Genomic DNA, 135,110 nt, shown 5'->3' on the forward strand with positions numbered 1-135,110 from the left:
GTGGGTCGGCCCCCAACCAGCGGTCCCTTCGGGCTGGCCCTGCTCTGGCGTGGGTCGGCCCCCAACCAGCGGTCCCTTCGGGCTGGCCCTGCTCTGGCGTGGGTCGGCCCCCAACCAGCGGTCCCTTCGGGCTGGCCCTGCTCTGGCACCGAGTGCTCCTTCCACAGGTACACCCCCAGCCGTCTCCCCAACAACGTCCCCTTCCATGTGTCTCCCTTGTTTCTCCAAAGGCTTCTCTTCACATTTCTCCTCGCGTTCGTGTGTCCTCCTGTGTCTCACGTCTCCTTTTTTGCCTCCTCACACGTGTCCTCAGGGCTATCAGCCCTCCCTGCAGGCGGTGGAGCGGGGCGCCAGGCCACCTTTGCCTGGTCGCTGTTGGAGCCGGGTGGAGGGGGGGGCTGTTCCCTTCCCCCTCAGAACTGCCTGGAACCGGCTGTGACCGGCACGGGGCAGTTCCTGGCCTCCTCCCACCCCGGGCAGCCCTCAAGGCCCCAGATACCAAAACCCTGCTGTTTATGCCCAATATACTGGTGTGATGCGATTAAATAGCCTTATTACAGGTGCCACCTGTTATATTAATTTATGTATTATCATATGTGGCACATTCCAATACAGGCCAGGTCAGCTTTCACTGTTGGCTTATATCTCAGCTAGGACACCTCGGTGCTGGCTGTATATTGGCCTCAAAGTATAACCCCTGTTCAGATCATAAAGATTCTGCATTACTATTATTGACTATATTTTTCAACAGGTTCTGCTCATTTAGGGTGGAAAGCAGCTCTCCTGGCACCAAGGGTATCAGGGACTCCTGATGGCACTGGTATGCACTGCCCTAGGTATTCAGTGGTGCCTTTGAAGTCAGGGGGACAACTAACATGCGTAAGTGCTCTGCTGCTCTGCTCTTTGTTTTTAAAAGCTATTCTGATTAATCTGAAACAAGTAAGAAAAAAAAAAAAGAAAACAGGAATTGTACTTTCATTAAGCAAACAATCCACTACTTCAGTCCATTCAAAATCTGTGTTTGAAACATTTATATGTACAAAAATATTTATTAGAAAGATATGAATTAAATGAGAACTAGATAGTTCATTCTAGTAAAATGTCTGATGAAGCCACATAAATGCTTTGGATATTAAGATTAAATATATACAATGATCTGGCTTTGGTTTAGGAACTTTTGAGGCCGACGCTCGAGAACTGGTGACCATCTCCATCTCCCTATGACTGCAGCAGCAAAGACTCAGGACTCCTGGAAAGGCAGATCTCAAGCATCATCTGTGCCAATTACAGCCTAAATGTATTATAACCATTGGCTAGAAATGGACACACACTATTTTCCTTAATCCTAGGTTGTAACCCCTCTCTAAAATGAAGGATTTCTTTTTCAGAGTTTACCATCACTGGAAAAAAGTATTTGTCCACATCTGAAATAGGTTTGTTATTTCTTCAGTCTAATTAGGTGACTTGCACAAAAAAAAAAAATTGAGAGATCTCTGCTTGCTTTAAATCTTTCATAAGTGAATTTGAACAAGGTCAAATTACACGCTATGAAAAGAGACTGTAGTATTCCTTCTGAAATAAATATCCTTGGACTGTGTTCTGCACCCAAGAGCTACTTTTAAGAGCCACTTACTCATAATGTGTGCATTCGAATGAACAAAGAACTTGCAGAAAGCATGAACATGGGCTTAGTTATGTTAATAACTAGCATTACATTTGTGATACTAATAATGAATGGAAAGCATAGTCAGGGAGAAGAATAAAGAAAACTTAGCTACTATATCTTAGGCTATGGTTCCCAGAAGCTAAAATCTCTGACAGTTATTTTTAATGAAGCTTTTATTTTAGCAGTTAATACCGTAGTAAAAAGAATAGATTAATTTCTACATGGGATATAATTGCATCTGAAGGACATTTGAAGGACAAACAGTAGAAATCATTTGAAGGACAAACAATAGACAACAGTCAAATTAGCAGAAGTAGGCCAAAGAAAACATGATGAGAATTAAGGGAACCCAGTTAGAGAAAATAAATCAAATATCAAGAATCAAATATCAAGTCCCATCAGACTACAGAACGGTTCAGCAAAAGTTCTGTCCTGAGATTCAGCTGAAACAGGACTGACCAAAACAGCTGATACCATATTTTGTAAACAATCTTGAACTGGCAATAGAAGGAACAGGATGCTTCAAAAAGTCCTTGCCATCTATTGGAGATACCATTTCTCAAAACTGGAAGACTGGTTTGGCATTCATAGCTCGTCCAATTGAATATAGTTCTACAACTCTTCTGACAGGCTGAAAAAGTGTGAATTGAACATCTGTTGTATTCAAGTACACATATGCTATATTTTACAACAGTTCGCTAAGTCGAACCAGAGCACAGACCCGATTGCAGCAATGCTGTCATCCACACATTAAAATGTTAGCATGGTCCCACTTTTGGAAACAGCCATCAGCTATCAGTCTCCCAGACAATGCCTGGGCAAGGACTAGGGAGCAGCACAGGCCAAAGACTGCTTCGAATGGCAAGTATTGAAACAGCCATCCTGTTATGGAAGAGAGGAATATTTAGACATATGGATACAAGCTGTGGCACCCAGCCACCCTCCAGGCCAAAATATTGTTCCTGATCCTTTGTATTTACTGGCATGCATGTAGCCATAGAGTCATTTTCAGAGAAATAAGCCAGCAGAGGTAAATCAGTACACCTCTGTTGAAGTCCACACAATCAGCCTTGAATTCCGTGGAATTTTTTTGATTTACAAGGCAGGCATCAGGAAGAAACATCCTGAGGACTAATAATATGAAAGAAACCCTAAAAGAAAAAGAGCATGTGTTTTGTTAACAGAAAGCTTAAGCTTTACTCATCAGTGGCTCAGAAATTTGCTAAGAGCTTGGATGGTACATCTCTTATAGGAATCACTTAGCTGATTTTTTATTCAATAATGCTGAAGCTTAATTCTGTGTAGTGCTTTCTGAAAGGACAGAATTGTAGCCTGTGCTTTACTGGGGAAGTTTTGTTAGTGGAAGAAGGGGATTGCAACAGTTAGATTCAGTTAACTTTGTATAGAAGGCAAGGCTAAAATACCAGCTGCTCCAGGAAAGACTGTAGGAAATGGAGTGCTGTTGGTTCATTTGGATTGTAAAAACAGATTCTAATGGGCCATTTCCAGACCAGTCTGTCATAAAATTGATGCTGGATTTATACATAAAATTCCCCAAGCAGCTCCACTAACACAATAGCACCTTTGAGCCAGTAGTAGTTTAACATAGCTCACAAAGCAGCCCAGAGGACAATCTGAGAAGCCCAGCTAAAGAGTAGGAATGGCAATTTCCTAGGTAGTTAATAAGGCTTTGTGTCATGAGACCTAAACTTTATTCCTATTTCTGACACTGACTGACTGTATAACCCTGGACAAAGCATTTAATTTTCCCACATTGATCCATTGCTCAAATGGGATTACAGTTCTTACCTACCATGAAAGCTATGGATAAAAACTTATGTATAGTATTGAAATATTACCAACACCAGAACAAAAGAGAAACCTTTTACATACTAACTTTAGGCTAGGTCAGGACATTGTCATCTAAAATCACATGATGAGCCTCACATGATGATTAAGGATTACATTTAGTTTAGGATAATCCATGACCACAGCTCTCAATATTCCAAAACTCATGAGAAAAGGTTTGGACCAGGATTCGGATCTAACCTTTGCTGGTCCCTATTTACATTAAAAATTGGAGTCAACTGACTCTAATGTTTATTAACCAAAAGCTAAATGGCTGCCAAGAGAAGCTCTCTAAAGTTCCCTTGCATTCCCTGCTAAGTCTTCATTTTGTCACTTTATAGTATTCGTAGATCAAAAAGGCTCTTCAGCTCTGCCTTAAGTATTGGCTAAAGCAATTTTCTTTAAGAATTTTAGAGTATTAGACCCAAGTGCATTTCTGAAAAGTCTCAAATGGAACAGATGGAAAGGCAAGTAATGGATATAAAAGGAAATAATCTCAACTTGATACCTGGCAAAAAGGAGGGATTTTTGTGGCTGTTGATTTCACAAATCATTAAACATAACAACAAACATAAAATGAATGTTTCCTGCCCAGTTTTGAAATGTAGAAGCACAGGGGAAAGTTGCAAAGTTCCCCTTTGTAAGTGGTCATTTGGTTGAGCATCACATGGAGGGCTGCTGCATAATTGCTCTTGCAGTGTCATCCTCAAATAGTAGATGCAGCTGGTTATAGCTCCAGGGGCAGAAACCACAAACACTTACTGCAGTTGCAGTCAAAGGTCTCATCTGTGTCCAGATTATTCATTTCTTTTTCAGGAGAAAACACCAGTGATTCAGCTTCAATAAAGCTGCACAATGCTGATATCGAAGGAGGCAGCATTTGCTTTCTCTACACTTCTGATAGAAAATCTCTCTTTACCCCACTCCCCTATCTGCATTGCTGGACCATTCCTAAGCTGGTACAGCTGTAGCACCTCAAACTGCTTATTTCAGCTGTTGAAATACCTAGGGTGTAGCCGGTTACGCTGCCTGCCAAGGAGCTATTTTTACACTGTTGTTTTCCCAAGAGCTTTCTTTGTGTGCTATCTACACCAGTACTGTAGCACAGCCATGCCAACAGAGATCTTCTTTAGACTATGCTTTAAAAGGCAGATAATATATTGGAGAACTGGCCCTGAAATCAGCAGCACACATTCAAGAATACCTTATCCTACTATGGTAGAGCACCATATTACTGCAATAAAGCTTTAAGCTTTATGCCTGACCCTAGCCTTAGTTCCTTGCCCACCAACCTAGGAATGAACCATGATGTTGGTTCTGAGAGAATCTTCTATTTGTTGAAGAACAAGCAGGAGTATCTGAGTAACTCATTTCTCCATCATCTTACACTCACACCAGGTCAGTCAGTAACACAAAAAAAAAAAAAAAAAAAAAAAAATCTCCTTACCCTTAATAGGTTCACTTTTCTTGGCAGTCTTCCAAAGTTACATTTCCTGGTCTTGTATCAGTGATCTACAGACAAGAATAGTTTTGGTAGACTGAATTAAAGAAAAGAATGTATGTTGACAATCAAACTTGAAATAATGGAAAAATATCAATATTCGAAGCTTGCTTTTAATATCAGATCAGATGTGTGTTACAGCACTGAAATCTAAAATCATCACAGACGTGTAAATTCACTGCTATAACATCGTTTCAACTCTAACACTTCTGTTACATTTGAGCTTTAAGAGATACCAAGACACTGTATGTGATATTTCAGTAGTGAAGGATATATTTTACAGAAAGATGCTCAGCTTTTATGGTGATCACATCAGAGGAAGTAGTTTTGTATTTCTTTTGCATGCAAAAAGAAAATAAGCACACTAAGGGACATTTGCTGGAAAGTACTAATTGTCTTGAGCTAATCATTGTACAAGCATATCCTGAAAGCACTGAATACTTTCAAGCTTGAATCACAATAGTGAAAGGGGACAGATATTCTGGAGCTTTTGATTCAGAATTTTACTCAAGACTTGACTGGAAGAAACTTTCTGGAACTGATCCAGAGAAATGCTAAGTTTTACAGAGAACCCATAACTCTCATGGATATTTATATTAATGTCAATGACAATTTCTTGTGTGAGCCACTCTAAGGATCTCTTTTAATATGAACAATTAATTCCTAGTGGGAGCGCAAAAGCCAAGGTCCCTTTACAATGCGGTCTACTGATTTCCCAGGATTTGGCCTAGACCGAAAAATGATTAAGGTCTATGTTGAAGTGCACATTTTCCTTTATTACTTCCACTAAGTATATATGAGAGATATACCATGACTGGTCCAGTCCATTCAAATAAAATCGATACTGCCTCAAGTAACAGTACTGCAGGCAGGGGGTAGCAGACACTGCAGGCTATTCTTTTCACGACTGGGCAAAAGGCAGGAAGGAATACGCAGTCGCCTGAATCTGGCATGCTAAGCCAGTATTTTGAGAGGTCTCACTAGCTTTTTTCTTCCTGCGGTAGCAGTCAGGTCAGTGCCCCTTGCCCTTGGCAGATTACCAACTGCCAAGTTGTACACTCCTGACTAGCCTCCATAACTAATTCAATCAGCAATGGGTTTGGTTGGTTTGCAATGCATAATCATGCAGGCTGTTATACAACACTACTAATACAAGAGCTAATGAAGCAGCAGTTACTTTGCTTGCATTATTCCTCATACTTTTCTTTTGGTGACTTCCTGACTTAAAAAGGGAGACCCTGATGGCACAGAACATGCTGGATTCCCAAAGCGCGTGTATCAGGGCACTCCCTGGCTTATACAGCTTTCACACTTCTCTAACTGTTGCTATACCATGAAGTAAAAAGCACAGTTACTTCTAACATTTTAGCACAACATCACCTTTACAGCACAGCTCAGGTTTCAGGGACAGCGTGTAAGTACAGGTTGATTTGTAGGCATATAGGCATATGGTTTTTTCCACCAAGTAGCAAACAACTTGATTCCTTTATTTATCAGTTAGTCTTTCCCAAGAAGTTGTTCAGATGCAACTAAGTAATTCACTACTGTATCAGGACATAGCAGGGTAATGAAGGACTGAAGGCCTCTTTTCTAAAATAAAATTGCAGCTAGGACCTGAGGAATTGGACATAAATTTAATACATATTTTGATAACTTGAAGGCAAATTAGGTTTCCTTCACAAATGTTGGCTTACCAAACAGGCATGTCAATACTCTAGAGTAAGCATGCAGTGCGACACATGGAAAGTATGAGCTACAAGTACAGATTCCACTATGAAATACGCGTGTATATCTCTGGCATGGTTGTTGGAACAGTGAGCCTTGTGCCTGCAGACTTGCAGCCACTTGGACAGTTTCCTTGTGTTCTTAGGGCAATGAAAATGAGCCGAGGAAAAGAAAGAACAGCAAGTGAGTGCACAAGGATGAGACGAATGATGTTATGAGCAATACCCATGTGTGCCAGGAAAAATACTTGCAGCTCGAAAGAGGTTCAGGGTGGTGTAATTTGCAGATCAAAGCAGAGGGCATACCACACAAAGCAAAGAGGGAAAAGCAGAACAACAAAACAAGGCATCTCTCTGTTATGTGCTGTCTCACAAAGAATTACCTGTATGCATCTTTACACAAGCATCGGTTTCACCTCTGAATTTGGCCTTCTGCTTATATGACCGTGGAACAGAGCATGATTCTTAGACTTGAAGACCAGGAGGTGCATTTCTCCCTATAATCAGCACAATAACCTCTTATGCAGTAATTCCTACATCAGTCCCAATCATTTGAGAATGGACTTGACTTGACAGTGTTTTTGGCCAATACCAACTTCACCAAACAAAATCTCACTCAAGCCCCCTAAAAGGCTAATTATCTTAGAGGTAGTAGCCGCATGAGACCTTTAATTATCTAGCTAGCAAAGAAGACCCCCCACATACATGTCAGCCCCCTTCCACCAGTTTCCTTTTTCCCTTTTATGACTGCATGCAGATAACCTACCTGTTAGGCAAGACTCTACTAATTCCTTACATGTAGATGTGCTTTCATATCTCATCACAAAATCTTTTAGGCCAGCTACCTCTTGGGGATTAAGGAACTTTTTAATAATAGCTTTCTGTTACTGTTACAAAACGCTGGTTGAAGAAACAGCAACAAGTCTAAAATAACAGAGCTGGGACTTGAGTAAGCATTCAGCACAGTGCCACACAGGATATCCAGGAAGATTTACCAGGAAATAGTTCAAGCTGTGCCTAGTAACAGTCCATAAACACAAAATGGTTATAATGGCACCATACTAAGCTGAGGTGAAGAGCATAGCAGGAGTTACTCCTTCCTTTACTGTTTTCAAAAATAGATTTGAAGTAGAAAGTAAGAGGAATAGGAGCTAGACACTATTAGGAAAGGATAGAAGTTGCAATCAAAAATTATAGAAAGAAAACAGAAGTGAATCTAAAAGAAGGATAAAATAATCCAAATAACATTGCAAGCGTTTTCTGGAAGTAAAAAAAAAAGACCATACTTTAAATGTAAATAACTTTAAACAGAGGAGTTGGGTCGTAGGCTAGAAAGCAGTAAAGTAGTAAGAAAGTCAGTATGATTTAGGAATACACCTACAGCCATATGCTGTCAAAGGTCTGTCATCAACAAGTCCTCTATATACAGAGTAAGATTATTTCAACCTCATGTGATGTATAGTTACTTCATAAATATTTCTAATGTATAGAAATATTCTAATGAATATTTCTAATGTGGCTACATACAGGAAAATATTTTTTTCAGTATTCAGATCAGCTCCAAAACATTCAGTCAATCAAATTTTGAATAATCCATAATAGGAAAGAAACAAATAGGAAAAGAGGCCAAAAAAAGGAAAGAGAGGGTGATATAATCATAGTAGGATCAAAATAATTTCCAAATCAAAAATATTACCTAACAAAGTTTGACTAAAAGCTAGATAATATGTACAGACTATGTAGAGTATGAAAAGAGTAAAAATATCATTACATGTTTGGGGAGTAAAATGTGGTATGAATGATATCGCATGAATTAGTGTTAGGAAGTAAAGAAAAATGAAGACTCTGTTATTCAAAACTGAAAACTCCATTCCTGAAAAGTTTACAAGTGTTTCCCACCATTACGGACTAACCTCCAATGTCACAGAATTTTACTTTTTTTTTTTTAACTTTTCTAAAGAAAGTTAAAAAAGACACTTAAAATACCGTGAAAGGAGGAAAATAAGAGAGGAGAAGGCCTACCTAACAAACAGTTCTATCCTAAAGGTAAAAACAGAAGTTTCATATAATTAGCATCTTGTTGAAAATCCTGGGAAATGAGAAGTATCATTTGTGATTCATTTGTATGTTAAATAGTCATTATAAAAAAAGGCAGGGTCTTATAAACATAATGGGGGAAGTACTGGAGAAAAAACTGTTTTATGAGAAAATGCAGAGATAGATAAGCTTGCAAAATTCAGGATATGAAATTCCTTAACATTTATAAGTAAAAACAATTGTGGAGAGAGGTTTGTGTGATACACAGTCTGAAAATGAGCAGAGAACAAATATCATATACACACATTGGCCATTCAGAGTTTTAAAGGAACACATTATTGATTAAAGACCACTATTACCTGGGAAAAAGAAGACGAGAGAAAACTAAGTATAATATCAATTTTAGAAAAAGGAAAAAATACATGTATCTTGACAACTTCTGTCCCTTAAATCTAAATAGCAGCAAATCTAATAAAAGTAACATGAATCACTAACATTTCTGAAATGGCTGGAAGAGAAATCTACCAGATGAAAATAACACTAGAGTGGAGGGCAGTGATTTAGAATCCTTTGTTTTCAAGTATTTGCTTCTTGCTATGATTTAGATTTGCTGCAATGTTTCTGTGAGGTTTGGACACTTGTTTATAATTTTATGTCTGATTTTAAGGCTTTGGGGGCTTTTGCCTCCAAATATTTAGTTTAAAAACAAAGCATTTATGAACTGATCAGTAAGGCACTCTGTTGAACATTCTGGGAACATGTAATTAATGTCAAAGGTACAAGCTCAGTACTTCAGAGAGACACTTCCACTGCATTTTGTTGTACTCAGCCAGGTAGCTGAGAAGCATTCCTGCTGCTTCCATGTTTGAAATGTGTTCATAGATTTAGCAGTCTCGTGAATGTTTTGTTATGCCATTCCTGATGGCTTACTGGTATTTCTAGGTTCCCTTACGCTGATTAGGGAACAGTATTTTCCAGTGAACATTTGTTTAACTGGATTGACCAGTGCAAACAATGTCAGATGGTTATTGACAATGTATCTGCTGCACATGGTGGCTACTAATGCCTTAGTAGGGAACCTGCACAAATCATCTGCAAAATCATTTAATCTTGCCTCCCCTACTCCTTCCTTCTGTTTGCAGAGGTACATGCCCCAAACCCTCCCCCCTCCTGTCTCCTCCAGTCAAGACACAGAGATCACCGGCTGGTGCAGCTGGGCCTCTGCCCTCTCTTGGCAAAGCGAAACTCCCATCTGCCTTTGCCCTCTACCCTCGCTGTCCTGCTGTGCAGCACAGTGACCAGCGTGACATTGCAGGCAGCCACACACACGCCACAATCCTATGTCGCCCATATAAAATACATACTGTGAAATATGGCATGCCTCCTGTTAGGGCTGGTGTGTTTGTTTTGCCAGGTGATGAACATTTGCAGCATTAATCAAACATTGAGAGGGAGTAACCCTAACCTTCTGGGAAATCATGTAAGAAGTAGCATTTTTTTATCATCTTGAACTTTGTGTTGTAATAATGGTTTTCACATTTACCACAGAAACTTTAGAACCAGCTGGGAGAAGATTTTAAGATGTTTGTCTTAGCAGAGTGAATTTCTTCTGTGAGTTTATAACCAGGGCTGCACTAAGCTATTACAAGCAATATAAGCTTAGCCTTGAGTGGCACCTGAAATTTGATGCAATATTTTTTACTCAGCATTTGCTATAAACAGCACCGTATTTCTCTTTTCTGCTAGATTAAGAAGATTTAAATTAAACATTTGTAGAAAGGCTATCAAATTTGGCTGCATATTAAGAAAAATCAAACATAAACAATGTCTATCATTCGGAGATATTTTACAGTTCAAAGCAGAGAAAAATATTCTTGTTGTTTCAGATCTGAATTGTGGTGGTGTGGTCTGCATGGAGATCTAAACCTTCTCTTCAATTTTAAATAAAAAACGAAGTAACTGTTTCTGAAGGTAGTGAGTTAGCATATTTAGTCTTTTTCCCATTAACTGATCAATGAAAGGTTTTGCTTGGTTGGAGATGGACTTTTTTGCTAGAGCTGTATTTCTGCCCAACACTGTCTCTATGGAGAAACAGTGGCATCTAGCTGTCAGAGCTGCTAACCGCTCGAAGCTTTCCTGGTGAGGGCACGCTACACATCCTCCAGGGATCACGCAAAATTACACACTAACATAACTCAACAGCTTCCAATTAGTCACAAAACAAAATTAAAAAAAAAAAAAACATTAAATCTTTATCTACCAAACCACAATTTTCAGATCCACCTCATTTCAATTTTCTGTTCCTGACTTTTGAGAAAGTTTCAAGTTAGAGACAAAAGTCTGAATGTGGATTTGATCTCTAGTGTGGGAAGGAGTAGTAGGAACCCTGGAAATTTAAGTCTGTAACTATCAGTGGGCGCAGGAAAACAAAGACAGGAATGGGTATGCTTTGTGTCAATACAATAGAGCTGGCAATAGCGCTCTTTACCCAGCCACTATTAGTGTCTATACCCCGCTATTGCATAAACCACTGCAAAGGTTTAAAGCGATACAGGTTTGTGCTCTGTAGCCTTTCCTAGCTTTCCTTATGATCAACTACTTCTCTCCTCTCTGCTCAGTTCTTCTGTTATTGTGCCTCCTGTCCAGCAAGGCCTCAGATTTTGCTCATGGAAGCTGAAATTGCGTTTCCTGACAGACCCACGCTTGCCAGGCTGTCACATGGAGGTAGCTAGGATGAGGGATATTTCAAAATGTTTAGGAATGATCCATAAATTGTCTCATGAAGTAATAACATCATATTGATACACAGCATTCTGATATATAAATTCTCATGGAGTAAGACTAGTGCAAGCACTTTTACTTGAGAACAGACTTAAAAATTTGCTTTTAAATCTACGCTAGATAGGAGACTCAGCAGATACGATCCCACAATAGCCTTTGAGGAATTCTGAATGGTAAAATGGGAAAATGCACAGAAAATGATTGAGTTCCTATAAAACACAGCTTTATATAAAAAGTCTTTTATAATATTTCTTTGATTTTTCTTCCTCTCTTACACTAAGCAATCACACAACAGAATTTACTGAAGGAGCTATCTACAATCCCTCATAAACAGAGAAGGAAATTAAGCATTATCATGTTGTTATACGAATTAGGTCCTCTATCACCTGGAAAAAATGTGCTCAGTTCTGGTCGTCTAGTTTCATTAGATAAAACAGAATTTTATCGGCGCTACAGAGACAATAGAAGTTTTTATAGAAGTTAGGATATTCAGAGGAATCACCCTTATAAAACAGTCAATTTTCTCTCACATCCATGCTCAAACTGAAGGTTAAATACTACCAAATCAGGCAACAGCATTCTTGAACCTGCTGTCCCAGCTGGAACTCATAAAACGTAGAAACCACAAACAAATTTTTAGAAGGGATCTGAAATAGGTCAGGTAATGGAGAGGAATACACAATAACGACCACTTCATACAGGCAAATCCAGGGCTCATTTCCCAACATCCAATACTAAATAGAAATCAATGAAATCGAAATGCAAGAAACAGGTAAAAGGATTATTTCATTTGAAGTAATATTACTCTGCGGGATACAGCCTTGAATACAATGCATATGCACTTTACACAGAGTAGCGGGGAAGACATTATGCTTCAAAGCATAAACCAAGCACTAAGTAACAGGATTTAAGAAGAAACTTTCATATGAGCAACTACTTAGAGAATTCTAGTGCTTTCAGCTGAACTATCTGGTACCAGACACTGTTGAAACAAGACACCACAGCTCAGGTTGGATGCAGTATAGCAATTCCTACATTCCTAAAATTCCTGTTTAGTCAGTGCAAATTAGATCTAACTGAATGCTTCTGCTGGTCTTACAGAAAGAAGGCTAAAGCTTGAAGTCTAAATTAGATGGAACATTACTACTAGCAGTTTAGCTGCAGCATATTTTGCAATAGCTGTATTTAAACACGGGTTATGTCACTAAATAGGTCTGAGCTCAAAGTGAAATTCTGCTAGTTAGTGGAAGTTCTGCTATCTCAGAAGAACACATACAGGTCAAATGATCAGTAAAGGCACCATTAGAGAAATCAGTGGAATTGCTTATCTGTGCAGCCCCTACTAAAAAAGATATACCAATGTTTCTATAATATTCCATGCAGTGTTCAGAATGAAACTTGATAAACATTTCTATTATCTATCTTGAATGATGTAAACAGAATTTAAAAGCATCCTCTACAAACAAGCCCATCACTTCAAGCCACTAGAAATGAAACTCATGAATGAGTAAACACTATAATATTATACCAAGAAGGACTGAGATATGGGTCATATCAATACCCGTGTCTACTATCTGTGTCACTCAGAAATTGAGGAATATGAGAAAGTGAGGAAATGCTAGAAAGACGAATAAAAAATATTTAATTGCATTGAGTACAAAATTCTTCCCATTTCTTGCCAAGCTTAAGTAATGTTAGACATGGATTAAATCTTAGGTTATATAGACTACATCTACAATATGTATAGAATTTGGCTGCATTACAGTTCACATCAGGATTTAGGGGAGTAGTCTTCCAGACTAGTACTACATCCATACACTTGCTTGCTTTTTTTAATTATTCAGCTGGAAAACGAATAAATAAATCTAGGGATGAATCATGCATTCTCTCCTTGCAAGGGGGCTGACTTATGTAATAACACCCGTTAACATGAATATTAACCTAGTAGGGGCAAGAAGCTCTCCCTGTCTTATTTAATATCCGTTATCTTACTTGTATTCTGAAAGTCTTACTGTAGGTCTTTATAGTAGGTGTTGTACAAATGTCCTCCTTTTCTGGTTCTCATGATGGAATGAACACATTTCTTTTAAATGAATACATTTAGTCCTAATATTAGAGACAGAATAGTTTCATCACAGTTCATTGTTTAACTTCATCGTCTATCTCCAAAGCATATATAAGCTGAGACCAAATACAAAAAGAAGAAACAAGACCAAAGGAAAATGGTATGTAACTTTGAAAACAACAAACACCTGTATGCCTTTAACACATGTAAAAGGGGAGCCCGCAATATATTTTTGAAACTGCTGTTGACCTGATATGGAACATCTTGTTTCTTCTCTGTTTATGTTGGTTCAGTTTCCCTACCTCTAAAATATGGAAGCTGCGACTCTTACACTTTCTGCACTGAAGCAGGCGAAACCCATCTTTAATCCCCATTGTCCTTCTTGAAGCACTTTGACAAGTGTGTACAAATGTTAGGAAAAAACTTGTTGTGTTCTTCATTTTCTCAACATAGCATTTATGTGAATACGTTCACTTCACAATCAACATAAACATGATAAAGGTTTGTTACAGATATATATGCACAATGGCTTCATTAAAAGTATCCTATGCTTTTCTAATACAGACTTTGCTGTATGTCTTCATAACAAGGAGAACAGAACGGTGCCATATTTCCATTTTCCCCTAGTGTTACCAGCTGTTGCAGGTAATTTTATTCATGTTCCCTGAACTACATTCTTTTTTTCCTGGTCAGAGAACTAACTTTAACCCCCAAAACATTAAAGCATTGGAAGGAAAAGAAAATGCTATGAAAATGTCTTCTAAAATCTTTTTAAATTTCAATTCCAAGCTTAGAGGTAGCTTTTCCATATTTAATCAAAAGCATTCAGGTGTCTGCTTTCAACGAATTTAACAGAGAACTGCATGTCTACTATCAGCAAGTTGCAGTTGTTCAAAGCCCTTTGTGCACTGACCTTAACAAATCAGTGTTGTGGAACTGGAGATTCTGCTCAAAGCAGGTTCCAACTTCTTGACGTCTGAATTCTCAAAGTATTTAAAATCAGCTTATATTCTGCAAGTTAGTCAGCACAGTTACTCCCCATTATTTCTGAAAAGTGTTTGTTCTGTTCAAGTGTAATTGAATATAACCAGTTGGAAGGATATTAAGAAAGTAGGCACCACGAAGTAAAATTAGTAAAGAAACAGCATTATCTTGCCGTAATTTGCAGAGTGTTAGTACAAAATCAATAGAACAGTATAGCTTAGAAAGTGTAAAGAATATATCAAGAAGATAAGGAGAGGAGACATGTTGGACTAATTTATTTTGAAACAATAAAGAGAAACAGTAATAAGAAGATCATGATCAGAAAATGATGTCAGTTGCAGTATCATTCAGCTTTTTATTTTGTATGGTTCTTCTATTACAAAGTGGATATTATGCAAGCCTTGAGAGAAAAACACTCTCAAATTAAAATATTTGCAGATGCAATTCATTAATCTGAAAGCATGACTGTATATTGTAAAGACTCAGTTCAGGTGCCCAAAAAATAGACATCTAGTGCCATTTGAGATGGCTTATGATTTGTAAGACATCTCCATAGGACTAGAAGTTATGACACACATACTTCTGGGACAACAGTTGGAAGCCAGACAGGATAACACAAAAGAGGCCTGCAGCCAGGCATCTTAAATGGCACTAGTCACCCATCCTTGGGCCACTGAGTCAAGGATTAAGTCACATATCAAATACTTGAGAGTAATTATCAACTTAAGTTTCTCAATCAGGCAGTAAGGAAACAATTCCGTGTACATAAATGAATAACAAGGCATTATAAAGAGGGCTATAGTTAAAGATGCTACTGCATCAAGTTTGAAAGCCTAATTATGAGTCTAAAATTATTTCCTGATGAATGTGTGACATCCATTCCATCACCAATTAGTCTAAAATTTTCAGCTAAACCACCTCTGTTGATTTGTAAACCTGTAACTGAAGACTCTCATCAGCAGATTTCCAGCTTTAAGCATTAAGCAGCATATCTTAGCTATTGCAGTCTAGGGCCCTGAGGATATTCCACTATCAGAAAGCAAGTGCACCTGAATGAGACTAAAGTGCTTGTATGGTAACAGACAATTTTACATACAGTAAATAGTATTCACAGGTAGCAAAAGTAATTCAATGTCCCTTAAGACCTCCATTAAGAAAGAACTATTTTTTGTTGTTTTCTCTGGAATCTAGTACAAGTTTAAAATCTAATGGAATCTCATGGAGTGGAATAAAAAGAATGGCATATGTAAAATGTAACTGTACATTAAACCGTATGTTCTAGAAGACAGAGAAAGTCATTATTGACCTCCATCACCAGGTAAACATCATTGTATGGCATGAAGTCAGAACTGAATTCCAGCAAAGACAATGCAGGTAATTTTAAGCCCTTTAAATTTTATTTCCTCAGAGTCAGTTGAGGGTTTTCATCCATGAAGTCAAATCAGCTGTTTCTAAACAGCTGCAGTTAAATATTTGGTCCTTGCAAGTTACTATCTTCTTTTTTTTATATTAGTTCCACAAAGGAGAGCCATTCTACATGGTTCAATGAGCTGCATAGCGAATCTTTATCTGATTGAAGGCCACAGGGCTCAAGGTACCACACACCTTAGCCACTGAGGGTAAAGGGAAGCCCAAGCAGTAGGTTTTAGATGGAATCTGAGAGTGGCTTCCCAGGGGTCCCACTAGCCTGCTGTGGGATAAGACTGGACATGACACTGGAAAACAAGGTGACACTTTGACATTCGTCTCTGCCTGTTTTTCAGCTCCCAGAGCTGGAGATTTCAATTACCAAAAGTTCTAGCAGCAGCACATCCCTCCTAGAGGGAGCATGGCTGCAACATTGGCTGCCCAGCTGAACAGCTCAAGAATTGGATGCAGCTCAGCAAAGACTGGCCACTCTCCCTTTGTATTACCTAGCATGGCATGCATATAAATGACAAGTCGAGATCTATATTTTGAAGTGTTAAAATAGACATACAACTCAGCTGGAGAGGAAACAGGACATAGTCAGAACATTTTATTTTTTGCTGCTGAAGATCCTTGGAAAGCTCCTTTGCAACACTTCCTTGCAAACTAAAGGAGATGTGACAGTCTTTAAAAATATTCACCCATGATTCTATGCCCACTTCTTTTCTCTTATCTACAGTTGACTCACAGCCTGTGCAGAAATGTTTTTATTTTGTCTTTCTGAATGATTGTTTGAGATTTCTTCATTATATTGCTGCTCTCAGATTTGAAGGTAGCCTTCCATGTTAGCCTAGGACATAAACCTTGAATATTTCCAGAGTAGCTGGGACCAAGTGATGTTGAACATAATGAAGTTTATACTAACATGCAGTTGTCAAACAGACCCAGAGAGGGAAGGGATTATAAAAGATCAGTATTAGTCATCAGTGAGCAGTAATAATACAGAGCAGAAACAAACTCAGTTCAGGATAAACTGACTTCACCAAATTAGTCATCAAGTTGGACACCTCTACACACATTGCACTGGAAACATGGGAAAAAGTCTGTAAAACACTGTGCAGCAATGTCAACAATTACTGATAACAACAATTATAGAAAATTACCGTGCTGGGGGAAAACGGCTGTAGACCTTAGTATCTATTATAGCTATGGAGCTTAAATTTGATTCAGATGAATGGAACTGTATAAGTGTTGTTGTAATACGCTACAGAAGATAAACTGCACATTAAAAAAAATAGTTGCTCTCCATTTACTCAAAAAGAATGACAGTTTTTTATTAACAGAAAGCTCAACCCATGAAAATGGTTTATAGGCCAAAAGAAGCATAGAACTTCACTGCAACTGTGACAACTTCTAAGTTCTTCTTTAAGCATTATGTTACATAGTTCTTTGTCAAAGCACTAAATAAGCATGTTATTGAAAAGAATATAACTGATGTCTAAAAGTACACTCAAATCAACAATGCTTTTTAAACTTGGACATAGACTTAGGACTCAGTCCCCCACAACATAGGTGAAATGATGGTATAACACAAGAAGGGACAGAATAGATAAGGATACAGAACTGGACCTTTTTTGAATGATAGTACAGAAATGAGGCCCGAGGACCTGCTCCATTGTCCCCAAAGGCAGCAGGTGCAACTCTGTTGGTGTCAGCACACTCTAGATGAAGCACAAGCCAAGGATATCACAGGCATATGCCTCACGTGTAACAGTGAAGTCAGGCTCCAGATCATAACAGTGCAGATGTCCATAATGGAAAAATATGAGAGGTGCTTGAATCTAATAAAAGGTGTAACAGTCTAAACAATCTGAAAGTTTAACAAAAGAAATCTGAAAGAAAAAAAAACAAAACTTTTCTGGGAAAGTGGTAAGTTAGAGCAATTTATCCAGACATATGGTTGAGTCCCCATCACTTTAAGTCCTTACATCAAACCTAAATGCTTTCCTTAAAAATTAAATTATGCTTGTTCTAGACTAATTTGGTCATGTAGTCTTTATTTACATAGAAGGAACAGTAATTCCACTGTCAGGAATGATCTGGTGTCTTGTATTATTGTGGAGTTCAAAAATAATCATAATGCTCTTTTTTGGACTTAAACTTTTTTATTTGCGTCAGATGCAGCAATTCTTTTTACTTATTCTACCAGTTTTTGTTCTGTTCTGTTAGGTATAACACAGGGAATACACAGAAGGAATATGGCTTACTCCAGCCTAATTTTAGAAAGTTCTCTAATGTTAAAAATCTTACCCACATCAAAATGTAACCCACTATTCCTTCATAAGATAGGGAGAAACTGCAGCAGACCACACAATGCATGAAGTCACATCACTGAAAAGCATGCTATAGAAAGATATTTCAATTAAAGTGTTTGATAAATGTCAGGACTGACCATACCTAATTATAACTGCAGAGGGAAAACAGAAATGGGGAAGTATTCACACACACACAAGACAGCAGGGTGTATTTGTCTAAACCAAAAACTTCAGCTGGGTGTAAGAAAAGTTACAGCAAACATTCAAACATCAAATACTTTTCAGATCTTGACACAAATTGGAAATTCTGGCAGTTTACGTTTATATTAGCAAATTATTTTTACTGTGTCAAATGTAGGCGAGGCGTTTCTTACTGAGGCTTCACGGGTTCACTGCATTGCTCGAACAGTATGATCTTATTATGTACCTGCTTACTGGAATCCATCTAGGCTCAAAGTCTTTCTACCCAAGAAAAGACATAGATAAGCAAAACATAGCCCAGAAAAAAGTTAAACCGCAGAATGTGTAAATCCGAGGTAAATCCAATCCAATTAGGATTAAAACATCCATTTAACAAACACTGATTCATATTCAATAAAGAACTGATTAAGTGCCTACTGAAAAATAGGATTCTTCCACAAACTATGAAGCAAGTTTGTGCCTATAATGTCTTTTTAGCTGGAGTTTGCACACTAGCCTGAACTGCTCAGTCACCTGTGCTACCATGCATTTTTTCTCCACAGCATAGCTTGAGTCAGCACCCAAAGATTTTACCAGGAGGCGAAGCCTGAGCATGCTGAGCAAAAGGAGACACTGGCTTGAGCACAAGCTCTGTCCTCAAAGAGATCTGACGTGGTAGCCTCACCCATTCATGCATGGCTTCATGCACACCCTGTATGTCCCAACCCACATCATCCACCTTTGGAGTTGCACCACAAAAGTGGGGTAGGTGTGCTATGGATGCACTGGACAAGAAGAATCCATTTTAGACATAAGCACGGTGTTCGGAGTATCTAAAAACTCCAGTGTTATCCCTGACATAAACAAGTGTGGATGGGTACTGGCTTATAATTGTACATCCTGTCTAATCACTAAGAAGCTTCCTGGCATGACTTTGGCCCATGACAACTAGCACAGTCTCAGGTAACAGAGCATAGTTCAGGAAATAGCACAGCACCCCTATTCACACAGAAGCTTGACAGGATGATTCTCACCTCTGTATCAGCTAATATTGCATACGGAAAACACCACTCTTAGGAGACAGGCTTTGTTCTTCAGCCAGGCAATTAACCATTCTGCCTGTGCAAAGTCCCACTGATACAGGCTTAACTTACTTAATTTATATTTTGCAGGCATTGCAAGAATGCACAAGACATTAAGTTATCCGGGCCAGGATTCACTGTAACTAAGTTTTGTTACCTACAATGTTGAATCTACATTGCAGCTACTTGTTTGAACCCCAGATACTATCAGTGGATAGAAAAAGGTATTTCTAGGACAAAATACATCTGATCTGTCATAGACATATGCTTTAGGATGAAATGAATCACATCCTAAAGTACCTATTTCTTTCGATAGGCTATAAAGGGAATTTAGACAACTAGCTCCAGTGTAGACAACTGAGTTATGGATGACAGCATTTACTCAGATGAATCCTACTCCTGCTACCAAAGATGTGTTTTAATCTGTTATAGTGAAAACATTGCTGTTGACACATTCCTGGTTACAGCACTAAAGCAGCCAAATGTTGATTTACAAGGATGAATAAAATAAATTGCAACAGCTCAGAAGCAGCTGCTACTTTCCCCTGGCTAAAGGATATATTATTTTCTGTTGTATTTTAAAGATCTGAACTATGTCTATGTATGATACACTGAAGTAAAACCCTTTGGAGTTATTAACATTCTATCAGGTAACTAATATGTCTTTAAAAATATTCTGAACGTATTTACAGGCTAGAGAGTAACAATCTGTCAAGTAATTCATGTTTCTAAAGTCTTTAATACAGTACATACATTTGGTACGATTTCTTCTTCCCCAGGGAAAAAGCAGTGGCACTCGTGATTACATCACCTTAGAAAAATTGGCTCTCCAGCTACTTGGCTGCATTAAACAAATGAAACTGCTGTACATTATATAAACACTTTTTAACATGTCACTGGAAATTAAACATGTTTTGTCAACCTCTTGAGAAAGATTCCTGCAGGTATTTCTTAACATAAAGCATTAGAGCTGGCTGAAGAATTGCAACTTTCTCACAACTTGAAAAGTTTGATTTCTTCCTGTGCTGGAATGAGCTGAACGAAATGAAATAGTGTAGAAAAATCACTTACAGAGCGAGTATCTGCTCAGCTTTCTCTCCCTCCAAGAATCTTCCACTCCCTGTAAGAGCCAGCTGCAGTCCACCAAAATCCTGCTTTGCCAGAATGTAATAGATACCAAGTAAACGGCTTTGACAAAACAGCAAATTTCAGCAACAAGAAATATTTGAGATAGCCCAATACAGGGTATCACTTGAAAATAACAGAGCATTCAATATAGACCCAGAAGACAGAAATTCTTGTATCCTCTGTCTTACATTCTTACATCTTACATTCGGGTTATGCCTCCATGTACTTTTCTCGAGCAGCTACTTGTGATATCCCCACCGTCCTCATGACTGTTAAATCTCCACTTTATGCGAGAGCTTCTCACTCTCCACTTCTGCCAACGTAACTGGACCCCAGATCAGCAAAATGATGTTAAAATTGAAGCAGCTTTTTAATTACGTTCAGAGTTTTGGATATTGGTGGGGGAGAGAGAGAAAGAAAGATATTTTGTGGTGTTGTATTTTTAAATCTAGATTATTATAAAGAACTAGCATGCAGTGCAGCCTTACAGGTAGTACCACTAGCACTGCTGGGGAGGTAGCGTCGAAGGGTAGGAAATTCTTGTACCAGCTTTGCCAGAGGAGAAATTGCAACGTAGAACTAAGACCCTTTCTGCAGTACTGGTTTGGAACAAATAGTGGTACTTGTACCTATGTTTTCCTATATATGAAGTGCAACTAATAATCCTTATCTATTTTCAAATAGTGGTAAATCTGGGTATTAATAATCCCTAATTAATCAGAAAATTCTGTTGAGCAGATTTTTAAAAAGATTCTTTAAAGTAGCTTTAACTGTTCTTGGTATAATTGTTTTTAAAATTGAATTTGCTCTCTCTTTGGAATTTAATAATTTCACCCTTAAACCAAACATTCAGACATTCAGAGCACTCCAAAGACCTACAAATTCTCTCTGTGCAAGCTGCTTTCAAGGCTAATCTAAATTATGCCTTTTTCCTCTTAGGAAAACTTCTAAAATGGGAATCTTGTCAGTTGATTGGCAATTGGCATTAAGCCAGGATATAATTCTCTGGTATGCACCGTTAAACCTCACAGCGCGGATTAATTAGTACTGCAAAAGCACTTTGAAAATGAAATGTGCTGTATACTAAATAATTATTATTTTTATTATTCTAACATTGTAAGAAAATTAGCAAGTGACGAAGAGACCGTTTACAAGACCTCCCACTGAAAATTACATTAAGTGGCCTGTTTTTGACAGATCCTCCAAATAAGAATTGCCCACCGCTATGTACATCTCGATCTATATCTATAAAGTTTCATAATGGATCAGTACTGTAGTGCAGGTGAGTTGGGATGTGTGATCAGTGAGAAAAAGAAATTTGCCAAGCAGTTCACAAGGCATCGCTATGAAAGTTTGTTTGCATATTATCTCCTATCATCATATGTACAAATATATGGGGAAACATGTTTTGTGGAAATCCATGGAAAATAAGCTGCAGAATTCCCTTTGATTCGTCACCTGTCTTTAATAACCTAAATCAGGAACTGTTTCCCAATACATCTCCTTCTGGGGGCTGCATACCAACTATGCAGGCAAACCACCTCAGTTAGGCACCTACAGTTAGGTGGGGTGACGTATACATTCCTAGTATCCATGGAGATAAATGCAACAATTTGCACCTTGGAGCTATGGTATCATGCTCTCTACAAAGGCAGAAATGTGTGGCTTCATCATTTGCGCCCGGCTCTCACTTTAAAGGCTTTCCTCATAATTGTGGGAGCTAGGGACCAACTTTTTTGTAAGTGAAAACTGAGGATTTGGAGAGTAATCAGAAGAGTTTTGACTACATTCCTTCAATGAATCCATAGATCATTTCCTTGCGCATCAAAAAGAGAGGTAGAAGGCTATGCATCTGCAAACTCTGGTGTAATAAATGGCAGTGATCCATGGATAAATGTATGCAGTGGCACACAGGAGAATCTTGCACGCAGTCTGCATGAAAAATGCAGTTTTGAGGCTCTAATTCAAAGTGGTATGATCCCATAAATTTGTTCTTAGTATCCTTCCAACTGTGTCACTATGCTCAAAAAAGCTACAGAATGGTCTGATCTGCCTTCCCAGTGTACAATCCAAGCCTTAGCTCCAGCAAGGACTACTGTTTTCTTATTAAATAGGCTTGCACAAAGATATGCTCTGTTTACGGTTTTTTGAGCTAACCTCTGTTTTTTGACAGGCCAGATGCTTTCTAAGGTATGCACTACGGATTAATGGGGGCAGCAATGTCATCCAGTTATTTTTAGAAACCATTAGTCAGTTCTCTCATTAAACAGGAGCTGCTTGTGCAACAGAGGCGTCTATGGTGAAAGATAGATGGGAAGCACATTCAGCACACTCTGTGGAAGGAAAGGCAGGGTGCTATCCATCAAATGTCACACAAAATGCAACTCTGGACCCATGGCACTACATGAAATTTGTTAGTGGTAATGTAAGGCATAGAGCGTAGAAAAGATCAAATGGAATGTCATTTGTACATTGTTTACTTTGGTTTCGAGAAGTAGCATGAAGACTGCTGTTCTTTAGAGAACTACACTGTTAGTCCAGGTTAAATCTTCGTGAAGAATGCTCACAACCTCTAGCTCATACCTTTCCTGCCCTTGAAAGCTTCTTGAGAAATGAAAAAAATTACTCATCACTGACTTTATTTTGAGCTCAACATAGAGAAGTTTGTGCACACTTATTTTTGTCAATAGAGAAGTAATTTCTAAAATAATTTGGATCAGAAGAAACCTTTGGTTGGTCATTAATATATTCACTGCTTCCACACTGTCAGTGTTAATTAAATTAACCATTCCAGAAAGAAGATTCCTAACCTTGTCCATCTCCTCCCTCCTTATTAAATTGCTTGTTACAATTAATTTTTATCAATGTTTTCTGTAATATTTAGCCTACATATTCTTTATACAGTTTAAGAACATTTCTTCTTCAACCCTCATTTGCTAATGGGAATAATTGATCCTTGTCCTCTTCTGAGCATTTTCTCATGCACTTGTGACAGCTATGTTTCTTCCCTGGTTATTTATATAATTTGAGGTTCAAGGAGCACAACTAGTAGAATACCCTGACAGGGAAAATTAAGTCAAACTTCGTGGAAATCCTAATTAAAAGCTCAATTCTGCAAGGTGGCTGCATGACTTCTACAATAGTAGAAGTGCTCTCAGCTCTCTTTCCACAAGCCTCTCAGATTTGAAAATGTTCTGCGTTCAGGATAGGTTTTTCACAGGTTAGACCCAAACTTATGTCTAAAAAATTATTGGCATCTCACCAAACAAGACTGAGAACTCAGATAAGTGAATAACCCCTGTCATGATCTATATCATTAATATTGAAATAAAATATAAATCCCTTAGTGTTTTTTAAAGCTAGATGATTGTTTTTGATAAAAATTCTTTCACATAAAATGATCTTTTTTCCTCTCCTTTAGATAACATTCGTTCTGGAAAAAAACTTATTCCTATAGAAAGTTGTGTAATGAGAATTTTCGTTTCTGAACAATATCTCCTTCAATTTTAAGAAAATGGAAAAATAGCATTTTAATAAAAAATGCAAAATAAAATTTTAATTTGGAATTTTTAAAGATTAATTCAAAATTAATGTTTTATTCAAATTTTTAAAAAAATTGAAGCAGTTTGAAAATTCTCTGGAGAAACACTTTTCAATTTTAAAGTGTATCAAAAACAAAGCCATTTTGCTGTGAAGCACTCATTTTCTGAAAGAAAAGATTATCGGCTAGACACATTTGGTGTCACTATATTCAGAACAAACTGTACCTCTAAGTTAAGGCACTCCAAAATAGCATTCAGGTTTTTAAAAATGAGGCAGAAAACATAATGGGAAGCACACATTGCCTATGTCATATATACAGATAAATTCACAAGCCAATCTTCAAGCTGCTGTTCTAAAATAGGTTAACTTATTATACTATTTACATCTTTATCTCATGTTTTGGACCACTCCATCATTCTGCATCTTTATTATTTTTTACAACTGTTACGAAATAGTTGGACTACAGCAACCCAGCCCATGTCACCAAGTCTTATCTGTGTGCTGTGACTGTGACAATTCACAATTGCTTATTAACAGTAGTTATTTGATTATTCAGCGCTGATTTAAACAGTCCCAGTTTACACTGTATCACAACATAGGACAGGGACTGCACCTCAGCCAAGTGTGTTAATTAACAACAGAGGGGAATTAAGCTTGCTAACATGACCACAAGCAATGACTACACTCATAGTTTAAAATTACAATATTTCTTGACATCTATCTCAAAAATCATAAAGTTATGTAATAATTTAGGCTGGATATTCTTCTGGTTCAACCCTTTGCTCAAAAAAGGCCTTTGACATAAAAATAACATCTGTCCCAAAAAACAGTGGGGGCAGTGGAGAGAGATACTTTATAAAATGCATCCATCCATTGCATATTATCCCAAGAGTAGGGAAGGAACCTGAAAAATGCTCGTTATACTTTTTGAGGATGTATTGACAGAAAGGGAGTGGTGGAATCAAGCCAGGCTGCCAAAAGGAGTGCCTTCCCTTCAGTGGGGCTTTCGTCACCATTAAACTCCTCCATGACAACCTGCTCTTCAGCCGACAAAATGTACAGGCAGGCTCAAGGGCAGCTTTCTGTGTAAATAATGTCTACGTGCTAGTGTCAAAATACTGCGTTGCATATATTCCCTTCCATACAGGAAACTGAAAAATAATTTGTATGAAATACTTCAAAGTTATAAAATTATTTTGAAAAGTTGTGTTAAATGCTACCAATACTTTAAACAACACCAACACTGGCCTTTCTTTTGTATTATAATAGCAGCATACCTTCAAGCCCATTACCACTTTGGTTTATATATATATCTAAATATATATGCATGCATATATACTTCAGACCCAGGAGCCAATGCAGTGATTCCAGTTGAGCATATAAGGTGCCAGTTTATCATATAAAAGAGCCTCAAGCAAGTTCAAAAGAATGAACAAAAATGTAGGCTCTTTGGCCTGCACCTTCTTTCCTAGCAGTAGGTATATAAATACAGCGCATAAAATAGGAGCCCAGTTATTGAAGGTCTCTCTATAATCATTACAATTAGAATGGAGACTTACAGAGGATGATTTAATTTGCCCAAAGTGTAAATTACTCTCTAAAGCTCTTTTGTCTCTTTCCACAGACTCTGCATTTCTGCTCCGTATTTAACTGAGGCACCTAAGAACCTAGTGTTAGGTGCTATTGCATGGTAGAGACTTGTACATCTTTCCCTGAATTTGTATTGAGTTTAACTTCTAGTTTTTATCACCAGACAAGCTAGATAGTAATGCCAGTAATGTAAGAGGCACAAAAACTAAACAGATTCCACACACATACACACACCAAATGAATTGAAAATATTCTCCAAAAAAGGACACGTTTTCTTTAAAATTTCACAGACATTCTCCCATTTTCCAAACCTTTCAGCTTCACTAGGATTTAATTTAGTTTTTCTTTTAGTGCCTATTACAAAGCCCACTGCAGTATTTCTCCAGCAGCCCCCAGGATGTTCACCGTGACATGGGAGCTGTCCCATAAAACTGATTGCCATTTCCTTGACAGCAGAGCGTCACGAACTGTGACTGCAGAACCGAATTTAAACTGTCCCCTTCACCCCATACCGCAAACCCAGTTTCACTAACTGAATACACCTGTTCCAGCTGCTGTTGACAGTGCAGATTTTCTGGTGGATTTATGTAGCTAAAATACCAGAGACAGAAAGGGAGAAAATTCAAGTCTTCCCTGGGACCCTCACATTCCTCCCTGAATTTTCCTACCTGAGCAAAACAGGAGACATGTCTGCAGAAGCTAGCAGTAGGAAATAACGCAGACTGAACTGATTCCTGACAGGCATAAGGGACTGAGAGAGCCCCTCGTGTCCCCCAAGCTCCCATCACACCTCTGGCTTTCAGCACTGGATACTGTACTCCAGATGCACTCTGGACACCGACTGAAAGCCCAGGCTTCATCCTTAGCTGGCGGAAATCAAGACAGCTGAATTGATTTACATCAGGTAAAAACCTGTTATTTTTCCTTTATAAGTAATCTCTAATGTACTCTGTGTTGTGCAATGGTTACTATAGTATGTATGCTTTTGTATTGAGTACTGCCATGAATAACTAACAAAGTAATTTCATAAGACATAAATTATTACTAACCCCAGGCTACAATAATTCATGAATTATAAAGCTTTTTAATTTAATATGCATATTTTATGTATTTGAGGATGAAAAGCCTCCTTTTAGGCTGGCTCTGTTTTGATTTACACCCTTAAATCCATGACTGAGAAATGTTATTTCATGCACAGAGGGAGAGAGATGATCACTGAAAAACATAAATATTCTATATATAGACATGCAGAAAATAGATTATTTCTTTTTACATATTATAAATGCTTCCCTGTGCACAATTTTAAATATTTAAGATCAAAAAGGAAAATTATTAATTGAAAAAAATACGAGGCAGTGGTTATGGCAGTTTGAGATACAATGTTTTTTCAAAATTATTATGACCTTGTGCAAGAGGTACATAATTGCCTTCACAATTTTACTGTTTGCTACTGCTAAGGACCTAAAAATAATAGCTTCAAACCAGTCCATATTGAACATGATACAGACGAAAAAGATCCCATTTACACTACAGGTAAACTCATCAGTGGCTATTAAGACCGCAACAAAACTATATGGCTATAATTACTATTAGGGATGAAATAAAGTCTTCTGCCATAAGAAAGTTTCTACTTTTAGCCAGTATTTAACAAGTATTTTTAAAAGTATTTAAAAGTATTGAAGTTGCAGGGTTTTATTTAAATCAATTCAAAAACATTTTCAAACATTTCTACAATAAATATCACCGAAGTTTTTTGAACCAAAGGCCTGATATAGAATGAAAGTTTTGTCAAGACAGAATGTAAATGGTCATCTCATTTTTAAATGTCAATTTAAAATGAAAATTTTTACTGCAGGTTTCCTCCCATATAAATTGCCATTTTCTAAGGGGGAGGAGGAGTGCTTCCTGTTTATTTCTATGAGAGTAAGATCCATAGTTTTGGGATCTCCTCTGAATAACAGGTACTTAGTGACACCAGGCACAGCCACAGAGCCAGCTGAAGGTAAGGGTGCCAACCCATGACGCTTGGCAGATTTAGCCCCAGCCAGAGGTTATTAGCCCCAACTCATCTTTTCATCTACTGCAGCTAAATCTAATAGGGGCTGTGAGCCAAAGCCACGGTTCAGAGCACAAAGGGAAAGGTCATGGCTGTGGACTGCAGTGCTGGGGACCAGGCATGGCTCACTCCCCAACCACTGTGACAGGAATGGCAATCCTAGCTAAAAGGTGGGGAAGGCCCCTGGGAACAGTGACTTCTTCATGAGCAGCATAGAAGGAAGCATCCACATATTGATCAGAATCACTTGCAGGGAGAAATAAATTAGTATATTCCTTCTCATCAAATAATTTATTGCTGTAGCCAGCTGCCTCGGTCAGATAGCAAGAGTCAGAACCAGAGAATCTTCCTCTCATGCTCCGTTTGCTAGCAGGAAGAAGCACGTTTTCTCTTCCCTCTCCAGTTGTCAGATAGGCAATTGGAGTAAGTCTAGACAAGCTCTTGCTTGACCACACAGGAAAGCAACAACCCAGCAGCTTGAATTGTCATCAGTCCTTGGGTGATGTCCCGGTCCATAGCAGAGGAACACCCACACCAGTTAAAGGGCATTTGGGAAAAATTTTCCTCAGGACTTACCAAAAAAGGAAATGGGTTCGTTTAGGTGGTATAGGAATACGGTACTCAGACGAATGGATTTACAAATAGTAGAATTTTACTAACTCCAGTTAAATAATTAATACAAATGTATGATAACTATATACTGTGGTATTTACAGGAAGCTTCCAGGAAAACGACAAGACAAATGAGGTCACAAAGTAAATAAGATTATAAGTAGTATCGATGCATCCATACAAAAAGGGAAGGGTTTAAAGGTGGGAGGTTGCCTTGATCAGGCCACGCTGGGCTGGCGTGCCGATCCCCAGGAACAAAGCCCGTAGAAGTGATCTAGCCACACTGGATGGTGTGCTGATCCTTGGTATAAAACTGTGTCTGGAAACAACCTGTATCCGTGACCACCGATGGGGTGTGCCGATCCCCAGAAGCAATGCCTGTATTGGTTGACTTACGGACCCTCGTGCAGCTGTGTGTCCTGGTCCAGCATCCCATCCCAGGAGGAATTGGGGGGGGGGGGAGGGGGGAGGAAGCGCGATTTCCCTGATCCAATGCTTTCAACCCCAACAACAGCTGTCCAGAAGCCTACAGTGGGAGGCTGTCAACACTGCCCTGCTAAGGCGAGGCTATGGCCCTAAGTGATTTCACTCTTATGAGCCCAGGGGCTCTAAGTGATTTCTCTCTCATAGTTTAGCGAACTCTTCTTGCTTCTCGTTGCTCTTCTGTCTTCCTCCCCTTCTTTCGTTGCCACCACTAACTCCATCTGCCCACTGCCAACAACCCACACGTGGCGTCAGCAGCCACCTTTTATAGCCCAGACCCAGTCATGGGTGTAGTCATACGAGGCCTTTTCCCTGCCCACTGATAGGATGGTTTGTGGATCTTCTCACAGGTTGCTCCAAATCTGATACCTTCATTTGAATACTCTAGAGTGTTCTTTTGATCAACAGCAGCAGCTGTCTGCGGCATGTGCCATTTCTCCAGGGCGTGAAGCCTGTCAGGATTTGGGTGACTGGGGAGGGGTCACACAGAGGTCAATTTCTATTAACTCAATGAGCATTTATCTAACAGGGCCCGTAAAACCCGAACAGGTGAAAGGCACACACAAAAGTGACCACTTTGGTCATTATTATGCTTTACAAGGAGGCACAGAACCTATCTAAGGGCAGAACGCTCCTAAAAGTCTTTATCTTTGGCATTAATGTTAGATGGACATTGTATTAGCTCATGTGTAGCTACACGTTCTACTCAATAACTCTTATGGCTGTGAAAATGAAGGTCCCAATGGAAAGGCAGCAGAAATTAGAGCTGAAATTAAACACAGAATTCACAGAATCACAGACAAATAAGCATAGTTGGGGTTGGAAGGCACCTCTGGAGATCATCTCATCCAACCCCCCTGCTCAAGCAGGTTTGCCTACAGCATGTTGCCCAGGACCCTGTCCAGATGGCTTTTGAATATCTCCCAAGGATGGAGACTCCACAACCTCTCTGGATAACCTGTCTCCCTCACAATAAAAAAGTATTTTATGTTAAAACAAAATTTCCTGCATTTCAATTTGTGCCCATTACCTCTTGTCCTGTTAGCAGGCACCTTGAAATAGCTCACGCAGCATAGATTAACCAAATAATATTACTTATTTTGTTCACTCTCTATTCCCTCACAGTTCTTACTTGGTACTATTTACTTAGTATTTCCCCATCTGTCAAGAATACTTTCAGTTTTGGAAAAGTTTCAATTGAGGAAACACTTTCAGCTTAGGAAAATATATCAACTGCAACAATATTTGTCTGTAAACCAGAGAAAAATTAAAGATAAAATGTACAGATCTAAGCCCTGAAAGGTGTGCTTGTACACGCACAGGGAAACTGTGGCCATCTCTGTGTGGTCTGTGAAGAACAGAAAAAACAGACGTAATTTTGTTTCTGAGCATCAGTACTATGCAGAGCTCATCCATAGAATGGATTGAGAATTCTTAGTGGAGGTGCTAACAGAAATAGCTTCCTGGTAAAAGCTTCAGTAGAAGTAGAAACTTGTGCTTATGGGATGGATAGTCTTTGCCAACCCAAAGGTCTGAATCATGAGCCTCCAAAGCTTGAAGTGCAAACTGCAGCATTTGAAGGTGAAGCGATAAGAACTAGAGCTATAAAGTCAGACACACAAGACATACCTACAACAGAAAATTAAGCTTGTCTGGGATCATTCCCCGGCTCAGGCCAATGATTATGGTTTGACAGGGTCAGCCTCACTGAATTTGCACTTTCTGAAACAGGATGGCTACATGCAAACTACCAAATGGGAATGGTTGTGCATTTGTGATAATTTCCAGACTATGCGCAGGAATGGGTACTAGTTGGCACAGGTTGAAACCATGCTGGGGATTCCTTGAGCAGCTTCAGGCCAAGTGATCAAGTGCCACCACCCAAGTGCACTCCTGACACTGTTGAAGTTGCCAATGTCATCGTGGTCAGTGGGGGAGACAAATCACAGAGTCACAGAACCACAGAATCACAGAACGGTTGAGGTTGGAAGGGACCTCTGGAGATCATCTGGTCCAACCCCCCTGCTCAAGCAGGGTCCTCTAGAGCATATTTCCCAGGATCACATCCAGACGGGTTTTGAATATCTCCAGGGAAGGAGACTCCACTACCTCTCTGGGCAACCTGTTCCAATGCTCTGTCACCCTCACAGGAAAAAAGTTTTTCCTCATGTTCAGAGGGAACTGCCTGTGGTTCAGTTTCTGCCCATTGCCTCTTGTCCTGTTGCTGGGCACCACAGAGAAGAGACTGGCCTCATCCTCTTGACACTCCCCCTTCAGATACTTATACACGTTGATGAGATCCCTTCTCAGTCTTCTCTTCTCCAGGCTCAACAGGCCCAGCTCTCTCAATCTTTCCTCATATAAGAGATGCTCCAGTCCCTTAATCATCTCTGGAGCCCTCCACTGGACTCGCTCCAGGAGCTCCATGTCTCTCTTGCACTGGGGAGTCCAGAACTGGAAACAGTACTTATGATCACTTGATGATCAATGGTTACTCTGTCCCCTGGCCAGCCTGAAGCATTTCTTCTCCTCAACTGTCTGCACTGACAGTATTGACTTCTCCCCTGCCCACCTCTACATTGCTCAAGAGAAGTCATCGGTTCACCACAGAACTCACATACAAGAAAACACCTGCAGCAGCCTCACAGTTCCCTGTGCTTTACCTCCTGCCCTTTTACACCCCTGTTTTACTCTCTGCCTCCCATCAGTAGAAAATGAACCCAGAAAAAGGGAGATAATCAAGACATTTTGATGACCAGAAAGATGCTGCTTCCTCGATGAGCTGCACAAGCACATCACTCTATAGGGCACTGCAGGATGACCTACAGATTGCTATACGGGAGGGCTACAGTTTGACTGAAGCAACCCCAAGTGCCACACAGATATAGGTTCACTGTGGGCTGAGCTCCCACTTCTTCTCATAGTCTCTCCCAGCACCCAAGAAGAGCTTTGTACAATGCCTCCAGACTTTTTCCTAAGCCTTCAGATGTAACAAGGATTTTCTTTTTTCCCCAGTGCAGGGCTCTGCATTCATATCAGACTTTCACCATGATTTATGACTTCTGTGAGAGCAATAAAAATATCTTTCCTCACAGAATGAGACACACATGCGTTTCTTGTAAAGTGGATTAACAGTTTGGTTTATAGCCACTGTTTTTAAGCTCTCTAGTCACAAATAATACACTATTTTGATAATTTCCTCTCCTGCCTCTTCCTATGGATTATAATAACTTTAGACATCACATCCAGTTGTCAAAAAGAAAAAAGGAACATTATGTGTCAAATTTCGAGGAAATAAAATTGTTGATTGCAAAAGAGGTTTCAATAATTTCATTTTTTATCTCAGTTATGGCAAATGTATCATGCCAATATTCTACATCCTGCTAAAATGACAATGTCTGATACAACCCATAAATTGGAAAAAGAAACATTCAAGGGTTTTAGTGTTTAAATCTGGATACTATTAATTCAGACATAAACATGCATAAAAATGTCCTGGTATTCTGCAGTTTCTCAAATTGTTGGCTCTCTGGAACAGGGACAGTGTCTTTGCTGTGCTTTGTACACAGCATAATGGGACTCTGACACTGACTGCACAGCTCCCACAATGTAAATACAACTCAGAGTTAAAATTATGATGGTGATACGTTTTGCTTTTTGAATAAACAATTAGAATGAGCTCTATTCTTTACTTGACAAAGGATAACAATGTTTCATTTGATGCATTATTGTATATAATTAGTGTCCAGGATCCTGGTGTTTCTGGTGATAGGAGGAACGTCTTTGGTATTTAAACAATACCAAATACTGCAAATGCAACATAAACATAAAACATAAGAGGAAAGGGAATCAGGCTGGCCCCTTGAATTAATAAAAAAATTAAGGCATATGGTTTCAAATGTAGCTAGATATCTAATTTTCATTGAAAACAATGGAAGCAAAGTGTCCAAGGATCTTTAGAAACCTGGACCTAAACTAAAAGTCCAGTGACTTTGCTATCAGCTGAAATAGTAGCTTTGCGACTTCAGCTGAAGTGGCCGGGGCTTGTTCATTACAGTCCAAAAGCCCCAGCTCAGGTAATGCTGCTGCCAAGCTACTGTAGTGCCTAGCAAGCCCAGGATTAGAGCTGGGAAGCCCATGGATCTTGATACCAAATACCCTAAAAAAGGGATGTGAACAAAACACATTGCTCTGCTCCATGTTGTGCCATTGCATAGCAGGGCTCAAGCTGTGCAGAGCTGGAGAAATCAGTTACTAGCAACCCTGGCTTGCAAACTGGCTCTTTAGCCCAAGCAGCAGACACAGCTAATGAAAACAGGGAACAATCAATAAGAGTCTCAACAAGAACTAGCCGAGCTCACTGCAGGGTGAAGATCAGCCCATAAAGCACTTAGTGCAGAGAGGCCACACTGCTTTCCACCATAGGGCTGTAACAGCAGAAACTGCCACACCTCCTAAGTCCTGGTTTGCGATGCAGCTGTGTCTTGCGATCAATCATTTTTTAAAACGAATTACACAAAAATCTGATGCACAAATTATTATATGACAAAGAATACATGCTGGAGACAAAGCTGGACAGAGGAATGGATTTGCTGGCATCAATAAGGGATAAAGTCCAACTGAAGCTTTTCCCAAAGGGTGGGTATTCATAACATCATTTTCTAATGTCCAATAAATACAAGATCCTGCTGCATTCTTTGTCTCAGTACTACAGTCTCTCTCCAACTACCAATTTTTTACAAAATATAGAGGAATTTAATGTCTTTGAACCATTCTAATTTGCTTGAACTTAGCCATTGAGTTAGGAAGCAGAAATACAGAGGGACAAATGTGGAGATAGCATGATCGCATAAGCTTTGTTTCCATAGAAAATGAGGTTAAGAAGCATAATAATCCCTATGAAGTTGCCTTTTTGTATAAATAATTGCATTTTTCCTGATGTATATATTTGCATTATTACTGTTTAATGTAAACCACTATCTATCCTCACAGCATGAGTCATTGCCAGGATGTTTAAAAGGCAAAAGTAAAAAGCTGAACTTCGATGCAATTGATAAAATATACTTCAAATATTTGTAAGTGTATTGATTTTTCTTTTCAAATTGCAAAGTAGAATTTAGGCGATTATGTCTATTAATTTGAATATGGAAATAAGAAAAATGTCTCATGATTCCCTCCCCATATAAACTCCACTATAACAATAAATTCTTGAGATGTGTTGTTATATATGATGAGTTCTTTCCACCATCTATTTAAGAAATGTAATGCAAGCCTCCAAACAAAGGCTAACCTACTGATTTAATAGGCTAGTAAACTTTGCAAGGCAAAATCATTTAAAAAATAACAAGTGACAGATTTAATTTGATATTATTTCTCAGTAACCTAGTTAACTACATTGTAACTTTCTTAGCAGCCTAGTTAACATTCTCCATTCATTTCACCATATATATTACAATTAAACAAGTGAAAAATAGCCTAATTCAAAAGCTCATACTTCTTTTAAGCTTGCTTAGTTCTTAGCTTTTGATGCTGATTGAATTCCCACAAACCAAAGTTGAAAACAAAAGTCAATGGTCATATGAATAGCCTGAAAGGTCATTACTTTTGAAGGTAGATGAATGTAAGTTAAAAATACTAACAATATTTAGAAAGAAGATTAAGAATTCCCTTTTCTCAGATCATATATATGTTTGAAAAGCAAATAGTATGTCCATAAACTTGAACATATCATAACTATTCACAACAACATCCCCCTGAAATCTTATCCAACAAGTTTAATGAAAATGTATCTGCATCTAGCCAAATTAGCATTATTTGCAAATTAGCAAATTAGCAAACATACAAAAACTGTCTTCTACATTCTTGCTTTGAAAAGGATGAAAAAGCACTTTAGGCAAAGGGGTTTTTTGCTCATGCAAAATAGATGAACAGTGATGGATGAGGTACTACACTATTTTAACACCCTTATTGTCAACAGCATTTTCTTATAACTGCAATGAAACAATATCAGACTCTACTCAGTGCTGCTATCCAAAACAGCCTGATTTTCTTGGTCTTGTTTCTATGATGCCTCTATTTCCTACTGCTACTGTCACCATAGCATCTAAATACCGTCTAGGGAGACTATCAAGTGGCAGTAATACTCCCTCTCACACGCAGTTCAGTCTTGTTCTTGCCCTTTCCCTGGCAGAGAGTTGTGTTCACATTGTAGTGTTTTGGTAGAGATGTGGCTTTGCAGGGCTGATTGCCCCGCTATACTGCTTAAGTGTTTATTTTGAAGAGGGCCAGTCAGCTTCTATATGGAATAGAAAGGGATAAGGGTTGGAATGGTCATTAGGACATACCTGGTGTCAAAACCTCCATTAATTTCACCAAGAATTACTATTATTGTACCTAAAATGATATTTTACAAAGGACTAGTGGCAGGTATGGCAAATGCAAAACAATTATTTACTTTCTCACTTTCAAATGGTATAGATTTTCTGTTTTTCTTCATAGTCCTTCTGTATGATGGGAGAGAAGGAGTTTTTCCCTTTAAAACACTTATCCCTTCAGATTCTGAGTTTATGACAGTCTCATTTCTAAGCACTATATGACAAAGTTTTTTCTGTTCCCAGACAAAGTCTTACAGGAAAATTCATCAAAACGACGCAGTGTTTCTTTTTCCCTTGTGGTTTAAGCAAGCCTGGTACTTCTCTTCTTATCTTGTCCCGTGGGAGGGGAGGCTTTTGATCCCATTAATGTTTCCCTTCCTTTGGGCATTTTTAGCAGCTGAAGAACTGACAGTCGGTGTAAGCTATCAAGCACCTTGAAGGTGGTATTTGACAGGAGAAGAATGAAAGGCTCATCCAGAAATTCTTATGCAGGCAAAACTCCTATGTAACGTACTGGCACTTTAGCTTGACCGTGGAGAACTATCCAGGGGATTGAAGGTCTTATCAAAAGCCCAGCGCAGTCAGTGCGAACATCACTAGTGAGCTGAATGAGGTTTGAGCCAGGTCCTCACTTCTATAAATGGAGGCGAGATACAGAAAGGCTAAGCACTCATGAGGACTTACATGCTGCAGTGCTGCATACTGCATTGTCTCATCTTCAGGTGTCTAGTAAGACCACCAACGTAAGAGGATTTCTCCAGCTCTCCAGCTGAAACTGCTATACTTCAGGCATACCAAATATGTTCAGAGAGTACAAGAATCAGCATGACTGTACAGATCACTGGATCAGGACAGTCTGGCCTACATTTCACTCAATTTTGCGTAGTGGTTGAAATCAAGAGGGAACCATTTTTGATAGATTGTGCAAACACCTATCAGATCACAGATGTAAGAAAAGGAGAAATATCTTGGTTCTAGGACTGGATGAGATTTCACGGGCATGGATCTGTTGGGTGCCGATACCCAAATGCCTATGCAATTTTACTGCTTAGGCATTTGAAGCAGCTGAGGGGCTCCACGGAGGTGAATTTGTAATTTTGGACCTATGTGACTACAGTCCCAAAAAGATTTGCTTAGAGTCAGATGTAAAGTGGGCAACTGACCTAAAGTATCCCAAGACTTAGGTTAATGTCCATACTATCAGACTATTTCCTCTCTTTAAAATTTTACCACATATATAGAGTTGTTAAATACCCTTCAGTATGATGGCATCACTGCTCCCTTGTTCAGAAGGCAACATTAGCTATTATCAAATAAATTTACAATGCATACTGGACACATGGAATATGAGAGAACTGGGATTCTTCTAAACACACATTTTTCTACTTTTCCTTTGCAGACCATCTGTTAGGCCAGATGCATGCTTCCAGTGCTATTTCTCATACACAAATCACATGGTCCTATCTATTACAAACCAGCAGGTATTTTTCATTCACTGCACAGGTAAAACTCATAATTATACACACAGAATTGAAGGTATGACTTTGCAGATTGTGCAGATGCTGAACATTTTTACATATACTAAGCACAGAATATTTTGTTTATAGATAAGCTTCTGGACGGCCAAGCCAATCATTCAGATAACTAACATTTGTTTGAGAAGAGGAACCGCACATCTGGTGCCTGAAACCAAAATCACCACCATATGAAGCCTTTGAATCGGGAAGCAATCAATCCGATCTATATGTATACCTACATCAGAACCCAAGTAGTATTTGCCTCCCTCATGACAAAAAGCTGAAGTTATAAACACACATTTCAACATTGACCTTCTCTACGAGTTTTCAGTGCTAATATCTCTTGCCCCTTGAAAGATATTTCAGGTTGATGATCCAGAAGTCTGAATTTACCTTTAGAGGTATGAATGAGGCAGCAAGATTTCAAACTTATCCAAACTGCCATGCATATTCGTCTGAGTGCAAGTCAAGGGATAAGCTATTTCTCAGAGGTTCAACTGAATATTGGCAGCAAATTGCTTACCCTCACACTTCCAAGATTTGCCAGAAAAACAAAAAAATAGTTCAAATTGCGGACAGGTTTCGGGTTTGTTGGGCTTTTGTTGTTTTCCTTCAGCAGCATGTTGGTCAGCTCTAATCTATACTGTTTGTTTTGTCTGTGACTGAGCTAGATATCTTGTTATAAGTATGCAATGATATATCTGTCCCTAATCGCAAGCTGACAGGGTTATCAGTCACAAAGTAGCCTATATTTGAACTGAGTTAAAATGAAATACACATGACTGAGCAAGACCTCTTGAATGTTCCACTTTAGTGGTTTTATCTTTCTGGAGATTAACTGACCATTTATTGAAGTGAGTATAGTAAATGAAAATATCTCTGTTTTTTCTTTTTTTCCTCCTACCAATAACTAATCTAACCAGGTAATAAGTGACCCATATGCTTATTTTTTCCCTTCACTAATTTAATATTATTAGAATATGACCTCCTTAATGGCTCTGAGGAGTGGACTCATTTATCACATGTACTGTGCAAGGAAGTTCCAGAAGTTGTCAGATAGCTTTCCATCTCTAGCTTTTCCTAATACGTCTCCAAGTTAAAAGGAAATTTCTGTCCAATGTGTTTTGTGACAATGGCAAACTATTAAAAGAGAAACTTTCTCATTGAACTTCATGAGAATGAGGAAAACTGCAATATCTCTCATCTAGCCTGTCGAGCTTCTGCTTAGAAATAGCTCCAGACCCTGAGGACTGATGGGTTCCTATTAGTGATTTAAATCAACTGTGCACGTCTCTTTAATTCGTAGTCTCTACAATACATTAGGCCTTCAAAAAGAAACTGCAGATTCAATTCTAACTCATTCTTAACTGCAACAATAACCACATGTCCAGCATTTCAAGTAAAATGAATATCTCAGAAGAAGATGAAACTATATTAAATAACTTTAACTACAGCACAAGGATTCAGATTAAAAATTGTAAACACTGAGAAAACATAGCAGTAAGGACCGTGAAAAACACTCACATCCCTCCAACACACCAAGTGGAATCTTTGTATATGTCACTCTAAAGGAAGACCTTATGAGCACAACACCAAAATACAGGGCACAGTTAGTTTTGGGAATGAGGAATGCTCACTATAGCTATGGTAGCTATTTTGCTCCACTTGAACACACACACACGAAATAATTTCCTCTGGTACTGAATGCAAAATAAAATATAGCATAAATAAGTAAATATAGATAAATAATATATATATTTAATACATCATATTATAACAAAGCTATTATCTACTTTGAAACAATATTACCGATTTGTTCTTTGAATTAAGTAGATGATGGGGAAGGGGGAGATTTTAGGTCTTAAACTAAACTTACCTTCCTTAAGAGTTAAAAGTCCAGAGAAAGCAATGAACTTGACATCTATTCACTCCAAAGTTAATGCTAGAGTCATATTTTGACACACTGTGGATGAAAATATGAACTTGTGAAGTCTAGTGTGATATAAATTTAAAACATCGGGTAATTAACAAGATTCAGGACATCACACAGACAAGCCTAATTCTATTCTTAGAGATTCTCTTTCACCTTTTTCCCCACTGACCAGTCACAGCATTAAGGGCCAGACTAAGGCCATTCTTAATTGAAAAAAAAAAAAAAAGAGAGAGAGAGAGAGAGAGAGCGCGCGAGAGAGAGAGAGAGCGAGAGAAACCCTTAAAACCTGAGAAAACTAAACTCCATCCCCAGGATGCTGAGTACTCCTGTCCATAAAGACTAAGGACTCCTGGAATTCATGAAAATGAGAAAATTATTAGCAACTAAAACAGTATTAAAACAGTCACAAAATCAGGGAAATGCTGCAATAAAGAAAATAATTTCCTGCCTTCCAATAACTATCAACAGTCTAACCATTAGACTTTAACTCTTTTCCTAGATCACACTAGTTATCTTGCAGGTATTAGTATCTTAATCAAAACACCCTGCTGCATGGATACCTCAGCTACCAGTGAGAAGATAAAGCAGCAAATAATAAACTCTTTGGTCTGACTCAAAGCAATCTGCTTACTCAGTCTCATTGGCAAGTAGCTACTCACAGACTTAGAGGTCAAGCTGTATTAATAGGGTTGACTAGCTACCTTCTACACAATCCTTCACCCCCCCACAAAAGAAAGTCTCAAGCCACAGCATCAATAGCTGCAAAATTCTACTGAGAGAAAATCTCTGTGGACTTCAAAACTTTGAGCAGTTTATTTGCCTCACCACAAGAACTTTTCTTCCTTAAACTTCTATAGTGTAGATAACTCCAGATGGTGCCTTACTTCATTCTAAAGCAAGACTCAGAAATGGTGGGGAGAACTTCAAGCTAACACATACCTGCAAAGGAAGCCTGACTTTGCCCTACCACTACTAGCATAGGCGGAGATGTTTAGGACCAGATGAGATGAATAGCCTACACCAGTCAAAAATCTCTGTCACGGCTATTCCTGCCTTCTCACTAACAAAGGAAGCTCATTTATCACTAGAACTTCTGGGTGAAGGGTTTAACCTCTCATTCCCCTAACACTATGAGAAAGCTCTCAAATAATGGTAGCCCCAACCTCACACTAAAATTAAGTTTCATCTCACTGCATATTCATAGCTATGAATAGGAATAGATCCACCTTTTAGGAAATTCAGGTGTCACTCTATTAAGAAAACTCTTCAAAGAGGTATGGCTTCAGCTGGTATTCAAGTTATGCACGCACAAGGAGAGCTCCTTATGTCTCTTCTAGTGTTTTTCCTCCTAAGACCTAACCTTCTGATTTGAAAAGCTCATGTGGTTATCATTGTCTGGATTCTCTTAAATCCTTCCTGCATATTCAGAATAGCATGAAGTATATTTTTCAAACCGAACACGCCATTTCCCCCAGCACCACCATCGTGTTCTTTCCTCCTCCCTGAATTTTCTTTTATTCACTGAGTAAGAAAAAGTCAGTAGGACAGTGCTTGTTACAAGCATTAACAAGAGCACGCACAGGGAGTTAAAAAAGTAACAGATTAGAGAGAGATGATTTAACTGCTTTCAGAAACACTCTGATGTCTTGAAAGCAAAGAATCAGTTTGCAGTTCCCTCTTGGTGTTAGCACTTCTGGATATTTCAATCTAGAAAAGTAATCCAAGTAGTAAGAATATCAGTGACAGAACATCTATATTCCATATAATACGTGGAATCTCTGTCATGAGCTCACTGAAGCTGCCATCTCTTCCCCCTCCAGAGTTCAATATTTTTTGACATTCTGTGCTATAAATCATGCTTCTACAAAGGCCACTTGTCTACACTGACTGATTCACTCAAAGAAAGTGTGGGAGATCTAATCACTGCAAGAAAAGATGAGTCTGAAGATTTCAGCTGAATCTGTGCAAAAATTATTCTCATTACCCTAGTTTGGCGAAGATTTTTCTGAGTGTTAGAATTAACAGAATCAAAGCACCCTAGCATCTTTGCGGATATTAGATCTAACTGATTAAAGAGATCGATGAATTCAGAAATTTAGCAGAATTTCCCTATTTTTATGTAAGTTTTCTGGCATTTCTAGCTGTAGAATGGTGCTAATCCAACGTGGAAATAGGAAAAACTGCTCCTGCATGCCTGAAGAGATATGTTAGGATGCTTTTGCATACAGAACACAATTGCAAAAGTTTTAAATTTATTTATTTTCATAAAAGGGGATGAGAATAAAAGACAGATTATGCCAGTAACATCATGTGCTACTATTGGGAACTGTTACCTGCCCTGGAACACCCCTATTCTACCCATGTTCTATAAAGCAGGGACTGCCTTTCCTTACTAGTATGCAGTGCCCAACACAAGCTAGCCCTGATGCTTTCCTAGAAGGCATCAACAGCCTCCCTGTGCCCCTTCATGGCCCTACTTTCTGCAGCTGCCTTACAGGAATTACAGACAAGATCAGGCTATCACAGTTTGTGACATAAAGTTGAACCAGCACAGACCGAGCCCAAGACTTGGGGGGAAAGAGGTCATTTACATATGCCATTTTATCTTCCTAGCTTTACATTCCACTACTCCAAAATTAATCTGCTTGGGTGGCAACCTTGCTGGCAATTCTCGCAATTTTATGATGAAGCTCATAACATTCAGAGTGGATTTTTTTAAGAGCCAGCTCCCCAAAAAAGGTGATGATATGTTCACTTTTATTTTTTTAAGCACCTCCCTGGCTGAAGATTGGAGAGAAAAAAACTTGAAAATCAATCTCTAACGAATAAAAAACAAAACAAAGGCTAACTAAGAGACTCAATATTACCAATAAAATTACACAATTAAAAGTGTTATTCTGATCAGTAAGTGCGCAGGGAAAAAGAAGAGAAAAGATTTTTACTTCTGAGAGGATTTATTGAGAGAGACTGCACAGGTTCTACATTATTACAACTGATTTGTTCATTGTTAAGCATGAGACTTCCGATATGCCAAAGGTTACTAACATTTCCATTGGCTCTCAAAGCTACATTATGCGAGTAAAAAAATAGGAATTGCATATTGCATTAGGTATAGATTAATTTCAGCATAAAACCTGCTTTCTTGATCATATTGCACTTATTAGAAGAAGATGAGGACGAATTTGCTGACTCTAGGCATGCACATGAATTCACATCTCTTTAGGAAATTCAAACTCTGCTGGATTATCTGCAGAATTTGTTGGGGAGCAAAAACATACAGGCAGATCTTTTCGATATACATGCAGCTGCTATTGTTTTCATTGCCAAACCATATAGAATAACTTTTTTCAGCTCCCACACCTACTTCAACCCTATATATGAGAAATTACTGAAACTTGCTGACTTATTACTTATCCTGTCCAAAATATAATTGTGGTTGTGAAGATGTATGATCCCCAATGGAAAACCAGAACTGTGGGTGTCAAACTAAAAATAAAGCATTAATTTTATATCTTTCTGAAATTTTTTCAAATAAATGTATACCTCATCAGATCAGAAATAACCATTTTTGAGTGCCAACATAATGAAACATCATTATTAATGCAAATATCAGATGGAGAAAGTTCACTGTAATCATTATCCCAACTTCTACCAACCCTGCTGACTGTCACGAGGATGCTAGACAGAAAAAACTATAAGTGTGAACAATCATTTCTTTGAATAAGGCATGTCAAAAATAGGCTGAAAGGTAATATAACTGAGAAGACATTTTCCCCCTCTTTTTTCCTTTTTCCTGCAATACATCACCTCTAAGCTTTTACACACTTGAAGTCAGACAACAGGCAGTCATTGAAAAGATCAAAGATAAAGTGTGCAGGCTTTCCCTGCAATTAACTTTTCTCATTTACTGAAAGAGTTGTGTTAAATGAGGATTCAATATCATAGGAACTAGAAATTTAAAGCTGACTATAATATTTTCTAGGGAAAGAAAAAAGAAACTCAAACAAGCCCTAAATAACTTTTGCTGTATAACTTCAAACTTGAAGAGGAAATGGTAATACTGCTTTGTTTTAACAGGATACTTAAAATTCTCCCGCAGCTGTGTATTTATATATATATACATGTATGTATGTATGCATGTATTCAAAATATGTGTATGTATGTATGTATTCTGAGCTATTGTTTCTCATCTGTCGCAGTGTTGATTTTGGGGGGGGGGGGGGTGGAGGGAGGCATGAAAAGCAATTATGGAGCAAGGGAATTATGGAAGTTGATAGTCCTATCAACTAAAGGAAAGAAAATTTTGCCATAGATACTGTTAGCTTTCAGGATCAAACCTGTCATATGTGTGTATATGTATATATGTATATGTACTTATAAAAAAAATATATATACACACACACACATACATACATACATGCATGCATACATACATACATACATACATATATAAATACTATCAGTACTATCAGTGCTAATTTTATTAGCTTTATTTGTGTAGTAAATGCAAGGTAAAAGTAGCATTTTTGAACTTCAAATATAGGGTCAGCTGGGCTGGGAAGCTGACCACTGTCGTATCACTTTGAAGTCTTCTAGATTTACGGAGCGTAAACTCAGAGAGGACCCACTAGGATTCTAAGTGACTCACCCGTGTATCACAGCCTTTACAATTTTACCCAACTTCCCTTGTCTTGAATTCAGAAAAGCAAACAAAAGAAATTAGATTGTGAGGAAACTGATAGCACTGAATGAAGTATCAAACAAAAACTTGATTTCTGCATTGTACATTCCCTTGTACTAACAAAGAAAGAAGGTCTGGTTGGAGACGTGAAGGTTGGGGGCAGCCTTGGCTGCAGTGACCAGGAGATGGCGGAGTTCAGGATCCTGCGAGGAGGGAGCAGGGCAATGAGTAGGATTGCAATGCTGGACTTCGGGAGGGCTAACTTGGGCCTCTTCAGGGACCTACTTAGGGGAATCTCATGGGGTAGGGCCCTAGAAGGAAGAGGGGTCCAAGAAAGCTGGTTAATATTCAAGCATCACCTCCTCCAGGCTCAAGAAGGGTGCATCCCTCTGAGGAAGAAGTCCAGCGAAGCGGGCAGGAGACCTGCATGGATGAGCAAGGAACTCCTGACAAAACTCCAACAGAAGAAGGAAGTCTACAGAATGTGGAAAAGGGGACAGGCCACTTGGGAGGAATACAGGGACGTTGTCAGAGTGTGCAGGGATGCGACAAGGAAAGCTTGCGACAAGGAAGGCTAAGGCCCATTTGGAGTTAAATCTGGCAAGGGAAGTCAAGGACAACCAGAAGGGCTTCTTCAAATACATCAAGAGCAAAAGGAAGACGAGGGAAAACGAAGGTCCGCTGCTGAAGGGGGCGGGTGCCCTGGTAACAAAGGATATAGAGAAGGCAGAGTTATGAGAAATGCCTTCTTTGCTTCCGTCTTCACTGCTAAGGCCAGCCCTCAGGAAGTCCAGACCCTGGGGCCAAGAGAGGAAGTCTGGAGAAAGGAAGACTCTCCCTTGGTGGAGGAGGATCGGGTTAGAGATCATTTGGGTAAACGTGACACCCACAAGTCCATGGGCCCTGATGGGATGCACCCACGAGTGCTGAGGGAGTTGGCGGATGTTATTGCTAGGCCACTCTCCATCACCTTTGAAAGGTCCTGGAGATCAGGAGAGGTGCCTGAGGACTGGAAGAAAGCCAGTGTCACTCGTTTTCAAAAAGGCAAGAAGGAGGAGCCAGGAAACTACAGGCCTGTCATCCCCACCTCCATCCCTGGCAAGGTGATGGAACAGCTCCTCCTGGAGGCCATCACTAAGCATCTGGAGGACAAGAAGGTGATCAGGAGAAGTCAGCATGGATTCACCAAAGGGGAAATCGTGCTGGACCAATCTGATAGCCTTCTCTGATGGAATGACTGGCTGGGTAGATGAGGGCAGAGCAGTGGATGTTGTCTCCCTGGACTCGAGCAAGGCTTTGGACACTGTCTCCCATCCCATCCTCCTAGGTAAGCTCAGGAAGTGTGGGCTACATGAGTGGACAGTGAGGTGGATTGAGAACTGGCTGGATGGCCGAGCTCAGAGGGTTGTGGTGAATGGCGCAGAGTCTAGTGGGAGGCCCGTAGCTAGCAGTGTCCCCCAGGGGTCAGTCCTGGGTCCAGTCTTGTTCAATGCATCCATCAATGACCTGGAGGAAGGGACAGAGTGCACCCTCAGCAAGTTTGCTGATGAGACTAAACTGGGGGGAGTGGCTGACACACCAGAAGGCTGTGCTGCCCTTCAGAGGGACCTGGACAGGCTAGGGAGCTGGGTGGAGAGGAACCTCCTGAAGTTCAACAAAGGCAAGTGCAGGGTCCTGCACCTGGGGAGGAATAACCCCAGGCAGCAGTGCAGGCTGGGGGTTGACCTGCTGGAGAGCAGCTCTGCCGAGAAGGACCTGGGAGTGCTGGTGGACAACAAGATGACCATGAGGCAGCCGTGTGCCCTGGTGGCCAAGAAGGCCACTGGTCTCCTGGGGTGCATGAGGCAGAGTGTGGCCAGCAGGTGGAGGGGGGTGATCCTGCCCCTCTCCTCAGCCCTGGGGAGGCCTCCCCTGGAGTACTGGGTCCAATTCCGGGCTCCCCAGTCCAAGAGAGACATGGCGCTACTGGAGAGAGTCCAGCGGAGGGCTGCAAAGAGGATGAGGGGACTGGAGCATCTCTCCTCTGAAGAAAGGCTGAGAGAGCTGCGCCTGTTGAGCCTGGAGAAGAGAAGACTGAGGGGCGATCTCATCAACATGTACAAGTATCTGAAGGGCGGGTGTCAAGAGGATGAGGCCAATCTCTTCTCCGTGGTGCCCAACAACAGGACAAGAGGCAACGGGCACAAACTGAACCACAGGCAGTTCCCTCTGAACATGAGGAAAAACTTTTTTCCTGTGAGGGTGACAGAGCATTGGAACAGGTTGCCCAGAGAGGTAGTGGAGTCTCCTTCCCTGGAGATATTCAAAACCCGTCTGGATGTGATCCTGGGCAATATGCTCTAGAGGACCCTGCTTGAGCAGGGGGGTTGGACCAGATGGTCTCCAGACGTCCCTTCCAACCTCAACCATTCTGTGGTTCTGTGATCCTGTCATTATGTCTCTTATACAGCCTGACTGAAGCTTGGAGATGTGTCAAATTTAATTCTTCTGTGGGGTCCTCTGGGGTCCTGGTCTCACTCTCAGTGGCAGCAGTAGTGAGTAAGCAGCAGTTGTAAAGGCGTGCCTAATGTTGTGCATTGCACTTGGCACCTTCTGCAGCGTGCACCGGTGTGATCCTGAGGCAGGCACTGGGTGGGTGGCCTGGGAGCCTGGTTTGCACCAGAGGTTGGCGCTGTAGGGCACACTGCTGCCCAGGACAGGTATGCTATTATTATGCATGCCGATTCTGAGGAGGCAGCATTTAACCCACTTCTTCAGAGTTTAGCTGGGCAGAAGCAGGGTCAAGTCCATTTGGCCGCAAGTGGGTAGGAAAGACGAAGGAGCCTTCCTGGTGTGCCCCAGCTTCCAGTAACCATTATCTTCCCATATCATTAGATCAAGAAAGCCTTTTCTGAATTTTTAGTTTTCCTTCTAGTCTTTGGGCCAGAACGACAGCTGTGTGTTGCTTTCATAGGAGCACCATGAGTCAAATTATGCTAGTATGTGCAGTTTAAAGAGAGGCAGGTGTTTTATTGGGAATTTCTGATATAATTAAAAATAACATAATCATTTCAAAACATTTGTAATTGCGAGTAAGTACCCGAAATATCACTCGTCTGTTTCCTGGGAGAGAGGGAAAGTTAGAAGTTAATTATTTGAAAAAATAAAGCATACATCCTGGGGAAATTATGTTAAATAAATACATTCAGCGTAAGTTTCCTGATTGCAGTGGGAAATTTTAGAGCTTTGCTTCAGTTCAAAGTGCACATTGTAAACATCATTAAAACTGAGTTTCAATATCCCTAAGAGCATTGGAAGAGGGGGACGTATGATAGCTTATGGCAAAATGCTTAATATAAGTCTTTGGAGACCTCATGATGAGACATTACCTTTAAAACACTGTATAATTTCCAGATGTAGTACATGCATGTTTGTGTAGTACTTGTGATTGGTAATCTAAATACAGTTCTCATCTCATTTCTAAGGACTAGTGCTATAGCAAGAGCCCAACTGATTGTTGCTTGTGGAAAACCTGTTTTTTTCTATATCATGTTAACACTTTCTTAAGATGAAATTTAAAAAATCTTACACTATGGCCATCATTCAATAACAATCCAATTGGATAATGCTGGTAAATACATTTTGCTTCCATCTTTTCTAAGACAGTGACCATGAGCCTTTCTGAAAGTTTGTGTGATTGATAGTATGGGTGAAGCTACTCAATGTACTTACAATGTTCATATTCTAAAATAACATCCAAAATGTGCTGGACATTTGTTACCTACAGAAGTTGGTGTTTCTAGCACCGCAGTTTTTTTTCTTACTTAAAAAGTAAGAAGATAGACATAGTATCATAGCGAATGGCACCGTATATAGAGAAGGCTTTTGGTAGGAAAGCATGTTATTTATAGATTACTGGATTTTGTTCAGTATTAAAAACACAAATTTCCTCCTCATGAAACCAGTAACTAAGTCACCTCGGTTTCTTCTACAGCCCTCTCTTCTAATACCTTTGAGTTCTTCCCAAATAGGTGGGAAGCATTTCAATCTTAAAATAAACTGGCGAAGGAAGATGACCCTGTGATATCTCTTCTTTTATCTACCACAAACATGGGCTACTTGAAGGATTAAAGTAAGCAACGATTGACCTGAGCAAGAAAAATGTTTCAAAAAGAGGGACAGTCATAAAATTTTAGGTATTCTAGCTTTTCAAGTTTTCAGCTTGAAAGATTAAATTTGCAATTTATAGGAATCAAACACTAACTCTAGCATTGGTCCTTTTCCTAGAAATTGTTTGTTACTTTCCCTCACTTTTGTAAAGTATTCCTGTTTGGAATACAAGGGGATATCAACATTTTACATTTAGACAGTAAGAATGTGGCACACTCTTTAACCTTAACCTCATTTCATTAACCTGAACACTAAAGGAAATGTTTTTTTCTATTCCAAGAACATAAAACTTTTCTTCTCCTTTGTCCCTTGTAATTTCAAATGACTTACAAGAATTTGCTTTCATGATTGGTGTATGCCTCAAGAATTACTATTAATTGGTGATGCAGTGTTGATATTAAATTAATAAGTTATCTTTAGGAAAAAGGCTCAAAATTAGGTATTTTAGCTAGAAAAAATAGTTTGAGCAAAACGTATGTAATACATGCATATTAGCAAAGTTTAACTCAGTAGACTTTTGACACTGAATTCTATTTTAAAAGAACATATCTCTAGTTAATTTATTTTTATTCTGTTTATTCTTGACTTCACAGTGTAAATTCAGGTACTGTTATGCATGGAGAAAGGAAGAGAAGATAACAACAGTACAACAGTAAAGCTTTATTTTTCAAATATCAGCATTTTCAGATACAAAGGAAAAAGAAAAATAAACTCCCTTTGCATGCTGACACAGAAGAAGTACACCCAGAACCGAATGAACAATATATGGACAACCTTAGGTTAACCTGGGAAAGGAAGTGGGAAAGACGAGAACAAAAATTTGCACTGAGAATGAGTTACTTAGATACTATTCAGAAAATTCACAGTTTTATTGAAGAGCCACACCATGGGCAACTCCAAAGCATGACATGGCTGACACAAAATTATGCTCTGTACAATATTCTGACTTGTCCTGTTAGATCAGTCTTAGCAGCACCAGGAATATAATAGCTACAGCAGATGAAGTTTCTCAGGACCTGTAACTGCAGCAGCGTTCAACTAAACGTACAGCAGGTGACACGAAGCTCTGCCGTACAGAAATACAACCAGTCTCCTCTGCAACTACGTATGAGGGCACAGGCAGGTCTGCTACCACGGGCAGGGGCCTCCATGATGGGCTGATCCTAGCGAGGGGGCAGAGCATGCAGCATTGTCCCCTTGCTCATGTGTGCTTGTGTGGGAGACAAAGACATTCCTCTTTTGCCAGGGCCAGCTGATTGAAACCGTGGGACACATTTATCAGCATATAGGGAGCTGAGCTAGAATAAAGCTTTGCGATGCATTACTGACTATAGGTGACATCGCTGACTATAGCTTTGTGATGTCACTGCTGCTGTAGGAACTGCCAGCCAGTGCAGGGGAGCGACACCTGCCAGTCGGGGAGCATGGACAGATGAGAGAGGAAGCAACATCCGCGCTGGCAGGGTCACCACAGCAGCTCAACTGGCAGAAGGAAACTGATTCTTCATGGTCCTGTTAAAGACTCTGCTTTCAGTCTGAGAAGGAGTCTGAGGCAGCTGGCTGGTCCCAGCCTGGCAGCCGTGCGCGAAGGGGACGTCCGCCACCTGGCTGGGCAGAAGGACGAGGAGCGTGAAGTGATGTTCTGCTAGTGTCACCAGCTTGAGCAAAGAAGCCAAACATTCACCAGCAACAAAAGCTGCTAGCCAGCGCAGGAACATCTCTGAACCTTGAAACAAACTTCACCTGGGGAATCTGGCGGTACAAAGAGGTAGTTGTCATAAAGGAGGCAAGATAAGACACGTACATATAACCATACTAAAGGCGACGAGGTAATTCAAGGGCTGAAGGAGTGGTCTGTCCTTTCAAACGAGGTTCGGCTGGTGAACTTCACGTTGTGCGCTGGTTCAAGAAGGACCTTCCAAAATAGGCAGTTGTTTCCAGCCTATTCTGGCCCGTTCAGATGCTCACTGGAAGCACAAAGGTAGTGACTGGTCCTTCGGCTGTGCAAGTGGCAGGCAAAGAAGTCAGAGATAAATTTGAAAGTAGAGCCAGCAAGTGCATCCACCAATTAACGGTGGGAAGAGTCACCAAGTTTCTGTGAGCAAAACTGCATTGCAGAAGGTGAGTGAAGCTGCTGAAGCAAGCACACAACCCAATAATAAGCAACCATCCCCAAGGTCATAGCTAGAGAAAGCTAATAAGACCGAAGACAACCCACCTTCTGAGGTAAGATGGCTAATCAAAATAGTGGTAAGCGTGGAGACAAACAAATGAGTCAGCAAGGAAAAAAATCAGATGATGGTTCTTCTGGAAGCAAGGCTCTAATGGTGTCTGCAAACTGTGTTGGTTCAGACATGGTGTTCTCTTTGCTGGAAACCATGCAAGTACAAAAGAAAGAAGGTAAAAAAACGCCAGCCTGTGACTTTCTGAAGAAAGTTCTCCTGGAGCACACCAAGGAAGTCATATCAGATCTGATAGACTCAACCATGAAAAATCTGCACAGTGTCACTGGGGTGCTCATGACAGACTCTGACTTTGTTTCCACCCTGAAGAAGAATCTATTCAAGGTAGGAAGGCAGAAGGCTACTGAAATTTTGGAAGCAATGGTGAAACGCCTGCTTAGGGATTTATCAGAGGAAAAAGGGCATGCCAGAGGTCAAAGCCTAACATTTACAGCACTTAAAGCTAGGTCCCAGTCTGACTTAAAATCTCAAGGCATGCGAATTGCAGCAATGAAGGGGGAAATGCATAACCTAGGTAAAGATAAGGACAGAAGAGCCAGTACGTCTCACTCATCATCAAACAAGTATTCAGAAAAACATTGCTCAATGGATAAATATGCAAAAGACCTCATCGTGACTGCATTAATGCTGATAAAACAGCATTTACTGCAGCAGGCAAATGGTAACAAAAACTCTTCTGAGTTTGGCCACGCTTCCTTTGGGTTTGTTCATCGAGATTCTCACTTAGAGAGTGCTGGGAAGTGCCAAAGTTCTAAATCTCTTTCAGCATATTCAGGAACAAAAAATGATCTCCAAGAACAACTGAATTTTGTAAAGGGAGACATAAGAAACAAACTCTTAAGCCTCATAAAAGAGATCTTATGTGAGGCAGGCTTCAATATGGATGATAGCTCCGGTGAAACATATAGGAGCTCTAACAAGTACAGCAATGCGAGTGAGTCCCAGAAACAAGTTTCATCTGGACAGGCACATTCATCCATGGATCATTTCGATGGTATAGCTCAAGTAAATGAGCAGTTTGTTGGCCAACTTGTCGAATGTGTGATGAAGCTGTGTCAACTCATGGCCCAAGGAAATGCTGCAGACTTAGCAACAGGCAACTTTTTGGATGATCACAATGCTGCTTCTTGAAAAGCCTCCACAGCTCCCAGAAGGCACTTCCTCCTGAAAACCTTCAGCAGCTCCCACAAGACCACTGCAAGATCATAAAAAAAAAAAAAAAAAAAAAAAAAAAAGTCTCTTTTATTAAGCGCTTCAGCAGAGCTTGAAAACTAACCAGACACCTTCTAGTCAGAGCAGTAAAGTTAATCCCACACGTGTATGTGAAATCAAGGGATGTAGAGCAGGGAGATAAATTAGAAAAGGGGGGGAGCTTGGATGTGGCAAAATGAGGTCCCGTGTTACAAGACCCGCCCAAAGTAGCTTGGAGGTGATAAGCTTGATGAAATGGTGGGTACTGTCCTAGATGCTGTTTGGAGGTTCAATGTTTGTTTATGCCTGTCAGTCCGAGGAAGGAGGTGACAGGTGGAAGGCTACACCCCCTTCTGGAGGCTGCACAGGTATAACCTTCCCCCATCTTCTTCTCTGCAAAGCCTAGTAAGAAGACAGGAAAGCGCCTTCTCTTCCCTGCCTCATTCCCTGTAGTTTTAAATCTGCAGTTGTAAGCAAAACTAATCCAGTTTACACTAACAGAGAGACTGGGCTTGGTCTGGAGCACTGGATTTGCAACTTAAAAAAAAAAGTTTCAGTTCTGATTAGTGGTAAATCGAACCCAGGCATCACTGAACTTTGAGTAGGTCCAGTCCATGGATTTCAGCCTATAGTGGGTGGCTCCTTTCTCCTCTGTTAACAAAAATAAATCTTCATATCTTGGGGTGACAAGTGGGTCTTAGCTCCCCAGGGTGAATTTGGCAGTTCTGGTACACTTGATATGCCAGTCCTTTTAAGGCCATTTCCCTTATGCTAGAGATAAAAATTAGTTTCAACTCCAGCTTGATGAGGCATTTGTTTAGGGTTGGCCCTGCAGGTACAACCTCATGTTAGGTTGTTGATTCATGCTGTGGCTTGTTTTTTGGCTATCATTGCTTTTTCATCCTCATTGCCTAAAAACTAATTTGCATCTCTCTGCTTAGAAAGTAATGTTCACATATCTAGTGTATGGTATGTACATAAGGTGTGCCAGATCTGGCTGCTTTCACTGCTGTAGTCCTCCTGTGATATCAATAGCCTCTAATAGTCAGATATGGTTGGCAGCCAGGAGGTGGTCATCACAAAGATATGGTATCCAGTGGCATAGAGTATTTGAAAGAAAGACACTTGGTTTTTCCTTTTCTCCAATTGTCACCTTTAAAGGGACTAGCAGGCTGTTAAAGAATGAAATTCCCTGCTCTGTGTGGTTACAAAGTGGCAGTGTATAGATAACACTTTGATGCCGCAACAAATGATATCACAGCTTGACTTGCTGACAGCCAGCCCCAAAGGAATTCTCACAGGAACAAGCAGCACATATGGACCTGATAAGGAGATGCAGAGCAGTGACAGGCATCAGTCCTTGACCACAGTTATGCTACTTCTTGACATTACAAGGATTCAGGATCTCACTGAAATCCCTGTAGAGGCTTCTGTTGCAAAGAAAATGCCAGGTGAACCATGGTGGCAGATGGGCCCTAGATCTGAGATGCCTATTACAGCCACGCTTCAGTGGTGTTTATGTTCTTGAGACTGCTTTCCTGGGACTGAAGAATGGGTCTTCTGGGAGAATACTGTTAATATTGACCTCCACATACAGAAAATTCCAATGTAAATGCTGTTTTTTCCTAGGTCAGTAGACATACAGACCTTGAGGGGGTTTCACCTTTCTTCCCCTAAAAACTGCTTAGTGAATGGTAGATTGAACTGCTGGGCAGTCAGCCTCACCTCCATCCCTGGAAAGGTGATGGAGCAGCTCCTCCTGGAAGTCATCACTAAGCATGAGGAGGACAAGAAGGTGATCAGGAGTAGTCAGCATGGATTCACCAAAGGGGAAATCGTGCTGGACCAATCTGATAGCCTTCTCTGATGGAATGACTGGCTGGGTAGATGAGGGCAGAGCAGTGGATGTTGTCTCCCTGGACTTCAGCAAGGCTTTGGACACTGTCTCCCATCCCATCCTCCTAGGTAAGCTCAGGAAGTGTGGGCTACATGAGTGGACAGTGAGGTGGATTGAGAACTGGCTGGATGGCCGAGCTCAGAGGGTTGTGGTGAATGGCGCAGAGTCTAGTGGGAGGCCTGTAGCTAGCAGTGTCCCCCAGGGGTCAGTCCTGGGTCCAGTCTTGGTCAATGCATCCATCAATGACCTGGAGGAAGGGACAGAGTGCACCCTCAGCAAGTTTGCTGATGAGACTAAACTGGGGGGAGTGGCTGACACACCAGAAGGCTGTGCTGCCCTTCAGAGGGACCTGGACAGGCTAGGGAGCTGGGTGGAGAGGAACCTCCTGAAGTTCAACAAAGGCAAGTGCAGGGTCCTGCACCTGGGGAGGAATAACCCCAGGCAGCAGTGCAGGCTGGGGGTTGACCTGCTGGAGAGCAGCTCTGCCGAGAAGGACCTGGGAGTGCTGGTGGACAACAAGATGACCATGAGGCAGCCGTGTGCCCTGGTGGCCAAGAAGGCCACTGGTCTCCTGGGGTGCATGAGGCAGAGTGTGGCCAGCAGGTGGAGGGGGGTGATCCTGCCCCTCTCCTCAGCCCTGGGGAGGCCTCCCCTGGAGTACTGGGTCCAATCCTGGGCTCCCCAGGACAAGAGAGACATGGCGCTACTGGAGAGAGTCCAGCGGAGGGCTGCAAAGAGGATGAGGGGACTGGAGCATCTCTCCTCTGAAGAAAGGCTGAGAGAGCTGCGCCTGTTGAGCCTGGAGAAGAGAAGACTGAGGGGCGATCTCATCAACATGTACAAGTATCTGAAGGGCGGGTGTCAAGAGGATGAGGCCAATCTCTTCTCCGTGGTGCCCAACAACAGGACAAGAGGCAACGGGCACAAACTGAACCACAGGCAGTTCCCTCTGAACATGAGGAAAAACTTTTTTCCTGTGAGGGTGACAGAGCATTGGAACAGGTTGCCCAGAGAGGTAGTGGAGTCTCCTTCCCTGGAGATATTCAAAACCCGTCTGGATGTGATCCTGGGCAATATGCTCTAGAGGACCCTGCTTGAGCAGGGGGGTTGGACCAGATGGTCTCCAGAGGTCCCTTCCAACCTCAACCATTCTGTTACTCTGTGATTTATTTTACATTTACACAAACATACTTACATACCGTATAAACTGACAATGCACTAGTGGCTCATACCAGCTGAATAGCTGGCTATCTATTCTTAATTCGGTATTATAATATACCTAATTATTCATTACCTTAAGCAAAGCTGTACTTCAGTCAACATAGCAAATTAGTCTATTCATTCAGGTCTTTTATTCTTCTTATATCCTAAAGCATCACGTAGAAATATGATACAAAATATCCTTCTGAGATTCAGTATCAATGTTCAATAATACTTTAAAAGCCTTCCAGAAATCAGAAGTCATAACTCCAAATGGTATTTTGGAAATTACTGGGACCTATTCTGGTAAAACTTTAGAAAGTAAGTTTTGCTGACCTCTTTCTTCCAAGCTGTAGGCAATCACTGCACTGAGGTAAAAAGGGCTAGTTGGACCATAGGGATTTGCTACCATGCACTTCAGTCTTGTGAGGATCTATGTTACAAGCAGTTTCTGAGAAATTTCTCAAGAGATGTCAGCCAAGTATAGCAGAGGCTGACTTCTTTTATTGTGATTTATGGCTCATATTTGCATGATTTTGCCTTAATCTGTAGTACAGGCTGCCAAATGGAAGCTGTAACTCAGAATTATCAGTGTGATGAGCAAAGATTCGTTGGGAAAGCTGAGAAACCAATTTAAGGTGCCACTCACATGAAAGTTGAAGTTTAGCTTTCAAAATGAGCTTCACTAAATTTAGCAAAACATAATCTTACCTCTTTTTTAAAAAACTAACAGCATCTCTTGTCATTTACAGCTCTTTGGCCTACTTATTCCCAAATATCTACTTTTTGGAATGCAAATACATGTTTCTCGTGTCTTAAAAATATCAGGCTTGCGTAAGTATCACTGTACTTCAGATTCCTCAAGGCTTCCAAAGACTTCAGTGGCTACCTAGAGTTCAAGATGTGACACGGCAAAAATTCTCTCTGTTCTAAAACCAAATTTTCTTATGGAGAGACAAACATCTCTTATGGTCTCATGGAAACCAAGCGCTTGACATCATTCTTGCAGTTACCACCACCTTTCATATAACAGTTAGACAGTCAGAGCTCTGTCTTTTCTCCGCTTGCAGCATTCCAGCTCAGCTTTCACTTTGCAGCACAGTATCTAAACCACTAATCGATAAATGAGGTCTGGGTGAGGTGTTGAGAAAGGGCTATTTCAATTCCGTCTGTTAACCTAGGATGTTATCAGAGAGATCCATGCTAAATACTGCAATGATGAGGTTCAAGAACCAGCATAGGATACAATAATATATATTAGACGAATAAGCACTATATTACAATGACTTAATTGTTAATCATCAGCATTAATGAACAGCAAGGCTAAATTACTGCAAAATTTATTCTTTGAATATTTAAAGAACCCTTCTCTGATAATACATAGAAAATAGTACAGGAAGAGTAAATAAAAGAAAGTAAGTCCATATTTCAGTGTGTTCGAAGTTAACCATGAAAAGGACCTGAATTCCAGTCACTAATTTCAGGAGCGTTTCTTTTTTTTCACATTCAACAGTTACCAGAAAAAAAATACTTGCACCTAGCATCTGCAGCATTTTATCTACAAAAATGATCTTTCAAAACCCAGATTCAATGTTATAGGCAAATGCCAGCAAGGATATTCCAAAGGACTCAAATGTATGTTTAGGAACGTATTTCATATAACTTTCTCACTTTGTAATAACCTTTTCTTTTCAAAGTTCAGTAATGTACTGGGCTAGCAATGCTAAAGCTGATGTAAAAATGTCACCTTGCATGTTTCCTATTTTCTTTCTATCCTACTAGCTGGTATCATAAATGTTTGCTAAATTCTGATTTTTTTTTTAAATTGTGAACATTAAAATGAATGATAATTTTCATTCTTTTAACTATAGCATCAATGAATTTCTCTTCATGACTAAAGTGAAGCATGACAATAAATTACAGAAACTTATTTGCTACCATTAGTAGTAAATACCATTTAATCAAACATAGAAGTGTCTCCGAAGTCTACGTACACTTCACAAGAACTAGCAGATTAAGTCTACAGTTGCTTCCTTTGTGTTGTGAACTGCAGATGAGTGATATGTCGGGTACTTACTCGCAATTACAAATGTTTTGAAATGATTATGTTATTTTTAATTATATCAGAAATTCCCAATAAAACACCTGCCTCTCTTTAAACTGCACATACTAGCATAATTTGACTCATGGTGCTCCTATGAAAGCAACACACAGCTGTCGTTCTGGCCCAAAGACTAGAAGGAAAACTAAAAATTCAGAAAAGGCTTTCTTGATCTAATGATATGGGAAGATAATGGTTACTGGAAGCTGGGGCACACCAGGAAGGCTCCTTCGTCTTTCCTACCCACTTGCGGCCAAATGGACTTGACCCTGCTTCTGCCCAGCTAAACTCTGAAGAAGTGGGTTAAATGCTGCCTCCTCAGAATCGGCATGCATAATAATAGCATACCTGTCCTGGGCAGCGGTGTGCTTAACAATACCAGCCCCCGGTGGACACCACCCTCCCAGGCCACCTGCATGGCACACACATCACAGCTCCAAGGCAATGATGGCCTGAAAACAGCCACCACATAAATAAAAGATCTGACATGATGGATGCACCTGCAGGGCCAACCCTAAACAAATGCCTCATCAAGCTGGAGTTAAAACTAATTTTTATCTCTAGCATAAGGGAAATGGCCTTAAAAGGACTGGCATATCAAGTGTACCAGAACTGCCAAATTCACCCTGGGGAGCTAAGACCCACTTGTCACCCCAAGATATGAAGATTTATTTTTGTTAACAGAGGAGAAAGGAGCCACCCACTATAGGCTGAAATCCATGGACTGGACCTACTCAAAGTTCAGTGATGCCTGGGTTCGATTTACCACTAATCAGAACTGAAACTTTTTTTTTTTTAAGTTGCAAATCCAGTGCTCCAGACCAAGCCCAGTCTCTCTGTTAGTGTAAACTGGATTAGTTTCACTTATAACTGCAGAGCTATCCCAAACTACAGCTGGACACCAGCAGAGTGGGTCTGAACCAAGGATCCAGAATATGTACAGCATTCAGTGTGTGTAATTTATTAAGAAGCAAGGCCGTCTTGGCAGATCAAACAAAGGGTATCTGTGTCAAGCAAAAGTAATTCTAAAAAAAAAAAAAAAAAAATCAGGCCTATATGTCTCTTAAAATGACTAATTAGCGAATATTTTTACCATCCAGTCGCTTCCAGGAACTTGATAGCATGAAGAACATTGGCTTGGCTATGTTACAGTCAATAACTTGTCCATTTTGCCTCTCTTTCTCGCTGTATGTATGTATATGCATGTACACACATCCACACACTTCTACCTTTGTGTATATTCGTGAAAACCCCCCTGCACCCATTTGTCACTTTGCTGGAGAAAGCCAGGGTGAAAGCAGTACGACTGTACTTGGTTTTGCTACCGTTCCCGACAGAAGGGGCTACCTCAAACGTAGTAAATTATGCTAATTGCAGGCTGCTCCTGCTGGAGAGAGATGCAAGGACCAGGGAATGAGGCAGGGAAGAGAAGGCGCTTTCCTGTCTTCTTACTAAGCTTTGCAGGGAAGAAGATGGGGGAAGGTTATACCTGTGCAGCCTCCAGAAGGGGGTGTAGCCTTCCACCTGTCACCTCCTTCCTCGGACTGACAGGCATAAACAAACATTGAACCTCCAAACAGCATCTAGGACAGTACCCACCATTTCATCAAGCTTATCACCTCCAAGCTACTTTGGGCGGGTCTTGTAACACGGGACCTCATTTTGCCACATCCAAGCTCCCCCCCTTTTCTAATTTATCTCCCTGCTCTACATCCCTTGATTTCACATACACGTGTGGGATTAACTTTACTGCTCTGACTAGAAGGTGTCTGGTTAGTTTTCAAGCTCTGCTGAAGCGCTTAATAAAATGGTCATATTTCTTTTTCTTTCTTTCTTTCTTCCTCTCTTTCTTTATTGATTATGTTACAAAGGTTTTATGAGAGCTGTGGGGGCTTTTCAAGAAGCAGCATTGTGATCATCCAAAAAGCTGCCTGTTGCTAAGTCTGCAGCATTTCCTTGGGCCATGAGTTGACACAGCTTCATCACACATTCGACAAGTTGGCCAACAAGCTGCTCATTTACTTGAGCTATACCATCGAAATGATCCATGGATGAATGTGCCTGTCCAGATGAAACTTGTTTCTGGGACTCACTTGCATTGCTGTACTTGTTAGAGCTCTTATATGTTTCACCGGAGCTATCATCCATATTGAAGCCCGCTTCACATATGAGCTTCTGTATGAGGCTTAAGAGCTTACTTGTTATGTCTCCCTTCTGAAAACTGGATTGTCCTTGGAGATCATTTTTTGCATACGCTGAAAGAGATTTAGAACTTTGGCACTTCCCAGCACTCTCTAAGTGAGAATCTCGATGAACAAACCCAAAGGAAGAGTGGTCAAACTCAGAAGAGTCTTTGTTACCATTTGCCTGCTGCAGTAAATGCTGTTTTATCAGCATTAATGCAGTCATGATGAGGTCTTTTGCATATTTATCCATTGAGCAATGTTTTTCTGAATACTTGTTTGATGATGAGTGAGACGTACTGGCTCCTCTGTGCTTATCCTTACCTAGGTTATGCATTTCCCCCTTCATTGCTGCAATTCGCATGCCTTGAGATTTTAAGTCAGACTGGGACCTAGCTTTAAGTGCTGTAAATGTTAGGCTTTGAGATGCGGCGGGCCCTTTATCCTCTGATAAATCCCTAAGCAGGCGTTTCACCATTGCTTCCAAAATTTCTGCAGCTTTCAGGCTTCCTACATTGAATAGATTCTTATTCAGGGTGGAAACAAAGTCAGAGTCTTTCATGAGCACCCCAGTGACACTGTGCAGATTTTTCATGGTTGAGTCTATCAGATCTGATATGACTTCCTTGGTGTGCTCCAGGAGAACTTTCTGCAGAAATACACAGGCCGGCATTTTACCATCTTCTTTCTTTTGTACTTGCATGGTTTCCAGCAAAGAGAACACCATGTCTGAAGCAACAGATACCATTGCAGAAACGGTCAGAGCCTTGCTTCCAGAAGAACCATCATCTGATTTTTTTCCTTGCTGACTCATTTGTTTGTCTCCACGCTTACCACTATTTTGATTAGCCATCTTACCTCAGAAGGTGGGTTGTCTTCGGTCTTATTAGCTTTCTCTAGCTATGACCTTGGGGATGGTTGCTTATTATTGGGTTGTGTGCTTGCTTCAGCAGCTTCACTCACCTTCTGCAATGCAGTTTTGCTCACAGAAACTTGGTGACTCTTCCCACCGTTAATTGGTGGATGCACTTGCTGGCTCTACTTTCAAATTTATCTCTGACTTCTTTGCCTGCCACTTGCACAGCCGAAGGACCAGTCACTACCTTTGTGCTTCCAGTGAGCATCTGAACGGGCCAGAATAGGCTGGAAACAACTGCCTATTTTGGAAGGTCCTTCTTGAACCAGCGCACAACGTGAAGTTCACCAGCCGAACCTCGTTTGAAAGGACAGACCACTCCTTCAGCCCTTGAATTACCTCGTCGCCTTTAGTATGGTTATATGTACGTGTCTTATCTTGCCTCCTTTATGACAACTACCTCTTTGTACCGCCAGATTCCCCAGGTGAAGTTTGTTTCAAGGTTCAGAGATGTTCCTGCGCTGGCTAGCAGCTTTTGTTGCTGGTGAATGTTTGGCTTCTTTGCTCAAGCTGGTGACACTAGCAGAACATCACTTCACGCTCCTCGTCCTTCTGCCCAGCCAGGTGGCGGACGTCCCCTTCGCGCACGGCTGCCAGGCTGGGACCAGCCAGCTGCCTCAGACTCCTTCTCAGACTGAAAGCAGAGTCTTTAACAGGACCATGAAGAATCAGTTTCCTTCTGCCAGTTGAGCTGCTGTGGTGACCCTGCCAGCGCGGATGTTGCTTCCTCTCTCATCTGTCCATTCTGAGTGGCAGGTGTCGCTCCCCTGCACTGGCTGGCAGTTCCTATAGCAGCAGTGACGTCACAAAGCTATAGTCAGCGATGTCGCCTATAGTTAGCAATGCATTGCCAAAGCCTTAACCCAGCTCAGCTCCGTGGTTTTCTTGTACCTTGATAAATGTGTCCCACGGTTTCAATCAGCTGGCCCTGGCAAAAGAGGAATGTCTTTGTCTCCCACATAAGTAAATATGAGCAAGGACCCAATGCCATTTGATCAGGGAAAAAATTGCATGTAGTTATGTAGACAGATTTTCTTACACTTTGCCAAGCTGTTTCCAAAGGAACAGCAGACATCTCATATGGAGAACCTTCCTCTACACAGGAACATCATGGAGAAGCTCACAAATCATGTTTCATCAGTGATTCTCAACAGAATGCCTAACACCTCCAGAGCTGATATTCCTCCACTGCTCTTTCTTCCTCTCTATTTTCATCCATTTCTCTTTTTATCCCTGTCCCTTTTTTCTCTATCTGACCTGAACATCTCAGATTAGATGCCTTCTCAGACAGGGCAATAAGGACATGGCATGAGTCATATGAATATAATGTCAGGGCTCTAAATGCACCTCCCGCTTTTTCCCCTCCAGGGGGTTTGGCTGTGCGTTCCCAAGGCCAGCACTGGCACAATGCAGCCGTGTAGTGGGGATGAGGCTGCTGTGAGGAGAGCTGGGAGATGCCTTACTGGGGGCTCCTCCTTCGCTCGGGAGCTGCAGGTCAGCTCGGGTGCTTGTTCCTGGTCGTTGTGCATGCAGGGTGCCTGCTGCTCCCTTACATTACTACTTCCTGCCTCCAACAAACTATATTGCCTGCATCCTGCAAGAAGTCAACAAGACAGCATCTGACACCATTTGGAATCTGTTAGGCAATCAGATACAGCCATAAACCAATCTGGCCAGGCCCACTATGGGGCCCTTCTGTTTCCTTTGCAGCTTTAGCAGAGTTAAAGCACAAGTGTTAAATGACTATAGCTCTGATCCAAACTGCGTACAGCTATTGGAAGAGGTGTGGGGGAAGGTGTTTCAGGCAACAGGAGAACAGCCCAGTCTCTCCTTTCTCTCTTCGCTAGACCCTCCTAGGGAAGTCTCTGTGGCCTGCAGGATGAACATACTCATGGAGATGGCTGGACAGGGTGTCCTGGCCCAGTCAATCCCGACACGCCTTATCCCGCTCCGGTAACTGAACTTGGGTTGGCGTCAACGGTCACATTTAGAGCAGAGCCACTGTCAGATCCAGCCCAGTCCCTGTACTAGGGACAAGCCCAGGGTCCTTGGGGCCAGTCCCAGCATGCCTGGTCTGGCCGAGCGCAGTACCTGCAGTGCTGGTGTGGCTGTGCCCTGGCCACCAGTACTGGAGCAGCAGTGTGGGACTGAGTCAGGTAGGCGCTCAGAGCAGGTCAGATCACTCTGTGCCCCCAGGGAAGAGGGTGAGGGTGGCCATACTGTCTCTGCTCCTCCAGGTCAGACCCTGGAGATCATTCATAGTCTCCCCTGCGGTCAGGGCTGATCCCCAGTGCCACTGGGAGTGCAGTCCCCAGGCCCCCGCCAGGAGACCGCACAAGTACACTGTGCACACTATTGACAGTATTTCCACATGCACTGCCTCCGCTATTTACAATATTTACCATTCAGTTTCAAAAAAGGAATTGAAGGGGGATATTCAGTGAAGGAGATGGGGAGGCAGGGGGCAAAAGAATCAAATCCTTTCTGGGAGGGTGAGGTTGAAATTTGTACATGGGAAATTTTGAATCTGCCATTTTGGGAATACTCACAGCCCGATTAGATCCTGCCAGCTATGCCAGATGTTAGGGGCTGTCAAATCCAGTAGCCTGGCAGAGATGAGGCTGCTGCAGCTCCATAGCCCCAGATCCAACCAGTAGTGAGGCTAAGCACGTATTCCCAATAAGCACAAACACACACATGTATGCAACACATATACATACACAGACACACAGCTGGCTACACAGATCACCAGATAGAAACCCTCAGCATTCACAAAACACAAATAGCACTAATGGCCTTGTCCTGTTCACCTCTCTGGCTGATCGGGATGAAGGTCCATTAGTGGGAAGCATACATATGTACAACGCGGATCCCTCCAGCAACTGTCCTGAGACATTCAGTCCACCCTGTCACTACCCTCGATCCCTGGTCTCCTCAGTTGCCTCCCACACAGAGAGTCTCACACATGCAAATGGATCACTCGGTCAACCCCCAATGCCATGGTTCTTCCAGCAGTTGCCCTGGACCCCCAGTCCCTCTGGCAGCCAGTTCCTCCAGGTGCCTCATCTCTAGGCAGAAACATACATACACAGCTGGCTCCTAGGCCACTTAACCTACTCACTGGCTAGTCCAGCTTGATATTTGCTAGCAATCACATACTGACTTAACATACCTCACTTGCTCTGGTTGCTGGCACCACAGACACAGGGTCCCTCTGACCTGTGGTCTGACTCCGGGGGCTGGCACTAAAGAGCTCCACACAAATGCATGAGCATGGAATAGAGAGCCCCTTACCCAGGAAAATAGTTAGAAACGGTGTTTAATAAGAAGACAGGACAGTCTGCCTTGCCAGACAAGTGTAGTGACTAGCAACCTGTTTACATGCAGCTAGCCCTTTTATCCCCTTATACCTCTGTTTTTTCACACTGTTCCTCCCCAAACGACTTTGATCCCTCCCCGTTCCTGCCCTTAGTTCCTCCCCTAATCATCTCATAATGTCTTGTGCAATCTCAGATCTGCTACATCCTATTAGGTACCCCATTCCCCTAGGAAGCAACCCCACCTCCAGAGAGCTGCCCCCATTGACTTACTGTGATGGGTTTCACCCCTGGGCCATGGGGCTGATGGCCCTCCTGTGACACCTCAGGGAGGAGCCTTTTGTGGGCTGATCACTCTCCTGTGATGGCCTGAGATGGTCCTGGAAGTAGCCAGGTCAGGATGTTATCCAGGTTCCCCCACCTGCCACTGTTCCTTGTTGTTCCTTTCTACGTGTGCAGATGAGTTTTTTATCACATAAACCAACCCTTGTTTTCCAGAAAGGATGCAGAATGATTGCTTGTTCACTATTCTCCAGCCATCCTATTTATATTTTTTCTCAAGTATTTTGTTCAGGACCAAAAAGATGATGAAAGTACTGGAACATGTGACATATGAGGAGAGGCTGAGAGAGCTGGGACTCTTCAGCCTAGAGAAGAGAAGGCTCGCGGGGGATCTTATCAATGTGTATAAATACCCAATAGGGGGGGAGTAAAGAAGATGGTGCCCAGTGAAAGGACAAGAGGCAACGAGCACAAACTGAAATACAGGAAATTCCACTTAAACATAAGAAGAAACTTTTTTTTAATGTGAGGGTGGTGCAACATTGGAATGGGTTACCTGGAGAGGTTGTGGAGTCTCCAGCCTTGGAAACCCAGCTGGAGAAAAGCCTGAGCAACCTGCTCTAGTTGACTCTGTTCTGAGCAGGGGGGAGTGACTAGACACCCTCCAGGAGCCCTTTCCCACCTTGAACATCCTATCATTCTGTGACTCCCACCATTTATGCTGCTTCATTGCTAAGGCATGAAATGACCTTCATGTAGCATACAAATTTGACTAGACCATAGACGATATTATGATCTTCATTCATCTAAGCTTATGTAGGTTAAATATGGTAAAAGATCCAAAAATAAAGGTTTCCACTTCAAATCAAGACTGTCTTGTACTTCATACATATGGATACAAGCTCTGACAGCTACTTAAAAAGACTACACAAGTCAGAGTTGCAAGTTTCAAAGCTATATTTATGGTCACCATAAAGGGACACAGGCTTAATTAGACCAGTGTCTGTATATTATATTACACTACATATCCCAAAGTATTGTTTTTCCACATTCAAACTAAATTCTATCTTACTAAACTGCTTACTGGTAATAATTCTACAAATAACATCAGACACTATTCCTAGACATAGCGGCTCTAACACGATAAGCTGAGAGTTCCTCTATACTTTAAAGTTTTGGCCTCTGCTAAACACTGACAGTGCAATCTCCTATGCTTTCTTTCCAGTTGTCAGTGTTTAGGGTCTCCTCACAATCATACAGTAAATTCCTCAATCCCCAGGAACCAAAAACTCTCCCTAAGCATACAACTAAAACAAATGAACTTCAGTGTTTGCTACTGAGAACACCCTGGGATGACATCCGAACAGAAATTATTCTTTTCTAATGTGAAAACAAAACAAAACTCCATTTTAACAATTTTTTAAAGATAAAAGGGTAACTCTGTTTTATTCATATGCTCTTTCATGCCCCCACTTCCATCCTGTATTTCTTGACCGCAGGGTAGAAGACTTTAAGAAAGGGAGAACACATGGCAGATGTCTGTTCCACTATAATTATCTTCCACGGACTTTTCCTCAGAAAAACTCTTCTTCCTATCTTTTCCTATAGAAAAAGCATGTGTAGATCGAAGTGAAAAAAATATATATTTCTGTTTCCTTTACCTCTGTAGACAGACGCAGCAGCTGCTCTGTACAGGGTATGAGAGCAGTGTAACTTTTTGCTAAGAAATCTAATTCAGCCAGAGAAGCTATTTTTATCACATTTCCTGTATATAAGGCCAGTTGGGCACAATGGCAAAGTAGGTCATTGCCACAAGATCATTACCCCACAAAGCCTTTTTTCTTCAACCCCTGCCCCTTTTTTGGGAACAGCACAACCCTACATGGCCCTTTGGACCAGAAGTTCACAACTCTTAACATATGGACCAATATGCTCTCCTCCCCCAACAGACATCTCAGGGTTAAGAGAGGCCATGAATCTGTCTTTGTCCTTGGAATATGAAACACAAGACATGTTCACTCACTACAACGTTCAAATATCAAATATACAGATTCTGCTTATGAAGAAGTTTCCTTTTAAAGACTATGTATAAGTATATGTTTAAGAACAAAATCAGGGCCTTTATCACATACAGTGAAGGAGTAATGCTGTCAAACTTTTTTCTACATCTTCAGTCTCATGCATGTTAGTTTTCAATCAGAATGGGTCTGGACGTAAATCAAGGATTTGTATTTTAAGAAAGACTAGCTTAGAGTTCATGAATACTACATTATATAAAGATATAGCTAAAAACTGGGGCTCATCAGTACAAAAAATGTGGGTAAGAAGGTATTTATTTTCTATGTTTATGAAACAACAGACACTTCATGTTGTTTGCACAGAAGTCTGTCTCCTGCTGATACAAACGCCCGGCTGCAAGCCTACTTCTGATCAAGGTTAGTAATTAACTTTAGGAGCATATATGTTTTCTTATCAGACTTAAGAGCTTTTTCTAATCTCAGTGATTTGTGTAATGCTGAACCTAGATTAAGGTTGGTGTTTTTAATTTAACACAGGTGAAATTCTTACATTTTCCCTGAGACTATCGCTTATATAGGATTCTTTAAATTTCCTTTCACATACTCTATCTTGAAATACATTGGATTGTTTCTAAAATGACTCTCTTCTTTTTATAAAGGTCATCAAACCACAACAAAGGATGAGTATGTCATTCTGCTTGGGTATGTGAATGTTATTACTTTATTCTGCGTAATTTAATCATCACACTTATTCCTCTCACGAGATAGCAATTTTCTTTCAAGAGCAATTATATTTCACAGTACACCTGCTCATTAGGCAGAAACAGAAATAATTCACCAGAAAATTAGAGAAAGAATTAATCATCACCAACATATAGAGCAAAAATTACAATATTCAGCAGTGACTAAATAATTAAATACCTTCATTTCCAAATGTATCCACCAACACTTAATAGGAAGTATGTACATATGTTCCAATAAAGAATAAAGATCATATAACCACTCTTTCAGGATTTACATTTTGAGTTGTGCAAGGAAGATGGAAAATTTATTGCTTGTTTCTTTACAAAACACTGTTTTAAATGACAGCGTGGAAGACAGCCCCCTGTAGTAAAATGTATTTCTTATTGCAAAGCGTGTCTCAGCGTGCAACATTAAAATCCTAAAATGGAAAAATTAAAAGAGAGTATTAAAACATAGATGATTGTCTTTACATTCTTTGTGACAGATCCACAGAATAATGAAGTCCCAAAAAAAATTTTTAGAAGATAAAAGTCTGATCTTGCAAACGTATGCATTAATGCACCTCTATTAGCTTCTGTTAGACTACTCAATGTGTTAAGTTAAACATACACAGAAATCTTCGTACACAGAAATCTTCGCAGGATTCACGCCCAAAGTTCTATACCTCCAAGACATTATATCAGACTTAGATGCACAAAGGGCTTAATTCATGGCAAATGTTCTATACACTAGCAGTCCAGTAGTATATTCAAAGTCCCTATTAGAGAGGGCAAACAAAAAGCTATCAGTACAAGACACTGAAGAATTGATTTGGATTATTGATTAAAATGTAGATTCCTAATGGTTTGACTTTTAGAATGAGATTCATTTAACATATGAAAATTTAGGTGTCTTTGGTGTCCAGAGTTTCACCACAGGCTTGATTCAGTTGATTAAACATAGGAATGTAATTCCATCTGAGATGCCCCAGAGTATCTACACAAGATTGGCACTGGAGACTCAAGACCTACACAGGATATCTACACAGACAGCCACACAGGACTGGCACAGGAAACAGGTACTCCTCCTTCTGGATCTCCAACTGAAGGCCACGTAGAGTAACCGAGCGAATTTCAAATGGCCCTAGATTCCCATATTTACAAAAGTTAATCAAGCTTTGGTGCCTAAGCTGCTGTAACAATCAGCTGCTCTTAACCCAGTAAACCTGCTGACTAGATAGATGTCCATCGGTAATAACAGGAACTTGAATAGCTGCTGCATATGTAGACACCTACATGTACACACCTAAATTTAGGTGACCCCTCAATGCTGAATCATGGCTCAAAACATAGTTTAACGACAAAGAACAAATGCTCAGCAGCATGTCAGTTATGCCTTTCATTCAAGGATCTCCAAGTAATTTTTACACATACAGGTATTATCATTCCACCTTTTGAAGGCAAGTGAATTAATGAAAAACAAGTCAGGATGTGAACCAAACGTTGAACCCAAATCTCTAGAGTCCCCATTCACTATTCTTATCCCTAAGCAATGCTAATAGTAATGACTTTTCAAGATATCAAGGAACACACAGCTATGAAAAAGCCCAAAGCACCTTCTCATTCATATCAGCAGGATGTCAGCTCAGGTACCTCAACATGAAGTTCAGTACACAGAGGTGACGTCTTTTAGAAAACACTAAGCCTTGTAAGGTTAAATAGGTTAAGATTATTAGCCGCAAATATACTATTTGTTATACTTTTCAATTTCTACGTGAATTGGAGTATGAGAAGATTAGCACAAAACATCAAGGCCAGAGTGCTTAACAACTATCGTGAAATATTTTAGTAGAATTATGGGTATTTTTCTTTCTCGTCCCTAGGCACATGCTTTACTCTCTTGGGTGTGTTTCAGCAAGGAAAGAGGGATTCATTTTAACTATTTTCAGTCACCTAAAAATTAGACATTTGTTTATCTAAGCTTTTTCTATACTTGACGGAGAGAGAGGAATCTCTAGAGACAGACCTGTCCCATTTTAACTTTAGGGTCTACATAAAGAATTTAGATGACAGATTAAAGTTGATACTTAGTTCAGAGACTACCAATTCCCTTTATGTTGGAGACAAATCCAGGCAGTTTCTGTTTGACTTTTTTTTCTTCTGTGGTGGAGACAGACACACTTTTTTTTTTTTCTTTTTACATCAAAGCTAATCAGTCAAAACCAGTTCATCTTAGAAAGGAAAAATATGGGGAAAAACACGTATTAGTCAACTTCTAATCCTACCTGTATAATACAACAAGACACAGAATTTGAAATCACTTTAGCTGTTGTCTTCTTCTTCAGGTTCTTCTTCAGGCTTTTCAGTTTGACCTTCGTTTTCTGTACTGTCTATATTAAAAATAAAATTGAGAAAAAAATTACAATAAGTCTTTCTGGTACCTTTTATAGTAGAGATGCTTTACTATAGTAAGCAATTTTATCTTTAAGAGTCATAAAACACTATATAAAATAACTCTAGCTTTGTGATATTATTTTTAAAATTATGTCTTATTTCTTTTAGAGTTAATAAGTGCCTTCAGTAAAAGCAAAAACTGGAGATCAAGGAAAAGAGAGTTAGGTTTTAGTGAGCATATACCTAGAGCAAGAGAGGAAAATGTGACTGGAGGAACTCATTTTTCCATCAATTTCTCATAGACCATCAGGGAAAGAAGGGCTAGGGGAAAAAAGCTGTCTCCATCCTGCTCTCTTGATGTTAATTAAAAAGCACCTGAAACTTCTCCAGAAGTCAGTCATAGATCAGCATGCTGCGGGATCTTCTAGAGCTCTCCAAGACGGGTAATGCCTGAGCACAGATGCTACACAGCAATATTCAAAGTCAACAAAATTGTGACTCAAAATTTCAGTACTATGTAAATAACCAAGAAATTACAGTTATGACGTGCCATCGCGATCTGGTCACTGCTGTCTATTACCTCTCCTAGCTATTAAGTTTTCCTAACTCCTAGAACAATTAGTTATCATTAGACTCAATAAAAACTTTACTAATGTATTGTTTAAAATCAGAATATATGCAACCATTTACAGAACTTGTGACTTTATGTGGGTCTGAAGCCTCTGTTCAAAGAATTTTTCATGTGAGCTAATTCTCCATGAGTTTTCTCCTCTAGAAAGAGCAGAGAGAATTCATGTGTTTTGCGCTACTGTAAGATGGTAGAAGCCTTTTTTCTCCCTTACAACAGAAGATTTGTCAAGGTAACAACCAAGAAGATACAACACAATTAATACACGTTAAAATGATTCACTTAGGTGCTTGCAGTATAGGCACTTTCACCGAACTGAGCCAGTGAAAAAGGCATAGCAGATAACAGCGTTAAAAACAGTCTCAATAAAAAGCTAAACTAAAAAAGAAACAAAAACAAAAATTAAAAGCATTATATACTTATAATGCCTAGTATATTTACATACAGTGCTTTGCATCCACAGTTTGCATAACTAAATGCAAAAAATATCCTGGATGTATTCAGCTTGCTTATCATCTGCCAATGCTTCCTTGGTAAGAAATCAGTGAAAAAGCACTATTTTTATTGCTACATTCTTGGCATGATTCTCTTATCAGCTCTCATTTACAACTGGTAAGCCAAAGACTGAATATCTACAAAATCTGCATTTGAGAAGAGCAGCACAGTCTGGTAGATATTAAATAGAGGTAAGGCCAACAATATCCTCAACTTACTATGAGTAAAAATACTATAAGTACAGAAAAATGGCAGGAACACCAGCTCAACAGGCTTTTTGGTAAAGATACACAATATTTTTCACTGGATCCTCAGAGACTATGTAAAGCAGAACTCCATCTCTGATGGAGAAGTGCATCTCTGAGATGGAGTAAGATTTTATCAGCACTAGTAGACATGTATCTCATATATATTTTTCTCATATGCATAACTTTTTTGTGAGATATATACTTTAGTTTCTTCACAGTTAATATACCTTTACAAAGAATATTGTATGTCTCCATTTCCCTAAAAATGAATATGTTCTCACTCAATCATGGACGAAGTAGTTCTTAAAAGCCTTGAACAGAGCAAAAATAATAATTCTCAAGGAATGGTAAAGCAGTACAGGTTCCTCTCACACTAAACAGCTAATATAGCTAAAATTCAGCTTAAGGCTGGAAAAATCGCACAGAAGAGATAAGCTAGGTAAAAAATTAACAAGTTACCCCCAAAATTAAAATAGAGTTTTCATTTTTGAGGGAAAAAAGCAACTCATAGACTCTAGGGTTTACAAATCAATGCATTTCATAATAATTGTTAAATGTAACAAGCCGTTGTCTCCAGTATAAAAATGATACATGATACCCAATCTAAACGTCTCTATCATAAAAACAACTACAGAACAGATTTGGAAGAAGTGTTGTCTTTTAATACATGCACCTGCATACAATGCCTGTGTACTTACTACACCTGGTGTAATCAAATCGAGTGTAACACTGGATCATACACTTCAGATAGACAGATAACAAAACACTTTTTTTTTACTGCAAAAATGCATTATATTGATAAAAATGCAATACCGTTAATAACCAATTCCATATCCAGCATTGTTTCCTAATAAAGCATTTATAGCAATAAAAGATCAAAATTACATTCTAAGTTTATACATTAGGAAAAAAGAAACAAGCAGTGCCCAGTGCTACAGTATGAATTACAAAGAATGCGCACAAAGTATTAAAAGTCAGATACTACTAAGATATGACGTGGCAGAAGGTACTTGGAAGGCTATATAAATCCGGCTACGATTCAGGAATTCATTTAAAATATATTTATTTCAATTCTACTACCATAAATAGTCAAGCACATGCTTTGCACTATTAAATGAGGGTCTGAAATACCAATAATACTGGTTAGAGTAACAGAACTGGATCCCACCCAGTGGAAAGAGCATTAAGTCACATCCTGCAGTTAAAGATAGTGTACTCAGGATCTATAGAGAATGTAAATTTGGAATAATTAATAACCAGTGTGCTTAATATGTGCTACTGTATATAACTATCACAACATAATCCTGAAACTGAGTTAGGGAGCACTGCTAGATTATAAACCAAATGAGCAAAATGCTCAACAAAATAACTGTTGTTCCATACCCAAATTCTTTCTTGGCTTAACCCTTCAGAAATTATGGAGGAGTGACACCGTCAGCTACAGTGAGCCTTCTAATATTTAGCCTAAACTAGTTGGTCCAGCTTTCTCTGTACACACAAAGGAGAGAGATGGGAACTCCAGAGGTTTTTTCCTCTGTCGCGGATGCCTTTTTTAAATACAGGCTGAACTGATCCCTTGAGAAGCTTATCTCTTTTCATAAATTCTTAAGATGTGCAGAGCAGAAATATGGTTTCTGCTTTGGAAATAAGTGGGAAATTTCATCCAAAAATTAAAATTGCCTGGACAACATTAAATCTTTTGCTAGCAATTTTTGTGTTTGAAAAAGAGAACAAAAAGCATGAGAAGCACTGTGACCACTGAAGTAGCAGAGACTGGGTTTGATTCCATCTTAGTAATAGCTCCTAAAGATAAAATCTATGCTCTGAGTATTAACACTTCATGAAGTGTGTCTCATAAAAAGTTATACAATTATTTAATGATAGATTTGGGATTATTCAGCAGTCCCAGGTTTCCAGTCTCCTTTTCATTTCTCTGCGTAACAAAGCCTCTCAGAAAAAAATAACAGCATCTCCACCTCTGCATCCAGCACACTTTAGAGCTAAACTGCACCATAAAACAGGTATGTTCATGATATTAATCTGTCTTATACTATCTAGAAAGGAGCAACATGAAAAGTACGTGAGTACAGTACGTTTCAGGCATGTAACAAGGAGCAAAGGGGAAAAAAAGGAAGAATGTATTTCACTTCAAGTGGGCTGTTTCTGCATAATGGAAGTGGCTATCAAGTTAGACAGGATCTAAATAGCAACAGAGACAATTCAAACTTTTCAAATACCTAAAAAGTCAATCAAAATGTCAATTTATTCAATTCTTTCACCGATCATGTATCTATTTTTGCAATATCTGTTGCATCCAAGTACCTATTTGAATTACCTAAATCATCATCAGCAATTAGGAAGATAACCAATACTAAATCTGAAAGTCACATTTGAGTCATCTGAGTCACAATTTGTTTCAAAACAAATTGTATTTTTCACTGTGGGCTACATAATGCCTTTTTCCGTTTGTAAAATGATGTGCAAATCTGACTTTCAGTTACTTTTTTACATTAACAGAAGTCCTAGGGTAAATGTATTGAACCAGCAAAATACTCTTTACTATTTCAAATTACTTCATTTGTGAAATCTATACAAACTATCTAAAAAAATACTCTTCTGCCAGTATAAGCCTTGCTATAGTAAGAAGTGCTTCTAATGCAGATATACCATCAAAGAGATAACGCTATTAAACCCTTTCCAGAACAGACATCACAGAGCTGGTGATTTTAAAATCCTCAGTACTTTCCTCTTTGAATTATCCACCTGCTAAGTGCAACTTAAAACTGAGATAACATGGCTCACATTCTCAAAAATGCTTATCTGTAATGTAAGGGGAAAGAAGAGCACAGCTAGTCTGTCCATATTTACTATGATTATATGTAAATATGTGGCAGTACTACTCATATACAAAATTCTAAACTTTTTCCAAAATTTTATTGTTGTTACTAGAATTGCATAAAATCTGTTCCATATATCAGAGCAGACATCCACAAAAACTACTTTTACACCAGAACTTAAAACACTGAAAGTATGGAACTACATCTTTCTGTATGAAAGGAAGTATAAACTAAAGAAGGAAAATCCAGAACACTCTGTGTTCTTCTTTTTCCTGTACCACGTAATCAGCAACTAAGTTATACCACCCATTGTGTTACTTCCTTATATGAAAATAATTAAAATTACAATGTTATAACTTTGGCTAATTGCATTAATATGTAACAGCCTGAATCAGAGTCTCAAGCTAGACCCATACTTCAGGAAGGGCAAGTAGCGGAGCACAGGGAACTACAGGCTCAGCCTCAGTCCCTTGGATAGTTAGGCAGCAAATCCTCCTGAAGGCTATTTCCAAAAACATGAAGGATAAGAAAGTGACTGGAAACAGCCAGTATAAATTATCAATGGTAAATCATACCTGACCAACAAGCTGCCTTCTACAATGAGATCTGGCTGTATGGATACGGGCAGAGGAGTAAATGAGGCTTATTTTCATTTTAACAATGCATTAAACATCATATTCCACAGCATCCTTATAGCCAAACTGGTGAGATATGGACTGGGTAAATGTATAATAAATATAGCGTGTGGAAAATTTTCTGGGCTGTCATGCTCAGAGGTCAGCTGCAAACAGTCCAATCGGCAGCTTGAAACTGCTAGCGGCCATCAGAGATTAATTCTGGGGCCAACACTGTTGAATGTCTTTACTAACAACTTTAACAATGGAATGAAGCGCACTCTCAGTAAGTTTTCAGATGATATCAAATAAGGGAAAGTGACTGATATGCTGCAGAGAAGGGCTGCTATCCAGAGGACAGCACAGAACTGACAGATTACAGAAACGGCATGACAGGAATCTTATGAAGTTCAGAAAAGGGAAATGCAATGTCCTGGATCTCGGATGGAATAACCCCATGCAACAATGCAGACTAGGAGTCAACTGCGCAGGAAGCAGCTTTGCAGAAGAGGACCTGGTGGTCCGGGTGGACAAGAATTTGAATATGAAGCAGTGATGTGCAGTGGTGGCCAAAAAGGCCAACAGCAACCTGGGCTGCTTTAGTAAGACAGTAGCCAGCAAGTCAAAGGAAGTGATTCTTCCTCATGATATAGAACTTATGAGACTGCATCTGGAGTACTGTATATGGTTTTGAGCTTCCCAGTACAGGAAAGACACGGACATACTAGTGCAAGTCCAGTGAAAAGCCACCATGATGATTAGGACACAGGAGAAAAAGATACAGAAGGAAAGGCTGCAAGAATTAGGTTTGTCCAGCCTTACAGAGAGAAGGCTACGGTGAGATCTGTCTAAAATCTTATAAGAGGACATAGAAAAGATGGAGCAAGACAGTTCTCAAAGGCGCACAGTGAAAGGACAAGAGGCAGTGAACACAAGCTGCAACATGAGAAATTCTGATTTTGTATTAAGGGAAATATTTTCATCAGGAGGGTGTTCAAACACTGGAGCAGGTTGCCCAGAGGGGTTGTGAAATCTCCATCTTTAGAGATATTACAAACTCAACTAAACAAGGTCCTGAGCACCTCATCAAGTTAGACCTGCTTTGAGAGCTGACCTCCAGAGATCCCTTCCCACCTAAATTACTTTATGACTCTGTGAATTACACTAATACACTAAACAGGACCATGTCACAAGCTCAAGCACTAGCCTGCAACTGTCCACGGCATTTACTTGTTAACAAGTTCTTTGTCACAGTCTCAGCCCATGCCAACTAACACTCTCCCAAACTATATCCAGGCACGATTTAAAACACAGTACAAGCCAGAGACTCCTTCAGTTGGCAGTGTGGATGAGGCCAAAAAGCTTGGAAAAGGAAAAGATGGTATAGCTGTATGTCAGCCTAGGCCATGACACTTTCCCTCAGGACCAGAGAAAAGTACTTGGTTTGTTTTATTTAGCTTTACAGATGCAGCCTCAGAGCTGGATGAGGAAACAAATGAAGCTAAAGCACTAACAAATCACAAAATATGTATTAAGTAAGAATAAGAAACAATGAGTGATGTAAATAGGGTGATAATTAATAGAACAGAGATACTGAAAACTCTGTGAAATCCTCACAATTTAGAAACAGACAGAACATGAGGCCCTTGGACTAAATAGCAGTTTGTATTTCAAAACATTAGAAAGTTCAGGCTCACCCAAAATAGATCATTAGCTGTTCAGCAGTTAGTTGCAAGGTTTTAAAAATTTAGATGAGGTTATGGGAATTCCCAACAAATCAAAAGAAAAGGTCCAAAGGTTGCTCATTCTCAATCTAAATCAATCTGTCAGTATACAGCAGTATATCAGCCCACCAAAACAGTGGGTCAGACTATTCAGTTATGCTTGATACATTTGAATTTTTTAATTAAAGATGACTCTGAGGTTTCTTGGACAGATCCTATAGTAAGCATTTATGAAAATCAGCTGACAAACTGAGTATTATTACAATTATTTTGTGTAAGCTCTAACACATCACCAATAACCACACTCAGTGGAAAAATATTTGAATCAAATTCATACATGCTGAGAGTGCTGAGGAACATAATTTTCTTTTATCAGAACTATTAAGGATGCTCTCTGGATCAATCTGGTAATCCAAAGTTACAAAACAGCCACTTTCAACTTAACAACTATACAAGAATTGCAAAATTCTATTAACAATGGCTAACAAACTCCATGAGGAATTCGTCGCTGTGAGTGAGGAGGGAAATGAAGTGACTATTCATTCAATTCATGTTCATTCCCTCAATAACTTCTTCAAGATACACATGTATGAAAGACTGCAGATAAAATTTCAAATCCATAGACTGAAGATTTTTAATCTTTATGCTTTGCTATATTCAACTTAAACTAGAGATCTAAAAGACAGCCTGAAAATCTGCAATTCTAACTCTAGGTGACATAGAATTGTAATGCACTATTTTCTTTTGTAAACTTGTTGATATATGAGCTATTTAAAATTCAGCAATAGTTGCATGGCTAGCATACCTTTTGAATTATCAGGCTTTCTGCGAATCAAGTCGATCAAATTTTTCATGTCCCATATTTTCTTCTCTTCCTGAAATGGAAGTTACCAGGATTTCACTTTTTGTAAGGTCTAGAGAAATCAAATGATTTCAAGACTGTAAAAAATGATTTATGAACAATGATTGAAAGAACAAACATACAGAGATACTTTACATCATATATTGCACTTGCATAATAATGCATTTACACATATAAAGACATATAAAGACATATAAAAACATATAGTCATGCTAGCTGTCTAAAATCATTTACTAATGTATGTTCAAACAGGTAAATTCCAACTTTTTTGTTTATAAACATACTTCCCACTAAAATCAGTGAGAATTTCCAATGTTTTCAAAGAAAGATCTTGGCCCACAGGACAAGGAAGAATTATTTACAGCAATAGTGAGAGATATAGTTGAGCAGGGATTGGAACTATGGAAGGCTGTATATAATTAAAAGCTTCAAGTTTGTAAGCTAAGCCCCAAAAATAGTCCAAGGAAATACTATAAGCACTATCAAGCAAAAAAAAAAAAAAAAAATTGTTATGGATAAAACACTATAAAAATACACTGGCAAGAAGCTGGACTATGTCTTTTCCATGTTCAATTCCAGTGAAGTAATTTGCCTCCAGTTTTTTATTTGCACCTCTGCAAATTTTTCTGCTTCATTCATTGCACATACCATACCACTTGCTAACATTTGGCCTTCTGGCTGTATTGCTTAACTGTCAGGAAACACTTTCAGATAGAAGTTAATGAGCAGCCCACGGTCGGTGTGCTGAATCTGAAGAATAGAATGTAACCTGTATCCATGAAAGTATGATTAACAAACCACCACCTGCTAAGCATCACTCTGAGGCAGAATATCTAGGATAACTCAGTTCAATTACATAACTGATTAATTTAATCTGCACATGCACCCAGCCTAAATCAGTACACGAAGGATACGTTACTATACTTTCACTCTGACATCTGTGAACGCTGACCCTTTGAATAACTAGCCTGTCCTGTTTTCTGGTGTAGTATCTCAGCTTTCATCAACTTTAAATCAGCTAGATACTTAAGACAGACGTTTTATGAGTACTTCTTGAGCCACACACAGTTCTTGCATATAATATTTTCATATCTCAAAACGTAACTTAATACAATGAAAAAGAACCACATAGGAAAAGCATCTATATATGAATGAATTGCTAGTTATCATGCACGTAATAAAAGTTCAGTAAAACTTTAAATAAATCCTTATTTGATCGTTACTAATACCACAGGATATGGAACTTCAAAAGACCTCAAAAATTTTCTCGTATTTTATATACAGTGCCTGAAGTCCCTTTTAGAAAAACGAAATCCTAGAAATTAAGTGCAAGTAAGTCAAAGTGGATTAGGACCATTTTATTTCACTCATATTTACTCCTATTTATTCACTCATATTTTCACTCATATTTATTTCACTCATTTATTTCACAAATACTGTTCTGGCTCTATATATGGATATAGATGCATAAAAAATTCAAGAAAAAATCTATGATACTGAAGCTAGAAACAGCTGTTCATAAAATATTTTTTCCTATGTTCACCTCCCTTTGGAACTCACACTCAGAACATATAGATTTAAAAAATGTAAATGGTACTTAAACAAATGAATTTCAGACTATAAAAAATCAAAAATCTGTCTGAATCAGTAATAAGATTTTTAGGAAAGTATGATTCACAAAGTTCATCTGCTCACCTTCCAGTTTTAGAAGGTACTGATCAACAAGAGCCACAATTTTAAAATGTTAACACCAACATTAGGTATCTTAGTTTTGAGGAGTTCCATTCAAGACTCCTCAAAATAGCCCAATTCTCGAAAAACAGTCTGTGCAACAATCTCCTAAGAAACAGCCACCCTTAAAATGTGTCAAGGTGGACATGAACAAATCAGATTATCAGAAATCACCACCACTTTTTCAAATCTGAATTTATTCATTTAAATTCTCACTAGCACAACATGCTTGGCTTGATTTCAATACACTTTTAACACATTTACTTCAAATTACTAGATCTTTTGCATTTAAAGGATAGATAGATTTGTATAAGAGGCTGCACTGTTTATTCTTTGTTACCTGAAGCATTTCACTTAGGTATAATTCAAGAGGGCCAAAACAAGAAGCCTAATCTATTTAAGCAGTCAGTGGACACTCAGAGGTGGAATAGGATAATTCAGAGCATCGGAAGCAAACTAAAATGATTGAGACATATTAATCTCTCAAACAGAGATATATAGAGAGTGTATCCATCCGAGTCTATGTAGATCTTACTCTATCTGATAGAGAATATCAAAAATTACTTGTTCCAGAGTTTTCCAGTCATTATCTCATCATCTTAATCAAGGGAATATATTGGACACACTGCTAATGCAGTTATTCAACGTTCAGTCTGGGGATTTTTGTAAGAGGAAAAAAATAACAATTTATCTGTTATAATTATTACTTTTATCTTGGGTTGTCAAATACATCACAACCTTTTTTTTTTTTTTTTTTTGTAAACAAAACTATGGATAAAAATGTTAACTTTCGTCCAGAGACTTTCAATTGATATGATTCAAGTGAAACACTGAAGCAACTGAGTTTCAATGGCTTCAACAAAGTAAAGGACAGAATTGCTGCCTGGACTCTTGGTGGGCATCTACTAATTAGACGATTAACAGCGAAAAGAAAAAGAACTCTTTAAAATTTGAAACAGATAAAAATTCTAAAAGATACTGAACAACTCAAAGGAGTTATTATATATAGTTTCCCATTTAAATGGAAGCTTTGCACTGGTGTCAAATTAAATGAAATTTGCTATACATACATATTTTTTCATTAGATTAGAGAGGAAACATTTATTTTATTCCAACACAAAATCATTTATGGTGCAATGTGAGTAAAGAAGTTTTACTCCTATTTCTATAGAAGGCAGAACTTAAATACACACTTTAAATCAAAGATACACTTAAGCTGTGTCCTGGACACAGGTGCTTTCCTGGATTGCAGCCTAAGATCATTAATGTGCTATGACATATAGTTTAAAAAATTACTAATCTTGAAATACAAACATTCCTATATGATCCATGTCTATGGTCCACTTGTCTTTCTTTACCCCATCTTATAGCCCAATTTTCAGCAAATGAATCCTTATATTTAATAATGAAGTTGTCTCTTCACAATAGATAATTATCCAGTTCTCCTAAGCAATGGCCGAGTTTATGTAAAAGAATTCCTACGAGAGACAATCACAGATGCTGATTTTCTAATACATTTCATAGCCTTAAAAAGTACATTACAGGAAACATCTAAATGATTCATTTTCAGTTTATACACTTTTTATAAGTAAAGCAAGATAGGACTTTCAAAGGCTAACACCTTATGTAAATATTCAATACTAACTGTTTAACCTAAAATCATTAAAATATCCTAGAAAATGAGAGATTAGCAAGATTACTTTTGTTAATACATTTCAAATAGGACTACATTAATTAGCTGTCTATAAAACAAATTTGATATGGTATATGCAATGTGAAGTATCATCATTGGTACTCAGAAATACCTCTTTCAAAAAGTAAAATTTCCTGATTCAAGGAAATTAAATAATTTGCTCATTTGATCACTTGTCAAGTGTTTAAATGGAACCTGGTTGTGCACATTTCAAAATAAAGTTAAGTCAGGTGCTATCACGACACTTTCTGCTTGTCTCTAATGCAAAATTATCCTAACATCTTTCTAGTAGAGGATTCCTTCCCGCTCTCTGGATGTAGACAGTTATGTATGTGCTCAGCAGTAAAAAGTAAAGAAACATCCTCTATCTCCAAAATAAAGGTGCAATGCAAGTCAATTTATCTGACTTTTACTTACAACTGCCGAGGGAAAATACACCAATTAAAAGGGATCTAATATAGACTAGTAAAGCTGACCTACCATAGTCTTACTCAATAGATCTGTTTTCCTATTATATCTGAGTCATGCTTGCTGATTCTCTGCTAAAAATAAGCCAGTATTGCACCTTTATTTTAATTAGCACAGCAAAGACAGCACAACTATGAAAAACTACCCATGTCTGATTATTGCTCATAAATCAACAGAATCTCTCATTAAGGGCTTATTCCTGCCAACATCATCTACCTCACATGAGGTAAAATGAGAAAATGCACCCCTGAATTCACTTACTGACAATAAACATAGAACTAAAGGATATCATATTTTCAAACTCACTTTAAAATACAGCAGTTCTAACAAAGCAAGACTTTATTTTCTAATCGCTAGAGCTAATTAGGAAATGATTTTTTTGTCCCAATACTAATTTCAACTTTTTGAATTTAGTTTGTGTTCTGAATCAAAAAGGAAAGTCAAATTATTGGAAAATTCACAGAGCAAGAAAAAGGCTTGAATCTAAAATGTCCCAATTCCTGACTGGAAAATAATAATAAAAAAATAGAAACTGACTCTCTCCAGAGGAAAATTTTCATTTTTAGTCACATCACATTCTATGATAGTTCAGTTTTTCACATACAGAGTTAAAACTAAATGCACTTACTGTTCTGCACACTACTGCTCATGAGTATGACATTACGTTTATTACCATGTGCAGTTTTCACAACCTCGTTAAAGGCCTTCTTTGTAGTCTTTCATGAGCTGTGCAAATTCTGAATGTGTCACTATCTCCACAGATGGCCTACAATGTAAGAAATAACTGTATTCTATATCCATTACTTACTAAGTATATGCTCAAAACAATAGTCCAGGTTTACACATTCAGATAGTAAAGTATTGTTCCACTTTCTGTACTATTGCTTTCTAGTTGAAGCTGCACTTTGTACAGATAAAAATATCTGTAAAATAGCAGGCAGTTCAAGACACTTCCATTCAGGAAACAGTAGCTAACTCTTTTTTAAGCAAACCTTTTTCGGAGTATCCTCAGAAGTCAGGGCATCTTCTTCAACCTATGTCAAAAAGTATACAGCAGTTAATTCACTGAATTTTTAACTGCAGTCCCATTATCAGCCTTTTCAATGTGGGTTTCATTTAGACATTCACACACTGAAAACACCTAAATAACATTTAGGTTTCACATATGCAACTGTTCCAATTGCAAATTCTTTCAAGTTACACATACATTTTTAATTATTTAATTATTTCTATAGTATTTGTACAGTTTTTCTTATAGATACAGAAACATGCAAACATAAAAGCTCTTTTGCTGTGAATAATGTAACAACGTATGCAGAAGCACTCAAGGGTCCTAACGTTCTGAATGGATGTATCAAATTTTTGCTATTTATGTTTTTCTATGTGGGTGTATATATGTCTGTGCGCCCTGCTTATATAACACGAATACAGAAGGTCAAATTCTTTGGACTCAGCAACTTGAGATAATAGTGTTAAATCCATTCAAACAAAGGGAAAAACTTGAAAATAATTTCAGTTCATCAGGACAGAACTCTACCTATACAGTTAAAACAACAACTGTTTTATTTTTTTTTCATAAGAAAAGACTTACTTGTCAAACACACTCGATTCTACCAAAGACTTTATAGATGTGAAATCCAAGATCGTACCTCCCTACAACCTAGAGGTGCACAGTCCAAAGTCCTTTAGCCTAGGGCTTATACCACACATCTTGCCCTATCAGTTCAGATGGCTCACATCTGGCATTCAGGCATTGTGGATCCCGTTCTGATATCTCCTGCTCTCCCCCATGCACTCTACAGGAAGTTTAAGTGACCACAGTGAGATTAGAAATTTGACTAAGCAATGTTATGCTTAAAAGGCAGATGTTGTAATAATGATCAAAACTCTTCTCTGTGAATCCTGCCCTAGTTTTTTTAAATCATTGTGTTAGCTATTATCTTGGCATCAAGTGGTGCTATCCCTTGCCAACTGGTTAATGTCTCAACATCAATCTATGCATTTCCTCAAGAAGAAATGTTGCATCATGAAGAAGTCAAGGAACAAAATTATCATGGAACTATCATATGTACAAACTTCAGCAAAGACAGACAGAGCAGTGGCTTCAGAACCCCCATAAAACACAACATTGTCATCTGGCCTTTTAAAAACACCCACTCTGGAAATCAAGTCAGCGTTAGGTCCCTGAGCGCACCGAGAGGCTCTGCCACCTCTCATCCCCTCCTGGGGACTTGGCTCTGTGTGCTCAAGGCCAGTACTGGCGCATTGTGGCCGTGCAGTGGCGATGAGGCTGCTGTGAGAAGGGTTGTGGGAGAGAGCCGGCAGAAGCCTTGCTGCAGGCTTCCCCTTCACTCGGGAGCTGTTGGTCAGCTAGGGCGCTTGTCCTTGGTCCTTGCCTGAGCTATGGGGCAAGCATATATATATTTCAATAATTAATCAAATTCTGCTTTTAAAATGAGATTTGCTTCTGTTTTCATTTCATTAAATATACTAAGAACCAGAGTACAGGCATTCCTTTTATTGCAAGTAACAGAAAGGCACGTGGTTCAGTGATGGAGAGATTCTGATGCAGCAGCAATGCTTTCCAGATTAATCACTACCTCATAAAGCATACATATAAGACGAATTTATTAGCCCTACTAAGTCAATGACAAAAATCCCACTAATTTCAATGAAATTAGGATTCCTGCCAGAGCGTTCAGCACATGAATCTTAAAAGTTGCCTTTTCTCTTGCAATACTGTTAAAGAATGAGTAAAAATCTAAGCCAAGTTTTTAAAAGACAGGTACCTAATTAGGGTAAAACCAAAATAAATATATTTGGGCAAATACACATATAAATAGACTTGTTTCCATTGCTTTCATAGATTTTCACAAGAAAAGCTGTATGGCTGCACTGCACTTTAAATTTTGACTCCAAAAGGAAAAGGGCTAATGTTTGTATCTAAATGTTAAGTCAAAGAGAGTTCAAGCTTCCAGCTAAAATTGATTCAGCGATACTGAAATTTCATGAGTTACTGCTGTAACAATGACAGAAATCTGATTACTGAATCCTACAGGACTTTTATCATCTTTTAATAATACAGATGTCCTGAGATAAACAGTTTAATGAGATTTCAGGCACATCAGAACCAAATAAAAAAATCAAGCTAGATGAATCGGTTTCATGTTCAGAATCAAATGAAAATGCTTTACATTCTGCTTTAAAGATCTACCTTACATTTAAAATATGTACACTTTCACATTTAAAAAAATAAGGAAATCCAACCTCACTCATAGTATTGCTGGTAGGTGCTGCAATTTCTTCCTCTTGTACAATCTCAGCTGGAATCTACATACATAAAAATGAACTTAGCTCTTCATAATTTACAGCCTTTCTATACTAGTCATTAAAACTTCCCTTATATTAGTTTCATTCTCACTTTTATCATTAATTTCATCTTTATTTTGTTTGCTTACTTTTAACTAATATTCAGTGATAAAATACAAAGAATTAAATATTTATTTCTTTAATTCATGAATCAAACTATATACAAAAAAGCATTTACATTTACATTAAGAAACAAAAGGTCTGATCTAAAGACATTACTCAAGTCAAAACTCTTTTTACTTCAAGGGTAACTACACACCTCAGCGAGATATTTGCTTAAGCAAGAGCTGAAGGATTTGGCTCAAAGTAATGAAATAATGAATTATGCTAATTTCATATTCACAAAGAAATTCAGGACTCATAAATAATTTAGCCAAATCAAAAGTAATGATAGTGTTAGAAAGTGAATTAGAACAACCACAGGAAACGAAAGTGTCACAATTACAATTCTAAAAGCGTTATAATATTTAGCTAAATTGAAAAGGCTAATATTTATCTTATTATAGAGTTACTGAGAAAACACTTATTTTAAAGAAGTAAATCATTAGAATCTAATTTTCATCTTGTTAAATTTTACAGGAATTTAAACAAACACTGTCTTGGATTTACAACATCTTTACCAATGAAGACACAGACAAAATATTTTCTTTTTTTAGTATTTTAACAAAATAATTTGTCCCTTTCTGCTCTTCTCCTGGCACATAAACTAAATACGATGGGCTGCAATCAATTCGTATTTTTAATATGCCATCACTGTGACTCCACTGGTACTAACCAGAGGAAAAAAAAGCAGCAGTCTGGTGAAAGTTTGATTTTCTTTTCAGTATTGTTATAAAATTTTATCTAAAGAAATATAAAAGTTCCATTTGGCAAAGACAAATGCATATATGTTGGATTTTACCAGAAGAGATTACACATAACCATTCATGGAAAAAAAGGTTAAATGGAGTAAAAGGCAAAAAAGAAAAAATTAACTGAAAGGCTTTGCTAGGGAGGAATGTTGCAGTACTGATATATAATTACGGGAACCTTATTGGATGCATAAAACAAATGTGTGGAAACTACCCAACTAAATGCATTCCAAGGACAGTATCCTCTAAAGTGAAGAAGTAACATTCAAGCAATGCAAAATAGCTCTTCTGGAAGATTGATCTAATGCATATTGATTCTCCAAGCAAGGAAAAATATTAATATAGCCCCATAGTTGTTTACCTTATAAAAAGCAAAATGAACATCATAATTTTGTATGGCAAGTATATTCCAAAAATGAACGTGTTTTTATGTAAATATTTGTTGTGCCCTCTTATTCATACTCAATATTCTTTACTTCATAGTTCACTTATTTTTTAACTTTTTCTCTTTTTTTTTTGTTCCCATCACCAAATTTTTCTTAATATTTCCAGTTCTCTTTCCCTTAGGTCTTTATCACTTCTTTTCCTTGTATTTTCTGTACCTTTTTATCCCATGACTTCTTGAATAATTGAATATTATCTTTCCTTCTTTTTTATCCTCCCTCTTCTTTACGGTTCCTAACTTATTTCCTGGTACTCAATCATGTCTTTTCCAACTATGCTATCAAGTGTAGCCTACTGCTATCTAACCTTACAGCTATTTAGGCATCACTTCTGTAGTGAAGACGGTATGCAAATGAAATGGTGGCACACTAGCCGTACAGAAATGGCAACTCATCGTCCAATTGACCCTACAGAATGGATTGTCAAATGTAAAAAGTAATCATTCAGATTGAAGACAGCTTCATATACAAAAAAGAATGACGTAGGAAGATCAACAACTGTAAAAAGATAATAAAATGGTGCTGTTAGTTGTATCAGTAGTAGACAACTATCTTCCAGATGTTGCTGTGCTTTTTCCATTTGTGATTTGCACTTTATGGAGAAATTCTATTTTAACACCAAAGCCTGTATACATTTTCTGCTAAGATCTTCAGTGCAGATGTTGCTCCCTGAGCAGGATCTATTCCAGGAATAAACAGACGACACTTTTCTGTGCTGTCAATCTGGCACTTTAAATTCACTTTAAAACACAAAAATAAGGATTTTAGTGTGAGAAGCAGTTTGACTTGACAGATGAATTGAGTGAGAGATTTCAGAGAGGGTGATAGTTCACCCTTTCTAAAACTGAAAGACACTAGCACCTTTCATCAGATGTTTATGCAAAAAGTAAACATAAAAGCTATCTTTTATCTTGATCTCTTCCAAAATAACACTAAAATGAAGTATTACAGGACTCTGACTAATACATTTTTCTCTTTGTTTCTCTATTTTTAGAATATCTGCTACTCCATTTCTAACTAATATGCTGGGGTATGAATCAAGCACATAATTGTTAAGAAATATTTAGAACACAAAATAGCTGTATTTCCTTTTTTTGTGTGTGATAAATACAAAAGGCACCTGTTGAACTGGATAAATATATATTAAAATCACCTTCATTGACTAACTGCTTAGGGAAAAAAATCTTTTTGTTAGAAATCAAATTTGTTTTAAATTTTATGTCAAATAAAGCAAAAACACAGTGTTCTCCTACCAGGATGACGTGTATGTCCAAATTAATATCCAGATTATTTCTCACTTACATCTGCAACAGTTTATACACTTATAAAGTTTACATATACTGCTTCGTATATGTATTCCTACAATTTATACATATTGCTGTCTAAGAAGAGTAGCAATCCCTAGGATTAAACAAAAGTTTATGAACACTAGCATCTGCCTAGTCGTAGTTTCTCCTCTGCTGGACTGCATCAAAATGACTACTAGGCATTAAGGATAGCTACATTAGACTCTTGTATTTGCTTTTTATCTTTTGGGATTTTTTAAACACTATGGATATAATAAGTATTATAAAATTATAAAAAGTAGTTTATTTATTGTAACTATTATAAAATCACAGTGATAAGAAAATGTATATGCCTGTAAAAGCCTCATGAATTAACTTAAATATTGAATTAAATTAAATTAAACACAATAAATGAATATAACAAATTAATGATTTAAAACAGATTCGAACAGAATTATCATGAGTTAAGAATACAAGAAATGAAAATTTTTGATACATAGTCTTCTCCTATGGGCTTGCTGAATAATACATATGAAATGTACCTGTTTATTACCGTTTTTTTATGAGGAACTATACGTGTTCTTGATTTAGTTTCATTTCCAATTTGCCTGGACAGATCAGAATCAGTTCAGCTTTCTTTTAGTCAGATGGTTTAAGTGCCTACAGAAAATGTATATGCATACATCCACACAGCACAAAACAGAGCATAATTTGCTTAAAGCAAACTACCCTCCCATCCTCCAGGAAAAAAGGCACGGGAAAACCCAGGTGTTCTCTCACTCTCACTTCTGAGCAGCACTCTGGTATGCACCATCCTGTTCTTTCTCTACCACGACATCACTAATGTTTTGAACTAAACAAAAAGTTGTACGAATTCATGGATGAAGGCTCATGTTTTGATTCCAGAATTGTGACAGTGAGGAAAGCAGGAGTGAAGTCATAAATCCCTCTGACAAAGACTCAATAATCAAGAGAAAACTTCCTAAGCCTTTTATTTAATCTTTTTTTACCATGAAGTTGTGAGGTAATTTTAAAATGCCTAACTTATTTTTCTCATGTTCTAGAAAAATACCTTTAAAGACTGAAAGCCTTTGCATTTTTAGACACCGTTACTTCAAGCAAAAGGAGCAAGCAATTCCATCTCAAGGGTTCTGGCTAACTCGTGATCACGCTACAGAGGGCAAAAAATTTGCCTTAACTCTACCTGATCAATAGGCATCTCTACTTGCACATTTTTGTCATCTTGTACTTCTTCTGCTCCTTGAACTTCTTCTCTTGGTTTGTCTGCTGTAAAGATACTTGATGCTGAAACATAATGAAAAATTTGGCTTTGAAATTCCAAATACATGCTTCCACATTCATTTCACAACTGCATGCTCATCTAATCCTTTTATAAAACTCAGTGTCTTTCTTTATACTGAACTTTTAATTTTACAGTACGAAATACCACTTGAAAATGCCGTATAACAAAGTAGGTGGGTTTAATGTCTTAGAACTGAGTGAAATATTTTCTGTGAATTACCTCGACCTGAGTTGATTTTAAAGAATATACTGAACCTTACCTGAAAAAAATTTCAGGATTTAAGCACTGTTCATAAGCTCATCTGGAAGGCAGGACCCTCCCCCTTGCACAGTACAATGCCTAAGATTCTCTTGTAAATATGTAAAATTTCCAAACATTCTAAAGATACAAGAAAAAAAACGGAAGGAACAAAAGAAGTACTTCCAAAAAAAAAAGGGAAATTTGGGAAGATTAAGAATGACAAAACTGTTATTAAATCTATTTACGGAACAACAAGCTTATGTTCTTTGATTTCTAATAATATCTGATACCTGTGGTATTTGAAGTTGAGCTGTGCCATAGACTGTCAATACTAGGTATATTTCTTGCATTAATGTACATCTACAAGAAGGAGGCTGCATATACTATTTCTGAGATGTATAAATAGAGACCCATCAATATAGCACATATAGAAAAATGTTTCTAGATTAAACTGAAGATGTTATCCCTATATCTAGTCATTACTTCTTAGACATGTTCAATAAACTACAGCCAACACTGTCCTAAAAAGAATTCCCAGTTCTGCTCTACTCACTCTGCCACCACAATTACTTCGGTATTTGTGTAAACTGGGGAGTAGCTCTGACAGGAAAGACTGAGTTAAGTACACGCCATAACACTTAAGCCTCTCAGAACTGATTCATGTCACCTTAAGTCATTGCCTACATGTTTTGCTGTGTTACCTTTAGCAAGTGCTGGATCTGAAGTCCTTTTAGGACTTGCCTTCTTGCTTTTGCCATGAAAATCTGAGTTTACTTTTTCATCTTCTACTCCTAAATTTTTAACTGGTTTTCCTGGAGGTATACTGGAGGATTTTCTGACCCTTGGCTTCTCTGACTAGCAAAACATAAATAGAGAATATCAAAATGGAGACTAAATATTTTTTGATATATTGATAACCATGCCAAAATAATCTGTTTGCACTTGTAAGCATTCAGCATTAATATCACCAGTGATGAGATGTATTATATTCATAATCTGTTTTACTTTAGTTTCTTCAAAAGTTATTTTGACTTTGCAAAAGGCAAAGAGCAACTTCAGCGCTTCTACATATATTCCCATATTTTTGTCACAGTGTAAAATCAGCAACCGTAGCTAGAATGCATGGATTTCTTTAAACTTTTTAAAATGATTTTAATACTTGTTACAAATTTGTAAGGGATCTGTAGACAAAACTACAGCATCATAATGTGATCTTAACAGTTCCTATAATTTTCAAAGGCAAGTCGTTAACTCCTCATCATCATTCCTCTTAAAGGTTACATAACTAATACACTTGTAGTTCTTCATACTACTCCGTTGCAAATGACCTACTTTAAGAGGACATCATTGTTAGTACGATCTCAAGTTCTCATTTTGGCCCTTCTTCCCTCAACAGCAGAGGGTTATTAACCCCCTGGCTTCTAATCTACTTCTTGAACTATTTCAGGCCTTTGCCCAATAGCTCTCCAGTATTCATTATGCAAGCAATCCTGAATCCTTACATCTTCTTTTCACTGTGACTGGACTTCGACTGATTCCCTGTTAGGAATTCAAGAGTTACAAGAGGCCAGGATTTAGATTTAGATTTAAATTCCCAGTGGATTACAAGTAGCCAAAGTTTGTGTAACATCACTGCAGTGTTATTTCTAGTGTTATAACTAATGGGTCTGGAATTTTCATACATACTGTATCTGCTGCATTACTAGCAGAAAACAAGATAGTAAAAAATGAAGAGGTCAACTGCACAATATAAAAACTGCTCAATATTAAAAAAAATTGAAGGTATATATTAACTAATTTTATTCATGAAAATATATTTTATTTCCATACTATGATTGTTCCCATGAAGAGAGATTTTAAAGATTACACTTGTGAAATTTAGGTAAGATACAAAAAAGAGAGAATAGAATAAAAGCATATAAAATAGTAAGTGGGGCCCAGACATCTTAATTCCGGAACAGCAGAAGAGCCAGTAAAATTATAATAGTGATAAAAATAAATGTAACTTTTATTACATGACAGACACTCTGCATGTAGCTCTTACCATCAAAAGAAACGATGAAGGCAGTAGCTTAGTAATAGTTAGAGGATGACTTATATTTATGCACAATTATATTAATCTGTAATCTATAACATCTGTGAGCTAAAGCCAACATACAAATCAAATTTTGATTGAAAACATTTAGGGGAAAATTCTTCTGTAAGTGGTACTGATCTTCCTCCACAATTACCCAGCCCTAACAAGGTGAGGTGAAGACTGTTCTCATCCTCAAATACCCTATAGCCTAGTCACCAAACAGTGGAGTATAACCTGTGGATTTTAAACCCATCATGTTAAGAAAAAGTTCTGAACTCAGGTCTCCCATTTTTCAGATAAGTCATCTGAGAGCTAAATTGTTTATGAAAATTACTTCTCTCTTCCACCTGCACCCCTTTCCCTCTCTTTGTAAAAGAAGAACGTGGTCCAATCCCTTATATGCAGATGACATGGACACTTAGACTCTGAAGGAAGTATTAGATAGTGAATTTCAGTTTTCCAGAGATGCCTATTTCAAAGTTTCACATCAGTACCTAACTCCAGGAAAGTAACAAAATTTCAGATATACCCCTTTTATTAGCATTTTCTACTAGCTGGCTTACACAACACGCCATGGTGTGTCGGCTGTTATGAGCCCCATTATGCGGTGCCTGAAAGCCTGTTCACATGTCCGTTTTTAGTGATAACTGCACTGGCTCTAGTGGATGGTATTTTAATCCAAAAAAGCAATCCTGATCATATAAACTGTCTAAGCCAATCCAGCCAAGTCTGAATGAAAAAAACCCAGCCAGCAAAGCTAAGAGGGTGGTAGCCTCTTTCAGGACCACAAAGGAGCAGCAGGAACGCACTGAAGGTAGCATCCTCCTTAGTGGCACTGCTACAGCCAGAAAATGACCAGCTTTCTGGCTACATCTAAAACTCTGACCAAGGTGCATGTCCCAGCTCCTAAGCTGCATCTAGATTTGCTCACTGCCTGTATCACAGCTCCCTATCAGCAGAAAATCCAGACACATGAAACCCACATATACACGTACATGCGCCCTCATTTCTATACGCAAGGGGACTGCATACACATGGTTTAGAGGACAACCAAGTGATCAAGACGCACAATGGTTCATCTGTATCCACCGTTTAGACGCAGCATCTCAAGTCTAGCTCTTTTCATGAACAAACGATGTAACTAACCGTTTTTGAAGGTTAATTCCAACATATGGGCCCCAAAATTTATTTGCTCTCATGCTTAGTAGTGTCAGTGTCTAAATCTTTCTAAAAGGTGTCAGTGTTTGAATATCTGAATTTTTGCCAAAAGTCTTCAAAAGAGCTGCTTTTCTATAAACCGCAGGATATCTGTAGGAAAGAAGGAAAGCAGAACTCTAGAAACTTCATAATCGGGGTATTCGACTCATCACTTGGTAAGAAGTCTCAAACACGAAATTTAAGATCCAGAATGCTCTTTTCCCTATTCTGGAACACTGTCAATGAACTGAAAATAGAGTACCAAAGTTAACGAGCCACAGCTACAACATTATTAAAATTCTATTTTGCCGCTTTCGATTAGAATCAAATAATGTTTCATTTTGGAAATCAGATCTTAGATAGGAATATTCAATACATTGTTTTTATCTGATTTTTTTCTGTTAGAAAATGAAGAAATATACTCTGAACTTTGCTTTTTGTCGCATACCATGATATGGGAGCCCCTGTTACCTTTACTCAAAACATTATCGTTTATCTTTAGTAGCCTTAAAACCAATCTGCTAATTTCTACATTTTGTGAAATTCTGAAACAGCAGCAATGCTCATCATCAAGTAATATTTAACGTTAGTTAATATCCTTTCATGTTTCTCTAGTGAAAATGGGACAGAAGTAAAGAAAGGTCTACTTTTGGCTTTACTTTAATTTACACAGTAATGTACTTTTAAATATATAAAAGAAGAGAATTTCAAGGGTCAAAAATATATGCCCAGAAGTAACGATTCTTCTATGTGCAAATGGTGAAGTACTTCCTTCACATTATGTGACATTTTATCAAAAATTATGAGTTAACGCAAAATCTTCTTGTGCTGGGTACTTAGGTGAATGACTATAAAATTAAAAGTTACCTGATTCTTCTGTAGTCACTTTGTGTTAGCAATAATAAACATAGACTCTTTCTTTCAAATGTATGGATGCTTAGAGATATACACTTGCATTAAAAAGGGGAAGATTCACATGGATAGCATCATTCAATGAGAAGATTATTGCTAGAACGGCGTGCTTCTGTAAGTATTATCAGAAGGAAGAACATGAGGGTTAATACATGAAATACATGAATAGCCAACTTTCATGATTGAAAGTTAGTCTCCAAGCACTTCATATTAAAATTAATGCTTCTGTCTTGCACACAGGAATTCTACTTACAATGTCTTAGTTGGGGAGTTTTCTCAGAGCCATTCTGAAGAGTTGCAGGTAATTTACATAGGACATAGGATACTCGTCCGTCTTTAAAATGTATGCCATGCTTTTTCAAATGTCAGAAACAGCTAATGTTAATAATAGGCTTGAAAGTGGGATAGTTTTAACATACAGCTATTTAAAAGCAACTGAAGAGAGACGGAAGCTGCTGAGATTCTGTAATCAAGATTTTGCTCCATCTTCCAACTCTTAAAAGGATAGAAGAGTGGCCTTTGAAACAACTGGACAGATGGATCTATAATTAAAAATCCTCTGATTTCCATATGCTAATCTTTATGAAAACTACTTTGAGAACAGAGTACTGTTTATTATTTGTTGTGGATGGGGAATTTGATGCAGGATTCTGAAAAGCATTCTGGATAGACATCAGCCCAGTATTCCTCAAGAATAATATTTCTGCTTATATCAGTGACATGACTTGACACATAACAAGAATATAGTACCTAGTTCTGTTTTCTGACCATGTTTGAACTTTTCCTGACTTTGAAGTGTCTTGAATGTTGACAGACTGATTCTTGATTTAACCTTATTCAATATTTTTATCTGTAATCTAGATATAATCCTGATACAATCTCTGATGATAAAGTTTGGAGGAAGTAAAAGATTACTTTAATAGCAACTATGAGGAGGGCAGGATACTGTTACACAATGATTGCAGCTAATTTAAATGTCAGCAGGCATGTTTTAACATATCCAGATATGATTAAATATATCTCTGGACAAAGATTTTTGTCTAAACCTAAAGAGATATTCTTGATTTGAAAGAAATAACTGTAAGGAGGAAGTTACTATAGTTGGCCACCACATTAAAAACTTTCAGTGCAAAAGACGCAGCGTGATAAAGAAGGCTGAAAACTGCAGTAAGAAAGTTATCATGCTTCCATGAACAGCATTTGTTAGGTCATGACTAGTGTTCTCTGCGCAGCTGTGGTATGGCATGGAAATAGGAAAGTTCATAGATCTTTAAAATGATCCAGGGGTTGGAAAATAGCCTTTATGTAAGCGTGTATTCACAGATATCAATCTACTGAGCTTACTAAAGTTCACTTACACTTACCTGTCCACGTATACTTAAAACTAGCTACTTATTCATGTGAGAGGTATCGACAGTAAGGGGAGCTTTTAAGCTTCAGATAAAGGCACAAAAAATCCAGGGGGATGAAAGTTGAAGAGGGAAATGCTGCCTTGAAATAAGATAGTATTTTCTAGTGGTGAGTATAATTAAATACTAGAACAGCTTATTAGCAACAATGCTGTACTGTCTGCTGCTTGGAGTTTTAAAGACAGTGAAACCTCTTTCTAAAAGAGATGCTTGATTTTGTTTCTGTGAAAAATCTACATGTGCACACTATGGATCAAACTGGATGACCAAGGAGTCACAAATCCTGGACGAAGGACTGGAAAGAATCTTCTATCACTTTCTCCAAGCAGGTTCAAGCATAACAAAATCATTCCTAAGGGATAGCTTAGGAATAAGCTATCCTAGGCATGGCTTAGATAAGATCTGACTCATAAAAATCTCTGGTGATGCTATTTCACAAATTCCTTTGTATTTGGTTGTACAAAATAACAATCCTTACAATGAGAAAGTTTTTCTCTCTCCAGAAGTTCATCTAAATGTTTCATAATGAAGTTTAAGCCCAGTACTTGCTGGGCCCTTACATTCTGACTACAAAGAATTTACTCATCTACTTCTTTACATTTTCACATAATAGTTCCTATTACTTTTAGAATTATTATAATTAACTCATTATTATAAAGCACTTGTAGCATTGTGGGTAGTTTGCAGACATTTAATAAGATGATCTCTTAAATTATTATTTGTATCTTGATAAAATCAGTCAGCTAATCGAAAGTTATGATGTGTTTAACAGTCAAACCGATAGATAGATAGAAATAGCTCTGTTATTCATACTTTCAAAGTCTGAACAACTGAAACCAAAAACAAAATAGTTTGGGTTTTTTTTTATTTTTTTTTTTTAATTTTACACTATGGTATGTGGATTTTCATTCTAATAAAATCTTTTTTCATCTTCTACAAGTGAATACTAAACCACATACTCTTCTCATACAATTCAGAGAAAAAGTAAATTCAACACAGGGTGACTAAGCAGAATAAGGACTTAAGGACTTGAGGATGAGGATCAATGTAAAAATAATATTAAAAATATACTTAGCTAAGATACTTTCAGGTTCAAAATGTATACATACATCTTTATAACTATCTACACTTAATTTACTTACAATGTAAATATTGAAATCAAAACAATCTGAATTCAAGCATAAATTACACTAGAATTATATTATCTTGTCAGCTTGTACCATAACATCGCAGTATCTCACAATATATCAATTAAATAAAATACCACCAAAAGATATCCTAAAGACATTTTTAAAATGTATATGAAAAAGTCGTGTTTTAACTTACCCTTGCCTTTTTCTTTTTAGATCTTCTTGAAGATGCTCGTGATTCACCATATAAGCTAAAAGGCAAATAATGTGTAATTTGTTGATTTTGAATGAAAAGTATTACATTGAATTTCTATTTTTTTCATCTTATTATTAAATAAATCTAATAATGCTGTTAAGGCCTTCCTTCCATCCACTGAGCAGTTTCAGCACGGAGGGAGTATTTAAACTAAAACAAAGGAGTATATTTAAATGTAGTACTGTTAGATGCACTTGCATGCTTTAGCTTTTATATTAAATATTGTTCCCTAAAAATGCAATGTACTACTTAAGGAACTACTAAGTGATTGGTTTACAAAGTCAAGAAATGGATATATCAATTGTACCAGAAAGGTGTTAGGTAGCTAGTCAGCCTGAAATCAATATGTCTTTGCTGACTCTTTTGCAACAAAAAAATCCCATTAGCTGGTATTTCCTGATTTCTTTCGGAGCCAAAGCAGAAACAAGAATATGTTCAGATCATCTGTTTGCAAGTCTGAGGCTCTTAATCCTAAAAACAAAATACAAGTTTTCTGCAATATAAAATAATGAATTTTTATCCTCAGTGACAACCCAAAATCCAACTAACCACAATGTGAATTATGGCTAAATATTATAAAGTTAATGAAGTTATAAAATCATTATGAACAGATGTACAAGATTTGCTTCATTTCTTTCACAATACCATTATTTTTTGAGTAAAAGTCCTCCCCAAAACAGCCGGCATAATTTTTCCAAAGCAGTGATAATAAAATACTTTTCAATGTGATGAACTTGCTATATTATAGAGTTAAATTTTGAAAAAATCAGAGCAATTTCAATTTTTTCATCACAGCTTCTTGTAAATTATTGAGACACTGCTGTGAAGTATTTTTATGAAGCATTTAGACACTGCTAAATAGTATGGAATCATCAAGTCACTTGGTTTAGTTCCCGAAAAGGCCTCCAAATGATAGTGGCTTTTGTGTACCACCAGCCTTGCCCAGATCTGCAATCTTTATGTACAAGTAAAAGGCTAAAGTGTTGCAGCACAAGTCTTGAATTATCAATATTCAATAATTAGGTGAATATATTTCATAGATTCATAAAAGATACAGCAGTTTCAAAATATACGCAATTGATGCTTGAAGCAGTCAGATAGAAATATCATCTTATAATAAAAATTAGATTATTTATGTATTAGTTCTAAAAACAGAGGAATAAAATAATCTTATAGGCAGTTTTAAACCAAACTGTAACCACTGTAAATCATAATGTGCTTCATAGTTACTCAGCTCAAGTAGGTACTTACAAATAAGTAATGATTATGCAGTCCACTTTTTTTATTACAGTTATCTCTGTTTACTGTTATTTGTACTTATATTTTCTGTGGAACTCTTAATTCTTCAAGAAGCTATTTTTGGAACCAGAAGAATATATGATATTGTGATTGTACCATTAATTGCTCATTGAGTTACATTTAAGAAAGACTGGAAAGATATATAAATAAACGAATATATAGTTTGTCCTGAACATATCTGTTTCCATGAATGAAAGCAGTTAACAAATTTAGAACACTTGTTATTTAGAGGCTGAATTATCTGCCATAGGATCAATTACCACATCAATAAAAGGGTATTGGAAAATCAAAATCGACTTTGTAAAGGAAAGATATTTACAGATCTAGCAAGAATTACTCCTCACAAATAAAAAGTTTAGCAGGCTGAGCAAAACAGCTGAACATATCAAATTAAAAATGTAATCAAGCTATGGAGATAAAACATATGCCAGCCACAAAGAATTTTCAATAACTGTGAAAGCAAACAGCATGCCAAATCATAATACAGAAGGAACGCAACATCATGCAAGAAACAAAAATAACACTTTTGTGAAAGTGTGTTGCTCTGCAAAAATTAAAAAATTGCCCACATAAAACTTTCAAGAGGGAAGTAATAATAAATTAGAATTTGAGTTCATCAATATTTCATAACCATAAGTCTTTTAGAAAAATATAATAATAGAAAATCTCAATAGGAATAGCAACAGCCAGAACAAGTAGTCTTTGAAGAACCATTTGTCAACATTCTATCTGTGACCTGAAGACTCCTCTGGAAAGACCTACCCAAAACAGGGCTAAGCACAATCATGCCTGATCCAAAAAATCTACAACCTCCAGTAGGTCCATTCCTATTTCACTCGGATTATATATTTTTCTTCATTTGGATTCCTTTTTTTTTTAAATTTATTTTATTTCAAGGTGCTCAAATACCAATTTGGATTGGCAGTCTGAACTATCGGTTATGGCAGTAAGCCCTCCAGTCTCTGTCTCAACTCCTACTGCAACTGTGGAGTCACCTCTATACTAGTTATGCAATATGACAGCAAAGATAGAAACCAGAGAAGTCAGTATCTTCACCTGAAAAGGCTCTTCAAAAGTTCATAAGTTTTTTGTTCTTTATCTGGGCAAGATGATAAAAGATATCCACACCACGTCTACAGTTCTGTAAAACTGGACTATCTGTTAAATCTAAGCCAGTCTCCCAAAAATTTTAGTTCATCTACCTTTGTGTTACCTCCCAGATGTAAATTTCGTAATTGCCAGTGCCAGTCCAGTTCCTCTTCGAGGAAGCGTAAGAACGAGTTGTAATAGTCAGCTGCTACAAACCGTTAGTTAAGGTTGTTTGTAGTTCCTGGTTAACATAAATGAGTAATTACATTCACTTCTCATTCTCCTTTCCTGGAGAAAATAACAAACTGTGAGCAATCTGAATCTTTCACCTTAAAAGGTTAGTGTTTTAGAAAAAAAGTCAATGACCTAAGGTTGATAATACCTTCTCAACCAGTACAGAACACTGGTGTCTTTTCTCATCTCACATTAACAAGCTTTCAAGGGCTAACTCAGTGAGTGTGCCTGTTCCAGAACTACCTAAAAAGGATTCATGACAAATTAATGGAATCCCCAATACTGGTCCTCTCCATCTGCTGTCTCAGTGAAGTCTACGTTCATGAAGAACCTATAGCAGATAGATCCTAATGATCAATTATCTTCCATTTTAAAAGAATAAGGTGCCTCTTTACTCAAACCTGCATTCTTGCAAAAGGGAATCTCTGGCATTCCCTTTAAAATGCATCTCTTCAAGCAGAAGATACACTGCTTTCTCTGGACGATGAGACAAAGTTAGGTCATCCTTTAGAATTTTCTGTTCTTTTGTAACAGAGAAAGTAATCAAAGTGATCACTCAACTTTCACTCCAAGACTGTGCAGGAGGATTCTTCCCTACATATTTCCCTGTTACTAAATCACTGGTACCACTAGTGTAGCACTACAAAGAGAATCTAGAACACTTAAAGTGGCCTCCATTACCTTTTTCAGAGATACCTGCTCTTGAAAAATACAGAAATGCTCATCTGTTCAGGAAACATTAAACCCTCTATTCACTTTCTATATCAGATGCATCATTTAGAATACAAGTCTCTCAATCTAATCATTAAAGCCTGGAAGTCTGTATCTCTAAGTCCAGCAACTTTTTTAAACACACACAATAATGATCTCCATGTGGAATTATCAAGAGAGAAAAAGTGGTTATGTACCAAGTTAAACTGTGTGTTTAGGAAGACTGCTTGCCTATACAGATCTTCACTCCGTGATCTCTCTCCCCATTTGCTGGAACAATTCATGACACGGAAGGTGTAATGCCTATCTACAGGGACTAAGACAGCATAGGTTACTTTCCAGATCCACAAATAAGCAGCAATCATAAAAAACAGGCAAACAGTTCTGTAAATTACTTAAATTACTATCATATACCAACATGTCTTTATTAGATAAGGAATGAAAAATAGTTTTACTGGAAGTATCTATCAAGAATAGTATAATCAAGATAGTATAATCAAGAATTCAAACCCTGAATGCGTGTCTGGGCAGAACTTCAAGCTGCCATCTCATGGACATCAACTCACTGTGACCACAGAATCACAGAAGAATTTAAGGCAGAAGGGACCTCTGGAGGTCATCTAGTCTGATTCCCTCCTCAAAAGAGGGCCAACACAGACCAGGTGCTCAGGATCTTGTCCCTCTAAGTTTTTAATATCTCCAAGGATTAAAATTCCACAGGGGGCAACCTCCTTCAGTGTTTGACTACTCTCATGGCAAAAATCTTTTCCTAACATCTAATCAGAATTCCCCGTGTCGCAACTTTTGTCTGTTGTCGCTTGTCCTTTCACTGTGCAGCTCTGTTAAGAATCTGGCTCCATCTTTCCTGCCCTCCTATTAGGTAGCTGATATCAGCAATGATGCCTCCCCTGAGCTTTCTCTTTTTAAGGCTGAACAAACCCAATTCTGTCAGCCTCTTCTTGTATATCATGACCTCCAGCTCCAGAATCATAGTATCATGATAAAATAAGCTACCTCACCAGTTTTCAGGAATGGATACCTAAGCTAAATCAGAGCAAGAAAGAATACACTTGATTATCCATTCTTAGAAGCATGGTTGACAATTAGCTGCCCTTGGCTAACCCAAAATATGGCAAGGGGATTTGTGAAAATCCCTCATCTTGACAGTGCAGCAGCAGAAAGCTCATTTATTATGACAAACATTCACCCTAAGAAAATTACTCTGTGGAATGAACACTAGCAGAAGAACACATTGGTTCAAGCAAAAATAATGTACAGTTTAGGTAGCAAATTAGGAGGTTGATACAGTACCTGAAACAAAAGCTACAAAATCGGTGAGTTGGTGTTAGTACTTAATAACTGCCTTGTCCTCCAGAAGAAACATAAAAAGGTCACTTCCGTATAAAAGACCTAGCATTTGGTTCCCAGTTTTGCTAGTGTAATTCCCCCCAAAATAATATGAATTGCAAATGAAATGCCTTTAATGTCTGAAAGGCACGAGTCTGCAAATTGTGAAGGATTGCTTTAGATTTAAATTATATCAAAGAGCTTTTAAGAAAGTGCCTAAAAGTGATCTCAGCAGTTACAAGATCAATCGTAAACAACTGACGTATTCTGATGGATGTGTTCTTCAGTTTGGCAATACTATTATATTAAATTTGAGCCATCAAAAAAGAAATAAGAAGCAATATCTGAAAGAACAAGGAGAAGTACTGTTAAAACTACAAGATAATATTGTCACAAGGATAAATGGATACAAGCACGTCTATGAATATATTTTGGCCGGAAATGAAGTTTCTAATCACTGGAGCAATGAAATTCTCGTTTGAAGCAGCAGAGCAAAAAATAGTATGTTTTTCTTAAAATGAGGCTTGATTATTTCACAAAAAGGGGTCCTATGACCCCTATGTCTTTCATAGGGTGGTAGAGAGCTGGTATTACTTGTCACAGACTCAGTGGGCAGCTAAATGTCTTTTCACTTGCTTTGGTTCAGCTGAGATGCCCATTCCTGAAAGAAAGTTTCTTTTATCACAGGGAACGGGAAACGTCTCCTGGAAGTTCTGCCTAAGCACCCTGTTCAACTTTATTGCTATGACAGATACTTAGAGAATTAAATACTTAAGGACATAGATACTTAAATGAAGTCATTCTTTGGTTAACATAACAATTTTAATAATAGATGCGAACAGTTAGTAGAGTGTGATATTCCTTCCAATTGTATTTTCATAAGGGCTTCTGCTTTAGAAAAGTTGTTTAAAATAATCACACCTCCTTTTGAAGAAAGCCCAGATGGTTTACATTGATGTGTCCCTTACTTAGAAAGTGTCAGATGGTTCATAAATTTTGGAGAAAAAAAAAGTTTTGCTCAATAGATATATTTGCTCAATATTTAGGAAATATATAGGAAAGCCACTGTAGAAAACTGTGAAACGTTATGGTGTTCACTATTGGAATTTGCAGATATGTAGGTGAGTTTCATCAGACTAGGACATAACTAGTTCTCTTGGCTCACAGTATCCAACGGAGAGAAATATATCACTGAAACTAGGTTTAGTACAGGTAAGACAAAAGGGTGTTTTGGCAGAGGTCATTTGCTTCACTGTGGCTTCCCCTGCTAACAAATGCCTCTGCTCATAGATTTTCAGAATGAGTCCAAAATTTCTGATTTTACTGGAAGTAACAATTGTGTAGTGGTGGACAGAAATATTTTACTTTGCCTTCTATTCGACCAAAAAAAAAAGTATTTTCATTAAAATTAGGTTTAATGATTATCCACGTATCTGGCTGCACCAATATAATGTCTATACACATTAGTTTTTCACAACCATTCAGAAGTCTTGGCTAGAACAGAATACATCAGCTTATCTTTCGATAAACATATTACATCTGTAACTCCCTACTCTGGGATGCATGACAATTTAATTCCAGACAATTCAAGATGATAATCACTTTGTATAACCCACTGAATATAGGCTAAATTTAACATTAATACTACTCAATTATAGTACTTATATAAATATTAGGAGGCTTCAGAAATTGCTAAAAGAATTTCAAAACAGCAGAAAGTAGGTCTTTAATCTATCAATTACATTTAAGTTGAACACTGGACTCAGACTCATGAAATATTCAGCCCTTTTTTTTTTTTCAAATCAGCCAGTGTCTAAATACTACCATTACAAGAAGCTGAAAGAAAGTTCAGTCTCCTAGAATAACAAGCATATGAATATGGACATTTTTCAGTTCAGTAGTACTGACTTAACTGCTACTAAGACCACATTTATTCCACATAATGTATTTTTCTTGTAATTTTTTTTTAAATTTTAATTTGCTGAAGCTATCATCTAACTGATTTCACCACAGCTAGAAACATACTCATGATATTGATTACAGAATTTCCCTGGGAGGACACAACCAAAGCCTTCTTCAACTAATAAAACACATGTAGACTGCTCATATGCCCCATAAGCTAATGACTTAGTCCTTTTATGAGCTCTAATATTCTAACACAACTCAGTAATTTTTAAGGAAAACTGAACATTAAACTAATAAAGTCCTAAGAACAGAGCAACATATGGTGACACAACAAAATCTCAAATAACTGCCAAAAAATAAACTATTATCAAGTAAGATAGCAAATGTAAGATCTGAAGAAAAAAGATGCATGCTGACAACCAGAAATATCCTAAATAAACAAAAACAATACAGCCGCATTGCCACTGACAAAACAATTAAATTTGGTATTTAACATCCAATCTACATGGCGATTCTTAAGAGTGGTTGCTTTAGCATGTACCTAAACACCTACATAAATTCTGCAGCACAGAATCCTGTGCTGTCCATGTCAACAACTACTGAATTTCACCTACAGAATATAAAAAGTGTAATACAAATACAAATAGAATATAGGATATAAACACTGTTCTGTCATTTTTACTGGACCTTTGCTTATTTTTTCAGACTATAAACAAACGCATAACTTAACATCTAATGTCCTACCACTTACTTTTAAAAAAAAAAAAAAATTAGTCCCCTATGAGCTACTGAGAAGAAGTCGGATAAGAACATAATGAGTGAAAATATCTTTTCCTGGATCAAAGCTACATGAAATCTTTCAGGCTCATTAGTTAATTTAAATGAGTAATCAGAAGTCATGTACTATCAGTTAATTAGCCATTGACAATAATAAGTGAGGAACCGTGTATGAAGTATAAAAATTAAAATGAAGTTGCAAGAGCAAGAGAGGTTAAAAGTAAAACCTGAAATACATTTCATGTGACATTCTACTCAATATAATTTAAGCAGTTCTTCAGTAACATTGAAAATTACTGATACCTTTCTTTTCTTGATACAGTGACCAAAAACTCAACAGGAAAATAGTTAATAGTAAAGGTCTTCTGAAAATGTACAAATACTACCTACCTAATACATCAACTATATCTTCACAAACTAATCAATTCAGATTAACCAAAAACATAAAATTGCAAGACTTCATCAAAAGTGCTAAATTCAGTAACTTCTAAGTCATGGAAACAATCATTCATCAGAAATGGATACTCAAAACCTTATATTAAGAAGCATCTGTATTGAACTAAGGAGAGTCTTGTCACAATTATAGGAGAAAAATCAATATAATAGTTAAATTCAGTATTATATTTTCCCCTTCAATTTAAATAAAAAAAATTCTCAGGTGCTCCAAGAATATAATTCTGGAACAGTAATAGAAAATCTCTCTAAAATATGATTGACAATATATTTTAAAGCATTATTTACAATACAAATAATATAATATATAATATATAACAATTTAAATTAAAACATTGAAGTAAAGCACTTACATAAACTATGAAGTCTTTGATTTAAAATGAAACTAAGGAAAAAAGGAGTTAATGGCACAGAATACTTGCCATTATATGTTAATGCTAATAATACAGCATATACCTCAATGTCCAAGAGACGGTCAAGACATGTCTTGCCTATGTTTTTGCACTGAATAATCCACAAATTAGCAATAACAGTGCTCAAAACGGTAGCAAAGAAAGAACAGCAAGTACATCACAATTTATATTAGCACCAAAGACAGGAACTTTTCCGTGAAATTAATGTCACTGTAGCAGTACTCAAACTGAGAAATAAAAGATAATGTACTATACATAGGGAAAAAAAAACATAAATCCCATTTCTGCTAAGTGCTTTCACTCTGAACCAATAGTCAAACATACTACCAACAAAATTACTAGTGAATTATATGCTTACATGCTTTGTTTGGTAGCAGAGGCCAGTATTTGCCTCTGATGATTTAATATGCCTCTACCACAATCTAAATTGCTCTAGTCTTCTTCTGTAGTCAACACAGAGAACATGGGCAGCTCCAGAAGGGGCAATTTATTCCGCACAATTGCATATCCTCCACTGAATCTTGAGAAAGGCTATGTTCCTAATTCATGAACTAACGATAAATGCCTAAAACATCCGGACTTGTGCGTTCAGCATCTTGCAGAAATAAAGTATCTGGCATGAGATTGTACCAAGAAAAAACTTACCATCGAACCTCTGACGGAACTCTAGGGGAACGCCAGTATGGTAAAGGCTTGAAATTTTCTCTGCCCACTGCGACATAAAAATGATTATCTTCTAAACCATCTGAGCTATGCACTGCACGACCATCCAATGTGTACAACCTGCAATCAAAAGAAACAGAAGGAAAGTAAATGAGTAGTTCTATTATATGTATTATGCATTCAAACGATATGTGCGTATTACCTACGACTCAAGCCAGAGTCTTTTAATAGTCTTGTCGCAGTTCTCCAGTGGGTAAGCTCCCATTCCACCTCCACCACACATAGCGCTCCTCTCCTTTTCAGTATCTCCATTAACATATGAGCACAACATCGGACATAGGACACATAAGGGCTCCTGGAAGCAGCTCACCTCAGGCATATCAGTCTGTATTTCTCAGTCAAGAAAACATTGTCTGAAGCTGCACAAATTTTCAACATATGTGTCTGAACTCTGAGGTAGATAAGCTGATGATATGTGACAGAGATTCATCATGTCCTGACAGAAGGTAAGAGCTGTCTCCTCTTTTATGTAAAACATAGCAGTGGCAACCATCACTTAAAACATTATGCCCCATGACATAGGGGAGAAGATTCCAGCACGTTTTCCAAACCATTCACATCTCAAAAATGTTGATATGTAAATGAGGCTTTACATTGGTTGAGCAGTATGGACCATATGATGACTAAGATAAGCATCTCAGCCATTCCTGAAGGCAGCTAGTACTGCTTAGCATAACACACAGTTCTCAAAGGTGACTTTTTACAAATGCTAACCAGGCACTGTAACCCTAGAAGGAGGTTGAGATCACATCCAGGATAGCGACTTACATCAACATCCTATTTGGTAAGCATGAAGCCACATTTGACATATATGCACATGCAGTCCAGCATAAGTTTCAGAGCTGCCAAATAAGAACTTACTATTGTCTGAGGACAGACAGACCCACTCCAAGGAGTGAAATATTTCTTTCAGATCCTTAAGCAAAGATCTTCCACCGCCTGTTGTGTTTCTCTCAGCACTGAAGCCAAGTGGTTTAATTCACCACTACCTGTAATATTATGAATCAGGCCACAGTACTTGCTTCATCCAAGGTTGTTTGCTGCAGCACTCCTGATTTAAGTAAACCATTTTCCATACAGGTCATCTTATTACAAGTCCTGTAATTGATCAGACTGTAGGAGTACTACAGTGCATCCTGAAAGCCTGTTTGACACCAAAAACTGACACAACACAGAGGTATATAGACCTCTCTGAATATGTCCCAACGTTTACATTTCCTGACAGCAGAGTCGAGCCTGCTGGGCTCTTTTTGAAGTTGCTGCCACTGCAAGCAACTTCAGGGTCAGATATGAAACTAACAATACACATCCTGACCAAGGCATCTGGTAATGGCCAACCACTGCTAGATCCAAACCTTTAGGAAGAAAGGTTCATTCTAAAATGGCTAGGCTATTTGATAAAGCTATCCAAAATATGGAAGGCAAGCAGGTAATGCCAGTGAAAGTGCTGAGAGGATCAAATGCAGACTCAAACGGAGAACTTACTAATGCATCCTGCTTCCCAATAGCAGGGAACAGCAGTGTACATGCAAAAATTATCCAGCTAGAGCAGTTGCAAGGAAGATCTCATGTTTGTAGATGACAAGCCACTAGAGAAAAAGAAAACAATGGAGAAAAGAAGATATCAATGGAAAACTCTCTGATTCTTTCTAAAGCACATGCTAAGCCTGCTCATTCTGTTCTGAATCAGGGAAAAACTCCAAGGACATCAAAGGATGTGGGACTTAGCAAGAAGACCGTGTTCCAAGCTGGAATCATCAGGTCAAGGCTGATTCAAAACCAATCAGACTGGGAACGGCAAAGGAAAAGCATTCATTGGCTTGAGAGCTAACCTGATGGGACAAAGCCCTCTCCCTCTATTTCCCAGGGTTTGGGCATGCTCCCCCTTCCATCACGATTCTGACAGAAAGGGTAAGAGAGTGGTTTGTAAAGACACACATTCACACTGAAACGGTGCCTCACAAAACTGACATGTGCAAGCAAGCCATCAGCTGATGTGCAGTCTCAAAGTCCACAGTTTAATAACAAAGGACTCAGAAAGGCAGCATGATGATTCAGCAGGACCACATTCCTAAGAAAAACCTTGTAGATGTCAACCAATGGTAAATCTCTCTAATTGCCTTGAGTTCTGGTTGAATGAGCCCTAAATAAGGGGAGACTTCCTTCTTGGCTACCCCATAACACCTTCTCACATACTCAACTATTCAGTGAGAAATAATCCTTTAGATCCCTTCACAACAAATGTGTAAAGGCGAAATCTCTTTAAAGAGAAACTTCTCCTGTCAACAGAAAAAGATAAAGTGGATCTAACAACCATAATGCACAAAACAATTTTCATTGTGAATATGGGTAACTTTCAAAAAAAATGCAGACAAATTAGAATCTTGATTGAAGTGAAACTGACACCATCTGGATGAAAACTTACTTTGAGTTCCAAGAATAACCATTTACTTAAAAAAAAAAAAACCCACAGAGAGAAAGAATACAGATCAGACGTCTGGGTTTAAACCTTCTCTATTCTCCTACATAAAGCAATTGCCACCAAAAACAAACAAAAGGAAGAACATGTTGCCAAAGGTTTTCCCATTAAGAAAATGAGCACTTGATTTAAATCGTGTCATGATGCTAGATTTTTAAGTAGGGGAAATTGTCTTGTCATATTTGTCACACCAGTTGCAGAATGCAAGACTGCACAAAAACCTAAAAAATGAGGGAGTAGAGTAAAATAACCATCAGATGGACAGTTCAGATGACTGAACTAACAAAAATCTTCATATCCAGTAAAAAATGTAGCATCACAAGCAGGCAGGTTAACAAATGGGCGTAATAACAAAAGTTTACACCAAGCTACGAACCTTGACAATTTAGACAGAATGCTGCCATTTGCAAGGATGTATCTAAGCACAGAATATCCGGAGGTGGACTTGCAGAAGCCTCAAGTCCATGTATGGGAGCCAAAAGTGCATCAACAGGCAAGGAGAACTTTGACGGCGATGAAAGTAGACGACGTCTGTTACAGTTTCTGCTGGCTCAGAAGATCTTCTACTAGATGCTAGCATTTAACACAAAACCACACATACAAATCTCAGCCACCTGATCAATGGCATCTAGCGCCACTGCAGATTCCTTATGGAACTTAAGACATGCAAAATAGGGGGCATAGGACTCCTAAAGTCTCATGTCACTCTGGAGCAGAAGGGGGAGGCTAGAGGACCTCAAACAGCTGTCAATACCTGTAAGAATCTCATTTGAGAAGTCTGTATGCTAGCAGAAGACTCAACGATGTTGAAAGACGTCTCAGTGGTAAAGAAATAAAGATGAGACAGTTTTACACAACAGAAAACACAGAAAAGTGGCTTGATACAGCCAGCGGACTAAGGGAACTGAACGGGAAGCAAGCATACGCCATGCCTATTTCACAGTAGTATAAAGCCCCAGTAAAAGGAGGAAGGCCTGGGGCGTGTTACAACTGCATTGTGTATAGGCAACTCACGGCAAGAAGCACAGATGTGCTAAAGTTTTTGGCATCTTAGAGGAAATGGTAGATGACTGAGGCAAGGCATTTTGAGAGGGCACCTGGGCTTGACCAGAGACTCAACACGAGCCAGAGAAAAAAATCACTGTGACCCAACTGCAATGCTGAGAAGGATAAAAGGTAAGAGATAAGATACATATTCTTCTCTTTTATACTACATGTGTCACATATGGAGGAGATAGAGAAAGAATGCATCCCCACAGTGAATAATGAGGCTAACAGCTCCAGTACATGCACATACGTACACTCTCTCAGAAGAGAAATAAATGTTATGAGATAAATAGCAGATAATGTAGTATAATCATCAGCAGTTTTTCAATGCTTCACAAAACTGTGACTCAAGAAAATAAAAGGAGTACAATAACATGCTTATAACATGCTTACACTAAAAAATTAATTTAGCAAGTCTACTCAGCCCGTAAAGGCCTTGAACATCAGGTTCTATGTGAAATAAGATAGTGAGAAACAGCTTTATTTATAGAATAATACATGCTAAAGTTAGATTTCTACAAAGAAGTAATATTCTCTGTGGAAAGTAATGTGTTCACAAGCTGCAAATGTGTGGTTTAGTAGTTTGCAGTTCTGAATTCTTCAAATATTGTTATGGATATGGAAGTAGAACCATTAACTAATTCTAATTTAGCACAGGTCCCAAGAGATATATAGGCAAATAATGTTACAAAGAAAACAGTTCAGTGTAAATTCCTTTTTTATTTGTAGCTTTCAAGAACACTTCTGCCACCAGGTAAATACTTTCAACATATGGATAGATCTCAATAGAACAGTTGTTTAGAAAGACGGTTGCTTCAGAAATAATCATTGAACCATTCTGAAGTTAAAATAGGTGAGATGGACATAAAGTGTTTTCTGGTCTAAATTCTGAAAGATTTTCATACTTTAAAAGTTTCCCTTAAGAGGACTCTTGGAAGTGTAAGGATTCTGATCCTTACAATTAGAGGAAAGACCACACAAAGGAAAAGATGTTTTACCAGTTTTAGATGGAAGATTTCTAAGCACAAAAGAAATAAATTTTCATTTATGTCCTGGGAAATTAAGAGCTTTATCAAAAAAAGTAGAACTCATCTTGCTTTATTTCTCAAACGATATACTGTATGAGGTCATGTCCTCATGCTCAGTATTATCTGATTGCATGTTAGTTGCATTCATGGTTCCAGCTAGCTGGAAACATGGACTCTGTTGATGTATGATTGTCTGCACTGCACAAAGAAAGAAAGAAATATTCATTTTAAGGAAGGTTAACTCTCAGAAGCTTGAAATATCCTGCTTTTGATAACTAGCTTCTTTATATATTGCTAACCAAACAGTGGAACACCATAATCTGATGTGTGCTATGGGAAGGATATGTGAATAAAAAGAGTGATAAACTGCGAGACTGAGCAGTTTTATTGGGGTTATTAAATTATTGATTGTTTCCTACCTGTGAACACCTCCTGAACGAAGAAGCATTTTTTCATTAATTAGGGCAAGGACACAATTCCAGTTTTTCAGAGTAAACCTGGGTATGATAAATTTTATAGGTGGCTTGATCATCTCTCCATTGGTGAAAACACTGTCAAAAGGCAAAGAAGGTACCTTTCTTTAGTAAAGAAAGTAATAAAAAACAGAAAGACAAAATGTATCAATTTGACAATATGTGGTAGCCTGGATAGTTATTAGTACTGTCAGTTAGATTTCAACGTTTATTTTAAATCTTAGCCTATTTCACTAAACTTTAAAACTCATTCATAAAAATACAGGATTCTGTTCTTAATGTGCTTCTATCTGACATGATGCATGAGTCAACAGCAAAATATACTGTCCTTTAGACTTCAGGCACCTTGTCTCCATGTTATCTAAAGATATCCTCACGATCCCCAGCACAAATGTCATACAGTTCTTTAAAACAGTGGGCAAATCAGCTGATTTCTTCATGGATCCTGGAAGCCATTCCCAAATATATCAATAAAAACAAGGTGACTGGGAGTAGTCAGCGTGGATTTATGAAGGGGACATTATGTTTCACCAACCCGATAGCCTTCTATGATGAAAAGACTAGCTCAGAGGATGAAGGTGGACGAATGGATATTGTTTATTTTGACTCTAGCAAGGTCTTCAACACTGTCTCCCATAACATCCTTATTGACAAACTGATCAACTATAGACTAGATAAGCGGACAGTGAGGTGGGCTGAAAACTCACTGAACTACCAGGCTCCAAGGGTTGAGATCAGTGGCACAAAGCCCACCTACTGGCCAGTCACCAGTGCTCAACACTGCACTCAGTACCGTTTAACATTTTCTTTAATGACCTAGATGATGGGACAGAGTGCACCCTCAGTCACTTTGCAGAATATGTAAAACTGGGAGGAATGGCTGCTACACCACCACCAGTGGTTGGGCCACCGTTCAGAGGAACCTCAATAGCTTGAAGAATGGGCCAGCAGGAATCTCACAAAACTCAACAAAGGCAAATCCAAAGTCCTGCACCTGAGGATGAATAACATGAGGCACCAGTAAAGGCTGGGGGACAACCAGATCGAAAGCAGCTTTACAGAAAAAAAAACGGGGATCCTGGTGGACAGTAAGTTGACCATAAGCCACCAATGTGCCCTTGTAGCAAAGGCAGCCAAAAGCATCCTGGGCAGCAGTTGGAAGTGTCATCAGCAGGTCAAAAAGGTGAACCTTCCCCTCCACTCAGCACTAGTAGGGCTACATCTGAAGTGCTGTGCCCAGTACTGGGCTCTGCAGTACAAGAAAGACATCAACATACTGGAGTAAGTCCAGTGAAGGGCTACCGGGATGATGAAAGGACTGGAGCATCTGACACAGGAGAAGCTGAGAGAGTTGGGACTGTTTAGCCTGGAGAAGAGAAGACTGAGGGGCGATCTCACCTACATGTTCAAGTATCTGAAGGAAAGGTGTAAAGAGGATGGGGCCCGACTCTTTTGAGTGGTGCCCAGCAACAGGACAAGAGGCAACGGGCACAAACTGAACCACAGGCAGTTCCAGCTGAACCTGAGGAACAACTTCTTCGCTGTGAGGGTGACTGAGCCTTGGAGCAGGCTGCCCAGAGAGGTTGTGGAGTTTCCTTTCCTGGAGATATTCAAAACCCTCCCGGACAGGGTCCTGTGCAACATGCTCTAGAAGACCCTGCTTGAGCAGGGGGGTTGGACCAGATGATCTCCAGAGGTCCCTTTCAACCTCAACCGTTCTGTGATTCTGTGAGTCTCCATAACTCCTAACTCATTCATACATTATTTCATAGAATTCATACAATGTTCCCCTTTCCTGTCACTAATGACACCAATCTTAATATTCAATTTACCGAATTTTCACTCAATAAATCTATTCACTTTTTTGACATTGCATCTTACAGCCGAAAATTCCTCACAAAGTTTCACCTACTACATTTTTCTCTAATAAATAATTCTCTAATAACAACTTATACCCTAACATAACAATATGTGACATGGCAAAGATATCTAATACATGCAAACGTTTTCAACACTTTACTATGTATAATTGCTACCATAGGTTCAATCCTCTATTATACCCAGTCTCTCCCTCAAAACAGTGATGACGCCACAGGGAGCGAGTTAGAGCCTAACATAGCTGAGAACCGGATCCAACTGATAACATAAGAGAAAGGAATTGACCTACTATGACCTGTATGAGTACAGCATTTTGATTAGAGGTTACCTTGTCTTTTTACAGAAAAAAAAGGGATTGCACAGAAGCCAGCACTGAAAAATCTACAGCTGCAGAAATTACTGTTTCAAAAGAGGATTTTCTGTCTATGCTGAAATTAGCTATTTCACATTGACAGTTTTGCAAACCTGCTCTAAGGTGCTTTAGAAAGCATCTTGTATACCTTCTTCCCCACCAAAGTAACTTTTAATAATCATCCATGTAAATCAAACAGGAATCTGAAGTAATTCTATTCCTTCTGTGTAATACAAGGGACTTAACAAAATTCAAATAGCATAAAATTCAATCAATTAACATTTATTAATTTAGTAATTCTTTATCTAAATAAAATTTAAATGCTCAGTATGGAACAGCTTTCTACACTCCTTCTCTTTTGCAATTGCCAATGATATACTTTGTTATTTGAAGATTTAGCTTCTAAGTGCCATAATATAACTTCCTACGTAGGTAAAAATACTTTGGCAAGCAAAATGCTTTTCAAGAACACGTATTCAAACATTTTTAAGCCAAAAAAAAAAAAAAAAAAGCCTGAGACAAGTCCTAGCACAGTGTGTCAAGTTTCAGCCAAGAGCAAATATTTATGTCTGGATGCCACTTTAAAACAACATCTTGAAATAATAAAGGTTGTATTTGGAAAGATGTTTGGGGCCATCTAGTGGAACTTTTAGTATATAAATATAAAACCTGCACATTATATACTGAAACAGAACGTTCAATTTGCCAGAAAAAATTATCTCATTCCTTATTTTTAGAGGTTATTTTCTCAAATACGCTGTAAGTAGACACAGCTTTTGTAGGTCAAATTTCAGAAAAAAATAGAACTTACTATCATTGTGAAATATAAAAGTGCAGAATAATCCTCTAAGGGAGGATCAGAAACTTCATCCCTAGAAACATATGAATCCAGACTAGGCAAATAAAATATATTGTAGAGTACCAGGCATGGCAGCCATGGGAATGAACTACATGACCTAAAGAATCTTTTTCATCCTTAAAACCTGTTATCTTAATTTTACTATGGATGATATACAGTGTTTGAGAATTATTCAATAAAATACACATACTCTTCCTTTCCTTAAAGGAGCAATTCAGCACATATTTAATGTCAGAGATGCTCTTCAATTTACATTTTTAACCTCGATTTTGACATTGGAATTATGTATGATGGCTTCATTAGAGAAAAAACAAATATTTCAACATTAGCTTGACGGTAACATTTCCTACATCACACCTGTTCTCTGAGAATTATCCTAGCTTTGTATTTATTTCTGGGTACAATTTAAAGGCTATTAACTTTAACCAGTAAACACTTCAATAGGATTTATCGTGATTACTTCAAAGATCTCCACAATACAGTTCCAGGTAAGATCATACAAAACTCCGAGCATAAGTCTAGTTATATACGGAAAGAATACATGCCACTTTCAGTGTTGTCTTCAATATAGAACTAATTTTACATTTCTACCTGTCAGAGTCCAAATCTACTGATTTTCAATTAATGATGCAAATACACCTATTTTTCCTGAGATTCTCCTGTAACAGACAAGTTGTTATGTGGATATAACAGAAAAGGTCATGTAAGGGTCACATAAAAATGGTTTAACTTAAGGATGACCTAGCAAAATCTGCAGAGCCTTTTGATCGCTCTGATTTTGCAACCTGTTATAACTACGTGTATGTACGCACTGTCACAATAACCTGAATTATTAGTAGATAAGTTGAAATTTAATTAAAAATTAAACAATCAACATTTACAAACTTCTAGTAGTAGCCCTTCTCTGGTTATACCACTTTGAATGCCCATTTTAAATAAAAGCTGTTCTGTTAAACAAATCTTAACAGAACATTCTAGCACTGAGAGACAAAGTATTATTATCTTTTCTGCTTTATATTCAACACTTTACTCCTCCATTCTTGCACAGCTGAACTGCTCTGCTCTTACTGTGTAGCAAGCATCACATCTCCAAAGGAGGTGACATTGCTTCAGTTTTGTTATACACACTACCTGAGCTTGTTGGAGCTTGCTGGTAAGAACTGTAGCCACAATACACCCTTTTTTTGTGCCCAGTGAGGGTGGCCTGAGGCACACGGAATAGAAGTGTGGTTTATCATTCCGGTTTATTATTCGGGGAGAGTTTAGGGAATATGGGATATAAATCTCTAAGAAAATTTCGTTAGCAGCTAACAGAATTACTTGCTCATATTCTCCATTCATGACACACCACTGTTTTAGAAATCTCTGCGCTGCTTTACGATTCCAATAGATTTTTTCTAAATAACCCCTGGATTAAGTGTCATTTTACCATATCATCCATGATATATACATTTGGTATCATATAATGGTTTGGAATATTATATAGTGGGATTTTTTTGCATTCTACTAGCACTAACCAATTATGAACGCAATATATGCTGCCGTTCTCACCTCACGTCCTTTTTCCTTAAGAATATTTGGGGAAAAAATTGGCATATTGTTATATCATCCAAAGTTAATTTAAATCAGTAGGATCTATGAAGCATGTAAATAACGACAGAATTTGACCATTCTGAATTACACTTGGTATACCAGAGTTTCACTATAAACATTTAGCTTTTAACTGAATACACATTTGGGAGTTTGTATATGCTGCTAGAGCAGAAAACTTAAAACCAAAGGTAAATGTCTGACTTATAACATACTTACTTGATATGACGTGGCTTATTATAGATACATTGCCATCTGGAAGGCACACGGATAGTACTATGAACTACTGGTTTAATCTGCAGAAAAAATAAATCATACAACATTAGTTGATGCAAGATGTTTAAAATATTTTATTCTCACAAGCACTCCTTAACTATAAACACTAGTCTCAGTTTTAAATGCTGTCTTTGTTCAGTACAATATGTTACATTATCAATATTTTGGAAAATCTGGCATTCTTGAAAAAGCCTAAGGTTTTCACTTTTTCTATGTCTTCTGTCCTAGAGAACCTGTGCCATGGTCATTCACCATTTGTTCAAAAGAAGATTCTATTCTGAAGCAACTGACACAATTTAATCAACCAGAGAAGTTGCTGTCAAATGGCCTAATAAGCAGTCTCCCCTGAGAAAATAAGCTGCCGCCACAGCATTTCCAATACTTGCTAAGCTAAGAAATGAAAATTTGAGACTTGGAATCAAAAAGCATTTCCCACACAGGAGTCTAAACCAGAATAAAGACCTAAATATTTATAGTAAGTAGGCCAGTAATTTTAAAACCTGTTTTCTCCACCTATTGAAAAACAGACATTCCTGGCAACGCTTTGTTCTAGCTTATGCCATATAAAGTCCTCTTCACATCATTAATGATGCTGAAGTGATTATAAACTTGTATGTAACTTCAATTGATTCATCCAATGGCTACTGACACAGCAAATAATAGAATTTGATCAGACTAAAACCAGTAATAACTGTCATTATTTTACTCAGTTTCACACCCACCTCTGTCACACGGTACAGAAGTATTTGGTTTTGGAGCTGCACACAAATGACTCCCTTGTACCTCAGAGTGTTACTTTCATTCTTTCACACCCTCTTTTTCCTCTGATCTGACAGGAACCTATGTCCTGTGATGAGGAACCAGTAAGAACAGAGATTTTGTTGCTAGTGTTAACGGCAAAAGTAGGAAAGCATATATCTTCTCTCCAGCTTAAAACCTGTCCTTAGATGTAAAAACTCTTAAGCGCAGCGGAAAACTAAAAGGTGCTAAGTATCAGTTAGTCAGATGTCTTCACTGATGGGATTCTATCAGCAAACGTATAAGGAAATGGTTAGACATAAACATTCACAATATCCATTTCAACTTTCATGTCATATTTAGCCTTTAGGCAGCCTCACTGTCTGTATCTACAGCAACAAACTAAAAAGGACCAGGGACCTGAGGACACAAGGCACAGAATGGCATCACATCCATATCTAAATTCTCCTCATGGGATATTCTATACTGCCCATAGGAAATGCTAACCCCAAACAAAGGACACAGTTCGGGAGAGTGCCAGCTGGCACTGGCCAAAAACATGTCAAGGATTACACTAAAAAGTTACAAATTTTGTTCTATCATATGCCAGGGCTCAAGCCCACATCCTGGCTCTGTCCATACTAGTATGAAGGTGGCCACTGAGGGCTAGTACTCGTCTAGATGTAATATATATTAACTAGTGTTGATAATGCTGCATTTTTTTTCATTTAGTTCTCTTATTTCCATTACAGTTATCAATTTTCTAGCGGAAAGGAATATTTCTGGAGCACAGCAAAGCTCTTAGACTGGTCAAATACTGTGGAACAATGCATCACAAAGCCCTGGTCTCTCACAAGTCCCATCCAGTCAGGGACTTGCTGCATCTATACTAGTGAACAAAACAGTGACAACACCTATTGTCCAGCCCCAAAACCACTTAACATCATCTGACTATTCTATAATATTAAGCTTGCTTAGTCTCCAAAACAGGGTTCATGCCTATTTTGAATGGTCTCTGGCCCATTCTAACTGTGACTGCAAATTGGTGTACAAGTTGGTCCAGGTCAAAAGCACGTCAGGGCCTGTCCTAAAAGCTTGACAGCATAGATTATCAAGATCCAGTACACAAACATGTTCTAGGAGACCGTGTAATGTATTAACAAAGATTCAGTCAGAGAAATATGCTCTGGCACTGTGTAATTGACCACTACAGCCATCATGTACAGATCTCCTCCTGGCCATGATCCTGGTGTTCTTTCAGTGGAAGAAAAGGTACAGGAAGAGGAGAATAAACACAGAGGTCTCATGATGACACACAGGCAGGACGTAACTGGAGTAGCCACCCCAACCCGGGAACCGGCGGGTCCCAGGTATGTAAGTCATTCACTCTGTAATCACTTAGATCCAGTCCCTGTTTCAAGTCTATATACATGAACAAATAGAATTTGACTCTTAATATTATTTGATGGGGAGAAAATAATAAAATATAGCAGAAGTGGCAATAGCAAAAGTGGCACTTTCAGACTGATATTTTATAAATCCTCTCTACTGCCAAAACAGTATTATAAAGCATGCCAAAAAAAAAGCTGTACAAAGAGAAGCACTGTTATCCAAATTAGACCCAGATGTTTGTTTCATTACAATAGCTTTGATAACGTAGATTCAAGAATACAAGTTCACTAGCTGTTTTTTATTCACAGTAATTAAAATGTGATTTTAAATATGTTTTACTATAGCATTTTACAGACTTGGATTTTATTAATTTATATCAAAGATATACCAAAGTGATAACCCAAAATTTCAAGAAATAGCCTTCTTAGATAAAAGTTGCCGGAGACTAACTCTGTTTTCCAGTAAATTTTCAGTAAAAATGGTACAAATTCAGTGAAGCCAGTAGCTTAGCCCAGTTCATTTGCATTATATTGTACTATGAATGTGATGACAGAGGGAAAATATAACTATTGAAAATCTCTGTTTTAAATTGAGTTCCAATTATAATACAAAATGTAGAATTTTACCTAAGGCCTTTCCTATTTAATTTTTATGAACCTAAAGTCTATTTGCCTTCAGTGCCGTATTACAGAATGCAAAGATCCCATTCAGAAGGATAATCACTAGTTCTAACTGGCTGAGCATGCACAAAGGAACTCTATATTGTATGCAATTTGTACCGCGTTGACTGAGACTAGGCTGTACACCATATGTGTAGTAAGACTGGACTCAAAATCAAACATTCAGTGAGACAGCATGCATACCTAGTGGTTGGACTCTGCATTCTTTGCACAGGGACACGTCTTGACAAAGCCTGTATACAGGATACACACTTGGTGTATACACATGCAATACTCAGGACTTCCTGTATGCCTAAAATTACCCTTCTTATGTTTGCTTAAATTCCTTAAATTTGCTTAAAAGTCTTTTATATCACTTAAGACTTATTTTGAGGATTCAAATGGTACTTAAATAGGGCACATCTTTTCATTTTATCTGCTACGTTTCAAATAATAAAGAGCTATTATAATGATAAATGCAGCAGAGATGTAGCAATGCAAACGTACATCTTGCCGGTCAAACTGCCAAAAATGACTAAGAAAGGATATGCAGTATTCCGTGCGATGAAGGCTTATTAGGTTTAGGTTTATGACCTACAACCATCAGGTGGTAATTCTGAACTTTTCTCATCCTCTGTTCCAGTTCAAATTCAAATAAGCTAGCTTAACACCTATGTGGTCTAAGAAAACCTCTTTGACTTCAGAGCAGAACAGAACACGGAAGACCTTACTTAGCTAGCAATAGTTTCAGCTGAGATCAAGACCATCAGGTGACTGCAGTGCCTGAACCACTCAAATAAGCTGTGAGCCTAGCCATGCTGTACTTTGGACAAAGCAGGAGACGAGATGGGAAATTTCCCCAGCTAAGGCCAAAGGTTCAGGGGCAGGTGACACAAGCTGTATGAACATAGTCCATCTCTCAGCATCAATACTGGTACTGGTATAATGATTCTCCTTTGATCCTTAGCTGAAGGAAGACAGTGAAACTCTTGAGGTTTTTTTTCCCCAGGCCTATTTATTACGTTTCTATGATCAAGACTACTGATATGCTCAGCAGACAGTGCAACCTACTACCAATAACTAGTCTGGACTAGACGATCTCCAGAGGTCCCTTCCAACCTCAACTTTTCTGTGACTCTGTGATTAACTACTAAACGTGTGTATTACAGGTAATGCTGGCTGAACTACTACTTGCACAGCCTACTGCAAAGAGTACAGAAGTGCAATAATTACCATCAATTATGAAAAATTCAGATAATAATTTATTGTCAGTCAACTGATAATTAAATAGTTAGACAATATAAACAAAGGAAAGTTATGAGAAACTGCAAGATTAACATATCTTTGTACCTAAACTTTAGGATAATGAATATCAGGTGCATTGATACTATTACCATACCGTACTCTTCCCTTAAATATTATATTTGAACTGTTAAATACAAATGATACAAACAAAGTAATGAATGGATATCTTTAATAGTAATTTAAACACTTACCATCACTTCTTTCCTTTTCCCCTGTTGCTTTTTAATTCCTATTTCAATATAACTGTAATGGAAAAAAGACAAAGTAGGTAAAATTTACTTATTTGTGTATGAAAAGAGAATGGATAATCTGAAAATACTTTGGCCTCCTTGTAAAATCCTTATCTCCTGATTCAAGAGAGAGTCAAAAAATAACGTTAGTGCCAATACATCAACTTACCACATTCGGAAACTAAACATTATGCACTTTGCCACCAGAGTAGAACCTAAATCCCATTAAGGAATGGGGCTCCCTATATTTGGAGGGGTTAGACGCCTACGGGCTACTAAAAAAACCCACTGTTTGGCCAGGAACTGCCAGTAGGTAGTCAGCAAGAGGTACTAGCCACATACAATTGTATAAAATCCCACAAACTAGTTAATGGAGAAAAGGAATGGGTGAGAATCTCCTCTATCAGCTTTGGGTCCTAAGTCTAAAATTCTCCCTGAAGTCTGCTATACATGTTCTTAGGACCATAGCTGTTATTGTAGTTCTTGCCTCCAACACAACAGCCTACTGACTAACGTACTTGTCCAGAATACTTTGTGTGTGTGTGTGTGTGTGTGTGTGTGTGTGTGTGTGTGTGTGTGTGTGTGTGTGTGTGTGTGTGTGTGTGTGTGTATTTATCTGTGTGTGTGTATTTATATTTAAGTATATAGAGAGAGTGTTTTGCAGCTGGATTCACTTCACAGATGAGTATAGACTTCTCTGTCATCACTTAAAATTCCAATTTTGAAATGGTATTGGCTGTCTAAACAGGCTCATATATATGAATCACAGTAGACAGGCATCACTGTCTACATTCCAGTGACATTTTTAAAAACACAGTTCAGGCATCAACAAACTCTCTCTGTGTCAAAAAAACGCATCACATTTTAGTCCTGCAGTCTTCATTTTCAGTGAAATTTGACCAAAACTTCCATGCAATCTACAATGGCACACCACAGCTAAACAATTATTCATGCTGGCTAGCTAAACTAGTTAAACTAATTTTGTTGAAGTCAAGCTCAGCTAACTAGCCACTCTTGCTCATACAGAAAAGAGATTATTTAATTTCACAGGAAAGTGATTGCTTCAATAGGGCTTAACTGCAGGGAGACACCTTTTGACACAAAACTTTGCAACTTTCAGATCCAGAAAGACCAGAAATGCCAAAAACTAACAGAGGACCACCAAAAAACAGTACTAGCAAAAACTGACAAGCATGAGAATGAGATGTAGTGTGAGGAGACAGAGAAAGAAAACTGTCTTGGTTGCTAATATGTAAGGTTATCAAAGCAGCTACATAACTCCAAGGGAGGATCATGGCTAAGGACTCCTTGCAGCGGAGGCAATTATCTCCAGCCCAGAAGACAGAGACGCTTGTCCCAGGCTAAGTCTTGCTTGTTCATGATTTCCTTTCTCTTTTTTTGCCACTGGCAATACTCATGTATAAAGAGTCCTTAGGAATTGTTAAGAAACTATGTACATCAATTCCCTTAAGAACAAATCATAGGAAACTCAGGCTCACATTCAAAGTACATGGCAGTAATAGTTTTCAACTATCTCCCCCGGTCATTTTGTCACAATGACACAGTGAAGAAAAACCTTTTGTTCCTGGGTATTCCTGGGAATATGGCTATTCACATAAAAATCAGCTATTCTTTAAATACTGCACAAATAAAAACTAAAAATGACAAAACTGAAAGCATATACATGCTTTATCAGTCACTCAGAATTCAAATTCAAATGACTGAATTCTGCTTCGCATCACTCAACTAGTTCTAGCACTGGCCAAAAAAACCACCACTGCCCATCTTTGTTGCTCCAGTTCCCCCAAACAGCAGTAAGAGCAATGGACACATGAAGATGATGAGGCCCTTGACTCTTTCTCCTGCACTCAAGGTTCTTCAGAGCTACAGTAAAACTGAATAAATCTTACTGGCTTCAACTACCTTCTCTCTTGGCAAAATACAAACATAAAAGACTGCAGTTGTCTGTAATTTTGGGAAGATAATTCATAATTTGCACTGACGTTCAGGATAAAACATCCTAAAAGCGCTGTGATCTTCCTTGCTGTAGTTTACGGTTCCGTGTGAGTACCATTGCCCTCACTGGTAAAAAATCAAAGCTTTATTTCTCTGCTATTGATATCCCCAACGTATAGATTTGCCTTCACAGAGCAATATCATTGAAACTGTATCTCTACCAATGCTATACTGATCCATATGATAGCAGATTCAAAATATGAGAGTAGATTAAAATCAGCACTGAAAAGCTTTACAGGGTGATAAAGTAATTATAGCATAAAGAAAGAAAAAACTTTGATCTGCACTATTTCCCAGAGGAGCAGCTTGGCTGAGTAAAGCTTAGGTGCCTTCTTCAATAATCAGTTTGCCTTTTCACTGTAAATTGTGGTAGGGAAGTATATCTTTATACTTCCCTTCCGTCACTCTTCCTTTTGCTTTTTCAGGCGCATTTTAGCTGATACACGGTAACTCGCAAGGATAAAATCCTGATAATGATAAGGCAATTTATGACTAAACAGGTAAAGACATGGAAGAAGTACCTTGACTGTTAAACTGTAAAGACAAAAAATGATTGGTGCGCTTAACAAAGTAGGAACCATCATCTGCCACCAGGAAGAGAAGGGCTGCAGGCCCACTCTTTACCGGAGACGCCTCCATAAGCGGGCACCACCAGGTTACCTGGCAGTCAAGAAATGAACAACTACAACTACGGCCAACGCTGCAGCGTGCCAGCGTCTGCCACCAGTTGTGCTTTTCCACTGCTTCTATTTCTTTTGGCACGGGCATGTAAAATCAGCTTGGGGGGGGGGGGGGGGAGGATTGGTGGCACAGTTTGGAGGGCAAGGACTGCAAAGGAGGATCACCGAGATGAGACACTTTCTGAGTAAGCAAGATATAAGTGAGGTGAGGGTCACGGAAGCGCTCCTCGGCGCCGCGGCGGTGCCCTCCCGCCTTGGCCTCGGCCCACGAGGCAGCCTGGCGCCCTGCGGGCGACGTCCCTGCCCCACACCACCGGCAGTTTCTGCCACACAGGACAGCTCTGTGGGCCGGGGACGGAGGCCGGGGAAGCGCAGCTGCTGGCAGGTTTGGCACGCATCTTCTCTCCTTCCTCGCCGAGCGCCCGGGTGGCCCTGACACCTGCGCCAGCCTGGGCGGGGGGGCACGACGCAGCCCCTTTGGGGCCTCCACTTTGGGGGCCGCGGGAGCCCCACGGCAGCCAGGGAAGGGCTGGGTTCGCCCGGGGGTGGGTCAAGCCGACGGCTCCCTACTTACTCCAGCTTTTTAAACTTCTCCAGCCCGGCGGCCACGTATCTGCCGCCCTGCTCGATGTCGCCCAGCTGGCGGACGCGGTGGCCCTGGCGGGGGGTGTAGAGCGCCCGCACGCCGTAGGGCGCCGCCACCGCCTCGCTGAGCTGCGCCAGGAGCGCCTCGAAGGTGGGCACGTGCCGCCGGTTGATCACGAACTTCTTGCCCGGGAAGAAGGGGTCGCCGTTGAGGTAGACGAGCACGGTGCGGGCCGGCACCAGGTCGGCCCGGCTGCAGCCCGGCGGCGGGGCGGGCGACGCCACCATGGTGCCCCGCTGGGCGGCGCTCGGCGCAAAGCGGAGGCCTGGCCGCCGCCGCCGCCCGGCCCGCCGGCCCGCTCGCCCCCGCCCCTCATTGCCCCTGCGGCGGCCTGACGCGGCCGGCCGCGGCGATTGTGACTGCGGCCGGGGCAGCGGGGGCCGCCGGGCAGCGGGCGGCGCCACGAGGCGAGGCCGCCCCCGGCACGCCGCAGGGGCCGAGCGGCTCGGCCCGGCCCGGCCCGGCTCGGCCCGGCCCGGCCCGGCCCGGCTCGCCTCGGCTCGGCCCGGCTCGCCTCGGCCCGGCCCGGCTCGGCTCGGCTCGGCTCGGCTCGGCTCGGCCCGGCCCGGCCCTGCCCCGCCCTCGAGGGCCTTCCCTGCCTGGCCGCCGGCCGCACGCTCAGGGAAGGGCTCCTCGCCGCAGGCTGCGTTTCATGGCGCCGTTACAGGCTGCCTCGGGCTGTCGTGTCAGCCCGGGAGGAGCGCCAGGCCCGCTGCCAGGACAGGGTCATTTCTGGCCTCGGATACTAGACTTTGGATTACTGCTGGGGAAGGAAAGCCCCGATGATAGTGCTGCTCTGGCTCTGCAGATGTGGGATCGAAGCTCTTACTTTCTGCAGACTTTCCTGTGTTCTCCGCTATCACTCACCTAGTTTCCACCGTATTTCTCTGGACTAGCACTAACTTGGTACAAAAGGTGTCCTGAGGAGAACTATACTGGCGATAACTTTCTCACCGTACCGCTGCCTTAATGATAACACATATCTCAGTGACACTGTTAGATTGTTATTTCTGAAGTCAAATTTTTTATATGAACTTTCTCATGTATGAACAAAAATACAAATTAGGAATCAAGCTTTTTGTCAAAACGCATGTTGTCTAATGCATGCATTCAGCGAGTCAAACCAGATACAGGATAATATTATGCAGGATTAATTCCTAAATGTGTAAAATGGCAAATTCTACAGTAATACCTTATCTACAAATTTTAAAAAATATCTCCATGTAATGCTTGTTTAACAATACACATCTAGTCATCACAATCTTAAATGGCCTACTACCATTTAAAATACAAATCTAGAAAACATAACATTGTATTTTATGCTGCATTTTACCATAGAATGAGTATCATTTTTAAAAAGCCATGCTAGTTCAAAAATAGTATAAGAAATATAAAGATCTTGCGTTGTGTAATTATCACAAGCCTAACGCAGTGGCATTGCCTCACATGTAACAGAACAGGAACTCCGCCATCATTTGAGCCACAGTCTATTCTTTCTGGCAGCAAAAAACCTTCAGGATGCTTACCACTGTTGCTTTACGTATCACAAAGTGTATTTTTAGAAGCATAATATTAAATATTCAGTTTTGAATATGTTAATCCAATAATATAGAGAAATAGGCAATATTATAGTAAAATAATGCAAGAGAAAAGAATGTTAGATTTTTTTTTCTTTTTACGAACATAAATCCACTTTTAATTTCACCAGTATTATTTACGTGTATTCATTTGTTTTTGTTTGTGTGGACTACAGATAACAACACTTCATGTGCCACAACTTATTTTGAATGTTACAGTTAGACTGCACTGAGCATGTTAAGACAGATACATGTAATTATTAACTAAAACCAGAACTAGAAACAGAAGCAATGAAGAATATGTAAATTTTCAGTGACAGTACATCTTTAAAAAGAAACACACACAAACAGCAAATGTAGTTGAGGTAAACAAATCAGCTCCCTAGCAATTTGCTATATTTGGAAACCCATAATGGCAGTATTTTAGGATATCAAAAAGTACACCTAGAAGATGTTTATAGTTACATAGCAATTCATAGGATGGTTAATTATTAAAGGGGAATATATTGGAAGCAGAGACGTAATTTTTTCACTGGCTTACAATGCAACAATAATAAAGAAAAATATTTTCTTATTATTTTTCTTTTCGAAATTTTCTTTTTCGAGTTTTGAAATTTGAATTGAATTCTTCCATTATACTATCTGAGGCAGTACATTTCATGGTCATTAGAGGAGTAATGGAGTTGTAATCAGGTTTTTTTTTATTTTGATATTCGGTAAAAATGGTCAATGGCCACCCAGAGTGCATTGCTAGTACTGATTCGTCATTATTATATGAATAAATATTTATAAAATATATTTATTCATTGTATTCATAGGATTATAGGCTCTATTATTACACAATTCTAAGCAAATACAGAATTGTTCTAGAATTAATTTATTTTGCTGGGGAGAAATCAGATTTGGTTTAATGAATACATACATTTTAATTAACATGTTTATGTTGATTTAATAATGGAAAAAACTACCATCTATAACCGTTAAAATTCCTCATTCCTCTGCTTTTCGTTAACTGAGCACGTAGGAAGGCTCCAGGACTCATCCCATTTGTTCCTCCGTCAGGAGCAATAGAAAGTTTTACATGAGTAATTACATCGTGCATTTGTGTGACATTGCCATCAGAGAAGTGCCTCTTATTAGGCTTTAGCTAAATCAAAATTTTAAGGCAAGAATTATATTACCTTACAATACCATACCTAATCATATCTTTTAATAGAGTGAGATTTAAACAAGAAGATGTTTTTATCTACAGAATATCAGAATAGCTTTTGATAAAATTTAATAGTAGAATAGAAGAAGCTACAAAATTCAGGAAGGAAGTATTGATTATTGTTTGGCCTCTTGAGACTCTCTGTTCCTTTCAATACACCTAAAAGTAAGTCAGGCGAGCAAGACGTACATCCGCTTTATTATGTGTTTGTAGTGCCTGCCTCCCCACCAGTAAATGTACCATTCCTCATCTCCTCAAAGATTGTACAGGGAATATGGAAACTTTGATCTACTGAGTTGCAGGACTCTCTGGGACCACGTCTATGCCAGCAACACAAGGGAACAGGATCTATTCTCTGGTTCAGAAGCCAGTGGGTGGGGGGTCTATACAGCTAAATTGTTTTCACTCCTAGAAGAGGATGAACATATCCAGACTGTCACTGGCCACATTAATGGCCAGTTGGTTCCCAGAAGGGGGTTAGGAGAATGTTAGTTAAGCTAGGACGAAACCATGCCAAGGATCATCCCAGCAGTTTAGCCATATGACCAGAACATGTGAAAATGCTCAGACTCATGCCCTAACCTTGTGTGGTGTTTTAGTAAAGAAATAGTCAATTAATTCTACCCTCCTTCTCCAAGTTCACCATGATCATTTAATCTACTTATGGTAAATTTATCTTCGCAATAGAAGACGAATGGATCTACCTTGGAGCCTGTTTAAGGTTCCATTTCTTAGTTACACATTCTTTTTTTCCTCCTGTGTGTTCAAAACAGAAGCGTCAAGTTTACAAGCATCTGGGAGATTACCTAATAATGAGCAATAACATTTTTGTTAAATTATAATCATTTTAGTCGGAGAAGATTAATTTATAAAATAAATTGTGACTTTTATATCTGGGGAATTGGGTAACTAACTTCTCAAATCAGAGACTGATTGATTACTTCGTGCACAAACATCACCTGATTATCTTATTTAGAAGCCACTAGCAAATATTCCATCTGAAAAAATGGCAATGATTCTGTTTATTCATGAATACTATGAATTATTCAAACTTTATTTTGTAATTCTGGTCAATGGTAGCGAAATTCTGCGTAACGCATTTCATCAAAACATTAAATTCATGGCTTTGCATTTAGTCATTCAGTCAAATCCATTTTTTCTGTCAGTACTGTTTGAATTACTTTGTAGTTTATCTGCAACTGTACTACTTACTGTATTACTTAAAAGACTTTGGTTTCTTTTCGTAAGAATAATTAATATAAAGGCTAAGATTTTCTGTTCCATTAAATTAAGTTTATTCAGACTTACCACAGTGAGTCGAATCCTGGCCCTACTGAAGTCAATAACAAAATCCCTCTTGGCTTCAAGGAGGATAGGAGCTCACCCATGGAACTCCCCTGAAGATTTCTTCCGCTTAGAACTATTTCTACTTGACTACAGCCAGAAGAGCTCCATACCAGACTTCCTTTAATGCACAGATGGAGAAGCTGTGCACCAGATCCCAGGTGAGCGCACATCACCAGCTGCCCTTTATGTTTTATGCATAAACGTATAGACAGTCAAATACACACTGCAAAAGAATCCATTTTTTACATATGAGTGGCATCTATTTCAATATGTGACGGAACACAGCATATGCCAGGCAGAAGATTGCCCGTTCTTCCTCCAGCAACAAAAGAAAACTTTTCTCAGCAGTCTGAAATTAAAAGGAGGGAACGAATTGGTGAATCGTAAAAGCCAAAAAGAGAAGAGCAATGCATGGTGCATTTCTGACTCGACTACTTGAAGGAATTAGCTAATTAGTTATTACCTCTTGAACGAATCTCGTGAAGTAGAATTCCTCCCACAATGCATGTATATACATTACCCTGTGTAAATCTACATTGGAAATGATTGAACTTTGTATTTGAAGGGCTGAATGAGGTTTAAGATCTGTAGATCAGTATAAATATAAGAAGTTTAAAGAAAAAACTATGAAGAAACTCAGTATGGTTTGTCTCTCCTGTCTAAACTCAAACATATAATGGAAGTGTACAAGAGGTGAAAGCAGGGACACAGTCTGAGCATGCAGGGATGGGGTTAGGAAAGCCAGTACCCATCTGGCTTTGAATCTGACAAGGGGCATGAAGGGCGGCAAGAACGTCTGCAAGTACATCAGCAGCAAATGGAGGACAAGATAAAATGTAGGCCGCCTGGTGAATGGGACGGGGGCCCTGCTGGCAAAGGACATGGAAAAGGCTGAGTCACTGAAGGCCTTTTTCACCTCGCCTTTACTCCCAAGACTTGCCTTCAGGAATCCCCCGACTCCCGAGATCGTTGGGAAAGTCTGGAGCGATGAAGACATACATACCCATGGTGGAGTAGGATCAGGTGAGGGAACACTTACAAAAACGGGACATACACAAGTCCATGGGCCATGATGGGGTGCATCCGCAAGTGCTGAGGGAGCTGGCTGATGTTACCACAAAGTAGCTTAGTTGTTTATTTCTGCAGCCAAATCCAGTCCTCTTCTCCAGTCACAGTCACTGGCAGTGAAGCCAGAGTAGACCTGCCAGGCAAGAGGAAAATCTGACTGGGAGACTTGGCAAAACATGTTGAAGAAAAGCCACAGTGATGCATGACACCTATGTGGTGAGGATCTTGTTCAAGCTGTTAGCATCTCAGCTATCAGAAAAGAGAAGGGATGGAGCCAGGATAAAAGAATTTGCCCTGCCCCCAGTCTTCCTCTGAGGGTGTCACTTCATTCCTTCTTCCTGTAGCAGCTGAGCAATCCACCACGGCCTAAGCACAGCAGTAAGTCCCGCCATATCTCCCTCAACTACTCCAGTTGGCTGCTGGTTGCTGCCTTTCACCCCGTATGTCTTACCTGTTAGTAATTTCACACACCGCATGTTATCAGTGATACTTATAAAAAGCAATCAAACCAACCGCTGTTTCTTCCCTCATTCTCTTTCACTGTCACGTCTCCTTTCTTCCTCATATCTCCTTCATGTCCCTGATACTATGCAGTTATTTGCAACAATGCTGTTTTGCAAACGTCGTATTTTCAGGAATTACTTAATGCCAGTTACTAACTCTAGAACGCACTTCCTTCTAGAATAATATCCCTGTAACATTAAATATGCAATGCAACGATCCGCTAGCTCTTTCCCTGTAAAATCTAGAAACTTTTCAGAAATTTACCTTGTTTCAAACATGCTGCTTGAACTGATATATGAGGAACACAGTTCCCAGCAAAGAAAGGTTTACATTAGATCATTGGATAATACCAGGTACTTCCTGGTGGGTACCAATCATGCCTTGTTGAACAAAAGAAAGCCAAATTGTCTTTTTTGATGAAGCAATCAAAACTGGTTGTTCATTTGAATGACATATAGAGAATATAACTTTCCTTTCGTTTGTAAGATTAAGAGATATACACAATTTGTAAACTTCAAATGCAAATACTGTTCTTAGCACATGAAAGCGTGGCACTGTTAAGAACTACGTAAAAATGGAGGTTCTAAAATAAAAATCAATTTATGGATGTAAAACAATCAAAAAAACCTATAACATATAACAATTCGTTTTTGAGGAATTTGCATGCAATCAAAACTTACAGAAAATCTTCATATTAAATTTAGTTGATGTTTATGAGTACCATCCAGTCACTGATTTGGCCTCCAAAGGAGCACTAGACTGGGGTGTGGAAGGGAGTGAGGAGGGGAGAATTTTCTCCACTTTTGATGTCAAAAGCAAAAGTTTAATTGAAAAGTCTTGAAAAAAGTTATTTCAAGGTACATGATCGTTTAATTGCTTAAAACATGGATAAGTGTGCATGGTAAGGAGAAAAGATGAGCAATGTGTTAATTGAGATCATGAGCTATAAAAGGAAACACCAGAAGTTTTGGTGGTTCTTATCTGGACTTTTCGCCCAGTTGGTTTTATAAATAGGGAGCATTTTTACCATTCACACCAAAATCTAAACTTGGCATTTAAGTAATTAAAATTGTTCGTTTGCAGGATTTCAGTCTGGATGCATCTGCATTTTGAGATAGCCAACATTAATTTCAGGCATATTTTCATAATTACTGTGATAAATATTTTACAATTCAAAGTAAGGAAAAAAGGAGTAATTCCTGGCAACAAGGGTAATCATAGAATAGGCCTGAGGCACCGCAAAAAGGATTCAGATTGCCATAAAGCTCTTCTACAGCATAGCACTGATGAATTTTGCTCACTAGTTAAACAGCAGACTGGGTAAAAGCTGAAGCTCTGAATTCTCAGTGGATGAAAACAAATCAATAGTTTCAGAGGTGTTTCATTCTATAAAATAGTCATTTCGAACTTGAGCCAAATGAATACAATTTGATCATCTAAGAACTGGTAAATATCGTAATAAAGTTACCCAATTGTATTGTTACTACTCCCTCTCTTCTGAGTGTGATTTGTGGACTACTCTTATTTATAAACTGACTGATATTCAGTGTATTACCTGAAATCCCTTTCCTTGTTTCCTATCCATCTATCCGTTTTCCAAAGTCAGCAGACAGATCTAGTTTAAATTCTGGACTGTGCTTCTAAAAAAATAAGAACAAGGAAATATATTCTATTCTCATTTAAACCCAGGCAGCTATTTATACTGTAATAAACTGAAAACAAATTCTTTCCCAACATTTAAGAAGCAGTTTTCAAGTCTTCTGAGTGATGGGTCCTATAAATATCATTTTAGTGTCTAAATTTCACTGCTAAGTTGTAAGTTGCATCAAACAAAGGATTTATGTTAATCTACATAGAGGAATCTTAGGATTTTCATTTCAATATGTTAAATTTTGCTTTCAGTTCTAAAGTGTTATAAGTTCACCATAATCCACCTGACTTCAGCAGGAGTTTTATATAGCTAAATGCTGTGAGAAATAGTTTACTTAAATAATGAAATTTATCAGAGGTAAAGTGAAATTTTAAATTGCTTCTTAAAGAAAGGCCACCAGAAGAAGGAGGTGTCCAAAGAAGTCTTTGTGCCATTATTTATCCTGTGATAGAAGGTGGTAATTGAGGGGGAAAAGTTCTCACTTGATTAACTGAAATAATTTTCAGCCATATTGTTATGCCTGCATTCTGATTACAGAATAATACCTTTCAGAAGTTGTTATTATAGCAGTAATGAGCCGGCAATTGAATTAAATCTGTAATCAAAAATCAGTAAGTTGTGCAATCATAACGAAAGCTGTGTAAGTTCTTTGTCCGTCGCAAGAACAGCCACAGGCCAGAGGAAAGTTGTCTTAGAAGTTACCTGAGCATTTTCACTAGTGAGTTCACTGTGCAACCTACTTCACAGTTGCTTTCACAAGCGTAAATGAGAGACAAGACAGTGGAAAATCAGGCCCTTTGCTTTCGGATCTATCTTATACCCAACTGTTCTCGGTGTAGTGTTACGCCTAGGTATCTCATCTTCTCCTTTGTTATATGAAAGAAAAAAACCATAAATGCAAAAATAATAATCCTGCTAAAATGGTGTCATTTTCAAAAGCAAAGGGGAGACAGTAACAAGGATACAAATATATTTTGAATAATCAGTACATGTTCTATTGAAGTTTGCTCCCCAATCTCCTTCATTTGACAGTTTGTGTGAAGGAGCAGAGGTCAAATTCCATAACTTTTCAAACCATTGACCATTTCAAAGCCTTGACTCCCACGCTAGTCATTATCTCTACTTCTTATTGGTCTATCCTTCAGAGCCATTCAGTCTTCATTTATTTATTTAATGATTTGATTTTATTTGGGGAACTTTTGCTTCTTGGCATATTAGGTGACAATTAGAGGTTCCAAGCTTGCAGTGAAGCTCCAGGATGACATATAATCTCCCGGGGTCAGGTAGATCGTTTATCTTCCCTCTCCTTATCGAGGATATGCAGAGGTCAAATCATTTCACCTGGGGAGCTGAGATCCAACGATGGCAATCACAGGAGGTAAGGAACATGAGTACAATATCATAAAATTTATGGTACAGTTGCCAACTTCAGTGTAACATCAGCACGAAACTAGACACATAAACTGTTTTTTATGCACATCATGATTACTTCTGCTCTGCTCTGCCCCACCCCACTGGTTTTCTTTGTTTTTTATAACAGGCAAACTCTGCAATCTTGGTTAAGCTGAGCATCAGCCTACTGTACCTTTAAGAGATTTTATGATGGATCAAAAAGGTCACCTGTTGTAAATAGTGTCTATTAAAAAAATCAGGAATTCAAAACTTTGTGAAAATCTGTATGCTGAACAAAAACAAAAACAAAATAAAAAAATGCATCAGCTTATGGGATTCCACTCTACAACCAAGCACTTTTTCCTTAAGACAAATTGTCTATTTGTGTCTTGTGTTCTTGATCCATAAAACTGAACTGCTCCTAAATAACAGGTTAAAAAAAAAATGAAGGAAACGTTAACTTCCACCACTACATTCGCAAAGCCATGGTAGCTCTGGTCTGAGCAGGGGCTTGGACCAGGTGACCTCCAAAGCTCGGTCCAAGCTATTCTGTGATTCTGCAACATATTGTCAGTGGCGCTCAGTGCACAGCACGCCTGCCCTGCAGAAACAGCCCACCTGCTGGCTTGTGTAATGTGGCCATTGCAGGAACAGGGAGTGAAATGGCTTTTAATCTCTTGGCTGAGCAAGCAGACTGGTAAGACATTACCATTCAGGCTCTTCCCCCTGCTTCTCTGACAGAAACTACTGTTGTCTCTGCACCAAGAGAACTGGATGCGTGGCCACACCTCGGTCACCCCATTTCATTGTATTAACCTCATCCACTGTGAAGGCAGTCTCGTGTTAATATGCAAGGTGTGACCAGGTGTGGGTGAAGTACAGAAACTTGTCCCATTTTGCCTTCTCTGCTAAGTGGTGGCAACCTCTGTCAGAGAAAAAGGGCAGGCAGGAGTAATAACATTTGAAATTGCTACAGCTAAATCTGTCAGAGCTATTTTACAGGTCTTTGAATATCGATAGGAAGGGTAATTTCTATCCTTTGGTCCCAAAGCTGCATGCATGTTTTCTCATGGTCATCTACTGTATGTAATTCATATTTTTTCTGATACTTGCAGTCATTTCACATGACATTTACAAGCAGTTCAGTTCCAAGATATTCATCTGCATTTAACAGCAGCCAGCTGCCCTTTCTTTGGCAGATATCAGTTTGTTTGAGTTCTCCCTCTTCTGAATTCATAGTTAATTCGGTAACGCACCATAAAAATAATCTATTAATTATGACAAAATTTAAAGACTACAATCTCCCTTCTTTTATGCAAGGCAATGTAAGTACGAGGTTTCATAACTCAAAGGGATTCAGCAGGATATTCTTTCATCTTCTCAATATCTCTCTCACTTACGGTGTATAAATCCATTTCCTCCAAAGGCACCCAGAAAACAATGTATGCTACTGTCCTATAGCAACTTAAGAGGAGGCACGGGGAGGAAAAGAGAAGCTTTTGCCAAACCGAAAATAACTTCCTTTTTATGAGCTCTGCAGAAGGACGTTAGTGCCCACCCTCAGAAGACAGGAACCACATTTCCAAGTTTTCGAAAGATGCAATAAATATTTCAGTGACTTATATTAGCGTGATTTCAACCTGTACATCCACCCAAAACTCCTGAGAACAAGTACTCTGAGGGAAAAAATTTAATTAAATCAAAAGGATATGCTGAAGACTTTAAGGTTTTATTCCAATCTTTATCATGGTGGTTCGCTGTGGTATGGTTCATAAATCTGATTATTTCTTTGTGCCTTAGCTTTTCCCACATGTAAAATATAGATTATCTAGTGTGCAGGGCTGTTAAGAACCTTAACCTGTTAGAGACTGTAAAACCTTTTTTGGTCTTAGCTAGAAACAGAATATTGCCTTTTCCCCTATATCTTCACGTGCTAAGTCATTCAGATACAGAAGGTAGTCCTGAGATTTTTTTCTTCTTTGGGATGAACAGACCATTCAACTCAAAGCAGAAATTAACAATAATTTTGTTCAGCAAGTTCATGAATTTTTTTCTGCCTTTTCATCAAATTAATATGCCTTGAAGTAGTGATTAGCTGCAAAAATAGAATTTACAGGATACTCTTTCACCATCTACAGGTTTTACAGTGTGCACATATTGAATATTTATTAGACATGTATTAGGTGATATAGATTTATAGAATTTAATCAAGAAAAGTTATATTTCCTTGTTTTTATTCCTGAGTCATATTATCAAAAGATGCAGTCGTCACCGTCATGACGTTCATTAGAAAGAATGGTTCACATGGGCGCTGGTAAGATAAGAAGTACTGTGCCAGGGGCTGCAAAGCAAGCAAGGGGCCTTCATCCGTGCCCTGCATAATACAGACTCTAAGAGGGCCCAGATTAACTCAGGAAAGTGTGTTCTGCTGGTGTGGAACACTATCTGCATCAGACACACAAGCAATAGCTTCAGGGAACTGCTGTAATCTTCCTTCAGTCAGAGCCTTAATAATTCAGTTCCAGGACTTCAAGCATCAGTTGTCAGAATGTCATTTTTGGAGGACAACATAAAACTAAAGTGATGGTCATGTGGAGGTCCATGTGGGTGGAGGTCATGGAACCCACTGAAGCCTTCTAAGATAAAAATATCCTGTCTGACCTCTGCCTGTTCTTTCAGTGGAGTTTAACAGTGGATGCCTTCGATCATTTACCTCCTATACAGGAGGAAATACAGTAGCATGGAAAAAGGAGTGGGGCAGCAGCAGAGGAAGAAAAGAGGATAGGGTCATATTCATAGTCCTAAAATCAGAAAGTTAGTTATGAGGAAAAGACCAAGGAGACCATGGTGCAGGGGAATGGCCGTATCAAATACTTGGCACGGAGCTGAGTGGAAAGAAGTAGGGGAGAGAGGAATATGTGACAGGAATAGCAAAAAAAAGGGTGATTAAGGGACCTTGGAGGAGAGGGAGAGAAGAGACTGGAGAGTCCTGGCATGCTAGGAAGATGAAGTACTGATTAAAAGGTATGCAGTAAGCTTCTGGTAGGGAGTGCAGGAAGGAAACATGGAGTGTGAGGACATGGACAAACTAAATTCCTAGAGTGGGGAAGGTAAAAATGGGGGGCACAGGACTAGGAAGAGGACGTGAGGGAGTTAAGAGCCTGGGCTCCAGTGAGGTGAAATGGGATACATTGAACTGGGGGCAAAAAGAGAAGAGAGGAACCTTGAACAGGGCATGGAGGAAGGCAAAGAAGGAAGATGGGAAGTGCCAGTAGCTGTAGGTGTGAGGAAAAGAACGAGGAACCTGAGATAGAAAGACTCTCAAAAATATTATTTAGAAACTTTTTTTTTTTTTCTTCAAATTGTGTTATGCCTGTTTCCACACCAGTATCTGCTAGGGACACTGTTAAGAGATCAAATTTGGGAAAGGGGCACAGAGATCCCAAAGCAAAGGTATACACTGAACAGTAAGCAGTCATTGGACTTAATAGTGATTCTAAAAGACCAATCATTAACAGTTTATGTTTCCTTATTTTGGAATGATATATTATGTGTGTGGGTGTAATTCTTTTTGCAGTGTGAATACATGTGGCTATTTATATCTTAGTAGTGCAGTGGTTAGCCTAACAGACTCACAGTGAGATTTCATTCAGGGCACATTTTCCTAGCTCTGCTCGGCATGTGTTGCCAAACACACGAGCGCAGAGCAGCACTGGCACTTGCATTACCAGCCACAGGAGACTCACACTATTATTATGTGATTTGCCCTTGGTGCTGAGCCAGTCCAGTGGTGCCTGGGCTACAAACAAGAGCTGCAAGGGCTTTGGCTAGAAAATCAACAAATTCCTGGGAGCTACTGGAAGTCAGCATCACTGTGCATCCTTGATTCTGGGCAGACACAGGCAGCAGCTGGATCAGTGTACGCTGGCTGAGAAAACCACACTCAATCAATCCCTTTTGCACATTTCTCCTGAGTTCTGTTTCGCGCTCATCATCAGCAATTGAGGGTCTTTTCTTCACAGTTAGCCTGTTTCCTCATGCCATGGCATTGGTGGGCACTGGAAACAATCAGCTGCCGTCTGATTTATAAAGCCTTACATCTTGTATCGTACGCTTCCTTACCTAACTCTTTTCTAGACTCAATACATCTCTTAGCCTTTCTTCACAGGTCATGTTTTCCAACTGTTAGTCAGTTTTGTTGCTTTCTCCTTTGGATTCCCGAGACTTTCTCCCTGTCTGCTGTTCAAAACTGAACCCAGTTTTCCAACGAAGGCCCCACCTGAATGAGGGAAAAGAAGATAACTCCCTTCCATGTCTTACATACAGAAGTACATCCCAGAATGAAATGTCTCCTTTGATACACCATCAAATCTTCAGTTCATTTGTAGTTTGTGACTGACGCTAACTATAAAACCTCCTGATCTTTTTCTGCCTTTCACATTTAATATCTGGGCATTCATTCACTTTTTCTTATGTATAATACTTTTCCCTTTTCTTTATTGTGTTTCATTGGTTGAAGTCAGATATTTCTCCACTGAATAAAAATCAATTTTAAACATAATTCTGTCTTCTGCAGCTCTTGAAACCCACCTCACACTAATTTAGACAAAAAAATTAAATGTCTTCTATCATAGCACTCAAAACATCAGTATAACTATTGAGTAGAATTGTGTCCAGGACAAGTCCCACAGAGCTCTGACTTGCAATGCCCATTCGTTTTGAACCCCAAAACACTGATAATGGTTCTTTGATGGCAGCTTTCCAAGCAGTACACCCACCTCCTGGGAATTAATGAAAGCTGTGCCTTGTTTTGTATATGAGATTACATCAAGAAATATGCCATCTTACTGTTTTCCCCTATGAACCAGATCAGTAAACATGTGAAAAATAGGTGTTTTTGACATGATTTGCTCTTGGCAAATCCCAATGACTATCTGCATCACTTTATTATCTACCTGGTGCCGTAACTTAATTGTTTAACCATTTGTTCTGGTGTCACAGTTCACACTAGGATGGCGGATGCACCAGTTAAAAAGCATTTTTAATTTAACTGATTTATTCAAATTGAACACGTGAACTTGGTTCGTTTAGGTCGCGGTAAGGAGTCTTAACTTATATAAATGGGCTTACAGTAGTGTTTTAACAATGACAACTCATAATAACAAGTATACACTTGTATACAATAGCAAGTATACACTTAGTATACTATAACACAAGAACTTCTTTACAGATATTTACAAGAAGCTTCTATGGTTATATGAACAGAAATACAGAACGTACAGAGTAGATGAGTGACGTAACCCAATAATTATATAGTTGACGCGTCACATACAACAAAGGACGGGAGGGTTGGAGTATCTCGAATGGATACCCAGATGGACATACCACCCAGTCTCACTGAGTCACGCCGAAGAGCATACTGGTGCTATATACCTGGCCATACTGGAGGGGGTGTGCCGGCTCTCAGTGTAAACCAAAGGCAACTCACGTGTCCATGTAGAGCAATGCCTAGAAGGATCCTGGGTGTGCTAGGACCCAGCATCCTGAGCCTAGGGACGGGGCAGGTGTTCCAGAGGCGCTGCTCCTCCGCTTCAGCAGTAGCCAGCCGCTTCGGCTTGGGTGACCTGGCAGGGTCTTCAGCCAGGGGCAGAGCCTTGATCAAGGCTGCTGGGCTTCTTCTAGCCTTGAAAAAGACCGCTCAGCTTCTCTGCTCTTGGCACGTCAATCTTCCTCTTCTTCATGATTCAGCCCGTCTTCTGCCACCGAACCACTAAAGTGTTAGACTCTGCCGCTTTTATGCCCAAGACCCCTTGGGCACGCAGGCATAAACTACGTTTGTGATTGGTCCTGTTTTTGAATCCTGGCTCTAA

The 135,110-nt window shown here is 38.8% G+C and overlaps 1 protein-coding gene across 1 annotated transcript; it reads right to left on the reverse strand.

The window, feature by feature from the left end:
* Positions 1–65,703: 65,703 nt before the first annotated feature.
* DCDC2C (doublecortin domain containing 2C) lies at positions 65,704–120,718 on the reverse strand. Its single transcript, XM_068936408.1, has 13 exons — positions 120,420–120,718; positions 117,111–117,162; positions 112,769–112,845; positions 107,817–107,948; positions 102,766–102,903; positions 93,833–93,887; positions 87,613–87,766; positions 86,573–86,673; positions 82,687–82,749; positions 80,412–80,453; positions 75,471–75,540; positions 68,011–68,115; positions 65,704–66,165 (listed from the first exon to the last, which is right to left on the reverse strand). The coding sequence occupies exons 1-12, from the start codon at positions 120,716–120,718 to the stop codon at positions 68,048–68,050; spliced, it is 1,251 nt and encodes a 416-aa protein (XP_068792509.1). The 3' UTR covers positions 65,704–66,165; positions 68,011–68,047.
* Between the last annotated feature and the right edge of the window lie 14,392 nt (positions 120,719–135,110).

This window comes from Struthio camelus, chromosome 3 (genome assembly GCF_040807025.1).
Source record: "Struthio camelus isolate bStrCam1 chromosome 3, bStrCam1.hap1, whole genome shotgun sequence".
Classification (NCBI taxonomy): domain Eukaryota; kingdom Metazoa; phylum Chordata; class Aves; order Struthioniformes; family Struthionidae; genus Struthio; species Struthio camelus.

Excerpts from the sequence above, each read along its gene's own strand:
- DCDC2C (XM_068936408.1), bottom strand. The coding sequence starts at position 120,718 with ATGGTGGCGTCGCCCGCCCCGCCGCCGGGCTGCAGCCGGGCCGACCTG. Across the intron at positions 117,163-120,419 it reads GAGAAGTTTAAAAAGCTGGA|TTATATTGAAATAGGAATTA; the intron begins GTAAGTAGGGAG and ends TTTCCATTACAG. Across the intron at positions 107,949-112,768 it reads AATAAGCCACGTCATATCAA|TGTTTTCACCAATGGAGAGA; the intron begins GTAAGTATGTTA and ends GCCTTTTGACAG.